Genomic DNA, 144,179 nt, shown 5'->3' with positions numbered 1-144,179 from the left:
TTTATAACGTGTTTTTATTAGGTGTCCACGGCCTGAGAGCTAAAGCTAACGTTAGCACAACTACCGTTCATTTTTCGCGGGGGCCCGCCCATCGGAGAACATCATTGGTCCGGTTAGACGTCATCTCTCTGAGCTCTGCGCTGATTGGCTGTAAGCGGACAGGCCCTTTAAACTGGAATTAACTGACTGGAAGACACGTGGGGAGTGTCAACATTTTGTTGATTTAACACATCCTGAAATGGATAATGAATAAAGATATTAGTAACTTTTATTTACAAAACAGCCAAAAAATATCCTCACAGTTGGAGACAAAATATAATATTACAACAAACAAAATATATTTTTCCATGACACACGTTTTATTGGTCTCTAACAATCAGTGTCACTAAGTTTAGTTTGATAAACAATAATCATTCTGTATCCATAAACTGTCTTGAGTTCTCTTAGGGTAAACCTTTAACAATTATCATACCTTTTCATTTTTGAAAAAGTATATTGATGTTTTTTTGTTATTTACAAACTTTTTTTTTTTTAACCTAAACTCCCCTTTACTAGATCTCAATGTCACAATTAAACACTTTAATTTAATTATTTATCTTTACTTCCAAAAATGTACTTATTTATTTTTACTTCTATTTATTCATTATTTTTTCATGTATTTGTTTTACGTCTAATTTTGCTTCTTCGATTGATTTATTTTGTCTTTTTCATTTGTATGGATAGTAGATGGTTTTATGTTCTTATGTTCTGTTATGTGGAACCTCAACTACTGATCTGTGTGCATGAGGTGATGGCACCCCCAGCAGGCTGCCACAGGTCCCTGCAGCTGAGCAGAAAGTCTGTAATTGGCTCAGGTTGTGAGGGCTGCTGGGTAATCCCTGACAGTTTACTGAGGCTGCTCACAGAAACATTCAGTTTCTCCTCCATCACAGCGCAGGTAAATCACCTGCTGAGTTAGTTTCTGTTTCACCTGTCAGTGATCAGCTGACGACCGCCTCCACCTCGGGACATGAGCAGGGAATGAGCAGGTGGCAGGTGTGTCTGTGTGTGGGGGCGGGGTCTGAGCAGCTCTAACAGGAAGTGCTGTGTGCAGCAGTGTCAGCAGGTTTAAGGTGAACTTGACCACGGCTGGCTGTGAGTGTGTATGTGTGTGTCTGTCTGTGTGTGCGTGTTTGTTAGTTAGTGATGTGTGTGACTTGTGATGAGTGTGTGTGACGAGGACGTGGACCTGCAGAGCTGGGGCTGGACTGACCTGTGTGTACCTCTCTTTCTTCTTCTGTGGTGTCAGTGCTGTGTGTCAGTATGTAGGTCAGGTGTCTGTGTGTCTGATCAGGTTACAGATTTGTTCTGTTGACTTGTTGTGTTGTAATCAGACAGTTTGTGGAACTTGAACTGATCAATATAAATACTAAACAGTTTTTATTCTAAATGGGGTGAAACAGTATGTTGACATCAACAAATAGCTTCATGCCACATTTTACTCTGTATTTATTTTACAAAAAAAATAATAAAATAGAACTTCTTTAAACATTCTCTTACCAATATTGTTAACTCCTTACACTCCATGTTGAACGACTTACATTTTTCCAACCTTTCTATTTAAACTTTAAACTGAAACCAACGGAACTATTTGATTATTTCTTCATGCAAATTTTTTTATGAGTCATTGTGAAATATAAAAACATTTTAAGCCCAGGTTTGGTTATTTTTTCCTGATGGAAGCATTCATCACAAATGATTAATTCAGGGACCGTTGGGACATTTCTAATGCATTTTTGGCTGTGATAAATGTATTAATTTTGGAAGAAAACACGAGTTTCCAACCCGCCAGTCGGTTTGGAGGTTCAGAAGGTTCAACTGGAACTAGTAGAGCTTCCTGCTGAGCTTTTGTTCTTGTAACTCAAAAAAAGTAAAAAAACGTTTTCTTTGATTTGTCTTTCTGGAAAAATGTATGTACTCATGACTGGATCACTTTGGTACTGAAGAAAACTTAAAAACATGAAGATCCTCATTGACGTTGTCTTCAGTGATCTGAATTCTCTGATCCAAAACACCTTTTGTCCCTCACAGCAGAGAGACCTCCTCAGATCTGACAACAGTAAATAAATTCTCCTCCTCCACCTCCTCAGCTCAAGCTACTCCTCCTGTGTGTGGGACTCAGAGAAGGAGACTCCGGTCCTCCTCTCAGGTAACATGTCCAGACGCAGCTTACGGCTCGATGAGGGCCTGTTGGACCGCAGCCTCCCTCACAGCAGCACCTCCTTCAGCGTGGGAGGAACCAGCTGGAGGAGCAACAGGTGAAGAGCTCAGGGACACATTGCTTCTGTCCTCCCTCCTCCAGAGACGGTTTATTCATTTCTCCTTCCCCTCCTTCTCCTCCTCCCTTTTTCCTGCTTTCTCCTCTCGTCGTCTACCTTATTTCTCCTCTGCCTCCTCCTCATTGTTCTCCTCATTCTTTTCATTTACCACATCCTCCTCCACATTGTTTTCCACTTCTTCTGCCTTTTCTCCTCTTGCTCTTTCTCCTCCTCCTCCTACACTTCCAACCCACTTCCTCCTCCTCCTCTCCCCCCTCCTCCTCTTCCCCTCACCTTCGTCTCCTCCTGCTCCACCTTCATGTCTTCCTGCAGGTCGTTGAAGTCTCGTCGCTCCCAGCAGCTCTCTGTCTCCTGCTCAGAGTCGCTCCTCCTCCACACACCCCGTAAAGCGGCTGACCCGGTTCTCCTCAACAGCAGCGTGGCGTCTGACGCCTCCCTGCTGTCCTCCCTGCTGGACGAGTCCTCCGTGCAGGAGAGCACGATGGTCGACACCTTCTGGGGTACAGCACCTCCTCTCCTTTAACTCCTTTCACCTCCTCCTCTGGGTGGAGACTCTTTATAGGCAGATCTTTCATTTTTGAGCAGTGTAGGTCACATAAAGTCTTTTTCCACTTCCTGTTTCAGGTTTGGACCACGACGTCGATCCAAAAGGTCGGTTTATGCTCTTAAAAAATAATAAAAACACAAATGAGTTTTTGCTTGACTGTTTATGAAGTTGAATTGATTATTGATCAGTTATGGTTTGACCTGATGTTACAGAAAGCACCATAATCGCGGAGGAGAGCACCGTCCTGGCAGACCGCACTCTGATTGGTTCAGGCGCACGCTGTCCCAAACACCTGGTCCACACGCTCAGCAGGGTTAACTGTAAAGACTGTAACGTGGACAGAAACGAGTCCGTGTGCTACTCCTCTTCCAAATACACCGCCACCACCTCCTCCACCACCTGCTCCTCCACAATGACAAGGCCGGGACGCTCTGAGTCAGAAACTTCCACCATCTACTGCAGAGACCGGAGCCGCAAGAGCAGGACAGGTGAGACAGCAGGACGATGAAGTGATGATGCAGTCGTAATACAGAAATATGTAAATATTTGTAAAGAAGTACAAAAAAATGAATGCCTACATTTACTATTATTGGTACATTTAATGGTATATAATGTCATTAATTAATTGAGTATTTTTATTTTTCATTTTTGCACCTTTTATTTTATATATATATATATATATATATATATATATATATATATATATATATATATATATATATATCAGTGTAATGCACAATATATAAGCAAGAGAAATGTGTGAAAGAACTACACACCGGTCACCCTGTACATGACTGTAGTTGTCACTCGGAACGTTTCCACAGGAACAAGTGACACTGACTTGAGGGCGTTCTATCAGCAGCTTTTATAATGGAGGTGGACGTTCAGATTCAGACAATCAGTCCGACTGATTTCGGACCGTGCGGAGCTTAAAAGAACAAACATCCTCAATCCAAAAACTAAAAAAAATGCAATTTCAATGAAGATAAACTTTCCTTATTTCAGTTCTTTTCTGTCTCTTCTAACAGGTGACAGTGTGTGGTGAGGAAGGAACTGCTCCTTATGTTAAATAATGATTTTCTTTAACCTTTCTTCTTCTCCTTCATCACAGGAAACCCAGACTTGCTCTGAGCTGGACTCAGATCAGCTGTTTGTGTTTTAACCTGCCTTTTGTCCTCAGTAGGTGTGCTGCTGTCTGTGTGGAGGGCTGTGCTCTCTGTGCTCGCTCTGCTGTCTCATCAGCTGCACAAACACCAGGATGTGACAGGTACAACCTGAATACCAGGCTGCTCTCTCACTCTGCTTCGCTCTCTCTTTCTTAATTTCTGCAGGTTTAGTTTCCCCTTCCTTTCTTCTTCCTGCAGGGTTGGTTTCTGGTCTCTTTCCAACTTTCTGCAGGTGGAGTTTCCTGTCTCTTCCTCACTCACATGTTTTGCATAAATCACTTCCGGTGTGTCAAACAGCTATAGTTTTTTTTCCCTACACACACACACAAACAATGCATTCTCTCCAGCTGTGTACTGAAGTGATTGAACTGTTCCAGATGTGCTGCAGCTGTGGTGTGACTGGTGTGTGCGGGGTGCGAGGAGCGCTGCAGCCGGCTGTGTGTCTGTGCTGACACTCATCTGGCGGCGGTGTCGGCGCTCACAGACTGATAACAGACATGGAGGTAAACCTACCTGTCCACACACACACAGGTGTCGGGCTGGAGCAACACAAGGTGGTAAATAAATAGAAATAATAGAATCTGTTCATCTGGTGTTCACCTGAGCTTCAGTTTCCTGCACATTTTAGCCGCGGTGTGAAGGATGACAAGGGAATAGCTGAATGAAAACAGCAAAATGTGAAAGTTTTGCTGCTTGCTTGATGTGGATTTTGTAAAAAAAAAAAAATAGTTGATGCCCTTAATGAAATATGGGAACCCTTTTTAATTGAATACGTTTGTAAAATCTGGCTTGTGCTCAAAGGCTCACCTTGGGTTTTGTCAGGCCGAGTGAACCCAAAGAGAACCTGAGTAGAAACCAACTTTAAAAAAAAAAAATGTTTTTATTGTTTATTATTTCTTGTTCCGTCTGACACTGCATGATGATATAACCCCATTTGATCCTGTGACTCCTCCTCTTTTTAGCCTCCTTGTCAATAACCAGATGAATCTTCAGATCTCATGTTTTATTTTCTCTTGCAGACCCGTCTGGTCACTGGAAACCGCGATTCCTTCTACTTCCTGTCACCACTGTTATTATATTCACATAAATAAATATTTATGCTTTCGTAGCTGAATGATTAAAGTCATTTACTTTCTGTTTAAAGTGCTTATTTAAGCATTTTCACAATATTGTTAATGGATGAGGATTTTTTTCTCCATATGTTAACAGGAATACATTTTCTTTATTCAATACAGAAAATGTATTCTTTAATTGTATTAGAAATTATTTACAAAACCAATAGAAACATGTATTTAGCATTTAAATCTTCTGTTTCACAACTATTAAAAACCACCTGGAGGAAAACTGGAGTCTCTGTGAACAAAAAACAAACCCTCCCTCAAGAGATCTGATCAGTCTTTATCACAAAAGCGTGATTGAAGTGATTGATTGAATCAGATTGAATGAATGAATGATTTTTTTTTTATTCACCAAGTATCCCATGATGCTTTTAGTGAATGAATTATTTTTTTTATTTGTTTGTCCTGAAGTCTCACCTGCTCACCTTGTCGTGTTTCCCTCCCAAACAAATGGGCTGCACCCCGTCACTTTGGCTGTTGCCGTGGTAAAATGCAAATCTGCTGCTCTCTGGGTCTGTGTGTGTGTGTGTGTGTGTGTGTGTGTGTGCATGCTGCAGTCGGTGGCAGTCCTCCGCTCAGAGGACGGATGTGAGAGACGTGGTGCTGAGTCCTGACTGTCTCCTCTCTCTGTCTGCAGCCCGATCCGGTCCCTGTGGAGTCATGGACCTGAGGGAGTCCACCTCGCACCAGAAGGAGCTTCATCCCAACGGAGCTTTGTGTGAGTTTCTACAAAATACACTAAGTTGACGTTTTCTCTGCTGGTTTTTCTCTCAGGTTTCTGTGACAGCGCCAGATCATATTTACATCTGGCCACACTCGCACCTTTTTTTTTTTTCTTTTTTTTTTCTTCACCCTCTGAAATCGACCTAAAAATATTTTTTCCACACCACATTCTGAGATTTTAAAAGATTTTTTTTTTCTGGACCCATAAGAACCCATGGTGACACCCATGTGACAAACACTTTAAATCTTCCCATATTCAGCTTTATGCTTCACCTTAACTTATTAAATCCCTAAGCGACGTATACTCAACACCCTGGTGACTGTGACAAGAAGTGACTTCTCCAAAATATGGATGTATGAGAAATGTGAAAAAGTAGCTAATTTCAAAAAGCTTCTTTTTTGTTACGAGGCTAAGTTTAAGCCCATTTAACAATTCTAATCCGTTAATAGGGTGTCCTGTATTGCATTTAACTTGTTCTTATCATATTTCCTGAACAAATTAAAGTCACAATTTTGATACATGTTATGGAGATGCAAACAAAAAGGCAAATGGATATTTGTTTTTATTTATTATTGATGTATTATTTTGTTACTTAAAAACAAATCTGAAAAATAATTTGTTAAACAGCACTATTAATGTCACACTTTTGATAAATGTTGTGGAGATGCAAAAGAAAAAGGCAAATTTGTGTTTCTGTAAGAAGAAAATGTGTCTAGCTTTTTTAAATTTTAAAATAAGAAACATCAACCATTAATGCCATAAATGCCCAATGTAACGTTTATGTCACATCTCAGATGTTTGACATTTAGGTGTAGTATTTTTTTGTGTTCTACGTGGTCCACTTGGGTTCTTATGGGTTAAAAACTAACTACAATAGACAACAAATGACATATTTGCAACTGAAAGTCAAATAATGGAATTAATCTCCCTTGATTTCCAATTCCCTCAAATAATTGTCACTAGCACTAATAGCTCTTATTGCACTATACCTTGATTGTTTGCTTTTTACTCTTCCTGTAAGTCGCTTTGGATAAAAGCGTCTGCTAAATGACTAAATGTTAATTTAGCAGTATTTCCTAATTTATAAGAGACATGGGTAACATGTATTTTATACCACGTGGTTACTGCAAACAACCTATTTGGGGATTTTTTTAAATTAAAAATCTGACATTTTGTATGATATATCACTATTTTAACTCCGACCTGTGCAGTTGTGTATCTCGTAACTTTCAAACTTGTCAACAAACGTACATCGCGTGAAAATCAAACATCAGAATCACGCACACACGGATGAAGGATTGAGAAATAAAACAAAAAGCAGAATCAAGCAGAAAAAGAAACAAATGTAACATTAAATAAAGACATAAAGCTTTCGTCCCTTCTCACCATCGTCTGTTATGGACGTCCTGACTGAAGCATTCGTCACACGTGATGTGTTCAAGGACAGCCAGAAGACAGGACTATGAGATTTTTCTGAGGTTCTGTCAACGATAAATTGTGTAATTTTGGTACCTTTTTTCTTTTTTTTTAGATTTATATATATATTTTTGTTGAAGGAAAACAAGCCATTCAAACCATCTTGGCAAGTTTTGGGGTTCAGAGGGTTAAACATACTGCTGACACCAACAGGTGACGACTGTCAGGAGAAACAGCGCTCAGAGACGGAAACCGTCACCTCCTCTTCCTCTCCGTCCTCGTGGTCCTCAGTGGCTTCCCGTTCGTTGGTGCTGATGTGGAGCTCTGCCGTGTTTACAGGTTAAAGAACTGATCCAAGACCAAAAAAACACTTGTTTGGCTGCAATCTAAACATGCACAGTTTCTTGAAGTTGGCACAAACTCTTTAAGTTCTCTTTAAATGTCCTGTTAACTCAACATGAGTTTCTAATTTCTTCTTTTATTAACGAGTTTCTCATGAATTTGCTCCCTCAGCGTCTTGTCTCTGTCAGCTGACTTGCACAGCAGCTGCAGCCGTTTGGCCTCTGACTAAGAAAATGTTTTCAGCTTCTCAGAGCATCGTACGCTCCGCAGGTTAACGCCGAGTCGTCTCCTTCTTTTTTTTCTTTTTTTCGCCTTCGTTTTTCTTCCCTCTTTTTCCTTCGCTGTGCAGCATGTTTGTGTCGGAGCTCCGTGTTGGATCTTTTCTTCTTTGCTGCATCTGCAGATGTTGTTGGATTCTGAAATCCGTGTCCATCTTCTTCATCTGCTGCTTTGTTTGTATTGGCATCGAATCGTGTAAATAATCACAAGCTGCACAATGACAGCAAGTCAGAGTTATTAGTTTCTGTTTCCTCTTCTCAGATGCAGATCAATCAGAGCCCAACACGAGTCGATATTCAAGATCTTAAAATGTGAACCTGGGTTGGAGAGATTTAGATTCAAATCCAAAGAGCACCTCAGCAAGACGGAAAATAATTTTCTGTAAATATGTTTATTTATATATATTTCTAAATATCGACCCCAATAGAGAACGAAGTGTGACATTTTGGAGGGTATAAATGCTCCTGTCAGAGGGACAAACCGAATCGTCACATTCAGACAGGAAAGCTTTACTCAAAACTCTCCTCCCCAACCTGCAGACACGGCTAACTTTACATATCAGGACTCTGCAGTGTGCACCTTGTGTTTGTTTATTTGTTTGTCTTTTCTCTCCTGTGTCCTGCCTGTTTTATCTGCAGTTTAGCTTCATTTAACAAACGGAACAAGTTTTAGTTTTCCCTGCTCCCTGACCTGCAGCCTCCCGCTCAGCTGCTCAAACACTGCACTTAGTGTGTGTGTTAATTGTGTGTGTGTGTGTGTGTGTGTGTGTGTGTGTGTGTGTGTGTAGGCCAGACGGCAGGTGTCGTGTACCGGTGGCTCAACAGACGATGGCTTCACATGACCTCCAGCTCTCCTCTGACTTGGCAAGTTTTTACTTTTTATTTTGTTTTTTTTAAAATTAATTTGGAACATAATGCATATTTTAACACAAAATAACATCCTTTCACAATTTATTGGTTTTATCTTTCATTTCTCTTACAAACTCTGAGCCTACGCTCTGTTTTAGCTATTCTGAGAATAAAAAAAAAATGAGTAAAGTCTATATATAGTCTATAGTGTAAAGCCTCTTACAGCAAATGTCAAACTAAGAACTTATCTTTTCAAGTCTAGATTTAAAAAATGCAAAGGATGATTTTTTACCATTCAAATCTTGGGAAAATTTCATATTTGTTGTTCTTGCAAAATTCTTGCTTAATAATCTCAGCTCTTCACATATTTATTCAGAGACATTCTAAGTAGTTTTTTTTACACTACAGGATTTGTGCAAAATTTAAATACATTTTTCTATGTAAAATGAATGTATTTAAACATACCTTGGCCATTTTAAAATTTTATGAAAGATACAACTTTTCAACAGGATTTAAGTTCATGAATCCTTTTTTTTTTTTTTTTTTTTTTTTGCTTTTTTTTCATGGATAAACTAACTGTCGAACTGTCGAAACGAACTGTCTTCGTCTGTAAAAGCTGTGTGAGAGAACTCCGAGCTTTACTTCCTGCAGAGTAATAGAAGAAAAAACACTTTAATCTGATTTAAAACATGAGTGTCATTAATTTATTTTTGTATAGGTTAAATGTATATATCCAGAAATTTCTGAATAATCATTGTTGAAGCAGAATCAGTTTCTCCAAAGTGAGAATTTGCTGCTTTTTGTGAAAATTGGATTGTTGGTCAGTCTGTAGATTTATTCCTGTCTGACTGTTCAAACTGTTTCTCCTGCAGGTCTCCTCTCCGACTCCTGGTCCTCCTCCCTCTGCTGCTCCTCCTCTTCAGTACGTCGAAAAACTCACTTTTTATGTTTGAGTTTTAAAAAGGTTCTGATCTGACCTTTTTGTTAAAAAAATAACTAAATAAAACTAGTAAATTTACCACTTGAATGTCAGTGAACTTCTGATAGTTTTTCCCCCTAATGTATGACTTAATAACTCATAATATTCCTTTTTGTTTTGTCATAAACTTACCAATGTATTCTAATCTTTTTTTATCTTTAAGTATTGAAACTCAGTATATAGAAACTTAGTATAGTGAGTTTTGTTCACTTGGTTCATCAGTTTGCTTATTTAAATTTTTTTCACATTTTATTTCATTATATTGTGTGTGTGTGTATATATATATATATATATATATTATTTTTTTTTTTTTTTTGTGTTTCAGGTCTGTGTTGGTTCGGTCCAGCCGGTCTACAGTCTGTCCTCCCAGCTGTCAACATCACAAAGTGGAGGACATCAATCTCCGATGTCCCTGCTGTGTCCTCCATCGCCTACAGCTTCCTGTCCTCTCAGAGCCAATCAGCAGAGGGCACCGTTGAGGTGTCGAGTGAGGTGCAGCAGTACGTGGAGGAGCCGCTTTACAGGCAGCCTCCAGCAGCGGCAGACGAGGTGCTCACACTGCCAGTTTAATATTTTTAATATTTTTAATGCCTTCTGTTTCTGTAAACAGAGCAGATATTGTAAACATCTAGATATTATAACAGTAACATTATTGCTGTAAATTAAACGTGTATTTTCAATAAATAGATGGACTCCAGAGGGTTAAAGCCTCAAAAAGGTCAAAGCAGGCTCATTTCCATTTTAAAATAGCTTATACTTACCTATTTATCTAAAAGTATCTTTGACCCAATTGACAATTTGACAGATTAGTTATAATTTATCCCTTTTAACCGTCTGAAAAGTATTTTCTCTTTTTAAAAAAAAAAATTCCCAGTTTATCGTAGAAAGTGTAACAGGCATTATCCTCAGTTTGAACTTTCCGACGGTCCTTGAAGGGATCATCAGTTCTGAATGTTTCCGTTAGAAATGGTGAAGCTTAAAATTGTGATAATTCTGCCAAAATAACGGCATTCTACAGTCTAATTTCATGTCCAAAAATAAACCGTTTGAACCAACCAACACCCTGCACTATGAAGTCATGATTGATTCTGCTGAGACAAACGGTCACGTGACAAATATTCACTGAAAATCTGTTTACACAGAGCCGAGAGGAGGGGTCAGGAGAGGCTGGAAACATGGAAATAGTTCAATATGTAGAATATGTGAAGCACTTTGGAAAGTGTTTTTGTGTATATATATATATCAATTCTGTTTTTTTTCTTCATTGTTTTTATTGCAGTTTTTGTTTCCATTCAACAAAACAAAATTGTTTACAAAACTAGACAAACAGCAAAACAAACACAAAAGATGACAGCGCTTACATAAAAGATGAACATATGGCATTATACACAAGGTGGTGGATCAGTCTTACATTACACAAATGTCATTCAGGTAACATTAGACCTTTTAATAGAGTGAAGGAAAGGCCAGGTCCGATATAGTCCAAAAATGGGCGCCACACTCTGTAGAACTGTGATGTATGACGTTGGTAAGATATTCTAAAGGTATGAGATCAAAAATTATTTTGCGCCAAGCACAGACAGAAGGAACCTTGTCACTGACCCATTGCAAAAGGATATTTTTCCTAGCTGCAAACGTTAGAATACTGTACAACAATTCCATTTTATTTCAACTTTAAAACATTATCAGAGAAATTCAACTTGTGTATTTTTTTTTATGATTTATGTCATAACTGTCTGATCTGCACAGGACATGTTTGAGTTCTTCCCACTTCTAGGACTTGTAGATTTTATATCGTAAAAACACGTTCTGAAACATCTTGTTGGGGTTCAGAGGGTTAAATGAATTTAAACAAGAAGAGAGAACTGAAACAAACGGTGATACTGAAATTAAAGTTTCTCTTGCTTCACGGGAGGAGGCGGCGGTGGAGGAGGCGGTGGAGGAGTCAGAGGAGGAGGCGGTGCGGCTCGTTCGTCTGGAGCAGAGTCTGACGGCGCTGTGGGAACGTGTGGAGGCTGGAGGGCGGCGGGCGGAGGAGAGACACATGGAGGTGCTGCGGCTGTACACTGACCTCCAGCAGCAGCAGCAGCAGCTGGTGTTGGATCAGAGCGGCGGCGAGGCCGCGGCGCCGTGGCTGAGCAGAGCGCTGGAGCAGCAGCTGCAGCAGATCAAGACACAACTGGACGAGGAGAGACGACACAGAGAGCAGGTACTCTGAACTTATTCCTCAGAATATGTTAATATTTGACTCTCCGTTAATTATAAAGCTGAAAGCCTCAAAGCTCTTTCCAGGAAACGTCCTCAGAAATAATTCACAGGCATTGAGGATAAAATCTTCTCTGGAAAAATGATTCTTCCTGGTGACCTTGTTTGTTTCATCAGCCTGATGGGAGTGTGTGTGTGTGTGTGTGTGTAGTCTCAACAGCAGGGTTTGTTGGAGCAGCAGAGTCAAACGTCTCGTCTGGATCAGCTGGAGCTGCAGCTGCAGACGCTGGCTGCCAGGACAGAGGTACACCACCACTAAACGTATCACTGACACTGTCCCGGGACACGTTAAAGGGAGACTGGATTGTTTGGAGTGGGGCTGTATGAGGATGACACCTAAAATCATCAATATCAGTTTAATCATTTCCACCTCTTTATCTTGCTGTCAGACAGCTTTCTGTTATCTAAGCTCTCTTCAAAGACACCAGACTCCATTGGCAAAAACAGCTACTTTAGCTCACATGACACAGGAGTTGCTCGCCTCCCCCTCCTGCCTTGATCAGTTACTCTAAGTGGATTATCACCAACCCTTTAAAACACCAAGATCCCTTGCTGTGGATAAACACTTCATACAGCTGCACTTCCAAGCCAAAATCCAAGCTATTCCTTTACAACCCAATTTACTTTTTTCCAGAAGTTCCAGAGTTTAGTTTGTAGATTTCAGGAGTGTTTTGTTTCATTGTTTTTACAGGAGCTGCAGTGGAGACGAGAAGCTGCTGACACGTCAGTCTCACCTTTACCAACATCGCTTCCAGCTGCTGTCAGGTAAACTTGTCTCCTTGTCTGTTTAATGTTGGATGTCCGAACGTATAACGTCCTATCACGGCGTTTGTAGGTAATGAAATAAAATGGAAAATAAATAAAAATGCATATTTATCCGACTGACTGACTTGCAGTAATCAGGGGGAAAAAAATACTCACTCATATTTTCTGAAATAAAAGTGGTAAATTCACAAGAAAAAAAAGTGACAAATTCACAAGTAAAACTCTGAAAAACTCTTTTTGTTTTTTTCTTTCAATGAACCAAATAATTCACTTCACTTAATTCCCAAACTGCAGACAGTTTTCCTCTGAGTAACTTTATTGTTTAGGCTTTTATTATTAAAATGTGTTGCTCCAGGTAATATTTTTGCTCACCTCATTACAAATAGATAAGGCACTCAGCCGTTACCCCAGTTTAGGAGGTCAGCCTCTAACACCGCTGTTGATGAAGAAGAAACTGTAGAATTACGAAACAAAACACAATTGAAGTTTTTCTCACAATATTTCTCCTCTCTCTCGTTTCTAACACGCCATCATGAGAGACCAACAAACCAAAAATTCAGTGAACTTTAACCTGTGTGCCTGCTGTCACTTTGAGCCTCTCAGATTTTGGGATGTTGTTGTTTTGTGACTTCCTCCAGTGGCGGCGTGGACCGTCAGTCCCATGATGCCCTGCTGGCGGAGGTCGCCCGGCTGGAGACGGCTCTGGAGGACGTGAGGCGGGACGTCCAGGGTCTGTCAGGGTGTCGGGGCAGCTGCCAACAGCTCGACACAATCCAGCACACGGTGAGAGAAAGGGAACACAAGCACTTCTTAATTTAATGCTGCCTTCACAATAAAAGCCTCCTGCTGCTTCACAGGTGAAAAGCTTTTAATGTGAAGCAGCAGCAAGAAAATGTTTTTTTTCTAGTCTCCAGTTTGTTTGAGATGAAACTGCTTCTGCATCTCAGATTGCGGCGCAGGTCTCCGCTCAGGTCTCCGCTCAGGTCCGTGAGGAGGTCCGGGCTCTGCTCTACGGCAACCAGCTGATGGCGGCGGGGGGCGGGGCCTCCGGCGAAGAAGCTGCCGGGCTCCCGGAGTCGCTCCTCCAGTGGCTGTCACAGCAGTACGTCAGCGGGGACGACCTGCAGGCGTCGCTTGCCGCTCTGGAGCTGAGCATCCTGCAGAACGTCAGCCTACAGCTGGAGCAGCATCGCGGCGAGGAGGCGGTCAGAGAGGCCGTCCTGCACGCCGCCGGAGCTGCTGGAGCCGCCGTGACCGAGGAGGTCAGGCAGTGGGGGGGTGTTATGAGTCTGTAAATGCAAAACTGGTTTTATTCTTAGAGAAGATTTTTCTTAAAGAACTGGATTAATACATGAAGGATGGATGCAGCCAAAATGAAATAAAAAGAATGAAATCATTATTTTGAATTATTTAAATAAAAGGTAACAAATACTTTTTGAAAAATTAATTTTAAATTTAATTGTACTTCTTGTGGTATAAAACATTGCGGATGGATAGTGCCCAAAAAAAACCCCTCAAATAAATGATTATTCCTTGAAATGTACCTAAAATGTGACATAAGATATTTTAGTCTTACATGCATAAAGAAATGTGTGAAGAAGAATATAGAAATTAATTTTTTATTTTTTATAAAATGTCTAAAAAAACAAATGGAAAATTAAATAGGAAAGCAATTACATGGGCAAATTAATACAAATAAATAAAGAAGCAAAATACTTTTGGTACATTTAATGACACATTTATTGATCAGATGATTTTATTTATTAATAAAGATTAAAAAATTTGTCCATGTTACCTTGAACATAGATATTTCTATATTACTTTAATATAGTTTCCTGCTGTATTTTCTGAGATTTCACTCCTCGTCTCTTCCAGGACGTCCACTTGATCGTGAATAATGCTCTGCGCCTGTTTTCTGAGGACCGCACCGGGCTGGCAGACTACGCTCTGGAGTCTGGAGGTCAGACACAAAAAGTCACAGATTCTTAATCAATATATTTAATATTTTAAAATCTCCCCCTGTAGCCACCTGACAGGTGTTTCTGCTGTCGTCCTGCAGGGGGCAGCGTCCTCAGCACTCGCTGCTCAGAGACGTACGAGACAAAGGCCGCTCTGCTCAGTCTGTTCGGACTTCCTCTCTGGTATTTCTCTCAGTCTCCTCGAGTCGTGATCCAGGTAACGCACATCTGTCCTCAGACACACCTGCTGTCAAGTTGGTTCAAATGTATTTATTTTTATTTTTTGTTGTTTTTTTACCTGCATGTTCTGCAAACATTCAGGTTCATTCACATCAATTGAATTCCTAGTATTCCTAAGTATCAGCAGTAAAAGTACACAAGTATTCTCTGCTTTGTGTTTTTTTTTTGTTAAGTTTCATGAAAACAATAATAGATTTGTCATTTCACACTTAAGTTTATATTTGTATATGTATGCATATTTATATTTGTTTCCATTTTTAAAAACAACTGAAAAGTAAACATTTCTGCACACCTGAATATATGTGGAGTTCATTTATATTCGGATGTTGTTTTTAAGTGTTTTTAAGTTTGTGTTGTATCGACACAAACATTTCAAATTTCCTACATTAATAAAGTGTTTCAATAAAACTAAATATTTAGAAACTAAAACCAGCTGTTAATCTCTCTAATATTGATGTGAACTTGATGAAACCAGCAGAAGCTCCAGCTGTGTCTTTGTCCTCCTGCAGCCGGACGTCCATCCAGGGAACTGCTGGGCCTTCCGAGGCTCCAGAGGCTTCCTGGTGATCCGTCTATCCATGAGGGTCCTGCCCACGGCCTTCTCCCTGGAGCACATCCCCAAAACACTGGCGCCCAGCGGGGCTCTGCACAGCGCGCCGCGAGACTTCAGCGTCTACGTAATACAGAGACAAGGAGACGCTGGTAGCATTAGCGACCTGTCGGACAGACAGATGGATGTTTACTTCCTGTGTGTTTATGTTTTTTCAGGGTCTGGATGATGAGAGTCAGGAGAGTGGGACGCTGCTCGGCACCTACACCTATGACCAGGATGGAGAGTCTCTGCAGACTTACACCGTCACTGTGAGCCACGCTGCTTTTACATGCACGCACATTATGTCGCATATAGTGTTCAAAATAATAGCAGTCCAATGTGACTAACCAGATTAATCCAGGTTTTTAGTATATTTTTTATTGCTACATGGCAAACAAGGTACCAGTAGGTGCAGTAGATTCTCAGAAAACCAACAAGACCCAGCATTCGTGATATGCAACTCTTAAGGCTGTGCAATTGGGCAATTAGTTGAAAGGGGCGTGTTAAAAAAAATAGCAGTGTGGCATTCAATCAGTGAGGTCATCAATTTTGTGAAAAAACAGGTGTGAATCAGGTGGCCTCTATTTAAGGATGAAGCCAGCACTTGTTGAACATGCATTTCTCTTTGAAAGCCTGAGGAAAATGGGTCGTTCATGACATTGTTCAGAAGAACAGCGTACTTTGATTAAAAAGATGATTGGAGAGGGGAAAACGTATAAAGAGGTGCAAACAATTATAGGCTGTTCAGCTAAAATGATCTCCCAATGCTTTAAAATAGAGAGCAAACTGCTATTATATTGAACACTACTGTATGACAAGATAAACATGCAAGTAGAAAAGGAAAAGAATCAAAGACACAAAACGCTGCAGAACTTAACCATCTGAACTCCCAAAAACTGAAAAGACTGTTTTCTTTAAAAGAAACAAATAAAAAAACACCATTTATCATAGAAAGAAACTGTTATAATGGGCATTATTGTTGAAATTTGAACTTTCCGACAGTCCTTGAACAGATTGTTTACAAATTTTTCCGTAATTCACTTTATACTACATGTCTCCGTTAAAACGTGTCCAAAGATAAAGCATTTGCACTAAACGGATCCTGTTAAACATTATATTCTGCACTCCTCAGTGACGCTGTGAAGCCATGATTGATTCTGTTGAGATGAACAGTCACGTGACAAATCACTGAAAATCTGCTTACAGAGCTGAGAGGACAGGAGAGGCTGGAGGCATGAATATCGTTTAATATGTAGAATATGTTGAGCAAACTTTTTGTTTTAAATAAAATAGGTTAGCTTCATATAGAATGACAATACAATTCTGATTTATATAGTGATCTGCAGAACGTATAAAGATCAGGCTGTTATCCATGAGAACATACTTTTATACCAATGTTCATTTAAAAAACACTTTCAAACAAGATATAAAGTCAGTTTAGTAAGCTTTTGTCAGGCAAAGACAACACAGACACATTTGGGATGATATAAATAAACAACTCAACTAAATATATATCATTTGTAATGTTTAAGACATTTCAAGATAAAAGATAAGATATATAAAATTTCTGTAATAAAATGTCTGAAGTGTTAATGTATTCTAAAGTGTGCGTATACGCCGACGACACCAACGTCTTTCTCTCTAACGTCCCATGTTGTCGTGGTCAGGAGGAGAACAACCAAGCCTTCCAGATCATCGAGGTTCAGGTTTTGTCCAACTGGGGCCACCAGGAGTACACCTGCATATACCGCTTCAGAGTGCACGGGACACCCGGGGACGCCTGAGGATGCCGTAAAAACGTCTGCTCCATTTTATCTTAAAACACAAACTGCTGGAAGGTGACTCGCTGCCGTCTCCACACTAACTGCTGCTAACCGTGCCTGAGTCCCTTCCTTCCTTCTCTTCAGACCAAACGTGATCTGAGTGTCGTCGGTTTCCTGTGGAAAAGAGACGCGTGGTGTAAAATTCTTCTGTTAATACCCTAGTTAATATTTTTATATAAGTGTTTTGTATTTGCTGTGTTAAAGGTCTGTCATGTTTTTATTCTTTTAGCGGTTACGTTTTTCGGTGCAGTAACACAGATTTCAGGTTTATCCTGCTACATTACTCACATGTCCGTATGTATATAAACCAGTTTTGGGTTCTAATTGTTCCTTCGGTTGTCATCGCTGCTGAAGTTACTTTTCTGAAAGTGATGGGGGACTAAACACAGTCCTCTTTGTGTAGAAGGTAGTTTGGAAGATTTCCAACTCAGTTTTGATCTTTTGAGAATAAAATGTCCTCTAGGACACAGGAATAATAACACACATAACATTTTTTACACTAGGAAGACTTTAACACTGAACTTTTGAACCCATCACTTGGCATCATGTAAGTTTTGTTTCCAGATTAACTTGAAAAATTGTGAACCAAGCCTTTTCAAACATGTTGAAATGCGATGTGACATTTCAACTTTCAGTTTACCTCTTCTTTTCTTTTTAATTCCAAAAAGTCTAAATTGAAAATGTCTGCTTCAAAACAATACATTTCAAAAAGGGGAGTCAAAGAAAAAGACATTTTTGCACTAACTGAACTTAACACTCAAAATTTCTTCAGGCTTATTTTTATTCAGGATTATTGTGATCTGTATTGAGACCGCTTCTTTTTACATGATATAAATATTTGTGCTTTTTGTATGTGCTTTCAAACCAGATATTTAATAAAGACATGAAATTTTAAGGTTTTATTGTAATTTAAAAGTGGGATGAATCTCTAACAAGTTGAAAACAAAACTTTCTTTAAAAACTTTGGCCGTAAATCAAGCATCAAGTGATTTTTTTTTTCCTACTGGAAAATACAGCAACCTTGTAATTCACATTCATCAATATCAGGAATTTCTCACATTTAATATCGACTATTTGACAGAATTATAGCAGTTTTAATAAACTGATGCCAAAACGGCTACAAAACCACCAGAACTGCTTCAATAATTATTCAACAATTTTATTTAATTATTGAGCAAAAAAAATTCAAAACTTTCCAATTTCAAGCTTTTATGTGGCAATTTTCTTTTCACAGTTTTATTTCAGAGTAAAATGATTAGATTTTGAGTTTTGGACTGTCGGACAAAACAAGATGTGAAAACGTCACATTTGACTGCTCGTCACTGCAATGGACATTTATTCATTTATTGTTTTGAATGGACCAAAGAAGTTGTTAAGTAAAATTAGACCACATCATTGTAATACTCTGTTAAAAGTAAAAAGTCCTGCAGTGAAAATTTTGAAAAGTACAATTATTAAAACCTATTTAAAGTACCAAATGTAAAAGTACTCATCATGTAGAGTTGACAATTTCAGAACAATTTACTGTATATCACACATTTGGATATTTTTGATTTTAAAGTTTCGTCTGGTATAGGTAGAGAATAGGTATATTATACCTTATAATACCTTATTTACTGTTTAGGTAGCTTAATGGATAATTTATTAGTTGATTTATATTTTGTATTAAGGATCTTAATTTATAAAGTAGTAAGGAAATGTAAATTAAGTAAAAAGTACAATATTTCCCCTAGAGTAGGAAAATAAAGTAGCAGAAATAAAAATATTTGAGTAAATGTAACATCCAAACTAGTAATTTTTTAAAGCAACTAGAAGGAGCTTTCATTGTGTGTTCAGTTTGGCGCCCCTCCGTGAGCACCAGACTCCTTTTTTAGGCAACGTTTACACGAGGACGGTCTGAACAGAAGACGCAAAAGTGGCGTCGCGTCTTCACTTTTTATTCCTCGTTTAGACGAGCGTTTTCGGGAGGAAATCTGCATGCACATGGTGACGCAAAAGTGTATGAAATTCGATTGTATGTAGCCAGGCGGCATCACTTAAAGCCATAAGAGCATCTTTGGGCATGCAGAAGTTTTCACGGCACACATTTTCATCAGCTACTCCTTCCACAAAGTTCTCCACCATCCACTAGATCTCCCAGGTCTCGTTCACAGCCGTCTGGCTCACCTCCGACCAATCGGTGCATCAAAAATGTGATAGAGGTAATTACAGATCCTTCTCTGTTCACTAATACTATCTGTACATATCCTGTACATTTGGTGGAAAGACTCCTGTAAGTTTATTAGAGCTGCCAGAGCAGCTTGAAGGTCCGACGCATGGAAATAATCCCACATGTTTCTTTATTTTCCTGTACTGGAGCATGTATGTGACGTAAACACATACGTGACGTGAGCAGATCTGAGCAGAGTTTTGCGTCTTGTCAGTGTAGACGGACACGCTACGGCGGAGCGGATTCAACTTTTCCACTTTGGAGAGTGGTTTCAGATTTTTGCGTTTTTAAGCCCCAAAAACGCCGTCACCGTCTAAACGAAAGGCACTTCGGATAAAATATTTTGTCGTTTTTACCCGCAAGCGTCCTCGTGTAAACGAGGCCTTAGAAAACCTAATTTTACTGAAGCAGGGTCAGACAGTTCTGTTTCTCCCTTCTCTCCAGCAGAACAACGTGGCTAAACAAGGCCATTTTAATTTCAGACTGTTTATAAGCCTGTTAACAGTTCCTTGTAGTTGCATTAATCAGGTCAGGAAATGTGACCACACTTCGATATGCTTCAGAAATGTAATTACGGCTCTATTTTTCTAAAAACATGACACTATCATCAATAAAAACTAATGTTGCCACAGATTATCGAGGCAATCTTTTCAAGCACCCAAAACATGTTTAAAGATGAGAAGACAGTTTTTTTCCTTTATTTTCACACAATACACACTTGGAGAGTTTCTTGGAATCGTGTGTGCGTAATTAATGTGTATCTCTATATAGATACGGATATCATTCACTACCAGCCGGACATCCTGCAGAGACACCCACTTATAAAAACAAGTATAATATTTATATAGGGGAGGGATCGCCTTGTAACTCAGTTTGGAAGCAATAAACAGCATTGTTCCAAATGTCACCTGATGTTCTTTTTACAGGTTTGTTTTTTTTCTTTTGAAGGTAAAACTGTAAAAAGAGAGATGCTGGCTGAAGCTGGTAAGAGTGTGTCATTATCCACAGTGAAACAAAAAACAGCCAGATAACAGTTTGCAAATGCACACAGGGACAAAGACCTTAATTTTTGGAGACATGTCCTGTGGTCTGCCAAAACTGTTATCTGGCTGTTTTATGTTTCTTTTGGAGTAATGTCTTCTTCCTGGCAGAGTGGCCTTTCAGCCCATGTCTCAGGACTCGATTCACTGTGGATAATGACACACTCTTACCAGCTTCAGCCAGCATCTTCACAAGGTCTTTTGCTTTTGTTCTTGGGTTGATATGCACATTTTGGACCAAAGCACGTTCATCTCTGGGACACAGAGCCCGTCTCCTTCCTGAGTGGTATGATGGCTGGACATTCCCATGGTGTTTATACTTGGGTATAATTATTTGAACAGATGAATGTGGAACCTTCAGGCATCTGGAAATTGCACCCAAGGATGAACCAGACTTGTGCAAGTCCACAATTCTCTTCCTGATATCTTGATTGATTTCTTTTGTCTTTCCCACGATGTTACACAAAGAAGCAGTGTGATTCAGGTGAGCCTTAAAATACATCCACAGGTGTGTCTCCAATTAACTCAAATGTCGTCAATAAACCTACCAGAAGCTTCCAAAGACATGACAGCATCATCTGGGCTTTCCCAAATTGTTTCAAGGCATAATACTGTTAGTGTATGTAAACTTCTGACTTTGAAGAAAGTAAAAAAAAATTGTCTAAAAAAATCCTTCTCTCATTATTCTAGCATTTAGCAAATAGAAATAATTTTGGTAATCCTAACGGACCTAAAACGGGAAAAGTGATTTTCTTATTTCATGTCAGACAGTGAGAAAAAAAGCATATGTGTCTTTTTATATAGTGTATGTAAACTTCTGGTTTCAACTGTATGACCATTTTTTTTGTGTGAAAACTGAACAAGTTGGATAAAAACAAAGACCCCAAAATGTAACAAATATTTTTATTAACAAGAAAAATGCAACATGTAAAAATTAACAGAACCACAGGTTAAATATATAGCCAACTAAGTGACTGCTTAGGGCTCCGTGGCCACTCAAGAGCAATTAAAAAAAAAAAATTTAAAAAAAATTATTCCTCTCAGATTTAGACCGGACTGAGCAGGTGATCAGAGGGACACTGCCTGTTAAGGAGAACTTTTAATTCCCCAAAAGGCACTTCACTATACCTATAGACAGTTAGTCAATGGGGAAAAAGTCAAGTGGAGCTGGCTGACTTATTCAAGATAATATATGATATATAGATATTTCTAATGATTTTATTTGTTGTTGCACTTTATTGTTGTTCTTGCACTACAATTTATTTTCGCAAATTGCTGTTGCAGTTTTTTTTAAGCCAAAAATAATAAACCAGATGCCACTTTTACTAATATATATATAATATAGGTTTTTTTATGTAATGTTTTACCATTTGGAACGATGTGTAAATCAACCCTAGCTCGCTCTTCTCGTTGAATGAGCTACATTTTGAGATTAAAAACCATATGTGACACCCTGGACATCATTCATTCATTATTATTATTTATTTATGTTATTAACTGGGCCACCCCCATAAATGTGTAAAGACAGGCTGACAATAGGATAATGTAAACAACACTGCCAGAGCCGCAATGAGTTTATAATAGGTGTGTGAGTGATCAACAATAAATATTATTGGCAGAAGTAGAAGGCCCCAAAATGGAATTCTGCTTAGGGCCCTATGGAGGCTTGGGCCGGCTCTGGGCCCACCCCACTGGCTGCAAAAACAGTCCATTTGTAAGTCAATAGGAAAATTATGCTACTTCAGACTGAATTTATTATCTCAGTAAATATGAGTTTGTTGTCTCAAATGATAGGGTAAAGAATAATTTGACAATTTGTGACATTCTGAATTTCTCTTCTGTTTGAAGAGGAACTACAAGAGGTTTTTGGAGTGAAACATAAAAACTGATTAATGATTGACTTTAAAAAGCAATAAACTGATATAATAAACTAATTTCCAAATATTTGTTTTAAACTAAATACACACTTGGAGAGTTCCTTGGAGTCATGTGTGCGTAATAAATGTGTATGTCCAACAGTGGGTGTGACATTGCAGTGTTTTTTTTTCAGATATAAGACGTGAAGTTGTGAGAGTTTGACAGACTGGCAGAGAAGTTTGTTTCCTGCAGGTGAGTTCAGACCAGATACATTAACACACATTAACAACAATGTCATAAATAAGCTATGTGCAACATCATTGTTTTGTTTTACCCAAAAAGACTGGATTGGCTTTTTTAACAGTGCAGTAACTCTCAATCATTTTTAAAAACTGCATGTGAATTGTAAAAAATATGTGATTTGCAACCAATTTATGAACTTATTGGTAATCATGTTAGTTCTTGTAGTTATTTTTCTTGGATGGAGTCTTTAAAGTTATATTAGTGCTCAAGCTTTGTTCCCGTAGATCGTCCGTTGTGAAAAATGCAGTTTAGTGGGTTAGGGTATATAAATTATCATTAATGTAATCTGTTACATGTGAGTTTTCTGACTGAACTATTTTTATTTAATCTGGTTGTATTTTCATAGAACCACACGGATAAACAAAAGCAGATTTTTTTTCAGCAGAAATCTGATGATGAAGGTGAGTTTGTGAGCTAATATTTTGCAGATTTTGCACATTGCCATTAAGCTAAACTGATCTGATCATCTCCTCTGTTCCAGCTGGTCCCAGTCCTCCTCCTCCTGGCTCCACTGTTGACCAGCTGCCAGAAGCAAGTCCTCCCACTGGACTGCAGTGACATCTATGACCATGACCACAGCCGACCTAGTGGCGTGTACACCATCTATCCCATCGGATCCACATCTGCTGTCCAGGTACACTTCATCCTCTCTGGGACGCAGGTCCACCTTTAGATGATAAACGTGTCAAAGTGTTGTAAAGCCTGAAAGGTGCCATACAAATAAATGTACTATTACTATTATTGTTCTTCCTGTTCTTGTTGTTTTTCTTATTACTTTTATTATTGTTCTTGATAACTATCAAGCTGCTAAATAAGTCAAATTAAAAAACTTACTGACAAAAACAAATGTTCGGGTTAATGGTTACAGTCTTCCTTATTAACTGATTTTTTTTCTCACAAGTAATATGTAGTGTTGGGTTATAACCACGTCTTTCCATGTAGAGTGACCTAGATTAGTTAAAAAGTCATTAATTAGCACACAGTATATTTTATTAGGGTCACGGGGCAATCGCACCGAGCACTGGTCCCTACAGCAATAGCCCGAGCACTATAGCACCCCGAGCACTATTGTTATACTGTGGATTTTTTCTTCTTCCTCTTCCGGACACAATTTCGTCTCACTTATATATCAAAACGTGCGGTTTGATCAAATTATATATCAAAACGTGCGATTTGATCAGGATCTGTGTGCTATTACTTTTCTCTACGGAATACAAATTTTTGAGGCCAGAAATTCCAGTCTGTCCACCTCTGGCTGCCCTCGCTGTGGTAGAATATTCTACGGCAGTTAATTCCTTTATGTGATTTTAGTTACACACACACACACACACACACACACAGGTAACTTTATATGATTTTAGTTACACACACACACACACACACACACACACACACAGGTAACTATGTGATTTTAGTTGCGCATGCACGCACACAGGCACGCGCACACTCCTCCAGATACACATGTTTCACACACACACACACACACACACACACACACACACACACACACACACACCACAAACACACCACACACACACACACACACACACACACACACACACACACACTTTGAGGTTAAGGGCATAGGTTGCTGTATAAATAAATACTTGAAAAGGAATGCTTGTTGTAGGTGTGCTCCTTGTATATTATATAGTATCATAACATTACTAGTATTATTTGTTAATTGTTTGAAATCTCTGAAGAATCTCATCATAGTGTACACACACCAGCAGTAGCCCCCGTTCATTCTATTGTACATGCAAATTTTATTTATCGATTTTCTAAAATATAACTTGATTGACTAATAAGTGATGTGCATTGTTTCTGAAAATATGCCTCATGCTACAAAGTCTGTAGAAGAGGGTATTCAACTTTTTTTTTAATAGTCAGGCGTTAGAACAAAAAAATGCAATAAATTGTAAAATGAATCATCACTTGTAAAATCACAATGGCAAAAACTGCAATACATATCGAACCAGCTACCATGATAGTATTAGATCAGGGGAAAAGCATAAAATCCCAGTTCTATCAAAACTGTGCCGTTAAAACCACTGGAAGAGTCTGTACAGACGGACTCTAGACCGTTAAAAAACTGAGATTAAATACTGCCGTTAAAATCATCTGGAGAGTCCGGGGCTGTTGTTTGATATTCGGCTATTAAAGGCATTCTAGGAGGCTTTGAACTGCAGTTTTATTCTCAGTTCTTATTATTCTGGTGCTGGTGATTGACACCAAAATGATGTGATACGTCCTAAGCATGTATTGTAATGACTGTTTGTTTGTGTGTAGGTGTTCTGTGACATGAATTCATTGGGAGGACGGTGGACAGTGAGTATTTGAACTTCATCAGAGGGCTTTTCTGTATGAACACTTCCTGTTGGACCTTCACAATAAACCTGATCTGTCAGATATCTGGTGTGTTGAGCTAGCTGACCCCCTATCCCAGGGGTGTCAAACTCAAATACACAATGGGCCAAAATTTAAAACTTGAATAAAATCGCGGGCCAACATTGAACAAATAAACCTTTTAATATATACCAAACATGTTTTGCTTTAACATTAAATATGGAACCAGCAACGCTTATAACCATACAATATATAACTAAATAGTGCAGACATGCAAAATCAAATTTCAAATAAAAAACACATCAATGTCATTAATTTATTAAATAAGAATTAAATAAAAATCGTATGCCTCTTTTCTAGAAGAAGAAGAAGATTACTTTATTAATCATCTAATGTTGTACTCCTTAGTTATAGCCACGTTGGCTCCACATACAAGGCAAACCGGTGTGTCTTTTACATATGTAAACAGATATTCTGCCTCCCACCAGTCCAAAAAGCTTCTGTTTTCTGCCTTTCTTTTCGCCATTTTTGGGAAGGGGTAGCTCGGAGACAGCTCTAGCTTGAGGTTGCTATGACGACTGTCACAGAGGAGCGCGTTTCTGGGTCCTGTCCTGATTGACGCGCCCAAACAGCAGCAGGGCATTGTGGGATTTGTAGTATTAGTGGTAAATGCGCCATATAATACCAGTGGGTCAGCTTTTATAGTACAATATTAATATAATAATTTGGAGTAAGGCCAAGCGCAAATCGTGGCAGCGGCACCTCGCTGCGGCATCTCTAGTGGCAACCCCGGATGCCGCAGCGAGGTGCCACTAGATGCCACGGCACATGCCGCTGTTTGGGGGAGATGCCACTAGATGCCACGGCACATGCCGCTGTTTGGGGGAGATGCCACGGCACATGCCACTAGATGCAACAGCGGCATGTGCCGTGGCATCTAGTGGCATCTCCCCCAAACAGTGGCATGTGCCGTGGCATCTAGTGGCATGTGCCGTGGCATCTCCCCGCTAGGTGCCGCTGCCACGATTTGCGCTTGGCCTTGCTGATAATTTGGTATTGCCTCGCGGGCCAAATAAAATTACACTGCGGGCCGAATTTGGCCTGCGGTCCAGAGTTTGACACCCCTGCCCTATCCTGTCCCCCAGGTGTTTCAGAGGAGGATGGACGGCTCTGTGAACTTCTACAGGCCCTGGGATCAATACAAGGTCGGCTTTGGTAGCGCTGCTGGAGAGTACTGGCTCGGTGAGGAATCAAACCAAACTAACAGTCAGGACTTCATCAAACTGTTTTTATATATTTGTGTGTTTGTTTTCAGGTCTTGAGGCTCTCTTCCACCTGACTCTGAAGAAAAAGTACGAGCTGCTGGTCGACATGGAGGACTTCAGTGGGAAAAAAGTGTTTGCTAGTTACTCCTCGTTCGCCATCGACTCAGAGTCCAGCGGATACAAACTGCATGTTTCTGGATTCACTGATGGAGGAGCAGGTGAGTCAGTGAAGTTGTTTTGTGTTTTCCGATATTTAGATTCCATAAGAGGAAGGTTTGCACACGCCACTGAGGATTTCTGCACTTCTATTGGATAATTTGGTCAATTAATAATTCACAAATTACAAATCTGATCTCATTTTTTTCAAGCTAAAAAAATATTTTTGAATTAAGCCCAACAGGTGTTTGTATCACAGGAACTCTTTACAAAAAATTACATTCTTTATGATGCCCTAAAATTTATCAATGGATATGAATGTTTCTAAATACAAAAAAAAAGAAAATAATTCAAAAGTCATGTAATGTCAGGTTGCAATGGAAGGAAACTGCTTCATGGCCTTTTTAATTTAAGTTAAAGTGCTTTCCTTTCTTTAGGATAATGGGCTTTCAGAGAAATGGGACTTTTTCTGGACAATTGACACAATATTCAGTCCCTGTCGTAGTGCAGCCTTAACAGCAGTGTTAGTTGTCACAGTTGTAGTGTTAGTAGTAAACCGTAACATCAGCAGTGGTGTTGTCATTACACATTCTTAACATTCTTGTAGGAGACTCCCTTTATTATCACAACGGACAGAAGTTCACCACCCTGGACAAAGACCAGGACAACTTTGACGTCAACTGTGCCAGAAGACACCTGGGGGCTTTCTGGTACAACGGCTGCCAGAAAGCAAACCCCAACGGCGTTTATCGCTGGGGGGTCGATGACGTTCTCTTTGCTGTCGGAGTGGAGTGGGAACTGTGGAAGAATAAGAACTACTCCATGAAGACCTTCAGCATGAAGATCCGTCCTGTGAATTAATCCTCGGGGACCAATGAGCAGCAGAATATCAGCTGATGAATTCTTATGATTTCTTTCTCTTTCCCTCATTAAACATTTCATTTGAAGCAAAAGAAAACCATCTGATGTTTGTACTTCCTAGCCTTGTTTAGACCGCAAGCCCAAATTTATTGTCATATTAATTTTTGGGTTGATACCATTTGGTACACAGATTTGGTGCCAAATTTGACCATTTTTAGGCAACCGAAAATGGATAAAAATGGTCAAAAATCTAACCAGAATCCCACATTAAGACACCAAGACCTTGAGGAACACCAGAGAAAAATCCATGCTGTGATTTTGGTTTAAAAAAACTTGACATTTTGTATTTTTCAGCAATTGTATGGCGAGCACTTGTGTTGCCTCCTGAGAAACCCCCTGATTGTCAATAGACTGTGGAAAACCATTTATCCTCTGAATGCTCTACAGTGTGAAAAAAACAGTAAAAAGTATAGCAGCAAAAGTTGGCAAACACTTACTTCAAATAAACAACAGTAAACAACCATAAATTATTTTCCCGATAATTTATTTACAAATACAGATAATATAAATAAATATCTGTATTTTTAAAAAATATATCTGTCGTATAACCAGAGATTTTTATTTTAACATCATGGTAGTGTTTGGCAACTTTTGCTGCCAGAGTTTTTACAAATTTTACTGTAAAAACAATTTTTTGTATTTTTACATAGAATTTAGCAACCCGTCAGTCACAAGGTAGCCACCCCCTAAATCATACCATGCTTTATCATTTATTTTATTCTAAATTTGACTACTATTGATACAATTAACAACATATTGTCTTGAAGAATATTTGAAACTCGCAATTGAGACCATAACCTTGCAACAAGACTTTTTTCTGACGTAATAAATCAAGTGAGAAGTAATCTCATTTTGTATTGAGATAGATAGGACCGGACTTCTTTTGCAACCGCTGTTGGCGACCCCTGTTGGATTTTTGAAAGAGTGCAGGTTTAAGGCACTAAGTGGTTTGTTTCACTGCTCAGACCGGGAGGTTGCCGCCTGCTATCAAAAAGGTTTTTTTGGAAAATATTGATCTTGTGGACGACACGGACTGCAAGAAGTAAGAAAGATAAAAACACGTTACAGTGTAGAAACTGGAGTGTGTCCGTGCGTGTGTGTGTTTTTGTTCTTCCTACATAGTGAGGACCAGAGGGCCTTTTTAACCAATAGAGTGAGGACACTTTGGGGAAGTGAGGACATTTTGGTGTATGTGTGTGTGTGTTGAGCTGTAGTTAATCTCTTTATATAAGAGTGGGTTTAATTCACTCTTCAGTCCGGCCTGTAATCCCTCCTCCTTTAATCCACATGATGACGTCTCACTGCCCGTTTCTCTCAGTTTGTTGCTCCGAGGCAGAAAAAAAAATAGAGAGAGCAGAGCTCCACAAACACTGAACGATACTGTATGCATTGAGATACTTGTACTCAAGTCTTTTCTTTTCATACCACTTTATACTTTACTACATTTATCTGACAGCTTTAACTACTCATCAAAAGAATATTTGATAATTGATTTGATTTAATATTTGATGACTTTCCCAGCTGATCCAAGGGCTTTTAAAAACAAACAAACAATAAATGTAATAACCTGAAAGTCTTTTTAAAAATACATTTGAGTCCTAAAAACAGTTAAGAATAAATAGATCATTAAATTAAAACTTAAGGACCTGAACATTTATTCTAAAAATATATAAACTAGTCAAAGTGACCTAAAACTTCTACAAATAAATAAAGATTTAAGGACCTAAAAATCCTTTAAAAAAAAAAAAAAAAGTCTTTAAGACTTAAGGAACTATTGTTTTTTTTAGTGAACTGTCTTTCTAATGAAAGACCTGGAAGTCTTTAAAAAGAAATAAAGACTTAATGACCTAAAAATAAAGATAAAAATATAAAAATAAATGGTCCTAAAATAAAGATACAAATCAATTAATGTGACCTTAAGGACCTTAAAAATCGTAAACAAAAAACCCCAAAAGTCTATTAAAAAAAAAAGTAAAAATTCAAGCACCTAAAAATCCTTAAAATATTTCAAATAAATGAAAGGCCTAAAAAAACTTTAAGAAAATATATTGAAATATTTAAATTATTTAAAGACCTAAAATAAATAAAAGATAATAAAAAAAATATAAAAAAAATAGTTAATGCCCCTTACAAATGCATAACAATCAACACATCTGGAGGTTTTCACTGGACAGCAAGTGGATGAAAAACACTCTCTCTCTCTTTTTGATCGTGCTGTGATGTCACAGAGAGAGAGAGAGAGAGAGAGAGAGAGAGAGAGAGAGAGAGAGAGAGAGGTAGAGCGAGCAGCAGTCAGACAGCCGCTCAGTGAAACTGATGATTTGTTTCTCTGTTGTTGTTCATGATGGAGTCTCCTCACAGCAGCCGCAGCAGTCCCATCGTGGAGCTCAACACTTTGCAGCTGTGTGACACGGAAGGTCAGTGTGTGTGTGTGTGTGTGTGTGAGAGAGAGAGAAACTGTTGGTATACATGTTGGTGGTGTGTCTGCAGCTGCTGCAGATGAATTTTAATCTGCTTTCTGTGCATCTTCAACTCTGATCGGCACTTTGAATCAGTTCTTGTGCTGTAAAATGAGCATTAATGAAATTATCAACAGATGTCTTCATGCTTTAATGTCTCTAACTCAAACTCATGTAGTCTTAAAAATATTTTTATTCACCACAATTTAAACAGGAGGCCAAGGCTAAATCCACTCTGTAGTTGTGTTATGTCTCTTTGTTACATTACATTACATTACATTACATTACATTACATGTCATGTAGCAGACGCTTTTGTCCAAAGCGACTTACAATAAGTGCATTCAACCTGATGGTACTAGACATAGACCACAGGAATCAAGTAAGTACATAACTTTAAGAGCTAACTGTCATCGCTACAGGAGTGCTATATGTTAAAGAAGAAAAGAAGAGAAAAGAAGAAGAGTTTATTTATTTATTTTCCTTTGTTGTCATCTTTGTAGTCTTTGAGGTCATTTTGTGTCTCTGAAAGTTGTTCTAAAGTCTCTGTGGTCGTCTCGTGTCCCTGTGGTCACACAGTTGGAGAATCCGTCGGGTGGGGTTGGCTGTGCCACCCCTGGAGCCCCGCCCCTTCTCACCCACTGTAATCTGGGCGGAGCTTCACCAGCCGTGACCTTATAAAGGATCAGAGTAGATGATGGATGGATCATGACCAGTATTAAATAAAACCAAACCAGTAGATTTTAAATCTTTAGTCAATATCTGGACTGAAGATTAAACGACCTCCCAGTGGAGCTAAACGCCCTTTAATAAAACATCACGACAACACGAGAAGAAGAAGAATTTGCTTGTGTGACAGATGAAGTTTGTCTGCAGTGATTTGAATGAGGATGTAAATGAGACAAACGTGCAGAGCGACAGGTCAACAGGAAGTCACTCGGCCTCAGCTGCTGCAGAGAAAAGTAAAACCTTTGACTTTTAGAAATCTGGATTCAAACTAAAATTCCAGGAAATTATGAAATTAAATATTTTATAAAAATCATCACAGCCTGAACATTTAAAGTGACACACAACCAATTTTTTAAAGTGTAAAAATATTTTCAGCACGTGTTAATTATGGAATTTACTTGAACTAGACTTCTTAGATTCTCATATTTTAGTCTTTTTAAGGTTGTTCTGTCTATTTGTAGTGATTTTTTTTGTCTCTTTAAGTCGTTTTGTGTGTTTTTAAGGTTGTTTTGTGTCTCTTTAAGCCATTTTTATATCTCTTTAAGCTGTTTTGTTTCTTTTGTAGTATTTTATGAACACTTTGTTATAAACCTTTAGATTCTTACATGTGGGAAACGTTCTACTTTTCCCCTCATTAAAAGTCGGATGGATATTTCAGAACAGCACTTATTAGAATAATAATTTTAGAGCAAATAATAATTTTGCACTGAGAACTGGTTTCTTTTGAGCTGCTGTTTGTCAGCAATTCTGGTTCTTTGTGGACTGGAACTGGCAGCAGCAGCTTCAGTCACTGTGGCTAATCACCTCCTCACGCTGAGAGAAAAGACGCTTCACCTCCTCCATTCAGCGGCAGGATGGAGGGATGAAGAGGAGGAGGAGGAGGAAGGTCAGCTGGAACTCTTCTTCTGCTCCTCCTCTATGTCCTCTACTCTGTTTAAACTGTGAAGGTTCAGAACAAAAAAAACAAAATGAGTTGGGTTTTTTTTAGAAGTTTTCTGATGCATTAAGACCTCACATACAGGACTGACACTGCTAAAATTAAAGTAATAAATATATGATTATATGAATAAATTAATATGCCTTGTAATGTGTTAAAAATATTATAAAAAACAAATGTGACATTAATTGATATATCTGCTTTGTGTGAAGAAATGTATAAAGAAAATGTAACAGAAAGAAGCTTGGGAAAATGCATAGGGGGAACATGCAAAGGGAAAAATATTAATACATTTTGAAATAAATACATTTAAAAGAACAAAAAAATTACGGGAAAATAAAAATAAAACATAATAAAAACATAAAATGAGTGCAAAATAAATATATAACAGGGAAACTAAGAAAGTAAGTAAATAGGGGACTTAATACAAAAATAGATACATAAAACTTACAAATAAACAAATAATACAAATAAATTCAATAACTAAATATATTTTAAAATGAATAAAATAAAAAGAAAGTAAATAGGTGATTTAATAAAAAGGCAAATGAGAAAAATGCAAAAAACAAATAAAAACATAAGGGATTTAATACAAAGGAAAATGAATAAAAATGAACCAGATGCTTTTTCAAAACTAAATAATTAAATAATATCTGTATGTATGTACAACTGTATTAAAAAACAGCTGTTGATCTGTTAGTTCACAAATTAATATTTTAATGCACTTAACACACGGATAGTTTTTAAAATCTGGTGTTTGGTTATTAATTAAACTCTCTAACCCAGTAATAATACTTTAACAGTACTTTTACAGTATCTGAAGTCCAGGTCACCTCTTTTAGTCCTCTGTGTCCTTTGGACTGAAACGTCTGGACACTTTAATTAGTTTGCTGTTCACAGCCAGAAAACATCAGATGAGTCGTAACGAGACGTCACAGTTTGAAGCGTCCTCCTCAACAGGCTCCTTGTTCACCGTCTCTGAAGCCTTTTGTCCCCCGAGCTGAACTCTGGAGAGACAGAGGACATGCTGAGAGAGAGGAGGGACGGATGGAGAGAGAGATGAATAGAGAGGGAGGACACGAGTCAGAGCAGGACAGACGGTTTAAATCCTCCTCAAACATCTTCTTCTCTCATCAGTTATTTCTAGATTTAAAGGATCATTCTGTAAGATTTCTGCCTTTAAATATCTAAAAACAATTTGACACACAGTATGTTCTAGCCGAGTTATTTATTTATATTCTCCCAAATGTTTCCAAAAACCAGAGAAATCTGTCATTTGTGTGTAGTGGAGAGACTTTATAAAGTATTTTAGCTGTTATAAATAAATAGATACCTCAATAAGTAAATTAATATGCCATTAAATGCACCAGAAAATAATAAAATAATAAAAATAAATGTAGGCATTAATCAATTAATACATTTGTTTTATTTTGCATGTTTATTCTTTTGCTCTTTTAGTTTTACTATTATTAATTTAGTGTCCTATTTAATTTTACAGTTATCTATGTATTAGTATAAAAAATAATAATTATGTCTGCTAATTTTTACATTTTTAAAATGTATTTATCAAAACACTTTTACGTTTATTGTTTTATTTTCTCTTTGCAAATCCACCTCAAAACTTTTTTTTCCATACATTTATTTTGGCATGCGAAACAGAAATATCAATTTATGTAACACTGTTTAAGATAAATAAATAAAAAAACGACAAAATTATCAATCTTTTCTTCTTTTTTTTTTTTACCTTGTTTTTGCATCTTCTACAATGACACAATATATGACTGGACCAAAAGACTTTTATTTAACCGAGTTGCATATACATTTTGAATTTTTTTATTATAACTCTTTACATGCATGATGTAACCTGAGCTTTTAATAAACTTCTTCTTCCACAAATTGAAATTAAAGCTAAAATGTATAAAAGTTAAAATAAAATAAAATAAAATAAAATAAAATAAAATATTTCTTTCCTTTTTTCAAGTGCAAACAATGAGCCACATTTCCTTTAGGGGGAAGAGTGGCCACCGGGAAAGTCTCAGGCCACGCCCTCTTAAATGTCCACTCACTCAGCGTGTCTCCGTTACAAAAAGGCCCCCAGAGGGATTGACGAGACTCCGGAGGTGACGTATGGTTTTCGACCGTCGCGTAATCCTTTAGAGACAGTTTCGACCGTGATCCGTGATCACATACATGGAGGATTAAACAAGGGAGAAGCAACTGTGGCCTCATCACTAACTGCACAACATCAGCAGCTGATCAAAACAAAGCAGCATGGCTAATTATCATAAATACAGTGATCTTGAAATAATAACACCTCCTGCAGCAGCAGCACATACACACTGTACTGCTACAGAGCTAACTGTTAGCCTATTAGAAGCCCATTCACAAATAGATAACTCACAAATCTCGCAAGACTGATTTGACATGACATATCGTCACACCCCTAATTATTATTTATTATTTTGCATTTGCATTTCTCCATCATTATTTCCATCAAGTTACTTATTTATGTAAACTTTTTCTTTATAAATGTCTTCATGCGTGCAAAACAAAAATATGTTTGTCGCGTTTATCAATAATTAATGCTTACATTTACACTTACATTTTAAAATTATTTTTAGAATTATTTAATGGCACAGTGCACATCTGTTTGTTCATGCACGTGCACGCTCTCTCCTCAGGCATGGAGTCTGCGGACAGCGGCATCGGGGACGTGGACGACCTGCCGGTCCCGCAGCAGGTCCGGATCAGTAACATCACCTGCGATTCGTTCAAGATCAGCTGGGACATGGAGAGCCGAGGACGAGAGCGCATCACACACTACTTCATCGACCTGAACAAGAAGGAGAACCAGAACTCCAACAAGTTCAAACACAAGGTGGCTTAGAAACAAACAAACAAACAGAACATTATTCTTACATGCATCTTATTATCCTGGTATTAAAAATCACAATCACACACAGTTTTTGGATTTGTAATATTTTGGGAAAATATCTGGAGATTCATGCAGACTGTGCAGGAAAATTACAAACAAATAAATTACCCAATATCTTTTTTTTATATATTTCATTAAATTAACCCAAAAATAATAATAATAAATAGTACTGTAAGCATTAATTATTTGATCAAATAAATTGATATTTCTGATTTGTATGCATAAAGAAATAGATTTTTAAAAATGACACAAAAATACATTAGGAAAAATAAAAAGGTAAGAAAGAAGAAAGAAAAGAAAAATGCAATGGGAAAAAAACACAATAATAATAATAATAATAATAATAATAATAATAATAATAATAATAATAATAAATAACTTTTCTAAATAATCAAATAAATTAATTAAAATAGTTTTTAAAAAAATGAAGGGGAAATTAAAAAGGAAAGGAAATAAGTAGAATTATTTAAAGTTACAGAAGAAAATGAAAACAGAAATATTAATTCATGTCACATTTGATTTTTATTATTTTTTCTTAAAATATTATATATATATATATAATATTTTTTTATTATTTTTTGTACATTTAATGGCATCAATTTATTTATCAAGCCATTTGTAGTAACTATTTATTTTTAGCAGCTGAGGTTTCTTGCTGAGGTTAATAAATGATTTGTATATTTCAAGATGGACTAAATGAAATATATATTTGCTGAATGCAATCATAGATAATTATATGCAAACAATAAAGACCTGCTCTGTGTAATGTTTTAAGTCAATTTACAGAAATAGTTCAGAAATAAATATATTTATTATTTAACTAATAAATATAGTCAACATATTATATAAAATAATAAATAAATGAACTGTGAGACATTATGGAAACTCATGAGGGACAAAAGTAGAAGGATGGAGTAAGAATAATATCTCTTCTTGTCCTGCAGGACGTCCCGACGAAGCTAGTGGCGAAGGCGGTTCCTCTGCCGATGACAGTCAGAGGTCACTGGTTCCTGAGTCCTCGCACAGAGTACACCGTGTCCGTCCAGACGGCCGCCAAACAGCCGGACGGGGACTACGCTGTCTCTGCGTGGAGCGAGATCATCGAGTTCTGCACTGCAGGTCGGACACACTCTCTACAGCAAAATAACAAAAGCCAACAGTCACCTGTCCGTCATACAGACCTGATGAATATTATAAAGCGTGTCATCAGAGAGCCTTTAAACTCAACAGATAATCAGACGATTGCTGATCATAATTCCTGACAGAATAATCTGTAAATATAAATGTTAGGGGACCTGCTGCACAGCCTGCATGTGAACTGTGTGCCAGTAAATCTACAAATCGCTGCTTGTAAAGCTTTAAAGCTGAAAATCCTGTCTGGACTCAGGCGGTCTGACAGGCAGAGGACAGTTTAGAGACATTTTAGTGGATGAATCAGGCTGAAACTGTCCCCCGTCCTCAGCGGAGCATCATGGGTGCACAAGGTGAGTGGAGGATACACACATGCATCCTTGGAAATTCACTGAAAGAAGGAATTGTGAGGGTCCTTGTCATCGAGCAGTTCTTGGGCGGATGATGTAGCATCCTTCAAATTTAGCCGTTGGAAGATCCTTCCTTTACTTTGGGAAAGGGTAAACGTTAATAAATTCACATAAATATATATTATATTATATTTATTTATTTATGTGACTTTATTAATTGGATTTCCAGTGACAGAGACCGCATCAAAGGGCTAAATAATGATTTATACTGGAAACCCGATTTATTCTACTTCCTGTCACCACTTTTGTTTTTACGTTTATTATTTTCCCTTTGCAATTTCTTAAATATCAATTTATGTTGCATTTTGTAAATTGATTAAATGAAAAATAAGTAAATGACGTGGATGAATATATGATAATTCCATTAATATGGCATTCAGAGTGCCAGAAATAATATAAAAAACCAAATGTGAATTCACTTCTTAATATAAATTGATGATCTTGCTTTACATACACACACACATATATATCTTATTACCTTGTACTCATTTCCCTCTTTCTTTACTGTCCTTTTTAATTTTGCCTTTTTTTTGTAATTTAAAATGATATATAAATGTATTATTTTGTTTTGACGTTAATACATTCACATTAATATATATATATATATATATATACGTTTTAGTAATTGAGAAAAATATATTTATGTGTATTTATTAATGTCGTAAAAACCACAGGGTTGACAGGAAGTTGAACAAATCTGGTTTCCGGTGTAAATCGGGCAGTGACGGGGACTTCTAATGTATAATCTGTAGCTTGTATTAGTCAGAAAGCAGCCAAAGAGGCTTTAACTCCACTAGGAGCTGCTTCTGTGGCTTTTATCTTCTATGGATATCTGACTTGTTTTACTGTGTGTGTGTGTGTGTGTGTGTTTGTGTGTGTGTGCAGATTACTCCAGCGTCCATCTGAATCAGCTGCTGCAGAAAGCTGAAGCGATTGCCGGCAGGATGCTGCCGTTCACCGTCTTCTACAGAAACCAGCAGAGGGAGTACTTCCAGCAGCCCAGGTCTGTGTGTTATAATTGTTGGTTTTTATTTGATTTAAGTTGGTTTCCAGAGTGTTTGCTTGTTTAGTTTAGTCAGTTTTTGTTTAGTTTGCTTTTGTTTGTTTAGTTTGTTTAAGTCTCAAATGTATGGTGCAAAAAAAAAGGTCTGGCAACAAAAGTTTCCAAACAGTTTCCATCAAATAACAGGAAACAACTCTAAGTTATTTTATTTTACAGATAATATTTTTACAAATACGGATAACATACAGTAAATATCTCTATGTAAAATTATCTTTCTTATGTAAACAAGATTTGGTCTTAAAAAAGTCTTACTCCAAAGATTTTTCTTGAAAAAGGAGGGGGTGGTCTTATATTCATGTCAATACGGTAATTCACAGTGCACACCAGTAGTGTTTTATTTAACCCATGTCTGCAAAAAATGTTTTCAGGTTGTTTATTTTTTGTTATTTTCTTGTTTTATAATATTATTATATATATAAGCTATTTTATATATTTATTTATTTTTAAAATACCTGTTTGGTATTTTCAACTTTTAATTTTGATTGTCACAGCACCACCTCCTGGAAGGTCGTCCGTTCAGTTCAATGCCTGACAGAAATTCATGCTGTCTCCTTTTATTGGCAGTTATCTGTGATAGCTAAAAACCTAAACTAAAATTAATTTGCAGTCTTTATTATTTTACTTTTTCCCCCAACAATATATATTTATTAGGATTTTCTTATACTTTTACATACAGGATACATCAACAACAAACCAAAACACAGACCCAAGCCACAAAAAAACAAAAGTCAAAAAGAACTTAACAACAACAACAACAAAATAATAATAATAATAATAATAATAATAATAATAATAATAACATAGTGTATAAGTTGAAGTATTTTAAGAAAAAAAAAGTTTAAATATATTTATAATTGAAATGTTATAAGTAGATGTTGGATAACCAAAATAAACTTACTAAATATGTAACTTGTATTTATGGGATGATAAATTAACTTGTTTTAAAGTTTTACTCTTTATGTAGTTCTAGTTTCATTGAACAAAAAAGGTCGTTAATGGATATTTTGGTCCCTGTTCTTTGGTGATGGTGAAAAGGATTTTTCTTTTTTAAGTGGTTGTAACCACTTAAAAAATGCTTCTGACTTTCTGGAATTGGACAAAGCTCTTGTTTATTTCATATTTTTAAATTTTTTAATCACTTCAAGTTAAGTTCTGAGCAGATAACAAAAAAATAATAAAAATAATAACATAGTGTATAGTGTGTGTGTGTGTGTGTGTATTTATTTTCAAATTTTATTTATTTATTTTAATTTCATTAGTTTTTAACCAGGCTTTATCATTTCAGTTGAGGTTTACTTTGAGGTTATCGTCGTTAATATAAATATTTTACTCAGCTTATTGTAGTTTTAGTTTCTGTTACAACCCTGATGTCCTCTGTCTTCCCAGCTCTCTCTTACCCGCTGTTTTGTGTCTTCAGCCCGTCTTATCGCTCCAGAGACGCTCAGTGTCGCCACATGCTGCCGTCTGTTAAAGACGACAGCGGCAGCCACGGCTCACCAATCAGCGGCAAACTGAAGGGAATCTTCTTCAGCTGCAACACAGAGTTCAACACGGGGAAACCACCGCAGGACTCCCCGTACGGACCCTACCGCTTCCAGGTACGCACGAACAGGCCGTGTTACGCCTGGATTCCACTGGATGCGTAACGACTCCGACAGGGGTCTGTCCGCAACGGCTGCGTATCCACGCAGTCCGTCAACACCCACCGGATCCGTCTGTGTCGGAGCTGTTGCGGACAGCAGAGTCCCGAGGACGCACGAGATCTCGCGAATTCACACCTAATCAATTGATATAACTGGAAGATAATCAACATCTCCTCGTTAATGACTGGAGACAAATCCAGCGACTCAGTCTTAACGAGCGCTAACGAGGTCGGCCGGCTTGTTAACGAGCCGGCCGACCTTGTTAGCGAACCCGAGGTATTTTATTTTGAAAATATACCGGTGTTTTTTTTTGTGTCTGTGCAAGACTTCCTGTCCCGAACGATCTGCTCTGTGCTGAATTTATGCGTAGTGCTCCGTCGTCCGACAAAAATAGAAGCTCTGCGCAAGTGTTGGAGGGCTGTCGGATGGCCCTGCGTTGTCGGACTCATTACGCAGCGGATCTGCAGTCGGTGGAATCTCACACATTGATTATAATGGGTGCGTAACGGCTCCGACGACGGATCTGCAGCCGTTACGCATCCAGTGGAATCCAGGCGTTATTATTCTTTTTTTTTTCTTTTTTTTTTTCTGATGTAAACCCTGTCTCTGTTACCAGATCTCGTGAGAGTTTGTCTGACGCTAACGCCTGGATTCCACTGGATGCGTAATGGCTGCAGATCCGTCGTCGGAGCCGTTACGCACCCATTATAATCAATGTGTGAGATTCCACCGACTGCAGATCCGCTGCGTAATGAGTCCGACAACGCAGGGCCATCCGACAGCCCTCGCAACACTTGCGCAGAGCTTCTATTTTTGTCGGACGACGGAGCAATACGCATAAATTCAGCACAGAGCAGATCGTTCGGGACAGGAAGTCTTGCACAGACACAAAATAAAACACCGGTATATTTTCAAAATAAAATACCTCGGGTTCGCTAACGAGGTCGGCCGGCTCGTTAACAAGCCGGCCGACCTCGTTAGCGCTCGTTAAGACTGAGTCGCTGGATTTGTCTCCAGTCATTAACGAGGAGATGTTGATTATCTTCCAGTTATATCAATTGATTAGGTGTGAATTCGCGAGATCTCGTGCGTCCTCGGGACTCTGCTGTCCGCAACAGCTCCGACACAGACGGATCTGGTGGGTGTTGACGGACTGCGTAGATACGCAGCCGTTGCGAAGAGACCCCTGTCGGAGTCGTTACGCATCCAGTGGAATCCAGGCGTAATAAAGAAAAATATCAGAAATGAATACAGACAATAATGTGTTTAAAATGAATAAAAATAATAATAATGAAAATCTCAATAAGTAAAATTTCAAAGAATCAATTTAAAAAAAAACCCATGGCAAATAAATACATGCATTACATGAATAAATAAAGACAATAATGAATTTAAAATACATAAAAAACTATGCAAATCTAAATAAGTAAAAATTGAAATAAGCAAAAGATTAATGCAAAACTAAATAAATACATTTGAAATAAATAAATGCAAATCTTACTGCATTGTCAAGCCAAATACATAATTTAAATATGTAAGTGCAAACCCTCCTTAAATAAAAATGTATAAATAAAAAGGAAAATTAAATAGCGCAAAGAAGATGAATACAAGAAGGAATATAAATGTAAATAAATAAATATAATTTATCACTTCATGACAAGTTTCATTGATTAATTAATGCCTACATTTAAAACAAATAATCAATTAACCCATTTAGGCCCTGAAACGCCTGGAAAAAATGGCTGTAAAACCTCTGGGCAATTTTAAAATAAGCCCCTAAAACCTGAAGTTTTTCTGGAAATTCAACAGAAGTGTCAACGCTTCCTACTAAATAATCAATTTTTCAGCCTCTGTAGCAGATAGAAATGAAATTCCAAAAGTATTTGAGAGCTTATAGCTGTTATATCTGAGCTCCCTGCGCTACAGTAGTCTTCCACCATGATTTCAAAGTTCTGGAAAAGTCCCATGTTGCATTGCGACACTCCCACATGTATTCTGATGCATTTCATTGGCCAAGAGGCCGAAAATAGGTGGAAAAAACTACAAATACTACAAAATGACGTATCCGCTTTCCCGGTTTTAATGGCAGAATAACACAAGGGCGCCCCCGGTTTTAATGGTAGAAATGCAGTAATGCTTTCGCGGCTTAAATGGGTTGAATTCATTTTTGTCACAATTAATGAGGTAGTAATTATTGATTAAATTGATTATTAGACATTTCACTTGACATTAACATTTCTGACACGCCCCTTTAGGAAACAGGAAGTCTTTACCATTTCATTGGCGAAGCGTTTCCTGAGCCGTCTTCGTTCCGTCGTATCTTTAGTTGTCGTAATAAAAGAGTCTGAGTTGACACTGAATGTGTTTCCGTACAGATCGGAGCCGACGCCCTCTTCAACCAGAACACCAACCTCTACTTCGGGGACTTCTACTGCATGTACACGTCCTACCACTACATCATCCTGGTCCTGGCGCCGGACGGCTCCGATGGGGACGCCTTCTGTAAGGGGAGGCTGCCGGCGCTGGACAGGTCCAAAAACTGCTTCCTGAGCTGCACCGAGGAGGACGGCGGCTCGCTGTCCTTCCGCCACGCCCAGGACGTCATCCTGGAGGTGATCTACACGGAGCCTGTGGATCTGTCTTTGGGGACGGTGGCGCCGATCAGCGGGCACCAAATCATGAGTTTGTCCACCGTCAACGCCAAGAAAGACCCAAGCTGCAAGATCTGCAACATCAGCGTGGGGCGTTAACTTGTGACTGGACGAACAGCTAACCTGCTAACAACCGACACGGTGACTAGAGAGAAGCTAACGAGCTCCTAACTGAACTCACCGCCTGCTCACTGGGGAACGACTGGCGAACTGAGTGTGAGCAAAACTGGCGAGCCAGCCAGCAACGCATTTAACCATCTTTTAATCCCGTCTCTCGTGGTCCTCCAGGATCCATAGAAACATGTTTGTTGTTGTTTTGGAGGTCAAACTGAAGTATTTAGATTTCTGGTTGTCAGCAGGTCATCGTCAAAAAGAGACGAGTGAAATATTACATTTATAAATGTTTCACCTTTCAAAGGTTTCTGTCTTGTTTACTTTAGGTTTTTTTTTTCAGGATTAAGTGAAGATCTGAGAGGGTTCGACTCATTCTGTAAGTAGAAACATCTGAGTCTGTCTTTAGATCATTTATACAAACAGAGAATAATGACAACAATGCAGTTTTGAGTAAATTAAAAAGATTAACAAGAAAACAGTAGTGTCTTCACAAAACACAACAAAAATGCATTTTTAGAATCAGAAAAGTCAAAATGTATTTGAAAATAAAATATTTTAAAAAGAAGAAAAAAGTCTAAATTTATTTATAATTGAAATGTTATAAGTAGATGCTGGATTACCAAAATAAAGTTACTAAATATGTAACTTGAATTTATGGGACAATAAATGAACTTGTTTTAAAGGTTTACTCTTTATGTAGTTCTAGTTTCGTTGAAGAAAAAAGGTCGTTAATGGATATTTTGGTCCCTGTTTTTTGGTGATGGTGAAAAAGATTTCTCTTTTTTAAAAGATGCTTCTGACTTTCTGGAATTGGACAAAGCTCTTGTTTATTTTATATTTTTTATTTTTTAATCACTTTAATATGAACAACTAGCTGTGCTGAACTGCAAACTGTCCTTTTTTTTTTTTTTTTACAGTTTCAGTTTAATTTCTTTTGTACCTCTTTGTTAATTGTAAAATCAGCTAATGCTGTGATTTACAGGAAAAGATTATGAGCTCAGTCCCCAAACTGAAGAAGACGATCCCAAGAATGACCTAAATTAGGTCTCAAGGTTTAAAATAAGACCTGTTGTGAGATTACATGCCTCAATTAATGAGAGAAAGAGAATTAAATCACAAACCAGATCAACAGATGATATCCTATTTGTAATGTAACTTTTTATTATAGAAAGTGCCAAATTTTTGTACATCATGCGTTTATGTTTAGAAAGTGGTTGTTAGTATTCTACAAAATCCAGGAGGTCGAATATGCAGATGGGGGTTCCTGGGTCTTGAGGTCAGACTCTGGAGGATTGTTTACTCCCTTCCCACCAAGATACCAACATGTTCTGTAGCTTTAAATCCGAGCCCAGTTCAGCCCCTGAAGGAGAAAAGTCATCTAAAAGTTGGTCGTTGGAACGCTAGCGGGATAAAGACAGCAAGTGTAAAAATACGTAATTCAATGAAAAGTAGTGAAATAATGTTGACTCATTGAAGCTTCTTCAGATTTGTGTTAGCTTCTTTATTTTGTGAAGATTACGGTTCATCACACATCAGTTTCCCCTCATATTCCCACAATTCTCTCTGCTCATCACAGATTCGTGTCGATTCAGTTTCATATGTTTATTGTTTCCAGGTCAATTAGAGGATGCACAATAACTCTATACAAATAGCATCTGGATATTTATTCTTTTTTTCCTGGTATAAAAATAAGTTCTAAGTGCTTCACACACTTTAATACTGTCTCTGCTTCGTTCACAGCTCGGGTGGCAGCGCTTCGTAAAACTTTCCAGAAACACTTAAAAGAAACAAAAAGAAGAAACAAATATCTGGTCGTCTGCTGCTTTTCACTCTGCATTTGTTATTATCAGGAAAAAAAGTTCAAACTACGACACGCTAGGAGGCGCTGCTAGAACGGATCCTTTTTTGTTGAAAGAAAAATCACTAGATCCTTTACTGAATGACTAAACTTTTTACTTTTGTTTGTAAACAGACGGTTCACAGGTTAAAAAATGTGGATTTTTACTGGCTCAGATAAACTGCGTTATTATGAATCCCACTGCTTTTCTTGGCAAGACTCGCCCAGCAAAGCAACCAGATAGATCGAGGTCAGGCAGTGACCTTAACTGGTGAAGATCAGGATAATCTATTGGTCCTAAACAAATCAGGTTCTGGTACCTGAGCACGGACGCCTCGCGAGTCCTATTGCTTGAATGCGATGCAGGATGGATCTTACCATGAAGTGGGATTCAGAATTGGGCGTAATCACCATAGAGACACATTTTACGAGCTTTATTCAGCTGTTTAGCGAAGTAGGTCCCTGACAAAAGCTCCTGATCAGATGCAAATTGGCGTTGACTTGGTGCTCAAGAACTACGCCTAACCTGCTGGGCGCTACAGCCAATCAGAGCACAAGACACAGACTGAGGGGAGGGGTCACCTGCAACAACAGAGACTTTATTGGAAGTGTTGCATTCACATGCCAAAGTTTTTGTTGCATCTGGAAGAAACCGGCACAAAACGTGAATGACGACAACATCATCAAGCAGGACTACGGGGAATGTTGTGACATATATTTGGACTGTCTCTGCAGGGTAGTACGCAGTTTCCTGCTTACTTTTTTGAGTTTGCTTTCATGACAGAACGTAGTTACTTGTTATCTATTTTGACCGTTATCACACAATTGAATGGGCTTTTATGATCCCATCAGTATGGGCGGGAAGGGACTCTGGCTGCTGGTAGGTGCAGTAGGTTGTTATCAGCTCATTTAATGGCCGCTTGCTGCAAACTAAATGGTTACGTTTAGTTAAAAGGTTGGTTTAGTTCGGTTTATGCTACAAAACAACTTCTCTAAGGTAAGGGCAAAAAAACTTCCTGGTTAGGCGTTATAAAAGATAGGATAAAAAATAAAATAAATGCTGAACGCTACGTTATTACAAGGACGGAAGTGAAATAGTTGCGTTAGTTAATTAAAATTGTGACTCATGGAAGTTAAATTATGTTACTTCAGGTAACATCTTTAACTCTTGGTTTACTATGATCGCTTGCCAAAAGATAAAATCTTTTTTTAAATATCGACATTGGACAAAAAACAACTGTAATGCAACGGTTTGATGTTCTTGTTTGGCGACATCATCCACTGATCAGATGACTTTCAGGAACGCAGCTGTGTTAAAGGTCCTAATAAAGCTTTCAGACAGCTGAGGTTTTGTCGCAAACATGACGGCAGAAAAACTGAAAATCATCGGTCTGACGTGTTAATGATGAGTGAGAAAAAGCTCATGACACAAAGTTTAGATGAAACTAAAAACTACATATTCACAGTCTGTAGAACTACAAAGTCCTGAATGCCTCGGTGACTAAAACACGTTTTAAAATCCTGCTCTGTCCAGAATTCAGTCGTACCTTCAAAGATTTTACAAGAAAACTGATGAAAAGCCAAAAGTAGACACAAAAGAATATAACTACATTTTTCAGTTGAAAGATGTTCAAAAGAACTACAAATCCCACGTAGAGAAAATAACACATGGTTACCACGAAGCATAAAATAGCAAAGTCTATTTAGTTGATTCAGTTTTTGAATATTGTAAACAAACTACTAGAAACATGCAAACAAACTAAAAATAAAAAACGGATCAAAATGTTAATTCAAACCTACAGCCAATCACAGGCTGCCTACTTAATCAATCACAAATTAATCAAAGATATATACGAATGCATAATTCAGAGACGGATAATATGGGTAAAGAAAGAATATGTGACGGGTGAATAAGTTGTTTCAGGACGACTGACGAGTCCGAAACGTTTTCTAGCAGCAAGTTTCAAAACGTCTGTTTGATTCCCTGTAAAAACTGCAGCATTAAGAAACGTTCACACTGTTCTGCTTTTATTTTTTTTTAAGAATAACTGTCTCAGTCGTGTTTTGTGTCCTGATGAAACAGATTTTTTTTTAAAGAAATGAGTCTACTCACTTTATTCCCGCTCTGAGATGAAAAATTTTAAACAGATTTAAAGTGACAGTTTGTAAAAAGCAGTTTTGTGTGAACGCATCTTTAGTTGCAAGTGTTTTTCCTCCGTTGGAAACCGCTCTTCTAGAAAACGCCGTATCCGTCAGAGTGGCGGGCCGCCATGGCGAAAGCGGGATATCCCTCATAGGTGGTGTATGCGGTCAGGTCCTGACCCAGAGACACAGCCTGCTTCAGCTGGGAGGCGACCGCAGACGACGCCGGGCTCGCCAGAGTGTAACCTGGAGAGAGACATGACCAGAAGTTACGACTTGTCATCAACGAGTCGTCCACTTTAAGGTAACCTGTTAAATTATGGGGCTATTTCTGTGTCTTTATTATGCAAAAGTATTGACGCTGCAATCAAAACATATTTTTCAGCAGGGGAATATATTTGTGATGAAAAATGTGCTTTTGTGAATCAAAAAGTTTTATTTACAAATCCAAACGTTTTTCCAAATAATTTTTTTCTTTTTTTTGCAAAATTTTTTTATTGAAATTGCAACATTTTTCCCAAAATTTTGTTTGTGAATCCAAAAGTTTTGTTTAAAAATCCCCAAAAATCTGTCTAGAAATTCCTAATTTTTCTCCGAAAATATTTGTCTGCAAATCAATTTTTTTCCCCAAAATTTTTGTTTTCAATTCCAAAAGTTTTGCATGCAAATCCAAAACTTGCACAAAAACACAATAACATTCCTGGAAGATTTAATTTGAATTGTAGTTGAGTGTAAAGAATGAAATGGATCTTAAATTTGGCTGACTGCTGGTCTGGGAGCTGTTGTTATTGAGCTCTAGTATTAAACACAACCTGCTGGAAGCTTTAAAACTCTTTTTTTGATGTGAAGGAGACATGTCTGCGATCTGAGCGTCAGAGACTGTTAGTGGCTTTGTGAAGAGGAGAGTTAGTTGTTTTTGGGTACGGACCTTCACATACCTGGGAAGGCTACCGAGGCCACAGCAGCGGCAGTTGCGCAGGCAGCGTCTGCAGCGCCCTCAGCCTGCACACCGAGCGTCTGCAGGGTGTGCTCTGCTGCGTGGACTTTAGCTTCTTCTACAGCTGCACACAGCTTCGCAGGCGTAAAGGGATGGCTGCAGAAAGACGAAACACATCACTACCATGGCTTCTTAACCCTTTGATGCACAACATATTGACACCTCTTTTAATGCACAACATGGGTCAAAAATGACGTTATTTAATGCTTACTGTGTGTTTCTGTGCTCTATCTTTTGATATCAAGTTATTTTATGATTGAATATCCCAAATATTCTTTAAATATCTTGTTTTTGATAACAACAGATCATTATTTCCATTTTGCCGCTCACACTTTATGAAGAAAAAAAGGTTTTGTATTATTACATAGCTAACTATTTGGCTAAGTAGCTTGCTAAGCTAACTATTTAGCCAAGAAGTTAGCTACGTAGTTAGCTTAGCAAGCTACTTAGCCAAGAAGTTAGCTAAGTAGTTAGCTTAGCAAGCTACTTAGCCAAGAAGTTAGCTAAGTAGTTAGCTTAGCAAGCTACTAACCTAAAAAAATGGATATGGGTAATTTTTGACCCATGTTGTGCATTAAAAGAGAAGTGACACAAAAAGGGATTTTATTAAAAAATGAATAAAGGAAACATAAAATTAGGATGTATGATGACCAAAAACAAACTAATTGAGAAAAACCTGGAATACTGAATGATGAAAATAATTTATTGCAACGATATAGAACATAAAAAATCTGCCGGGTCACTTTAGACCCATGTTGTGCATCAAAGGGTTAAAGTCAAAAGGCAAGATATTTTTTTCTCCGCAATTACATTTGTTTTAGCAGTAGTAGTATTAGTATTCTTACACGTTGGGGTACTGTGTAGCCAGAGCTGGTATGGTGATCTTGTAGAGAAACAGTTGTCTCTGGTCCGGACCGATGGCAGAGTGGAGCTGATAGACAGGCTGACCCCAGTTATTCTTCTGACACAACTCCTCCAGAACCTGTTGGACGGACAGACACAGAGACAGACAGGCAGAGTGTTAGTAATCATGGTGCAACAACATCATAGGATTCGTCATTTCAGTCAGTTTTATTTCAGATGTTTTTTATTTTAGATTATAGGGTTTTCATGGAGTCAAACTTTAAACCACAATTTTTTTATAACCTCAGTCTCAGTTTTGTGGGGAATCGCTGAAAAGTCACGAAAGATAAAGATAAGTCTGGCTGAAAACTGGTATACGAGACAACTGCATAATGATATATCTGCAGCTGTAGGGACTTATATATTACAGAGCTTGGATCCATGGAACTTGAGCCCACAAGCTCTGCACGAAACTTGGGTGTCATGACTGATGACCAACTGATCTTCAAGGTTCATGTGTCCTCAATTGCCAGATCGTGTCGATTCTCCCTGTACAACATCAGGAAGATCAGACCCTACAAGACCGAGCAATCGTCGCAACTCCTGGTTCAGGCCCTTGTGTTATCACGTTTAGACTACTGTAGCTCTGCAGATGATCGAGAACGCAGCTCCGCGTCTGGTCTTCAACCAGCCCAGGAGAGCTCATGTCACTCTGCTCCTCATCTCTCTGCTCTGGCTCCCGGTCACAGCAGCATCAAATTCAAAGCCTTGTCTCTTGCCTACAAAACAGCAACGGGAACAGCCCCTTCTTATCTGAACTCCTTTGTTCAGGTCCACAAACCCTCCTGTTCTCTACACTCTTCAGGCAAAAGATATCTGGCTCCTCCTCCGCTGAAGGCCTCTACGTCTCAACCAGACTCTTCTCCTCTGTAGAGCCCCGGTGGTGGAACCAACTTCCAAACTCCATCTGTTCCACTGAGTCCTTCTCAATCTTTAAGAAGAGACTGAAGACCAACTCTTTGCTATATGTCATTGTAGAATTGTAGAATTGCAGAAAAGTCCGTAGTCCCTTGAAGTCCCTTTTGTGGGACTTAATACTACTTGTGGGACTTTTGTGCTTCATACTACGCCTTAGCATCATTCATAATTACTGCGGCCAATAGAGGGCAGTGGAGGACAGCCTCAACCATTAACACAGGCCGTATTAAGCTGCTTGTAGAAACGACTTATAGGGTTTTCTTTATGGGGAGGACAGTCTTGACAAGGCACAAACCTAACAGCAAATGCCTCCAAATGCCGTTCCTGTTACTGATAGAAACGGTGGAAAAAGCTATAAAACAAGATCAAAGTTGTAATCAGCTGGTGTAACTCTTCCCAGGTTGTTCTCTGGTGTGTTCTGTTACCTGTGGTGCAGGTTTGATGGCGGCGGCCTTCAGGCTCATGGCAGCCGGGTTCATGGGGGTCAGCTCCATCCCCGGCAGCAGGTCGTACAGCTTCTCCTCTGCCTGTTTGTCCGCCTTCAGGCCGTAGGAGGCGCCGCCACCTCCGCCGGCGGCTCCGCCTACAGCTCCGACCCCGGTGGCGTAGGCCAGGTACCCCCGCCCGCCCAGCCCCCGCACCCCGGCAGCCCCTACAGGTACAGTCATGTAAATTTCTACAGGAGACCGAAAAGGCAGTGAAATCAATCAAATCACCGGAAATCAACCGGGAAGAAGAATCACAGTTGTCATGGTAACAGTACATCTGTCCTGCTGCGGCTCCTTTAATTCACTTCATTATTCCTCCGCATGATTCATTCTCTTATTCTGATTTAATATTTAATAATCAACAATAAAGTCTCACTTTTGATTCAGTGGATTCTTTTCAATCATTAACAATATTCAGACACACAGGTAATTTTGAGACAACATTCTTCATATTTGGTTGGTTGATCTTGACAAACTTGTCCTAAAATACACATGATTTTGTCCAACTGGGGACCTCTTGTCATCATTTCACAGAACTGAAGGTCCCCAGATTGTGAGTGTGAGCATGAATTTTATTTTTCTGTTTCAGATTTACGAGGTAAACAAAGCATCCTCACCTCTGACAGATGGTGTCCTGATCAGGCCCCGCCCTCCAACGTGAGCTTTGGCCGCCGGGAAGCGGAACTGACCCTGTATGGCGGCGTAGGCCTGCGGGGCGTAAAACACGGGCGGGCCGAGGTACGCTGCTGAAGGGTCGTACACCTGGAGAAAGTTGTTATACTTTTTAAAAATCTTTGATATAAATAATTTCTTGCTTTATATTAAGGTCCTTGTAATAACCATTAATTAACAAGTAATAAGGCATTGTTCTTGCTTTAGATCCCTTTAGCTGCAAAAAGCATAGTTAACTTATAATAGATGAGCAATAAAGTATATTTTAATATCAATAAGCAGACAAAAGATTAATAAAGGCATGGCAAAGACATAATGGGTGGGTTATGGGTGTTTGTAATGCTATTATGAAGGATTATAAAATACTCATGAGGCTTTTATTAATGTTCTTATTATACATCTCTTATAGCCTGCTATTAGCTGTATTATAATGCCATTATTAACACTTATATAGGCTTATAAACACACAGTAATGTTAATAAGCATCTTGTAAGGACTTACAAGGGCCTTATTACTTGTTAATTAATGGTTATTACAAGGACCTTAATATAAAGCGTTACCCTTTAGTTTATGACCAAATACATGCACAACTAATGACCGAAGTTTTTCCAATGTTTTTTTTCCCTGTTTTTGATTAAAATTGATGAAGACGAGGAGGTGAGACATTTTTTATACTTTTTAAAATCTTTGATAAAAATATATATATATTTCTTTTGACCAAAATACTTGCAGAACTAATGACCACAGACTTTATTTTAAAGGGATATATTACTCTTTATGTGCTCTCATAATACTAATTATCCTGAGGGCTAATTAATTTTCCAGTATTCACCATAATAATTCTATTAATTTATATTTAATATGAATATAATTTAATAATTAATAATTCCGTTATTATGTCTTGTTTTTCTATCTAATAATGTTTCCTTGTCTGTGTTTATAACAAAATGGGATCATAACACAGTTATGGGAGATATTTGTTAAGATAAAAATTGTCAGTTAAAAGGCCACTTTGGTCCAAAGATCTTTTTGAATCTGATATCTGAGGTTTATGTGGCGATGTCAGGTCGCATGACCTCCTATAAAATGTGGGCGTGTGTTACAGCCAAATGTTTGAACCAATCAGGATTGAGAGTTTTGACTTTTATTCTCTGTATTCAGCAATAAAAACAGCACATAAGCCTCAGAGGGTCGACAGGCCTTTTGGTTTTTGTGTTTTGTTATTGTTTGTTTCTGTTGACTTCTGTCTTCCAAAATTAATTTGTGAGGTGTTTACGGTCCTTGAGTTACTGTCTCAGACTGTGCAGTAATTGAAAGCATCCACTAGATAGAGCTGTTTACTTTAGTGACATTCATCCATAAATCATCATGATGTCTCAGTCCTTTAAAGGAAACACATTCAGCAATAATCAAAGCTCTATATACAGCCTACATCTGCTTTATCATTTATATAAAAAAAAACCCTGAAACGTTAAAAACATTCACATATTACTTTCATAGTAAAACAATGTCCTAGGGTCCTACCTGTCCCAGGGTGTAGGCGGCATAATCGGTCTGCAGCAGAGACCCTCCACGTCCTCCTGTCCCTCTGGTGTAACGGACGTAACTGTCCTTGTCCACCGGCTTGGCCAGAGTCACTTCGATAGGAGAGCCGTCCACCACCTGCAGACAGGATGGAACAAATTATATATTTTTCTACATGCTGTTCTAAAAGTTCTGATACGACACTGTGAAAGTGGTGTTAAATAAGTATAGGTTGTGTGAAGGAAATTTGGTGTTTCCTGCATGGTGGGACACAAAGCCTTCTGGGAAATCACTCTTTAAACTCAACTCTGATGACACCTTGACTGAGGGGAACGTGTGGGCCAGTGGGGTCTGGCCTGGTGTGATGTATAGGGGAGGAAGATAGGGCCGCATTGAGTCTTGCTGAAGAATCAATGCTGGAAACTACAACAGATATAAGTCGAGTGGTGTACGGGACTTTGTTGTACTGTAAAATTGCGGTGTATGGAATACGAATGTGCTAATAAAACTTGCTGAACAGAGTGTTGAGTGCTTTGTGTTTGGCCAGCTCACCCATCAACTTAGTGCAATTTGGCAGAATTGCCACGACAGTTGCAAACTGGATGACGACGTTCTTGTAACTGCCTTCAGTGTTCTGTTTTGTTGTTGTTATTTGTTTGTTTTCTTTGCGTAAGTAATAGAAATTCTAAGATCTAATTTGCTTGATATACTATGGTTGACTGATAAGAAAATAAATAAATAAATAATAATGATGATTTATATTTATTTGACATTAGGTGGCTATATATAGAGTGACACTCTTATTTGAAGTGTGGAGTACCAGGGGACAGGCCTAGATAAGTATTTTTTACTTCAGCCTACTCCCTTTTTTTTCGGACCAAAATTATATAAGGAAATGCATATTGAATATTAAGTTAACTGGTTCTTATATCTATCTTACATGTTTATGTATAGGGCTATATAAACTTTATGTGTGTAAATATTTATATGTTTGATATGTACATCTGTATAATGGTGTTTATGTATATGCATCTAGCCTACTTTGTTGTAGTTTATGTTGTTGTTTATTTCGAAAAGAAGAATTAATAAAATGGAAAATGAACTGTGGTTGTCGCTGACCTTCCCGTTGAGGGCGTTCATGGCGTTAACGGCGTCCTCTCTCTGAGTGAAATGGACGAAGGCGTAGTCTCTGATCTTTTTCACTCGCTCCACTGCACCTGCAACACAACAAACACTTTTTTAAAAATATCATTTTATTTGATTTATTGCCTTCTGGAGCTGCAAGGGCTCACTCTTTTATTATCTATTTTTTATTTTTATTTTTATTTTTCAACAGTAAAAATAACAGATTAAATGTCATAAATGAAAACAACAATTTAGCAAAATACAAAGAACATAAATGACAAAAAAGACGAGAAATAAAATACACAAATGAAGTATAGAAAATAATTAGACAACATTAAATAAACATGCGATTTATTTGTGTTCAATTTGTTTTTTTTAGTCTGTCAATTTATTTATTTTAACTTGTTTTTTGTACATATCTTTTCAATCAGTTGTATTGCAATTATTTCTATCCCTTTAAATTTGTTTTAATTCCTTTTTTATGCTTATCTATTGACCCACATGCATTGGTCTCTAATTGTTGAAATGTTTTTAGTAATTTTTATGATTTTTCTTGTTATGTGTAATCATCAACCTATCAGTCATCTGTGAATCACCTTATGAATGAATGAGTGTATAAAAGGTGCTGAACTAATTGTTAGTAAAAGTTTGATTAAATTAACTGATATGGAGATCTGTATGGTGGCTATTGGCTCAAACAATAAATAATATAAAGCTAATAATCAGCTTCATGTTTGTTCTGCAGTTTTGGTAAAACATTTTTTCTCATCAACTAAAATGCCTAAAAATAAATGATTTGAATAATTTAACAATACAAATTAATTATATCTGTTTCATCTACAAATAAACCGCCTGCTACTTTTATGAAATTTGACTTTTTAATGTTTATATAATAAATTCATTCATTTAGCTGACATCTTGCAGCATTAATAAAATAAGAAATAATAAGAGTGCAATGATTGATCCCTGTGGAACACCACATATTAGAAAAACTGTGTTTGAAGCCCCAAATTTTGTTATAACATATCACTCTCTTCTGTTAACTACAAGTTTCTTTACTTTACATCCTAAAATGTAAAAAATAATTATAGTCAGTTATTATTCAATGTCCAAGGTGTTGCATTCAGGGACAGTCGGACCTCTGAGAGTTTACTCTGGATTGTGTTGTGTTCAGGTACCTGGTCTGAGGCTGTTGAACTCCTTCTCGATGGTCTCCTCAGTGGTCTGCAGCATCAGGTTCCTGACGTACAGGATCTTCACTGTTGCCATGGTATCCTCATCTACCTCCACTTCAGGCTCCGCCCAGTCCACGGCGATGGCATGACCCCACAGCTGAATACGACCTTAGAGCGGGAACAGGTAGCTTTAATTTTAATGTCGTTAATAATATAGATAATAAACTTTGTTCATGTAAATTTAACACTTTATTTTCTGATTTTTTTCCCCCAAATGTATATATATATATATATATATATATATATATATATATATATATATTTGGAATTTGGATTTCACATGTAAATGTACCACTTAAATTTATGGCGTTAAAATGTCAGAGAATATTCCAGTTTTCTCAAATATTAAATATATATATAATTTATGACTTTAATCAAGGGCAATATCCAAGTTTTTTTCTTGTTAATTTTTGTGATTTTTTTGTAGTAATTTTAACACTTCAACCTCAGAGAGTTTTTCTTTGACTATGACTATAATCTCAGAGTATCTGATTTTTTTCCTATTTCTTGTAAATGTAATACTTTAATCTCTGTCTGTTTCCGTCTGAAAACATGACTCAGCATCATTCAGTCTGTTGCACAAACGTTCAGTGTTACACAAACCGTCTATCTGTGTCAAAGCAATAAAACTCTCTTATCACTGAGGCTTCAAGGAGAAGCAGCTCTTCTCTATCACACAGTTTAAAAAATAATTAATAATTTTCATACCCTGAAATGTTTCCAAGCCTGCAGAATAAAAACACGTCACAACTTTTTTAGTCTGGAACCAGCAGGAAACACGGAGGGTTTAATGTGTTTATGGTTAACTCTGATTTCCGCTGATTATCTCATTATAGCTCTGCTCCTATTGGACACTGACCCAGTGACACAGGCTGTGATTGGCTGCTGATAAAACCCCGACTCAGACTTTGACATCTTTTATTGTGTTGCCTTTACTTTTACGAGGTGTTTGGACTTTAAAGCAGTAATGTTGGTACTTTGGCTGCTTTAAAATAACTCGTTAGCATAACTTTTACAGCTGCCTGTGTTCGGTACCTCCCAGAAACACAGAGAACAAGTTTAAGTTCAGAGACACAATGGGCTAAAATATCATTCGTCATGCCGATTTTTTGGTCTGTTTCACTTCCATAACATGGCCTCATTCAGACAAAACATCCAAAATACACATGTAGCTGTTTATTTTACAACACTATGTGTATTTGTTGCTTTATTTTCTGATTTACGGAGTAATAAAATCACATATCCAAACTTCCCATTGGACAACAATTTGACTCCAATATGTCAACAAAATGAAACACACTACCAAATAAACTACCAAGTATATAGTTGCTAAGTTGTATCGCTATTTCTAGGGGTATATGGTAATATATAGGTTATTAAGATGTTTTTGACTTTTGGATGTCTCATCACCTTGGACTGAATCAATGAATTGAGAAAATAATCGTCAGATTAATCATTTATGAAAGTATAAAGGTTTGTTTCAGCCTTACATGTGGGGTGATCTTTTATGTAAGTTTGTCTTTGCTTTTTGGCTGAATAATGTCCTTGAATGCACCAACACAGACAGTGTTCTGTTCTGAACTGTCGTAACACAACTTAAATCTGACTCGAGTGTTCAGTGTTCGGTTTTGTACCTGGCAGCAGTTTGCGGCGGGCCATGGCGGCTGATCGGTGGCTCTCATACTCGACGAAGGCAAAGCCTCGGTTCTTAGATTTGTCTGCGGCGCTGGGGTACACGATCACGTCCACGACACCGTCGGTGACCTTCCTCATCTCAGACAGGATCTCTTCACGCTTCTTGGTTTTTGGGATCCCGCCCACAAACAGACGGCAGTTGTCGACGCTGGCACAGACTCCAAGAAGGCGGCCATTTCTGCAGGAAGGAAGAGAGGCACGTAGTGGGACAACATAGGATGTTGCTATGTGGTTATGGGATTGTTCTGGGTGGTTGTAAATGTAGCAGGTGGAGTATTTGTGTCTTTGCTAATGTTGCATAGTTGCTTGATTTTTTTACTGAAATATTCAGGTTGCTATGGTGTATGTTTGTGATGATAAGCCTTTTCTGGGTTGTTGCTTGAAAACATGATCATTATCTACACCAGGGATGGGCAACTGGAGGCCCAGGGGCCACATATGGCCTGCACCCTCACTTGAAGTGGCCCTCAGTACAACTACATGCATTTTAGCATTAAAATCTTAAAAGTGCAGTGTAAAAAAGCACAAAATTACTTCTTGCAATTAATGTTGGTCTGCTGTTCTTGCACTGAAAAAAATAAATCACAGTAAGTGGTTATTTTTTATTTTTGCTTCAAGCCTTTTGTATTCCTATTTATACTGTTATACAGGCATTTGAGCATGAAATATGTTAAGTTACTACACTGTAAACATATTTAAAATTGCAGTTTCATCATATCTGGTGAAGTGCACGGTCCTATATGTGGCCCTGTGGTAGTGACGATGAAAAATTGTGGCCCCTCCAGCATTTAAGTTGCCCATCCCTGATCTACACTGATAATGTTGCAGCCCTTACTGATGCCTGCTGTGTTGGTTGTATCCAGACTGTAGTTGTTAAAAAACAATCCCTGACCTGATCTCGTAGTTGTTGAGCTGCTTCATAGCTGTTTTGGCCTCCTGCTTGTTGCCGAAGGTGACAAAGGCGTAGCCTCTGTTGTTCCCGTTAAAGTCCATCATCATCCTCACCTCGTAGATCTTACCAAACTGTTGACAGAAATACGAAAAAATGTAAGAACAAGAGGCTAACATGTGTTCACAGGATGTTAAAGTAGGAAACAATCATCACCTTCTCACACAGTGGAACCAGTTCGTCTTCAAACAGATCTCTTGGTAGTTTCCCCACAAAGATCTCGCTGCCTCTCTCTGGGGGCGGGCCATCCCATCCAGGCGGCGGGCCACCGTACCGCCGCTGGCCATTCTCCTGAAACACAAGTTGAAAACCCACTATTGTGCATTTTTGTTTATGAATATTAATCATTTCACATTTTCAGTAGGGATTATGAGTTATATTTATTATAGTAAATCAATTTGATGCTTTGAAGGCACAAAAACTGCATTGTAAAGCGTGACTTCTCGTATGAACCAGCCGTTTTTCGCCCTTTTATTCAAATACAGATACAGATAATGGAGTCTCTGTCTCCTCTACCTGCTGCAGTTTGTATCCCGTCCGTTGCATCAGAGCCCGCAGTGCCACCTCCTTCTGCGTCCCCGCCAGTCCGTCCCCGCTTGCTTTCTGATTGGATTCCATTGGGTGTGATTGACAGCGATACGTAAATCAGGGAAATTAGGGGTGCTCACTAGATAACAACAGAAAACAACAACGTATGTGTCACTTTTACATCCTGCTAACCTCAAATCAGTTTATCAGCTTCGTTGCGCATAGCTGTTTCTGAAAGTGGCTCACCAAAATGTCACCTGGCGCTCCACATTTTTGATTATATGAAATGTTAATCAGGGTAACTGGAGGTGCTCACTGGAACACAACATTCCATTTTTATGTCCTACAAAACTGAAAATCAGAGTTTTTCTGCCTCGTTGCACTTATCTGTTCCTAAATGCGGTTCGCCAAAATGTCACCTGGCGCTCCACATTTTTTATTATGAGATATGTAAATTAGGGAAATTAGGGGTGCTCACTGAAAAACAACAGAAAACAACAACTTGTGTGTTGTTTTTATGTCCTACAAAACTCAAAATCAGAGTTTTTCTGCCTCGTTGCACTTATCTGTTTTGAAATGTGGTTCGCCAAAATGTCACCTGGCGCTCCACATTTTTTATTATGAGATATGTAAATCAGGGAAATTAGGGGTGCTCACTGAAAAACAACAGAAAACAACAACGTGTGTCGCTTTTGTGTCTTACAAAACTCAAAATCAGTTTCTCTGCCTTGCTGTGTTTTTTTCTGAACATGGCTTGACGTGGTGAAGGACACTTCACCACCCGGTGCTCCAAATTATTGATGATAACAGCCTACAGGTAAATGTTACAGTGATCAGCATGATGGGATAAAGATTCTTTAGACCCCAACAAAGATTTAAAATAATTGATTTCCCAGACAACAATATGTTTCCTCTGGTTCGCCTCTCCCCTGATGGATGAGGCCAGTTGGAAATGCTCCATGAACTGATCAGCCTGCGGTTGAACTACAAGGCTTTGGTTGAACTTGGCAGTTTCCAGTCTTTACTGGTTGTAACTGTGGGACCGAGGGGCAGTGCTCTGTCAGATAAAGATGAAGTAAAAGCAGCATTTCCCGCGGCGGTGTCCACTCTGTGACTGTGTGTCCCCACACACTCTGAACAGCGGAGTCCTGTTTTGAAGCGAGCAGCAGAGAGGTCAAGGTCTGTCCAGTAATCATTGACAGAAACTCTGGACAGACTGCAGCAGGACTGTCCATCTCACTGTCTGAATGTCTCTCTGTCTCACTGACTGGAAATACTCAAAGTCCTCAGCTGGCTTTAAACACATTTTCAGGCACCCAAAAGGAAAAACGAGGTTACAGCGAGCAAACAGACAAAGAGGCGTGTTTGTAGCTGCCATCATCATCATCTCTGAGTCTCTGAGCCTGATGTCTCTCCTTCTTCTTCTGTTGTTGTTGTTAAAAAATCAACAAAAATCATTCATCAACATGAACACACCATCCTGCTGACACAAACACTCACTGGAGCACCACATTTGCTAATAGATCAACACAGAATTATTTACTGCTTTAAACACATTAAATATTATTTTTAAAGCCGATTTAAACATGTCTACTGGTTTGAGTGAGTTTAATTAAAACAACTCAAATATATTTCATTTGGTAAAGAAAATCTGGAAAAGCAGCACTTCAATGGAAAATGTAATTATTTATCTAAACTTTATAATAATAATACATTTTTATTATTTTATTTTTATTTTAATAAATTTGTGTTCTTCTCTTTAAGAACCAGATAACAAAGTGGTTAATAATTTAAAAAAATATATAGGATTTGGGTTTTTGGTGGATTAATCTGCTGCTGAAAATAGTCAATATGACTGATACGACTGATGAAACTATATATGCGTTAATTTCAATAATATATTTAAAAGATATCTTCAGTTACCCGCAGGCTCAGAACATAACGAATATTATATACAACATATTGTTGCCCATTGCCAGTCGTGATCACACACACACACACACACACACACACACATACTTATAAAGAAACACACAGGCAGATAAGTGGCTACTCACAGCTAACCCTTTGAACCTTAAAGAAAGGTTGATATAATCAGTGTAATGACGAATAGCCTGCTGCACTGCATACATTAACATGGTGATCACACACACACACACACACACACACACACACACACACACACACGCATGCAGAGTTCTTTCTTTCTGCTTGATTTCAAAGAGAAACTCAGGAGCAAAAATGAGAGAAGAGCTCTTCACATTAGAGGGGCGGAACGGGCGAGAGACAAAAGAAAGAGAGCAAGAGAGAGGTCAAAGGTCACGATGATGATGATGATGATGAAGATGAAGATGAAGGGAAACACGAACAAACAGTGTCTCTTTGCTTGCTGTCAGCACTCCTGAATTCACACTTTTAGATCAGATTTATTTTCTCTTCCTTTTGTATCCCTGACAAATGTATTTCATATACAAAAGTCATCAGTGAAATGTACCTAAAGAATTGGAACTAAAAGTATTCTCTTAAATATAAAATATTACATTAATTATAAAGGTTACACTTTTTAATTAGGGTACGTTAATTAACATCATTTAATGCCATAATAAACATTAACTAAGTTTTTTATTTGACAGTTAGCTAATGTGTCCAATTATCATTTATGAATGTGTTAATGTTTAGTAATGGTTTCATGTATGCATTTGTTTAATTCATAAAGCTTCTTTTAGTTAATACAGTAATGAGCGTTAACTAACAGCTAATTAATACAATAACAGTTATTCAATATATCTGAATGAATGGGATCTATAGGTATCTATGGGTCTCCTCTTTTCAGATATGCCTGATTTATCCTGACAACATGCAGTTTTTTTCTGCAGTAAAATGTGTTGTTTTGTCCTGTTGTATGTGAATATTTCTGCATACAAGGGTCCCTAAACGGTCTGTGAGTTGCATAAATCGGGTATGACTGGAAAGCTGAGGCTCTTGTGGATTCAATGAGACCAATTTTATTCATGTGTGATGATGTTCGTCAGTGAACTTGAGCTCAGTGTATAAAATGAACTGCTGTGACCTCATAAAACTTTACAACCACAAACCAGAGACCTAGAGCATTCAGAGGTCGGATGGCTTTCCACAGTGTATTGACAACAAGGAGGTTTCTCAGCAGGAAACACAACAGTGCTCTCTATACAAAATATAAAAATCTACAAATTGTCAAAAGTTTTTTAAACCAATAATGTGTTTGGTGTTCCTTAAGGTTTTGGTGTCCTAATGTGCTATTTGGCAATATAAAAAATGGCAAAATTTAGGTACAAATCTGTGTAACAAATCGTATCAGCCAAACATAATTGAACTTGAGAATGGGCTTATATCCTCATATCCTAATGTTCTTGTATTTATTTAATCTTCAGGTTTTAAGGTAAACAGATACTTAATACATACTGTTGTATGAATTAGCTGTTACTCAATGCTTATTACTGCATTAAACAATGTTAGTAATCTTTATGAACAATTAAGTAATTTATAAATGGCTACATTAGTTAACAATAATGAGACACATATGTTGATGGTTAGTTCTGTTATTTAATGTGTATTACTGCATAAAATAATGTTGGTTAATGTATATTTAGTGTGAAGTGCTACCTATTACATTTTATCATTATTGAATGAATAACAAGTATTTAAAGTCGTAGTTTATTAATGTGCAGTCATGTGAGATATTTTGTGTACTGCTAAAAAAAGTCACTAAAGCTGTTAGATAAATGTAGTGCAGTAAAAAGGACAAGAAACTAAAACAATTCAAGTAGCCTACAATCTTGACATTTCACTCTGAGAACGAGTAATGGTAATAAAAAAAAAGTACTTTAATAGATATACAGCATCCATGCAGTTATAAAAAAGAAAAAGTTTAGAAGTTTAGAGTTTATAAATGTAATGAAAAAGTTTTTTAATGGTAACATATGCTCAGTTTGATCGTTTGTCTGCTGACCGAGGAGAGACGCTGTAAGGGCAAACAGGTTCAGCTGACCTGAGAGTCCACCAATCAATACTGCTGACAGAGGGGCGTCTCTCTCTCTCTCTCTCTCTCTCTCTCTCTTTCTCTCTCTCTCACACACACACACACACACACACACACACACTCTCTCTCTCTGTTCTCATCATTAATCCATTATCTTTTTTCCTCCAAAAACAGACAAATATTTTTTCTTATTACATTTTCAGCTGTTTATGTAATAGTTATTATGTAACATAACATAACATAACATAACATAACATAACATAACATAACATAACATAACATAACATGAGACACTTTGGCAGCCCATTTGTGTCAAAACATTCATAATACAATTCTACAATTCTACAATGTCATTTAGCAGACGCTTTTATCCAAAGCGACGTACAAATGACAGTTATACAACATAGATCATGGGAGTTGTTTTCATTGTTTACACCCATCGCAGATGAAAATCAGCCTGACAAGTTATCACAATTTAGTTCATGTCATGTTTCATCACGTCGTGTCCTTTTATTCGAATGAAACTGTGTTTCCACAGAGTTCGCTTCTATTTGTGGCGGCAGCTGAACGGTTAGCGAGCAGACAAGCTAATGTTAGCTTGTCGAATGCTAACTTATCTACACTGAATTCAATGATTTATAAATCCTCTGTTGCTCAAACTGAATAATAAATATACACTCTGAATTATAACTTTGATGCACCTTTGTTTTACACAGCGTATCAACTTTCTTGGAATCAGGCTTGGATGAATTTTTTCCACTCAAGATAGTTTTAGCTTTGTTAGCTAGCTTGCAGTTCGTCCGCGTTATGCTGCGTTCACATGGAAATGACAAACTGGATATAATTTTAGCAGAACGGTGAAATGACGTGTGAGAATACCGGCAGCAATAACAGAAGACCAAATTTCTGTCATAATTTAATTTTTTTTCAGTTTTTGTCTTCCTCCATGACAAAAACCTACTTCCCTCCCTCACATGAGGAGAAAATATGAGCAAACTATAAATAGAGTGAACTTTATTTATGAGTTCACTTTATACACCTCAATAACTAAAAAAATGTTTTGTTGTTAAAAAAATAAATCTCACAAATTATTAAATAATAAAGGCACGTAATCCTGATAATTGTATTATCATGAAACTACTAATATATAATATATTTAATTAAGATAAATATATCTTTTATTCTTGTTAGCAGTTGCATTTTAACCCATTTCAACATTCATGTATTTAAAGTATTTCTTTCTGATATTAAGATACTTTTTTGATAATATTTCTGTAAGTTGTATTTTTGCTGCAGTGATGTCAGAATGCAGTTATTTTACCTAAGATGAAGTACTGCACTAGTGTTACATAAATGATTAATCGAAGAATCTCTAAGGATTCTGTTTAAGTGGTAAAAAACAACAACAACCAACAACTATCATGAATAAATTTAAATGTACATATTTAGGTTATTTTCTTAATCAGTTCTTTTACTACAGTAGTGTCTGAAAGTGTTACCTTTACTTAAATATTTTTTTTCTAATTACCCTGAAGAGCTCTCTCTAACAACATACATTTTTTCATTTAATAAAATGAATGTCATCCATTGATCCTGATAATGTATTTCATTATAATGGAAATATTTATATAATTACAATGTATTAAGTTAAATAAACTAATATGCAGCTTTCACTCTTTTTAGTAGTTTTATTTTTACACATTTTAATAAAAATGTACATGAAGTCTTTTTATTATATTTAAATGCCTTTTTGATAATATTTTAGTTCTTTACTACAGTAATGTTATATATGCTTGTAATAGAGTATTTTTATAATGTGGTATTACTGCAGAAAAGTATCTAAATACTTGTTTAATCATAAGAATATTACTCTCAATATATTTAGACATTTCCACTTTGTTCTCTCTCACACGTTGAAACTGCTCGGCCTGTTTGTTCAGTTAGCTGTTTAGCCTCTGATGGCTCCTGTTCATCAGACACCAGCGAAGAAGAGCAGGTAAACGACCCTGTCTTTACACTGTCACATGCTCTCTTTCTCTCTGTTTGTTTGTTGGTGTTTAAAATATTATAACATGAAAACTTTGTTTGAATGAAAAACAGAAAAACTCACCTGAGCAATTTCAGAGATCACCTCCCTCCGATCAGAGCTGTGTCATTCTGAGGACCCAAAGTGTGTGTGTGTTCACGTGTCATCGAGACCGTGTGTATGTGTGTGTGTGTGTGTGTGTGTGTGTGTGTGCCTATGTGTGTGTGTGTGATCACATCATATCAAACTCCAAAGGTTCACTGTCTTGGTGTTAGCTTTACGAGCCGGCTGATGTTAATGTTTAACCTGCTGCTATCTGTGGACATACACACACATACACACATGCAAATACACACACCGTGTGTGTGTGTGTGTGTGTGTGTGTGTGTGTGCATGTGTGTGTTGCAGGAGGCCTTTGACCGATGGTCACTATCTGGATAGTCTCTTCACCTACTAACACACACACACACACACACACACACACACACACACACAAACACACACACACACACACACACACACACACACACACACACACACACACACACACACACACACACACTCAGGGAGAACACGGCAGCTGTTCCACTCTGCTGTCCTTGTTCTGTTTGTTAAATAAAGGTTAAATGGCTAAAAAAGATCCTGACTGTTAATGTGGTTTAAACTGCACTTCCCAGCATGCTTTGCTTTTACATTAAAATCCTGCAGAAAGTCTATTTTTTGTCATTTTAAGTTGCTATCTCATTGATTGGGTTCTGCAGTTTTACAGCTGTTTGCTAACACGTTAGCATGTCGTCACCAAGAGGTTGAGACGGGGATCGAAATGCCGACCTCCTGATCAGTGGAACATCAGTAGAATAATCATTTCAGAACTTCACTTAAAACATCGACATGCAGTCAAACAACCAGAAACACACAGATTTGGTGCCAGGGCATCGGGACGAGGCTCAAAAACTTCCTTGTTTGTGTCTGATAAGGATACACGAACGCTTTAGCATCAGTTTTGGACGTGTCCGGTCCTTCTTTGGTCAAAGATCAGGGTTCTGCTTCCAGACTTGAAAACAGCATTGACTTTTGGTTTCACACGGGACATTAACGCCAGTCTCCTGGGTCACGTTTGTTTGACCTGTCCACCCTGAACGGACCTTGTTGCTCTTTATATGATCTCTGTCCCTCTGAGCGTCTCGACCTGCTGCAGAAGTGTTTGAGTTAACCCTCCTGTCGTCCTTTCGGGTCAAATTGACCCAATCTGTTTTGACTATTCCTTCTTTCCTTCCTCCTCCTGCCTTCCTCTCTTCTTTCCTCCTTCCTTCCTTCTTTCCTTCCTCCTCTATCCTCCTTTCTTTCTTTCTTTCTTTCTTTCCTTCCTTTCCTCCCTCCTTCCCTTCTTTTCTTTCCTCCTTCCGCTATCTCCTTTACTTTCTCTCTTCTTTCCTTCCTCCTGATTTCCTCTCCTTTCCTCCTTCCTTCCTTCTTTCATCCCTCCCGCCTCCATTCCTTCCTCTATCCTCCTTCCTTCTTCCCTTCCCTCGCCCCCCCTTTCCTTCCCTTCTTTCTTTCTTTCTCTCCTTCCTCCTTCCTTCCTGCCTCCCTCCTTTTCTCCCTACTTCCTTCTTTATTTTTTCCTTCCTTTCTTCTCCTCCTCCCCTTTCTTTCCTCCATCCTCCTTCCTTCTTTATTTTTTCCTTCCTTTCTTCTCCTCCTCCCCTTTCTTTCCTCCACCCTCCTTCCTTTCTCTCTCCTTTCCATTCTTTCTCCTTTCCTCCTCTCTTCTTTCCTTCCTCCATCCTTCTTTCTTTCCTTCCTTCTTTCCTCCATCCTTTTTTACTTCCCTTTGCGTCCTTCCCTCTTCTTCCTTCCTTGACCTGAGGACAACAGGAGGGTTAAAGCCTGGAGCATCTCATACACTCTAACAGGTGTTTTGATGCCAAAGGCCAAGAAAAAAAATCTGAGTTTGAGTTTTTACAGATGAGTTGAAGAGGGATAATGAAACTGGGCCCATCTCAGGAGCTGTTGGTCCTACGATGCATCCATCTGTTAGTTTGAGTTAATGTGTGACTTTAGTGATTTGAATCTGTTTGGAACAAACAAAACTAACAAGCTAACAGATGGATGTAGCAGGAGACCAACAACTCCTGTGTTCTGTGAGCTTAAATTACTGTTTTTTTCAATGGAGTCTGGTGGCTGTGAAAAGATCATAGATAACAGCTTCAGTCTCCGTCAGTGGATGCCTGATGTGACAGATGGGATTCATAAAGGGAAAGTATATAGGGGAAATAATAATATAAAACAAAAAAAAATATATTGATGTTTATCTTTTTATAAATATTGTTATTATGAAGATTTTTTACTCGCAAGTGGTCTACTGGGACAGGGCGGTTCTCATGGAAGACAGTATTCAGGTGCATTATGGGAAAGTAAGGCGAAGAGTCAGAATCTCTGCTCGTTTGTCTTTCACCTTTTAGCTTTAAACTCATAAATTATTCCTTTGTTAAAACAATAAATATCCTTCATTTCACAGATGTTTTTGTACAAACCGCTCATGAATTACCTGCAGTTTCTGTTTGATGTTTATACGACATTATTTAGTTGTTATGTCTCTGATATGAACATTAGATGGACCAGTCAAAGTGTTTAGTCTCATTAAAAGCACAGCAGCTGTTGTCTGGAGGATCTAGGTAATTATAATTGAATAACTTCCATCATCTTTAAACAAGTTTTATTTAAATGAAACTTTAACTTTAACTTTTTTCCTCATTTTTTCTCCTTCAGATACTTCCATAAAAACATGTCCTGAGATCGAGCTGTCAATCATCCAGCAGCTGTGAGGAAACACACACACACACACACACACACACACACACACACACACACAGAAAGCCATTTATTCTCTTTTTAGTTCAGTAAATATTATCTGATGCCGACTGGAAAGTTCCTGCACACCGTGTGTGTGTGTGTGTGTGTGTGTGTGTGCAGTCGAACAGTGAGGTCCTTGATTCGATGGAGGGAGAGGGACAACCACACACACACACACAAACACAAACACAAACACAAACACGAAAACCATGTATGATTTGATTTAAAATATGATTTATTACATCTCTCTCTATAATATATGATATACTTTATAAAGATAGATATGTGTTTCATCCTCTGACTCCTGATGGACAGTTTTAAGAAAGGAATGAACCCGAACATTCTTCTTCCTCCCTTTAACCTGCTGCCTACATTACCCACAATGCAACTGGACATCAGACAGTCTAGGGTCACATTGTGGTGTATTATGCAGATAGCAGCTTGTGCATTATCATGTCTTAGTGGTTGTTTAGTGTCTATCATTGTCCGTCCAGTTTGAAATAGTAATTGATTCCATATGACTCCTTCAGACGGACAATGTCTTTGTCTTTGCCACTTCCAGTCATCAAGTCGTCCTCGTAACTACTTTATTTCCAGCATTTACATGCCTAATTTAGTTTTTAAAATGTTTCTATAATGCTGAACTTCTTTTGCCCTAACCCTAGACAGGTTGTTTTGTAGCATGGGTCCCATCCTGTCCACCCTGAGTGGACCCTGTTGTTCTTTATACTCATTTTTTCTCTCTTTCACCTTTGCTTCTACACTTTATTATGTTTTACCTGCCACAGGGGCATCAAAGACTCACACTTTCTTTTCCCAAACACGGGGGCCCTGAAGTCTTCCCTTCACAGCACACTGGTTGTGTTTACACCTCTCTCTCTCTCTCTCTCTCTCTCTCTCTCTCTCTCTCTCTCTCTCTCTCTCTCTCAGTCTCTCTCTCTCTCAGTCTGAACTGCTGAATCTGATGAGGAAACAACACTGAACTGGTCAATAAGCAGCTTTTATTCTGAAAGGACTCACTCAGTTGGTCTCCTCTGGACCTTTTTTGCGTCTTTATTGGTTTTCTTTTATTTCTGGAGGAACTTTGGGACTCTTTGTCTCTGTCCCGGACACTCAGGGACCGGAGGACCGGAGGACCGGAGGATGAGCGGGCTGGAGGCGGATCTGTCGCGGCTGCTGCGGCTGAGGGAGGAGCGGATCGGGCAGATGGAGCGGCGGCTGCGGGAGAAGGAGGAGGAGGCGGCGGAGCTGCGCAGGAAACTGCACAAATGTCAGTCTGTGTTGCGGGAGAGAGGCGGCTGCAGCGCGGACTGCTGGCCGGACAGCAGGCGCACCCGGCGGGCTGCGGGGGTCTCCGCTGAGCCGGTGGAGGACACGGAGCTCCGGAGGTTCTCCAAGACCCACAGGTGAGGGGAAACATCTGGGACCTGATCACCGAGTGTTCACAGGTCATACAGGTGCTTTAAAAACAGTTCAGTTTGAAACATATAAATATCACAGGAACCCAAAATACAAGAAAAAAGGTTAATGATACACTGAAAATTTTTTTTTTGGCCCTGCAATTATTATTTCAATCATCTATATAAATTCTACAAAGAAATACGAATTCAGTGCTTTTACTTTAAAACAGCAGTTTTTCCATGTAGTGCAATACTTAGTGATTGTTTGTTATTATGTGTCCTCAGTTTTGTATGTAAATTGAATCATTCGTTCCAAGTAATATTCACTAAACCAGTTAATTGGCTTAATTAGTTGATATTTCCAAGTAAAATGTAACTGAGGGACATCAGTGAATCTGCAATTTACTAAAAAAATAAGTGGTTCTATATTAAATAAATATTTAGAAACAGCCTGAGTCAATATTACAAACACTTTCTGTGTGGAAAACTTGCCTAGCTTTTTTTTTTTTTTAAGTAAATGTCACTCCATTTTTTTTTTTCAGTGTACTGACTCAGAATAATATTATACAACAGTTACATGTAAGAAAATGTGTCGTCTTACTTTAAATCCAACAAAGAAATTATATCAGAAATTATAATATAGTAGGCTACAATGTGTTGAGTCCCTGATTAATACAGTTAAATCTTAGGCTGTAAGTGTATATGTGTCTGTCGTTAGTGAGACCAAAATATTTTTAAACGTTGTTATTTCTATGAAAACGAAACAAAAAAGGAAGCAAAGTGCAGTTGAAAACATGGAAACACAAACATATATATACACACACGTGTGCTTTTACACACTTTATAGTACTAATAATAAATGTACATCAAATTTTTCCTTTGTTTTTGTGCCAGCACAGTTTATTAAAATGTCTCTGTCTGCATTAAATTTCTAGGCCCAAGTATTACAACCCCAAATAAACAAACACAAGTTGAAGCATGAACTCAGGATGAATCAGGACTCAGAAAAAAAAAACATTGTCTTGTTTTTTGTAATTGTGTCTAAAAAATATTTTATTGCTTCTGTTCCTGCAGGTTTTATTTTGTTGTTCAAATGTATAAATATTTACAAAGTTGCAGTTTGATGTAGTGACGGTTAGCCGCCAGCAGAGGGCGCTGTCGGATAGCAGGACACGTGATGTGTCTGCTCCTCATTTCATGATGTTTCACTATGAAGTGTGTATTAGTACTATGAAGTAGGCCTATAAGTGGTTAACAAAGCTGTGGCTCAAGGACATTAAAAGTAACCTCAGCTTTTTTCTCTGATTAAACACGTCCTCAGCTCTCTACAGTCCAGAAAAGACACTGAAAGGCTTCATAATATGTTTTGTCTCCTTTTAGTCAGTTTAAAAAGACAAAAAAACAATTTTGATTCTCTTTTAAGTCACATTCTTTCACTTTCTTTCACTTTCTTTTGCGACTTATCATTGTCATTTTAGTATTTTGTCATCTCGTTAAGGTTGTTTTTGACTGTTTGTAGTCTTTTGCATTTCTTTTGACATATTTAAGACACTTTTAGTGTTTTTTGGTGGTCTTTGTGGTTGTTTTGCATCTTTTAATTGTCATTTGCATCTCTTCTTCATGTTTTTTTGTGTCTCTTTGTGTTTTTTTAGGTCATTTTGTGTCACTTTTTAGTGTCTTTGTTGTTGTTTTGCAGCTTTTCATTGACTATTAGCTGTCATTTTGTATTTTGATTTTCTTAGTAGTTGTTTGTGTCTCTTTTGGATTGTTTTTAAGTCTCTTTGTATTATTTTGTCTCTATTTAAATTAATTTAAAATCTCTTTTAATTAATTTTGCATCCTTTTTAGTCTTTTACTGCTCTTGTTGTTGTTTTGTGTCTCATTTTGGTCGTTTATAGTTGTTTTTCCAACTAATCAATTCACCGTAATTTTCACTCCTGTTTCAGATGTTTAAGTGTTTAAAAGGGAAAAGCAGTTTTCTGTTTGTTTATTTGTTAAACAATGATGTAGGGGTTTGTGTTATTGCAGAATGTCTGAGTAATAAAACCCAAAGCAACTCAACAAACTGACAAACACTTGAAGGCAGCGTTCACCTGATCTTAAAGCTTCATGTCATGTTCAGGGTTAATATAACTATCACAAAGATATTTTTGCATAAATGTGTGCACAAAGTGTGTGTTCAGTAGCTTTATACATCATGAAAACTGAAAATTATACATTAAAAAAAATCTAAAAATAGCTTTGACTCTCAGTGTCTCTCAGGAATCTAACTCCTGCACAGAAACGATTGATCCGTCTCAGTTTAGACATTAACACCCTGAAGACAAACCTCTCATGTGTGATGAAACACAGTTTGTACAAAAACATTTGGCTCTCTTAAACACCGCAGGCGACAAATGATTTATCTATACACAGATCACATGAACGTGTTTTTATGTTTAATAAATGGGATGTGGATGACACAGTGCAGACTTTTGATCAAAACCAAATATCAATCAACCAACTTGTCCAACAACTTATTGAAATTATTAAGAAAGACAAATACATTTGTTTTATTTATAGCAATTATATGATCAGTATCTCCTGTACTGAACTCTGACCTTAAAGTTCAAACTAAAGAGTAATATATATTCTGCATAGGAAGACAAGGGACAGAGGTGTCAAAGGGGCCCGAGGCCCTCATGGGTTTTAAAAAAAAATATTATTTCTGTTATAATAGTTCCTGTTATTTAAACATCTTGAAATACATTTAGATTTTTAAAAAATACTATTTTTTGCATTTTGTGTCCTTATACACACAGATCCACACATAAACAAACCTAAATCATAATAAAATAAAAATAGCTTCCAAGAAAGATTTTCGAAATGATGATGATCAGAAGCTGCACACACACACACACACACACACACACACACATATAGATAGATAGATATTTAAAATGTACTTGTCACAGCAGCATAAGATACAGAAGTTACAAAGAAAAATTTAAAAATAAGACATCATATAAATAGGCTACATAAATATGCATACATTATATAATATTATATACATAAAATACTTAGCCTACATGACTGATAAACGTTATTTATTAATTGTGCACATTTTTGCATTTTTCCTGAGTATTTCTGTATTGCACATTCGTGAAAATAGATTGTTGTCGTGTATAGATAGATAGATAGATAGATAGATAGATAGATAGATAGATAGAGGAGGAGGAGTAGAAGGAGGAGGAGTTGAGGCAGAGGAAGTTTTGGACACACCGGCAGAGTCTCGGTCCTCCGGTAGAGTCTCGGTCCTCTCTCGGGTCTCAGTCTTCCGGTCGAGCTCGTGCAGCTCCGCGTTAAACTGATTAAACTAATGAGGGAGATTAAACCGGAGCAGGTGTGCAGACCCGCGTCCCCCCCAGACTCTCCGGACTCCCGGATCATTTAGGATCTGCTGCTCTCATGCCGTTTCCTCCGCCGGGGGATCCGTTTCCACACGTGAGCAGGATTTCACCTTCAGTCGCTTCAGACCGGAATATTGTCTTTGTTGTGTTTCGACTCCTGGATGAAACCGAGTAAAGTGCGGTGAGATGTCTTCACTGCGCTGCTCTGCGGATTATTGAACACGTTTTCTACTTTTCCTGCTGCTGAGCCCCAGGCGGATCCACGCCGCGGGAGGTTTACACCTAATGGTTTCACCTGGATTCTAATTTAATCCGCTTTAAGGAATAAATCCACAGGGAACTGATGCTTTGAGGAATTTATAACTGGGATATAATCCTGGTTGGTGTGTATTTAATCTCACTTTTAATTTAGTTTAACTCACTTTGCTCTCTAATGCCTCCTCTGGGTCCGGTTGTCCCCCTGGAGGGAGTCTGGAGGTGAAGATGCAGCTCCCTGCAGCAGAGGAGGTCCCGGAGGTGCTGAGCGGTTCCCTTTCTGCTCCAGCTTTCCTCCTCATCTGCTTTGTTTCAGACCAGAATCTAATTTAGAGGCAGGAGGAAAGGAAGACCGCCGAGGACCACTTAATTTCCTCCTGTTTCCAGACTTTTCTACACTTTGTTTATTTTCTTTCTCATCTGAAAATCAAACATTTATTTCCTGGAAACAACAGTTTTCTCTATCTGAACCCTGAGGATTAAACGAACAGCAGCTCGAGGCTCCCTGATGAACTCTGAGGTGCTTCAAAACCTCAAGAAAGACAATCATTTGGATCCTAAAAGAAACTCTGGATTAGGGATGAGCGATTATCCGTGATTATTTTTGACTGATATTGCGATATGATAATATTGGAAAGAATTATCAGTTTGTAATCAATAATCTCATTTCCATTAAATAAATATATTTAAATGATCATAATGTGATATTTTGGTGAAGATTTGTATCAAACAAATTTTGCTTTTAATACATTTTACACCTCCTGCATTTTCGGATGTAACACCAGTCCATTTATAAGTTGTTCAGACCAACTCTGGATACAAATCCTGGAGGAACTTTGAAGAACCGTTTTGAGAAGCTTCAGAGGGATCGTCAGGAAATCTGGGGACTGCTGAGGATCTGGAGGAACCCAAGAAGAGACTCAGAAGATCCCAAAAAAACTACCAGAAGAACTCAAATTATAATCTGAAGACTCATAAACTGAACTCTAAGGACTCTGAGGAAATATGGGAACTTCAGCAAGTCTGGAGATGCTACAAAGTATCTGAAGAACCTTAAAGCCATTGAAGAGTATTTGAGAAGGGCCCTCAGACTGCTGAGAGTCTGAAAAAATCTAAAGCACACTGAGTCCCAGAGTGAGTGAGGAGTCCCAAAAGAACCCTAAGGCCCTTAAAGACTCTTTGCAAAGCTCTGAAGATCCTAAAAGATCTGAAGAAATCTAGAAGGGTATCTCTGTAGGGGCTGAAAGAACCCCAGAAGAAGACGGAGGCCCTTAAAGCCTCTGTAGGAAACTGCTGAAAGTCTAAAGAAATCCAGCAGGTAACTCTGTATGGCCCAGAGGAGCCTCAGAAGAACCCTCAGGCTCTTAAAGACTATCTGGGAAGCTCTAAAGATTCCTGAAAGATCCTAAAAATACTCTAAAGGGACCCCCAAAAATACTTTTTAGAGGCTCTGACGGTTGCTGTAGATCCTAAATAGGTCAGAAGAAATCTGGTAGGCATCGCTTGCTGATTAGATTACCTCCTAAAGGAACTCTAGAGGGACCCTCAAGACCCAGAGGAAATCATGGGGACTGCCGAGAGTCTGAAGGAGCCCCAGAGGTAACTCAGAGGAACCCCAGATAAATCTTATCCTCTAAGGTACCTGAAGGCTTGCTAGGAACCTCTGAGGACTGCTATATATCTTAAAGGGACCCAGAGGCTCCCCCAGGAGGATTTCCACAATCCTAGAACAGTGGGGGGTGGCCTTAGGTTCTCGACTTACCCAGAAAGAAACTGAAGAACCTTTTTAAAGTCATAGAAATCACCAAGACTCTGAAGAAGGCAAGAGGCCCAACCCTGATGAAATCTGGGGAGGGCTGAAGACTTTGAGGATTCCAAGTACTTTGAGGAACCCTAGAGTGACCCTCCTGATCCAAAGGAAATCTGGGGACTACAGAGGCACCCCAAACACTCTAGAGGAACCCTGAGACCTCCTCAGAGCCCCCCTAGAGAACCAATGGGCACCCTGCGAGACCTGCAGTACGCCCTGCAGGAGAAAATCGAGGAGCTGCGGCAGCGCGACACCCTGATCGATGAGCTGGAGCTGGAGCTGGACCAGAAGGACGAGCTGATCCAGCGGCTGCAGAACGAGCTGGACAAATACCGGTCTGTGCTCCGGCCTGCCACGGCCCAGCAGGTCCAGGCCCAGCAGCAGAACCTGGTCCTGCAGCCGGACCAGCACCGCAGCAAGCGGCAGGCCATCTCTGCCGAGCCCACCGCCTGCGACATCAGTGACCTGAGCCACGTCACGCTGCCCTTCTACCCCAAGAGTCCGCAGTAAGTCCACTTTGTGTGTCCTGTTCAAACTAAAGGATCAGTTCATTTTCTTTTAAACCACATGTTCTGACTCTCCTCAGTCGGTCCGGATTGTTTGTTTTATTTATTCAGATTTTTGCGTTTCCTACTTTTACTCCTGTATGTCAACGGACTTAAGTCGCATGTCACACTGATCACATTTTGTTTATATTTAGTCAAGAATGCTCCAGCAGCAACTCTATTAAACCCACAGTTGCTAGAATGTTCACAATTTTGATAATCGATGAATCTGTCAATTATTACTTAGATCAGTGATTCCCAACAGGGGGGGCCCGACCCCCCCAGGGGGGCGCCAAAGATCCACGGGGGGTCGCAAAGCCCTTTTGATTTTAAGGGATGTAATAAATCTAATGTGTTAAATATAGATGAGTCAGCATTTAATTCATTAGTGGGACACAAACGACTAAATAAGGGAATAAAATGTTTATTCATTTATTTAAATAGAAAAATCACTCTAGAAAAGTTTGAAAATTAAGGCTATATCGTGAGAATAAGGACATGGGTAACATCCCTCCTGCAGTATACACAGGTAACCTCACCTAGCGGTAACCTTACCTAACAACAGAAACCTCACCTAACAACAGAAACCTCACCTAACAACAGAAACCTCACCTAACAACAGAAACACAGAGCTAATGGAAAAATGGCGAAGCATCAGGGAGACGAAAATGCTGAATATCTCAAAAAGAAAAAGAGAGGGTACCATGAAAGTCACATTGAGTTCGGCTTCATAGAAGCAATGGACAATGGAGGGGGGGTCGCCAAAGATTACAATGGTAAAAATGATAAAAATGTGGGTCCCTCAAGAAAAAGTTCGGGAACCACTGACTTAGATGATTGGATTTTTAGTCTCATCAAATATGATCATTTCCAGGATTATATTTAAAGAAAGTAAAACATAATCTGGCTCTTCTTGTACAATTATTAAAATGTGTTGAAAAAGTAAAGACAAGGATATAACAATAAAAAATTAAAATGAAATAAATGGACATTGGGGATGCAGCCCTGCACTGAGATTGGAAGGGAAATGTAAATACATAATTATCATTAGCTACATCTGCTGTCTTTGACACATTTGCGTCCGTTTTGACAGAAAAACTCACAATTCAAAACTCAAAACAAGCGTCACATACAGACACAACATCTGTCTGTTCTCTCTCTAGTGTGGCTGGATATTAGCTTTATCAAGTGTTAGCTTTTAAATAACTACTTTACATCAATCCATCACATAACAGAGAGAAAACAAACAGAAGGACTTCTTATTGTTCCATTTGTTTATAAATGAACCTGTAATTGAATGCCTGAGATGAAATCAGCTCAGAGACAGTGGCGTGTTGTGTATGATGTCATGCATCATAACGTAGACTGAACTAATCCATGATGGAATTCGTTGCCATCGATTTTAATTAATTGAATCAATGAGTTGTTGCTGCCCTGGATATGTGGTAATTCTAAGATGTTTAGATGAACAGAGCAGTGTTATCTTGAGTTAAAGTCTCCTCTCCTCCTGCTGCTGGTTGTGTTGGGAGCAGACAGTTGGAGTGACAGGGAGCTGGTTCTGGATGCCCACCAGGCTCTGCTCAGGAAAGCCGTCTGTTCTGCTGGAGATGTTTGAGCTGAGCTGAAATGAGAGTCTCATTAAAAGCCGGCAGATGAGCGGAGGCTGCCAGCAGAGCTCCTGCAGGCCTCCAGGCACATTAAAACTTTCAAACCTTAATGTTTCCCTCCTGAACAAAACGCTCTCGTCAGTCCGCGCTGCGCAGGTGGTGCAGACGGAAACATTAATATCCTCTAACAGGAATATTTGCATGTTCAAAGCGGAGTTTTCTCTCCGGTGTCTCTGCTGTCAGACAGGTTCGCTTTTATTTGTACAGGATTTTAGAAATTACTCTGTGAGACGATGTAAAGTGCTGAAGGATTTATGATGTTGTTGGGGAGCCAGACTGCTTTAGAAGTAGGATTTTCGATGCACATTGTACCTGGATTATGTTAAACAATCACACACATGATTTCATGATTTATTGAGACATGTGTTACACTTCACAATCACTTTTATTGGATTTAATGGTTTTCTGTTAAAGCTAAACCACAGCTGAAATATATTTTACATTTAAATGATCTCTGACAAAAATGATTTGAATAACTTGCCTTTTGGTGCTCGTTGGAGGGGAACTGAACAAGTCAAAATCAGTAGCCTGTCTGTCAATCAGGTCCGTGTACGTGGCGGCCAATGGATTTTCATTTTGAAATAAGAAAAGCAAAATCAGAAAATGAGCCGTTTCTGAATTTCCTTTCAATAATAGGTAAACCAAATGACAAAAGCAACCTGTTATCTGATTTACTTTTAAGTGCTCATAAATGTAAATCAGGAATTAAAATACGTATGCGGGAATCTATTTCTTGATTTTGCATTGACCTCACCAGTTGAGGAAAATAAGACCAAAAACAAGCTTTTTCTGACTTTATTATTGTACAGTACAATAAGTATCTGTATTTGATGTGATACATACACTTGCAAGAAATGAAGAGAGCGATCCTGTGGGATGACAGCTGCCAAAAATACTCAACACAATGTAAATATTCATGAAGTCAGTCTCACATTTTATTGTTTGCCTTTTGCTTTATTATAATCGATAATTTTGCAGCCATGAACAAGCCCTTAAGGCCTCCACACACCGCCCCGACGGGACCCGATGGGACCCGACGGGACCTGACGCCGACGAGCTCTAGTCCGACGATTCTGTCGGCCACGGCTGGGTGAAAAAAAGCAGTGAAACACATCGCCACGACGACTGCCGACTACACAGCAGCCTGTACATTCTGCGCTTGCGCGAGATGCAATAAGTCTCCCTAACAACAGGTGGCGCTAGTCTCGTGACTGTAATCCAAAACATGAAAACAGGAAATGACATAGGAGAAACCATAGAAGAAGTAAATAGAAGTAACCATGGAGATTAAAAACAAAGCGCACACAGCATTAAGCTTGTTTTTAGTTTTGGGAAGACGTTTTGGACGTTTTGGAAAACGAAGCTTCGCTGCAAAATGGTCGCTGATGGTCGCTGTGTTTATGTTTACTCTCGTCACTTCCGCCACTGCCACACACCGCGCTGATTCGCTAGAGCACCGCCAATCAGATCCTCCCATAGCTAGCACACAGCCAATTAGACGATCCGACGGCCGACGCTCCCCGACTGAGCATGTCGAATCGGCCTGACGAGGCCCGACAGCTTCCGCGCTTCCCTGACGCAGATGAACACACCAAACAGACGCGAACCCGACATCGTCCGACTGTGCCCGACACCCGACAGTCGGACCGGTGTGTTCCTGGCTTTACACTCTCCTGCACAACAGGAGTACTGGAGCGACGGCAGCTGTAGTCAGTTTAGTTCAATAGGCATATTTCAGCGTTGTTATCCCATCAATATGGACGACAAGGCACCTGTTGTTGGCGGTGCACACTGGAGGCTGTTCTATTTATGAACAACGCCAATATGGAAGTGTTGTTACAGTGTGGAAGCAAGAAGGAGTGAGGAAGTTTAAAGCATAAAACGTTGCTTTTTGGAGTGGCAGGGTCAAACAATCCAGGACTTTCACCAGTCAACGTCAGTTAACACACTGCACAATTTTTACGTAACCAACGGAAGTATTTTACTTTCGAGAACTCATGTTGTTCTAGCAACTACTTCACTTTGGTATTTACGTGCATTCATTTTATTTTTCAAACTGTCTTTTATAAAACCTAACCAGGAACTCTTCCCCTGAACCTTAGAGAAGTTGTTTTGCAGAATAAATATAACGAAAGAGAAATGTTAGAGACCTTCTGGTCTGACTCTGATCCAGCTTTTTTTTAAATGTTCAGTGAAACAGCGCTGTCCTCTCGTCAGTCGACTCTTCAGATGTTTGGTCTACTAAGATTTTTTAGTTGATTAATGTGTGTTTTTCATGTTGAATGATTTATTTCCAAGAAACTTCTGAGCTCATCTCTGTAAACAGATTTGAAGTGAGTGTTAGTCGACCAGTTAAGGGAAACCCAGCAATAAATACATGATGTTTCCAAAGTCAGAGAGAGACCATGGTAAGTAATTGTGATCTCAATATCGACCAAAAAAAAAAAAATCATGATTATGATTTTAAAAACATTTTTTATAGAGGAGCTTTACTCCTTGATAAGTTTCAATTAAAACTTTTTTTTTAAATCTATAATTTCTCATTGTTGAAAATGTTTCTGTGTGCTTTGCAATAACAAGCTCAGCCTGCATGAACGTCATTTTAATTTTAGTCTTCAGCGCAGACACACACAGATGCTGACATGTAGAATCAGTTCCTGAAGTAAAACAGGGTCCAGGCTCTGGACTTGCTTTTGCTGCTGTGATCTGCAGCAGCAACTCTCTGCTAAACAGAAATGAACAGCTGCTGCTTCACAGATCTTTATTTATACACTGATGAATATGAAAAGGTGTGTGTGACGCTGAGCCTGATGACACGCAGAACTGGACGGCGAGTCCTGCTGTCAGATAACATCAGTTCAAAGAGCTGAATATGGAGCTCCGAACAGAAATATTTCTTTTTATTTCACTGTTTTAAAACATTTAAATTCAGCCTTAACTAACTAACAACAGCCGATTCCAGCCAGAAGTTTAATTTGGACCTGTAGCGTTTCTACAGAAGCAACATAGTTTCTACTTGTAACATCTTTATTTTAGGGCCGGGACTTTAATGCGTTAATTAAGATTAATTAATTTCACAAAAATTGACGCGTTAAAAAAATTGACGCATTTTAATCGCACTTATTTTTGCACCGCGGAACGTTTCTCACTGGATGAGTTTCAGGCGGACCGATTATACTGGAGCACCAACTAGCGTTCATGAGTTCAGACAACAACAAACCACAGTGAACATGAAGGAAGAAGCTGATGAGACGCTTTGGTTGGCCCCGTGGATGATGGGACATTTAGTTACTAAAAAACCACGATAAGAGCATGGTTGTGTTGCTATGCAACATTGAATTCACATATCACCGCAGCACATCGAGCCTCAAGTATCACCTCAATGCTAAACATATAGCAGCTAGCGGCTAGTGTGGTAGCTAGCGTGGATTGTTCTTAAAAAAACAAACTATTCTAGTTTACAGAAGGTCTACCTACCTATAGGCTACCTGAATTTATGAAATGTACTATATTTCTAAATATGCTATTTCTACACTTAATGGCAAAAATTGCACTGGTCTGTTGGACTTGAACAAAAATAAACAATATTTTTGTTGCCTAAGCTTATGTATTCAGTCATTATTCAATAGTATAAAAAATTACTTCTCACTGTTCTCAGGTCAAATATTAATATGCAATTAAAATGCAATTAATTTCGATTAATTAATTACAAAGCCTCCAATTAATTAGATTAATTTTTTTAATCGAGTCCCGGCCCTACTTTATTTATTTCTGTAGTTGTAGATTTTATTTTTTTGTTAGTGATGTTCCTTTAGTGTTTCCTCAATAATATGTTTCTACTTCTTGGAGGAAAACTTTACTCGTATTGTTGGTTTCTACTTGTAACAACTTTATAACTTTATTTGTACTTCTTGTAGCAAAGATATTTGTCTGTGGTCACCAAAATCAGTGGATTTGTAACGATGACATACGTTTGTGGTCATGAAATTTCTATTTGAATCAATTTTGTTTGGTTTGGACTTGTTATTAAGACTTCTAGTGATGAAGTTGCTGCTGGTAGCAACAGTGTTTCTACTTGTAACAATTTGTAACAATGGCGTTTCCATTTGTAACGATGATCTTTCTACTTAAAACAACTTTGTGTCTACTTGTAGCGAAGACTTTTTGTCTTGGGTGAAGATATTTTTTACTTCTGGTGATAATGTTTCTGCTTGAATCAATTTTGTATCTAACAGTTTCCTTTTAGACTTGTAGTAGGCAGTTCTACTATAAAAGACAGTTCCTAGTGGTAACAATGATGTTCTACTTCTAGGAGGACAATTTGACTCGCAGCGATGATGTTTGTACTTGCAGCAAAGTTGTCTGTGGTCATCAAAATCGATCGATTTGCAACAATGATATTTCTATTGGAGTCTCCTTGTAACACCTTGTTTCGATTCTACTTGTAATGTAGACATTTCTACCATTGCAACAGTGTTTCTACTCTAAACGCTGAAGTCGCTGCTGGTAGCAATATTGTTTCTACTTGTTTTAATTGGTAACAATAATGTTTCTACTTTTAGCGATAATATTGCTTCTTGAATCAATCAATCTTGTTTCTACTTGTAACAGTTTAATTTAGACTTCTACTGATGGTTTCTCTTTTTATTTTCGGATGTTTGTACTTTTCTTGTGGTGATTTTGTTTTTACTTTTATTATTTTCTAATGGTGTAATTTCTTCCATATTTGGTATTTCTAATTATAATTAATAATACGTTAATGCATTTGTGCTTATTATGATGATGTTCATGTGATAACATTGCTATAGTTAAGTCTCAAGGTTTCACTGAATCCCTAAAGCCCAACCTGCAGCCCTGTGCAGCAGCATCTATTTCTGAGAGCTCAGTATAATATAATGTGTTTTTCTGTCTGTCCACGGCAGCAATAACAACAACCACTGTGTTGGTTCTTAATCCGCGTGGTGATCGCCCACACACACACACACACACACACACACACACACAGCTCTGCTCAGGCAGCTGACAGGGTTTCATTTACCATCCCACCACTTGTCGCTGTCAGCGTCCTGCAGCTTGCCTCTGTGTGTGTGTGTGTGTGTGTGTGTGTGTGTGTGTGTTTTCAAACATAAATAAAGGTATTACAGTAGAGTGTGTGTAGGCTGTGGTCGCCCACCAGCTCTCCTGCTGTCTGCTGAAACGCTTCATAAGCATTTTCAGTTCATCACAGCAGACGAGTTAATGATCAGCTGAGACTCCGCTGTTACAGATCTGCTGCTCACAGTGAGACTCTTATTCTGAAAGGCAACAGGTCCTGTCTGTCGCAAGCAGATAGTTTCCATGAATCCCACTGCATTTGCTTCATTTGTTGGCAGCAGCCTGAGTGGATGAGGTTTGATGTTGACCTCAGCTGGTTAAGATCAAGTTCATTTGTGGGTATTGGGTTTGTGGTGCCCCGTGCGAGGATAGACCAATCCATCCATCCATCCATTCTCGTCCACTTATCCGGGGCCGGGTCGCGTCGGCAGCAGGAAAGACCCAGAACATGGTGGAGGGGATTATATCTCTCCCCTGGCCTGGGAACGCCTCGGGGTCCCCCAGGAGGAGCTGGACGTTGTGGCTGGGGAGCGGGACGCCTGGAATGCCCTGCTTAGCCTGCTGCCCCCACGACCCGGCCCGGATAGACCAATCCCACTCCTTAAATGCTATGCAGTTCTTGCTGATAAATGCAGTGGGATTCTAGCCTGGCTAACACCAGACTCAAATGACATCTGGTCTGGGAACCAGCCGTTCATTTCTCTGTAGAGGAGGTGTGGTTTACGATCCTCCGGAGCCGTTTATTGGACGCTTAGAATGTCTATCAAAAGCGTCTGTAGGTAGCTCTTAGCCAATCAGATCAGTTATACCAGATAACGTAGTAGAGCAACAGAAATGGATGTTTGTTGTGTGTGTGTCTGTGAGAGAGTGTTGCTGCTGCTTTGCTTCTCCAGTTCTCGCTTTTTGCAAGATTATTTATTTTCACGCTTTATTCCCCCTCATGTCATTCAGCCACACACATCCACTGATTTTATGGGCAATAAACAAGCTGCTGCGGGTCTCTCGGCGGCTCCGCTGTCCCCCGGCTCGTAGCGAGATCACCGGTGGTACAATAGGGGGGCTAATAGCTACCGCTAACACCGTAACGGTAGCATAGCGCTACCGCTATTAGCCCCGGTACCGTAACGCCGGTGATCTCGCTACGAGCCGGGGGACAGCGGAGCCGCCGAGAGACCTTTCGCCTTTCAACTTTCACTCTAAACTATTTAAAACACCATCTACAGCTAAAGAGAGCTTCGCGTCTGCTGCAGCCATGTTGGATCCGGAAGAAAACTACAAGCTTCCGTCTGCCGGGTAGTACGCGTCATCGTCTTGCCGTCCCTCCCCGCTCTGTGATTGGATCCCTAAAACAGGGCTAAGAAAGCTCTCTGGTTTCCAGACCCCTTGGCAGTTCGAAATGAAATCGAGCGTGCAAGGCAGTCTGGGTATACCCAGGCTAGTGAGATTCATAGAAAGGCACAAACTAACAAACCGAAAAATGTGATGTTCCTACACTGAGTTTATTATTAATGAGGCTTCTACTGTCATGACACAATTTTCTACTGTAAACAAGCTGAAAACAGTTTTATTTTATACAAACGAAAAGTCGCCGACAGCTATAACAGACGTCATGGCAGCTATAATGATTCTACTTGAAACATGTTTGTTTCTTCTTGTAGCAAAGTTGTTTTTTCATTTTTGCATTTGTGTTTCCAGCAATAATATTTCTACTTGAATCGAATTGGTTTAGACTTTTAACAGTTTCATTTAGGCTTGTAGCGATGCCGTTTCTACTGTACCATTATTTCTTTCTGTAACGATGACGTTTCTACATCTGGATGGACAATTTTACTTGTAGCGATGATGTTTCAACTTGAAATAACTTTTTTTCAACTTGTAGCAAAGACGTATTTGTCTATAGTTAAGACGTTTCTACTTCTAGTGATAATATTTCTACTTGAATCGATTTTGTGACAACGGGACCGGACATAGGAAGATATGGGGGGAAAATAAGAACAGAAAAAGGAGAGAGTGATCGAGCAAGAGGCCGCCAGATAGGAGTAAACCTCAGACTGACTTTTAGAGAGCTTTGTGAAATAAAAGTCTACAGACAGACACTGAGCTTGACATCCTCCTGTTGGACTAGTGAGTAATATTAGCTGCCTTTTTGTGTTGTGTGTTGCTGCACTTGCTTGATAAGTTGTTTGCAAAGTTGTTGACTCTCTATTTTTGAAGTAATAGAATCATAAATGCATGTGAACAGCTGTTTATTATTTTTAGTAGGCGTGCTAAATCACAAAATAAAACAATTCTACTTACTTTAACGATTGAATTGTATTTAATGGGCGCGACACTCAGCTGGTAATGTTTGATAACTTTTTAATTGTTTGTCTCAAACCTAATCACCAAACCTAATCACTTTAGAAACAAAAATGCCTGGGACCACTACAGATGAACATTTAATATCCTGGAATTCACATTAAATACAGCATTGATGGATATTCATGTCACTATGATGCACATTGACATGCTCCAGCTCTTTTCTAGGTTTTCAACTTGTTTTTTTTCTGCCTATGATGATGATTTGACACGTTATGACTTCATGTCTACATTAAGCAGCATTTTTAAAAAATATTTTCTGCAGGTTTTCTTCAGCAGTTTGACAGAAACTGATCTGCAGGAAATGAGTGTCTCTCTTTCATCTCTGAGTTTCCTGAAATATATTTGTGTTTTTCACAGTTTTATATCTATTCTTCTTTTCCTTTGTTTTCTTTTTTCTTTTCCCTCCTCTTTAAATGCCCAATGCTTTCTCTCTTCATGGTCTTATTCGTCTCATTGAGTTAACTCCTGTCTGTCTTTTATGTGTGTGCCTGTTGTTTTTCCGTCTACTTTATCTCATTTATTTCCTCTCCAACCTGTAAATTCCCCCGTTGACTTTTTATTCAGGCATTCCCGCGTTTTATTTCTCTTTCTCAGTCCTGTGTGACTCATGCAGTAATAATACTCCGTCACCCCGCTCCATCCGGTCACAGCGTGTCTTCATTCAACTTACTTCCCTCCAGAGCCCAATTTACATGCAGATATTGAAGCCGGCCTGAAGTATTTCTTTCTCTGCAGATTCACCAAAATAAAATACATCTATAATAGATCCTCTTGGCGCTCGTCTCGTCTGCGGGATGAAATAAAACGATCAATCTATTATTGGGGGGGACCTTCAGGCGTCTTTTCTCCATCTTTACAACAGAGTTATCTCTCATGTGCCGCCATTTCTCAGCAGAAACTTCAGATAATTTACCACAAAACTGATATTTCAGCTGTCGATTTGATTTGGTCCAAACTGTCGCAGCAGGTTCAAAGTTTGAAACCAGAGAGTGAGACGGAGCCCCTGCAGGGAGGAGGTTTCCACCAATCAGAAGCCTCAGAGTCCCAGTCTGTCAAGTCTAAAGAAGATGCCCAACAACAATGAAAAGAAACTGAAGCAGTATTGATGGATATTTATAAGAGCCGCAGTCCTAAACAGAAAATTTTAGTTGTTGTCTGGTGACTTTAATCCTCCTCTGAACGCTGCAGTTCTTTTTTATCTGGATCATCCATGACAGAAACTTTTTCTTGGAAGCCTCTTCGGACTTTGCACCAAACTCATCGCTGCTGCCTTGTCCGCTTCCTGTCATTTCCATTAACACAGATCTTCCCCCGGTGGTTTCATTTATTATAGTCAGCTTAAAACAAGTCTCCCCTCGTCTGTTGCAGGACACATTTTGGTCTCTGCAGCTCGTATACATCACACAGAACCTCATGCTTTTCATCGCTGCCCCCAAAGAATTTGACAGCAGGATCACATTTGTGTTTATTCACATCTCTGGCCGCTTTTAAAATCACTATGTGTGAAATAATCCCTCCTGCTGCTCTGTAGCTGCTACCACGTCATGATCTGGAGGAGTTTCATCACCTTCTCCAGGAACTGTGTCTGGATGACTGATGGTACAGCTCTAATATATCAGTATGAACCCAAAATAAAGTGATTTAGCTGTGATTTATGTCAATAAACAGATCAAAAGGATGCTGAAATAACTACAACATTATGCTGATGGGGAAAAAGTCTGAATTCATGCCTTGTCAGGTCTGTCTGCAAGACCACAAGAAAACTTCTTTTTAAAATGATTTCTGTTTTCTGAATGGAGTTTGGTTCATCAGAGCGACACTAGCACTGTGTGGAGATCCGAACTCTGCTGAGTGACCTGTTCTAGTTAATTAAAAGTTAAGATTCAAAGATTCACAGCAGACAGATTGTAGAAAAAGAATATAGCAGACATAATGAGAGCAGGGAGTGAGTGGAGCTGAGCTGGAATAAAAAACTGCAGCTGATGAAGGAAATGTAAAGCAGGTGAGTGAGTGGGCGGGGTATGACTGCAGGGCAGGATGGAGGGGCTCGAGCTGGAATCATGTGAGCTTGTAGGTTTCTCCATCAGCATCAGACATGACAGCTGTTCAAATCCTCTAGGAAATGAGCTTTAATGCTTCCTTTCTTACCTCCTTTATCAAAGGAAAGGAGACGAAGACGACCCCTGTTGGCCTGTCCGACTGGTCACAAAAACAGATGTGAGGTGTCCTGGGGCTCCAGCCCTCAAATCTATTGTCAATAGCCCCAAATCTTATTTTTTACCCTCTAAGAAGAAGTGGTTTTGTGACCTTAATTCACTATTTTTGTTTTGTTTTACAACAGTGAACCTTATGTTTATCTATCAAAACTAAGCTTCATAAAAATGCACTTTTATGTTGGATTTTACTACAGAAACCAGAGTCAGAAAACGTATTTTAGATATGTGATAATTGACACATATACAACATGCATACATTACCAAATGCAATCAAACAACAACATACAGCTCATAAATCCTAAATACGTGTTAAAAAAAAAACAACCTAGAACAAACCCCAGAAGATTGAGGCTATTTCATTTTTTAAATTTATTTAGTGAAACATGTTTTTGTGGTCAAAAGGTAGATTTTTATTGTAGTATACAGTGCAGTAATGATGAACACCAAGAAAACCAGTAGAAAAAGTTTTTCTTATTACTAATTTAATTTTAACTATTCCATCTGAATAATTGCAGCCTGTCTGGACCTTGATCATATTTCTTACTGTTTTCTGGTCCTGTGCAGCGTTTTTTTTTTTTTTTTTTTTTTCATGTGAACTCACTCAACAAGATTCTGTCAAAAAGTTCAGAATCTTTTTTAAAATCTATATTATCCAGTGAATCTTTTCTTTGGGGAGAGGAAACAGCGTGCAGATGAAGTGGATCTGTGGATTTTAATCTCTAATTATCAAATGCGAACGGTCTGAACTGTTAAAAATCTTTTCCTGTGATCTGGCCGACAGCTGACAGGAGTAATTTCTGGACTTTTCCTCTCCCTCTCTTCATCTCCCCTCATCTCTCTTTTCAGTCAGAGTGTTTTTTATTGAGCACAGAGGAAGGAAACTCTTCTCTCTCTCATCTCAGCTGCTTTTCATTCGCCCCGTCTGACGGAGGAAGAAGCTCCTCAGAACCTCCTGTAGATCTCTGAGTGTTCATGTGTGGCACCAGCTGCTCACAAAATATGTAATTATGAGACGCTAATTGAGAATCTACATTAATTTACTTTGGAAAAGACAATAATTAAAGTCAATTATAGATTTTGTTGTGATTGTTTATCAGGATAAACAGTGACAGAGTGAACATTCAAACTTTTCAAAGTTTTACAAGAAGCTGTGACGTCTTTTTGTCAATGAAATATTTAAAACTGCGTTAATGAGTGAAAATATAAAGAAATAGTTCAGTATTTAATAAATCTTTTTGTACTGTGACCAGATGAAGCTCAAAATAAAAAATTGAATTAATAAATAAGGATACATTAGATAAAATATATTGTAGTGCACTTTCACAACCTGCTGAAAACTGCTAAAGAAATATTACATGTATTAAAATAAATTAAAATACAAATCAACACAATGCATCAAATTCACAATTCAGTGTATATATTTACAGAAAATTGCATCAGATATCTTTTCTACGTGCTGTATTCACTTATATGTTGGTCAAAAAGGATTCACAAATCATTGCATTCTGTTTTTTATTGTATTTAACGTCCCAACTTGTACTTGTGCAAACCATCACACACCGAGAACAGAAAAAAACTGCAGTAAAAACTGCAGTAAACGCAGCGTTCTGGACGGTCAGAGTGGTCCCGTTTGGATCCAGTCCTGATATTTATCTAGCAGAGTGTGTGTGTGTGTGTGTGTGTGTGTGGGCCGTCTCTCTGACATTACTCTAATGAAGACAGACGATGAAGCGAGCCGAAGGAAACATGAGTGAATGTTAAAGTTATGAATCAAACTGTAGAGAAGAAGAAATCATTTAATGTGTCTGACGGCAGGTGGAGTCTGTTTACTGCTCGTTCATTAATAACACACACGCACACACACACATACACACACTGTCTCCCTGAGGGGTAAACACTGGATTGTCTCTGTGTATGTGAGTAAATCAGATAAAGTCACAACATAATTCGATCATGAAGCACTTTTCAAAACATAAAGTTCTTCATGAGGCGTTCAGAGCAGAAACAGAAAGGTCTTGAACATTTTTCAAGTTCACTTCTCATTACAATGAACCAGTCCATCTTCTTTAGGTTTCTTTAGTTTATTTGTTTTCTTTTGTTCTTTTTCTTAACGCTTCAACTGCATTCAGACTTGTCCTTTCAAACCTGGCGGCACAGACGCTGAGTGACCCTGTTAACTGCTGACTGTCAGCTGAAAACATCTGTTGTTGGCAGCTCGAAATAACCGACATTATTATTTGGTGTACACATGTACAAAAGAAGCAATTCAAGTGAATTGAATGCTACTTGTTCTGTTTGAGTTTTCAGCATGAGCATCCACAACTGGAAGGTTTTCAGGAGTTTTTGTCTCAGAGTTTTGTCTTTGATTTAGACTTTTCCTGATTGTTTTTTTCAGACTTGTCTCAGTTTTAAAGTAAAAAACAATATGACTGATCTCTCTCTCAGGTCGAAGGAGATGATCAAGGACGCTATCCTGGACAACGACTTCATGAAGAACCTGGAGCTGTCTCAGATCCAGGAGATCGTGGACTGCATGTACCCGGTGGACTACGGGAAAGACGCCTGCATCATCAAGGAGGGTGACGTGGGCTCGCTGGTCTACGTGATGGAAGGTGAGGAGGGCGTTGATGTTACCTGTCACATGATCTGTTTTTAGTTTTAAGGAGCTGTTCTCGCGATGAAGTTTTGCCTGAACTGGTCTCGAGTCCTCAGGGGTTTTTAATGTTTCTGCAAATCTGGAGGGTTTTGACTTGATAAAGACTAGTTTTAGACCTGAATTAGTCTCAGTCATTGGTGTTTCTTTGATTTGGATTTCACTGATTGTTTTTGTTGCTCTTCAGAGGTTCTTCATCTCGACAGTTTTGGGCTTGTGTCAGTGGTGAGAAATTTAGTTTCAAATTCTTATTCGTCTTTTGTGACTCTTCTGCTTTGTTTCTGCAGCAGTTTCCTTCAATCCAACACAGTTTTCTACTCGTTATGAAAGACAATCTGAACTTGTTTGACTCAGACTTGTGCTGGTCTTCAGGGATTTTCTCTGGACCTTTCTTGTTTTTTGGAGGTTTTTCAAGTCTGAATTGTTCTGTTTTTCAGGGTTTTTGACGTGGACTCGTCTCAAACTTGATGGTTTAATTCGATAAAGACTTTTTGCTCTAGACTTGAGTTTAGTTTTTTACCTATACTTGTCTCCGATTTTACAGGTTTCTAATTCTGGCTTATCTTGATAGTATATTATTTGCCTCAGATTTGTTTGTGTCTTCATGGGGTTCTCCCTGGACATGTCTTGGTTGTTAAGAGTTTTCTGATTGTTGGTGGTCGCCAAATGTTTTCGGTCTCACTTGGAGGCACCAGACTTAACCCTCTATCTGATCATGCCGGCTTGACTAAATGACTAAATTGCCATGTAGCCATGTAGCGTAAGAGGCGGAGCCAGGCAGAGCCGCTCAGCTAGCGTAGGAAGGGTATTTTTTTTCGCTGTTCAAAGCGGGATGTTTTTGGCAGGTGACGAGCCGTGGCGGCTGTCGCGATCGTAATTTAAGTAAGTGCACCACGGAGTATTAGATTTGGAACAACACTCACCTGCTGAAATCTGCGTACTTAGTAAGTGCGGATAGTGTACTGCGTTTAGGTGTACTCATGGAAGTATGGGTATGGGAACACAGCCCTGGTTTGTTTTACACTCAACTTTTAATACTGTATACTCCGTTTCCTCACTTCCTCCTTTGCTTTCACAGCCATCTCTAATCACATCACTTCTGCCTTCTTGTTCTTCATAATTAGTATGAGTGCTAGAGGGTGCCACCAACAAACATAGCCCATTGAGTGAGCTGACAACAACCTGCTGACCTACCAGCAGGTCGATCAGGTTCCTACTCTGAAAATGACCTAAAGTGAACTTTAAGTGAATTAGTTACCTGTCACGTAAGCATCTTTAAGTTAACCTGTGTACCTTTAGTCTTTTCTGTGCTTGTTGTCTTAACCGAAGTTGAACTAGGAAACTTGTCGTCTCATCCTAAATGAATGTAGAAGTGACCGGGTCAGGGTGACCTGGCTTGAAAAGACCAGACTGAATAAAATATTCTGTCGATGAGTTGTAAAAGAATTTTGCACCTGATGAAACATTCGACTGTATAAAATATTGAGAATGAACACATTTCACCTTCTGCAGACTCTCTTCATTTTCTTGTTTCACTAAAGAGTAGGTTTAATAGTATATAGTTCCAAATATGTCGAGTTTTAAATTCTACAAATGAAAATGTGTGTGAGGGGCTCAAGAGGTTTCTGCATGATTCTGACAGTCAGAAGTCCCGAGAGCTTTTTACCTCCAATCAGAGTCATTTTGCTTCCTCAGACTCGTGTTTGTCTCGAGGGTTTTCTGTCCTGGTCCTGTCTCACTGAGTTGGACTGATTGACTTGATCATGTCCTGATTGTGAAGGTTTTCAGCTCTGATGGTTTCATTTTTGTCTTTTTTTCTACTTGGATGTAATTTGGCTTTTAGAGGTTTTGACTCGTCTTGATCTTAAAGTTTTCTTCTTTCTCATACACTTTTTGACTCTGAGCTCTTTTTCTGTCTCCATCCTGAGGACTGCTTGAGGCAGACTTGTCCTCTGGGGTTTAAAACTTGGATGTTTCCTGATTCTGGAGGGTTTTCTAAGATGAGGACTTAAAGGTTTGACATGGATTTGAAGATTTTTTGACCCGTGACAAGCGTTTTCTGACTCTGACGCTCTGACTATCTTTTTGTCTGAAGTGGTTTTCAGACACAGATTTATTTTCTGTTTTACATTTCCCCTTCAGACAAAATGAAGGTAAAAATAACCAGAATAATCCTGGTTAAGGTCAAACACAGTAAAAAAAAGTGCCTTTATATTATCATAAAAAATTAACAAACAAAGAAAAAACAAGCAAGCATGAGAACAGAAGAGATGAAGGAAACATGGATTTTACATTTGATTGTTCTGGTTTCACTTTAATTTCTGTTTTTTTTCATTGATTTATTTCCTTTAAACAATATTAATAAATGAATACCGATGAAACCAGTGATGATTTACTGCAGGACTGAAGATGTTTGTGAAGAAAGACTTTTTTTAGAAACACAAACCTGTATATGAACTCTGGTGATGAATACATGATTCCAGTCAACCTGGAAAGTGAAGCGTCACCTTTTTTTTTTAATCGAGCAGCGTTCTGTGTTTTAATGTGTGCAGTGGCGCCATGACATTTCACGCTCAGACTCAAATGTGTGAGAAGTTGCAGCAGAAGTTTCCTGCAGCTCTTGTCGACCTTTTGGATGGAGCGTTCCCGGCTGCTGCTGCTGCTGCTTTTCTTCCAGGAATGTGTCAGAATGCCGACTATTTTAGATTTTAGTTTCATTTTGCTGCTGTCGTCTGAACTTTGTGTCTCCTAAATACGAAGAGCTGTTTCTGTGGACAACAAGCACTCTAATAAATGTTCAAATCCACGAAGCTCTCTTTACCCATCTCTATGGTTTGTTCATATGAAGCAGCACAAAGAAAGTTGTTGGTGCTTGGTGGCAACCACGGACGTAATTTTTTTTGGGGGGGACACAGGGAACATGTCCCCTGCACTTTTTCAAAAGGCCGTTTTTGTCCCCTGCAGTTTTTACCGTCCAAAAGAGAAGTGTCAGGCACTAGGACCAAGCTGAAACCTCGGATTACAAATGTGATTTTATACATCCATACTCATGATAATTGTGAAACTTAAGTTTTTTCCTCTATAACCGTATCATCAAAATTTATGATTGTTACACCGCAAATTGTCACACTTTAATGTCAGCATCAATATATTTTTGTCAGGTGATGGATAGTAGAGATGAGAAGGAGATGGAGGAGGAGAGGCTGGAGGCTACATGCTTTACAAAAGGTCAAACCAAAAACGGAACAGTAAACTTAAAAGTAACAATAGAAAACTAGAAGAACTACTAGAAAACACTAGCCTGGATATACCCATACTGCCTTGCGCACTCGAATTTCATTTCGAACCTCCATCCAGTCTGGCAACCAGAGAGGATTCTTAGCCCTGTTTTAGGGATCCAATCACAGAGCGGGGAGGGACGGCAAGACGATGACGCGTACTACTCGGCACTTGGAAGCTTGTAGTTTTCTTACGGATCCAACATGGCTGCTGCAGACGCGAAACTCTCTTTAGCTGTAGATGGTGTTTTAAATAGTTTAGAGCGAAAGTTGAAAGGCGAAGGGTCTCTCGCCGGCTCCGCTGTCCCCCGGCCCGTAGCCAGATCACCGGCGTTGCGGTAGCGGGGCTAATAGCGGTAGCGTTACGCTACCGTTACGCCGTTACGGTAGCGGGGCTATTAGCTATCAGCTATTAGCCGGGGGACAGCGGAGCCGCCGAGAGACCCGCAGCAGCTTGTTTATTGCCCATAAAATCAGTGGATGTGTGTGGCTGAATGACATGAGGGGGATAAGGCGTAAAAATAAATAATCTTGCAGAAAGCAAGAACTGGAGAAGCAAAGCAGCAAGCAACACTCTCTCACAGACGGACACAAAACAAACATCCATTTCTGTTGCTCTACTACGTCATCTGGTATAACTGATCTGATTGGCTAAGAGCTACCTACAGACGCTTTTGACAGACATTCTAAGCGCCCGATAAACGGCTCTGGAGGATCGTAAACCACACCTCCTCTATGGAGAAATGAACGGCTGGTTTCCAGACTAATCTCATTTGTGATTAGTCTGGCGTTAGCCAGGCTAAGAAAACACAGTGAACTGAAAGAGTTTTATTAAAGATACTTCTGTCCCCCCACCTCTGAAATCAAAATTTCGTTCGTGGTGGCAACCCATTCTCTTTAACCTGCGTACGAATAACACGACTTTAGACCTTCAAATTACTTGCAATGCATATGCCAAAAATCAAATTTTGCGTGCATATGAAACGCCGGTCCTTCCCCATGTTTACGTTTGGAGTTAGTGACAGTGAGACGGAATATAAAGCGCAAAACTTTGGGTGGGGGGGGGTGAGAGTAGCGTTCCTGTGAAAACAAAAGTAATCCATGTGATTCAGACATCACTTAACTTCTGTCCATCACTTTTTTCTGTAACTATTTCATTTCCAGTCGTCACGTCACTTCCTCATAAATACTTCCTTTCCGGCATTTACGTGCATTTATTTACTTTTTAAACTGTCTTTTGTAGTGCTTAACCAGGATGTGTTTTGCCCTCACCTTAGAGAAGTGGTTTTGTCGCTTAATTTAAAACAAAACTGCAGCTTTGTTCTTTTTCAACAGCGAACATTACGTTTCTGTATAATAATGTGCTGATCTCCTGCAACTGGTAGGGTCACTAACTTAAGAAACGCTGTTGTACGTATCATATGCATGCAAAATAGAATTGTGCCGTATGCAGTGCACATCATTTGTAAATGTAAAGTCTTGTTATTTGTGCGCAGATTGGTGAGGCCGGGTTGTTGGTGGACATTTTTTTGTGGCCCAATTAATTACAAAGTCAATGTAAAGAAGCTAATAAATACAAAGTTGTGCTATTCCTATGATTTGCAAGTTGGGATACATTTCTGTTATGCCGTGCAGATAGAGCCTGACTGATTTGGGTTTCTTTTTAGACTGATTTTACAGAAAAAAAAATCACAGACAACAGATATGGCGGCTGAACTTTTAAACTGGAATGTAAAAAGACCTTTTTATGTGGATTGTGCAGCGATATGAGTCTGCAGAGGTCCTCAGAAGGTTGCTTTATTCAACAAACGGCTTCAATTAAAGAATAGTTAACATTATTAAGGAAGATTACTGTGAAAACTAACCTCATGCCTCTTTGGGGGCTGAAACATAAAACATTTAACTCCTTGACGTTATCTTTACAGTATCACCTCACTGAGTTAGTTTTACGATCGACAGGATCAAGTCTCTTTTCGTCCTTTTAAAAAAGCGTCCATTATCAAAACAGGCTTTTGCATATTACTGTGTATATATCTTTTATTTTGCCCATGTATGGATGCCGTGATTAATCGATTAATTGATCATTAACGTTATTGATTAACGAGTTGGCAGGTTTCTTTCAAACGCCCACCCCTACTTAAAATTACCTGTATTACCTGTATGTTCAGTATCTGTTACTTGCTGACAATTTAGATAAAAAAATAATATTAAAAATAAATAGTTAACACCATTTCTAAATCACTCAGAGTGCCACTTTTTCTGCAATATATATTGTTAGTAGGTTTTCATATTTGCACATATGATATACATGAAATAAATTCTGATTTGATGTGTTAATATCGGTCGATAGCATCGATCAACTGATTTCACAAACACAAAGAAATAACAGAATGTAAATTATTTTAATTCAATATTCTCAAATCAGTAGATTTGTTTAAAAGAGACATAAAAACAAATATTTATTTTGTTTAAAGCAGGTTCACAGTGTGTTTTTTTAATGATGAATTCTCTGATTTCCGGAATAAAATTCAAATTTTCACTGTGATTTTTAAGAGTTCAGATGAGTTTGAAATGCTTTTATAATTATTTAAACAATATTTGAATAACTAACAAGCAACTAAGTGACTGGCAGGATCAGCATTCAACAAACAAAAACAAACAAACAGTGTGTGAAATCATCTTTTCTTCTTACTCTATAAATAAACACTGTAGGCCCACACAAACACAGTATTTATTATTGTTGACGATTGTCTTTATTAGAAGATAAATAAACTTTGACTCTATGGATCAATAATCCCATGGTAGAGACACTGAGTGTTTCCAGGAGGAGGCGGGGATCGAACCGCTGACTCTGTATTTACTGTGAGCTCTGTAGTCGTATTTATAGCTGTGTTTGAGGTTAGTGTCTTACATAAGAAGCCTGTTTAGTAACGTGATCCTCCCACTTCACACACAGGTTGTTTCTCTCTGAGGACACTTTGTGTTTTATATCGAGGAAATTATTTCAGACTGTCGACAGAAAAACTCCTTCATGGGTTAAAAGAGCTTCCTAAAAAATGTCATTAATAAGAAAATTTAAAATAAGTCTCTTGTTTGTATGGAAACATATGAGTACCATAAAAAATAAAATTATCTGAAATGATAAGAAAATAAATGTGGAAATATAATGCAAATAAAATAAAAATAAAAATATGGAAATATAAATGTGGAAATATAAATATATATATCTGTAAAAGAATAGATGAATAAATACAAAATTGTGTAAATAAATAAGTAAATAAAAAATGTTTAAACATAAAAGTATATAAATAAAAACATACATAACTAAATATTAATGTGAAAATATAAAAACTAAATATCTAAGTATTCTGAGTAAAAATGAGTAAAAAAATGTAGGAATATAAATGAAATAATAACTAAATAAAAAACATGAAAAATTAATAAAATAATAATAAGCAATGTGGAAAAATCGATAAAATAATAAATAGGTACATAAAAATGTTTGTATTAGGAGAAATAAATAAAAATAATGAATGTGGTAATAAATAAAAAAATAACAGGGAAATGCAACAGCAGTAGGGAAAAATAAAAAGGGATAAAAATGAATAAATGACAATATATTCATTCATTCATTATTCATTCATTCATTCATTCATTCATTCATTCATTCATTCATTATCCTTAAGCCAATCCCAGCTGCATGACAATATATAAATGTATAAAATAATACAGAAGACAATATAATGGGTATATGCACAAAATATGTTTAAAAAATATTTACAGAAATATATTAACAAATAAATGACAATATTTTTTTTATTTACTTTTTATTTATTATTTTTTATATTACCACAATTGTTTATTTACTTTTTTTTTGTTATTGCCACTCATTTCTACTCTTTATTTTCCACCTTTATTTTCTTATTCTTTCACAGAATAATTATTTTTGTTTTGGCCCTCCTGTGACTCCATACATTCACAGTCAACATGACCTTTCCGGACCTTAAAACCCTCCGGCAGTCAGATTGTTGTTGTGTTGTTTTTTTTTTGGGACACTTTAATTTTTTTGTCTCTGTGTTTGTGGACTCTACAACAATCCTCCAGATGGCTGATCCTCCGTGCCGGTGGGTGGCAGCGAGCGGTGTGAACCAACTGATGACATTTATGTCTAAAAGTAAAAGCTGCTGGGCGGATCACACTCACACACTGAAGTTAAGAGCGAATCCTCTCCATCTGAAATATGTATATTTTTTTCTAATTCCGTACACAAGGGATGGAAGTTAATGAAGAAATCAATGTTGAAGCGTTTCGTTTTTGAATGGAGTCTGGTGTGGGCAGACAGAAATCCAACAGATTGTTTGCAACACTAAGTGTGTATGTGTGTGTGTGTGTGTGTGTGCGTGTGCGTGTGCGTGTGTGACCTAATGATGTCATGTCATCAGACTACTACAGTCTAACACGCAGTCTGTGAAGTTTCACAGTCATTTACTGGCAGACAGGCTCATGGTAAATGTAGGATCTAGTGTGTTTGGACTGAAAATACATTTTGGTAACACTTTACAATAACCATCATTTATAAATGGTAAACAGATAGTTTATTAATGTTTAATCATAATTTATAAACCGTTTATAGGCCATTTAGAATGTAAATAGATAATTTATTACTATTTAACTAACTAAATGGCTAATAGATGATATATTAATGGAAGTTAATAATGAATTCACCATTAACAAAACAATTAAATTATAATTAATAGTTTATTAATAGTTTTAATTCCACTCATTATAACATTTTAACACCATATTAAGTTTGTTAATGATTTTGAAATTTTTATACATTTAAAGGTTTTTTTTATACATTTAAAGATTAAATATGTATAGCACTTTGTAAATGGTTAATAATTGGTTTATAAACCATCTATAAACATCACTTAGATGGTTATTGTAAAGTGTTACCTAAATTTTAATTGTAGTAAAAGTAGCAACACCACAGAGCAGAAACTCTGTTACAAGTAAAAGTCACGCATTCAAAAACTCTTACTTAAGAATAAAAAATAAATAAATATTGATGCATTAATGTGTTCATCACTTTAATATTGCAGCTGTTGAGATTGGTGGATCTCATTATCTAAAAGTAGAAAAGAAGAAAAGTTTTCTTTCGGTCCTGCAGACAGACCTGACAAAGCATGAAATCAGACTTTTTCCACATCAGCATCATGTTGTCATTATTTCAAGCATCCTTTTGATCTGTTTATTGACTTTAAATCACAGCTAAATCACTTTATTTTGGCTTTATACTGATACTGGTATAAGTGCCAGCAGTCATCCATAAACCGTTCCTGTTGGAGGTGATGAAACTCTTGTGGATCATATTATTAATTCAGACAGGGAGACGATAGATGTAGTGCAGTAAAAAGTATTTACTTTATTTACCTCTGAGATGTCGCGGATTGTTAGAAATAAGTCTGGTGTGAGCATTGTTCTCTCAAATCTAATTTCATTTCTGGCATACAAGAGTAAAGCAACAGAAAATTGAAATAATCAAGTATAGGTACCTGAATAAATGTACTTACTTTCAACCACAAAAGATGCTTTTGAGATATAAGCAGTGTGATTTTTAGCCTTATATTTGTCCTCAAGGATGATTTGATTTAATTCTTGTTAACATATATGTAAATAAATGTTGGAAGCTAGAATCAGAGTCCTGAATTCAAGGTTTCCTCCTCACCAAACAGCCGGCAGTGACGAGACGAGAGCTAAAAAATAAAAAAGATGGCGGCTAAATATAACGACTTCTGTCACAGGAAGAGGAAGTAATCCCTAAAAACAGACCACAGTGAAGATTTGATAGTGTGTGTGTGTGTGTGTGTGTGTGTGTGTGTGTGTGTGTGTGTTTGAAGGCAAGAAACAGATGCAGCAGTTTTGTCTCATTATGTAAGAGCCAGGACACACACACACACACACACACACACACACACACATACACATACGGCTCTCTAGTGGATGCGGTTGGCATGGAAACATGTTGGATGACCATATTTGGGATTTAAAATGCTTTTCACAGTTTGGAAATTTGGAATCAGCTTTTATTTCTCTTTTTTTAAAGAAAGGAATAAAAAGAAATGGATGAGAGAGGACAGAGGAATAAGGAAGGAAGGAAGGAAGGACGGAGGAAAGGAACATTAGAGGTGAGAAGGAACGAAGGAAGGAAGGAAGGAAGGAAGGAAAAGAAAGAATGAAAGATTGAAGCGAGGGAGGAGATAAGACCAAAGAAAGAAAGAAAGAAAGAAAGGGAAGTGATGAAGGAGAAATGAAAATAAGACCAGGGATGGAGAATAGGAAGCATTGAGAAAAGGAAGAAAGGAACAAGGAAACAAGGAAAGAATTATCGAAGGAATTAAGAAGGAAGAAGGAAAGGAAAGGAAGGTACAAGGGAATGAAGGAATGAAAAAACAACAAAGGACAGAATGAAAGAAGGAATGAACCAAGGACTGAAGGAAAGAAGGAAAAAAGAATGAAGGACTGAAGGAAGGAAGGAACGAATGAAAGACTGAAGGAAGGAAGGAACGAAGGAAGGAACGAAAGAATTAAGGACTGAAGGAAGGAAAAACGTGTTACCAAAATATAATTTGGAAAAAACACATATCAGAAACTATGTTTAAAAAGTTAAAATAACTACTTTTTGAATGGAGTCTGGTGTGAGCAGAGTCCTCTGTGTTTATTTACATATTAAGCTCTTGAACCTCTCCAATTTGAGAGCAAATTTAATATTCTTTCATTTCCGAAAATACTTCTGCACACACACACACACACACACACACACACACACACACACAAACACACACACACACACACACATACAGCTGATTGTATCTGTGTGTGTGTATCCGCCCACCCATGATCATCTGCATTCATACATTATGCAGCACAGGGACTGTTTCCTGTTCATCTGCAGCTTCAATCCACTGAACAATATGCTGGAAATATTTAATGTTCATGTTTTTATAGTTTGTGTCTCTGCCGATGAATCTGATTCAATACTTTCTGTCAACAATTGTGTAGTCGTTTGGTGTCTTTTTGGAGTCGTTTTGAATCTTTTTTGGGTCATTTGGCATCTTTTTAAAGATGTTTACATTTTTTTTGTAGTTGTTTGTATCTTGTTGTAGTTGTTTAGCATCTTTTTTGAAGATGTTTGCATCTTTTTGTAGTCATTTTGTGGCTGAACAAATTCAAATAAACTGTCATAAGTGAAAATACAGTGTGAAAGGGTCAAAGTTATGAGACCATATCGGTAAACGTTTTTATATCTATATAACGTTATATATAACTTTAATGACACGTTGCCGTGGATACGCATTGCTCTGCTTCTCTCCTGATGAAGGCTCGCCTGTCAATCAAAGGTAGCCACGCCCCAAATCATACGATTCTTTATCTTCTATTTTCTTCTAAATGGGGCCATTATTTGAAATATTAACGTTAAATTGTCTTGAAGAAGATTTTTGTTTTACTAGTGATTTAAACTATAGTGTTGTCCTAAAAATATTTCTGAGGTAATAAATCAAGTGAGAAGTTTTCTCATTTTGCACTGAAATGAATGGACAGAAATGTTTTTGCAGCCACACTTGGCGCCCCCTGCTGAAATTTTTGGTAGAATGCAGCTTGAGACTCGTCCTGGTTTGCCTCCCTGCTCAGACCCGGAGGTTGCCGCCTGAGTTAACGGAGGCGCTCAGTAAAAAGCTTTTGTTCTGATCTTTTAATCCTGAGACAGCAGCAATCAGTGTTTGTGTGACACTGAGCAGAAGTGACTCCATAATGAATTCATTACAGTTTTCTCTTTTCGCTGCGTTTGTTCGGTGTCAGACAGCTGAAAGCTCTCCAGCTGCTTTAATGACTTTTTAAACCGCAACTCAAACGTCAAACACTCGAGTGGATACAAATTAATATTCTAAAGTGCTTCTGTGTGTCAGTTCGGAGTAACAAAGACAGAAATAAGTGGAACTGGTGGAGGTCTGAACTGATCACATGAGTTCAAACTTACGAGTCTTTTCTTTGTGTTATAAAGCGTCAGCACCACTCTCCTCTGGCTCCTCCAGCTCTCTGAAGGGAAGCTGCATGTTTGTCGGAGTGTCTGTTGGGCGTCGCTCCAAACTCTCCAAGCTGTTTCTGTGACTCTGATGTCATCTGGAAGTCCTGCTCTGGTTTTTATTAACTCAGAATCAGAAATCTGAGAAATCTGACATGTTGCTTTCAGCCGTGTTCACAGCGTGGTTAGCTCCGTCACTTTGGCTCGGACTGAAATCAGCTGTTCTATTGGTACGGGTAATCTGGTCAATGTTTGTTTTTATTAGTCACATGCAAGTTGATCATACAGGCTTCTTCATGACGCCGCACTGTAAAAACTGTAAAATCGTGGAGCTTTGATGTCGACTTCCTTTTAAACTCCATGTCAGTTTTTGATTGATTGATGATGATAGGCCAAGTAAAACTTGAGATAAGGTCAAATATATTTAGTATGAAAATATAGAACTTCAAATTATTACAAATATTTACCATAAAATAAAAGATGAAATTCAGTAAAACTTTAAATTTCATGCAAACATTAAAAAAAAAAAGGAAATAGTAAAAAAACCAGTAGAGAGTATATTTTTAAATACAGATATTTATTGGATATTTTCTGTATTTTTAAATTTTACTGGTTGTTCACTGGTATTTGATGTTTTGGCAACTTTTGCAGCCAGATTTCTTACAGTTTTCTCAATTTTTATTTATTTATTTATTTTTTTTTACCATTTTTTTTTACAGTGTAGATGTTAAACTAATTTTACTTGTCATATTCTTGTAACCAACATTTCAAAGTCTTTGTTGAGCATGATTGTCCAGATTTTATGTTATTTTTGTGTTCCAAATCAGTAAGTCAAAGTGAAAAATAATTATCAGGGCATGGCAAACATTTTTTGAGTGGTATTATATTGAGGCAGAATGAAAAGGAGTCAAAAACGGACACAATAGACCAAAACCACAAAGGGTTAAAATAGTCAGAAACAGTCCTGCAGTTCTAATAAATGACAAACTGATGTTGGTTTATAAGTTCAGAGACAACAACAGACTCTGTCATACCTGCAGCAGTTCGGCTGTTATTTGATTAGTTGTAAAAGGAACTCTCTCTCTCTCTGTCTCTCTCTCTCTCTCTCTCTCTCTCTCTCTCTCTCTCTTTTTATTTCTCTGTGGTAGACGGTTGCCCACGCTGTTCTCCCCTCTGTTCTGTCGCTCTCTGTCCACCTCCTCTGTTAAATCAGAAATGTGTTTCTTCAGTCTGACCTGTGATTCCTCCTCTGAGGTGCCACAGTTTGTACTAATGTGTGAATGACGCTGGGAACTGAACCCACAACCCTCAGCGTGCTGCCACCACACCACTTGGTTATATATATATATATGTACACCACAAATGATATATATATATATATATATATACACACACATATATATGTATATATATATATATATATATATATATATATATACACACACATATATATGTATATATATACACACATATATATGTATATATATATACACACATATATGTATATATATATATACATATGTGTATATATATATGTGTATATATATGTGTATATATATGTATATATATGTGTATATATGTATATATATGTGTATATATGTATATATATGTATATGTATGTATATATGTATATATGTATATGTATATATGTGTATATGTATGTATATATATGTATATGTATGTATATATGTATATGTATATATATGTGTATATGTATGTATATATATGTATATGTATATATGTGTGTGTATGTATATGTATGTATATATATGTATATGTATATATATGTGTGTGTGTGTGTGTGTGTGTATATATATATATATATATATAAATATATATAAATGGATGAATAAATTGATGGAGTAATTACCGTATTAGTGTACTGCTGGACTTCAGCACCATGGACAGAGACACTACATACTGTATATTATCTTCAGTCATCTGCAAATGCAAATCCTGTCTTTTTATTTTGAAAAGCAAGAAAACAAGGAAATCAAAATCTCTTTACTTTATTACTAAAATCCACATTGTATATTTTATAACATCAGTTAATATGTATGTATTTACATTTTCTCTTCTTTATCTTCATATGTTCTTCTATAGGAAGCATATCTTTCATATTTGTTTGTCTTGTGAGTCACTCTGACATTTCCAGCTTCCTGTCGTTTCTAAGAATCCATCCTCATCAATATTAGTTTGAAATGTCAGAGCGTGTTCCAATTCTCACACAAACAATTAATGGAAGACACAAACTTGATAAACTGTAAACAACATGTCAAAGAATCAGCCGACATATTGATGATTTTCTTCTTCCTCTGAATAAATCATGTGTGACAAACGCTTTCTTCAGGAAAAATAACCAAATCACAGCTTTAAAAAGTTATATTTCATCTAAATCACTTTTCTACATGTCTCAGTTCAAATAAAAATAAAATAAAATGCTGGCATTCACCAGATGGTGTAAAAAACATCAAAATGTTGAAAAAAAATAAATAATTCAAATTTGTTTCAGAGGGATCTTTGTGTGTTTCACTCGTCTGGCTGAATCATCACAGCATTTTGTTCCTGTGTACAAAACAAAATAACATCTAATGTAATGAGGAGTTTCTACAAAATAAAAGCATCAGAGACCATTCAGACACACAGAGACGACCTCTCAAATCTGACTCAACACAATCAGAAGCTTTTAAATGTCATTGTAGATATTTATTAATATACCTGCTCCAACAAAATGTGTTCCTGTTGAGGTTTGACAATGAAGCTTTGACTGTTTGTTGCCATGTTTTATGATTTCTTAACAAAAATAATTCTCAAAGAAAATCCTCAGTTTCAATAAAGTGATTTGTGCATTAAATCAGCATATCTTTATTTACTAAATCTCCTCTCTTTCGTGAATATAACTCGTCATTTCCTCATTCATACAGCTGCGTGCCTCCCAAACAGTTTTTGACTTCAGTAAAATGTTGTTTTTTAAATGCTTAATACCAAAAAATATGGCTTTAAGCAGAATATTTGGCTAAATTAAAACATTGAAATGATTTCATCTGTATTTCCTCAATTCATTTAGACTTTTGGACTTAACAGTTTTGGAGCTATTGGAAATATTTGGAAACAATCCCAAGCTGCCACCATTGAATCCAATGCTACACATGACTACACAGTTTATATAGTTTTAAAAAATGAGCGATGAGAAATTAAATCGTCCTTCGAAGTCGAAGCTGTACCTGAGCATCTCCTCCTGCCTAAAACTAAACAATCAAATCCACGAAGGCGGCGGGTACGAACCAATCAGAGGCAGAGTAGGATGAAAAAACAATGGGCTGGACTCAATTAAGCTCCGCCCACATTAAGATTATGGGTTTATATATATCCTTAGCTTTTTATATATATATACTTATAGGGATATATAGGGATAGAACACTGAGGCAGTCAACAAAAGGTGTGATTAAAAAAAAACTATGGAAAATATACATATATATATACATGTGGGTTTTTGTATATTAATAATATTAGTTATTAGCATGATCTTTATCTGCAACTGTTAAAAACACATTTTAAACACAATAAATACATTAAAAAAGACATTAAAAAACTTTTTTTAGACTTATTATTTCAGTTCAGCCTGAAGCTTTTCAGTTTGTATATATGATATAATATGTTTATCAGTATATAAACATACATGTGAGCTGTAAACTGACTGTGATGAAACAAGGTTAGAGAAAAACTGATTTACAAATTATTTTGATCAGCTCTTATTATTGATCACTTTTATGCCCAAATTTTTATAAAAAAAACTGATGAAAGTCTGATTTGGGTTCAGTTTCACTGAAATCTAAAGTTATTCAGATTGAGCTCCGTCTGTGTTTCTGCTCCGGACTAATGAAAGCAGACAGCTTTGATATGCAAAACCCTCATTTCCCTTCACACACACACACACACACACACACACACACACACACACACACACACACACACACACACACACACACACACAGACACACACACACACACACACACACACACACACACAGGGAAATGACAGGTGGCCTGTGTGTATGTGTGTGTGTGTGTGTGTGTGTGTGTGTGTTTTGACTGTAATCCAACACTCAAATCAAACAAATGAAAGCACATCTGAGAGATTTATTTTGTGTCGCAGCAGCAGAACAAAACACATTTGTTCCTATTACACACAAACACACACACACACACACACACACACACGCACACATACACACACACACATACACACACTGTGATTAATCAGATTTGTGAACAGAAACAGACGTGGAGCAGCAGGATCTGTTCCTGCTGCTGATTTAATATTTCTACACTCTAAATTTAATTTATAAACAGTTTGTTCGAATCAAGTGATGACGAAACATTCATCCTCAAGTGTTCCCTGTCAGAATAATAATAATAATAATAATAATAATAATAATAATAATAATAATAATGAATTATAAATAAGTATATTTCTACAGCAGCAGACTTTACAAACGCAAAAAATGGCAGAAATTTGTGAAACACCTTAGATTTAAAAGTCAAACAATAAAGTTAAAATGATTTATATGGAGCAGATTTAAAAGAAAATAATGACTCAGAGTTGGAGCTCCTCCTGCAGATGGATCCTGAGATCCTGACAGGAAGAAAAAAAAGTTATTTTACATCGTGGTTCTCCCACAAGTCTCAGAGAGAGATGCTCCACAGACCCTTCACCTCTTTCTATTCAGGGGATTTAATGTATTATTTTTTATACTTCCTGTTGTGTTTTCATGTCTGAAATGTACATTTTCTGCTTTTAAATAATTAGTATACTCTTAATGAAATATTGAAACATTTTTTGGAACAGTAAACATTTACTACATCGGTGAAGTTAGTTAGTTTCTATGGAGCATTTATACACTGTGTATCAGTGTTGTAGGCTTGAGACCACTTTTTGAAGGTCTCGGTCTCGTCTGGGAATCGACTGCATTTTTACTCGGTCTTGTCTCGGTCTTGGACAAAGCAGACTCAGGATTTTATTTCAAGACCAGTCAAGACAACATCTGTGCATTTTTTGGATGTACTTGTTAATATCATTACTGTGATTTTGCATAAATCGTATTGCTTCGAGTTCAACCAATAACATGACTCATATATCATTTGAATTGTTGTCACCGTTAACGGCTGTCACCCCTCCCACCTCCTTTCACACTCCCCCCACAAAAGTGCATGTGAGTGACAGGAGAAGAGGCTGTGAGAAGATGTCAGCCAACTCGTCTCTAATAAAATTTGGTTACCTGAACCAAAGATTTTTTGTGCTCAACTACAAAAAAAGAAAACACAGCAACTTGTAAATTCTGCAAAGCAATGCATTTAAGGAATTGCCGTCCTGAAACATGTTTGAGGAAAGAGGAGGGATATTTAGATGAAGCCTGGCGTCGTTAAAATATCCGGTGTAAAAATAAATGTCAACTATTTTATTAGTCAAGTCATGTCAAGTCAATTTTATTTATACAACCCAAAATCACAAATCACAGATGCCTCAAAGGGCTTCACAGACTGTACATGGTACGACACCCTCTGTCCTTAGACCCTCACATCAGCCAGGGAAAAACTCCTCAAAAAACCCTTTTAACAGGGGAAAAAGAAGAAGAAGAAGATTACTTTATTAATCCCACAATGGGGAAATTCAACCTCTGCATTTAACCCATCCTTTTTTACACACAAATGAACACACCATGCACGGAGCAGTGGGCAGCACATTGCTGCGCCCGGGGAGCTGTGCAGGGGGTTAGGTGCCTTGCTCAAGGGCACTTCAGTTCTTGACCTGTCAGTACCGGGATTCGAACCAGTGACTCTCCAGTTACAAGCCCGATTCCTAACCTCTGGGCCACGAACTGAAGAAGAAACCTCAGGGAGAGACAGAGGAGGGATCCATCTCCCAGGACGGACAGACGTGCAAAAGATGTTGTTGTACAGACCAACAGAGTAGAATAGAGTAGATAGAGGATGGGAGGGAGGATAGAGAGAGACGGTTGAGAGGGAGAGAGAGAGGAGCAGGAGTTCTGGGAGGAGACAGCAGCAGGTGATGATGCGCCACCATTGGCCAGTAGTGATGGTGAGTGTAGAGTGGACCAGGAGAGGAGTATTCCTATCTGGGGCCGAACCAGATCCACAGCAGTGAGACCAGCAGGAGTGATGGAGCAGGACCACAGCTCCACACCCTGTGAAGAGAGAGCAGAGAAAAGTGAGAGTTCTCTGGGAAAATACAAACTAGTGCAACCTGGTCTCACAGAAATCCGTGAAATAGCCACGGATTTCGCTTAACTCAAAATCCGTGGAATAGCCACGGAATCGCTCAAATTTCCGTGAAACTGACACGGATTTCGCTACAATGCAAGTTAATGACAGTCATATCCCGTGGCTATTCCAACATACAAAGTGATTATGTACATTCACTGAGTGAAGATTTAGAAAATAAAACATATATTTCTCGCTAGAAATGTGATCAAAATCCATTTTTATGCAGAAACTAAGTCAAAATATTGATTTTTCACTAAAAATGAGAGAACTGTCCACCATGTTTTTTGTTCTGACCGCTGGGACCTTGAAAGTCACGTGACTTGGAACAAACCAATAGGAAAAAATATCCATGGAATAGCCACGGGATATGACTGTCATTAACTTGCATTGTAGCAAAATCCGTGTTAGTTTCACGGAAATTTGAGCGATTCCGTGGCTATTCTGCGGATTTTGAGTTAAGCGAAATCCGTGGCTATTTCACGGATTTCTGTGAGACCAGGTTCAACTAGTGACATGTATTATGATGGTCAGATGAGGAAAAACTGCTGCTCCTCCTCGGGGAAGAGACAGAGCTGTGGATTAGCAGCAGTCAATTCAATTCAATTGGCTTTATTGGCATGACATAACACTGTATATATTGCCAAAGCAAGCATCAGAAAAAAAGATAACAGTAAGGAATATTGAAAGCAATATTTACAATAAATTATAATAATTCTATTATTCATTTGAAAAGAATAGAAAAACTAATAACAATAAAAGAAAGCAATATTTACAATCATTGAATTACAATCAATATATCATTCATACAATCTAACTGTCCCAGCAAAGAAGAAGAAAAAAACAAACAACAAAAACAAATAAAAAAAACAAAACAAACATCAGCTGTGTGTCACTCGCTGTCCCACAGTCTATGTTTCTGCCTGTCACACACTGAGAGACAGCGAGTGACACACAGCTGATGTTTGTTTTGTTTTTATTTTTTCTTTGTCTTTCTTCTTGATTGTATGAGTGATAGATTGATTGTAATTCAATGATTGTAAATATTGCTTTCTTTTATTGTTATTAGTATTTCTTTTCTTAATTCCTTTAAAATGAATGATAGAATTATAATAATTTATTGTAAACATTGCTTTCCTTACTGTTATCTTTTTTTTTCTGACGCCTACTTTGGCAATATGTACAGTGTTACGTCATACCAATAAAGCCAATTGAATTGAATTGAATATTATTGGGACATCAGAGAGAGAGAAGAAAAGAGGGGCGTGGTGTATAGTCACACATGGGGCCTATAGCTATATAACTAGTGGCTGCTCTAAGGCAGCCACTAGGCCAGCCCTAGCTATAAGCTTTGTCAAAGAGGAAAGTTTTAAGAAGCAACGTCTCTGTGCGTCATGTTTTTACTCGACCAACTGTGTCACTTCCGGTTCTTAGTCGTCCTCATAAAACCTTAACTTCCTGCATTTACATGCATTGATTTGACTTTTAACCCATAAGAACCCAGACCTATTTATCCTTAAAGGAAAATTATGGGAGATATACCACAGACCAATTGAACCACATAGAACACATTTATGATGTTTAAAAAAAAAATACTACCCCTAAATGTCAAAGATCTTTGATGTGACATATATACATTACATTGGGCGTTTATGGTAATTGTTTTCATGATATTTCTTATTTTAAAATAAATAAACTAGACACATTTTCTGCTTACAGAAACACAAATTTGCCTTTTTCTTTGCAACACCACAACATTGATCAAAATTGTGATATTAATAGTGCTGTTTAACAATACATTATTTTTCAGTTTGTTTTTAAGTAATAAATTAATAATAAATAAAAACAAATAACCATTTGCCTTTTTGTTTGAATCTCCATAACATTTATCAAAATTGTGACAGGAAATATGGTCAAAAGAAGTGAAATGCAATACAGGACACCCTATTAATGGGTTAGAATTGTTAAATGGGTTTAATCTTAGATTCTAGAAGATTTAAAGTGTTTGTTACAAGGGAGTCACCATGGGTTCTTATGGGTTAAACCACTTTTTTTTCAACCTGCCAGCAGGTGGAGCAGGCCTCTACTCAACTGTTCTTATGTTCTGATAAACACTGATAAACGTCCAGTCAGTCATGTGATGACATCTGAAACCGGCTGCTGTGAGACAGCTCTTTCTGACGGGAAGTGAAGATGTTATCTTTCCTCTCTTCAAACACACCAGACTCCATTGGAAAAAAACAGTCATTTTACAAACAACAAACTAACGTGTTAAAGTTCATCACCTTCATTATTGTTGTTTCTTTTTCTTTTTATACATTGTACAGAAAAACAAAAAGTTAATAAGAAAAACTGACAAAACAACTTGGTGATTTCCTGTTTGACTCCTGCAAAATAAAGCTCCTTGTCTTCTCTTTCTCTCTCTCTCTCTCTCTCTCTCTCTTTGTGTGGCTGTCTCTCGTCCAGAGGGGAAGGTGGAGGTGACTAAAGAGGGGATGAAGTTGTGCACAATGGGACCAGGCAAAGTGTTCGGAGAGCTCGCCATCCTCTACAACTGCACCCGCACAGCCACCGTCATGAGTGAGTACACTGACATGTGATTATCAATATTTAAACAACCTGACACATAGCGCTGAGTTCTATCTCAAATTAAGGTTTAATCATGATACAATATTTTTTTTGTAAAGTCTGCAACTATACGATGAATATCAGTTACTTTTATATAAACTAACAACAATATGCTAAAATATGTCTTGTCAAACTGTCAGCTGGAACTTTTCTCCGAGTTCTTCCAGTAAAAAGTGAAAAAAAACTTTTAATAGTTTCACATCCGGACCGCTGCAGAAAGCTGATGTTCAGGAGACAGAAGGAGAGAAACATAAAACATCAACCAGCCGTCTGACAGTAGTGTGTGTGTGAGAGAGAGTGTGAGTGTGTGTGTGTGTGTGTGCGTGCGTGTGTGTGAGTGAGAGAGATAAAATTGTTAGAATAATTTTGCCTTGTTTATGGAGCTGGAATTGGCAAACAAATACAGTTTGGCCAAATATATGAAGCTTTTTTTTTCAAAGCTTCACAGTCACATCCTTAACTTCCTAATAAGACATAGTTACTTTGTGGGGCTTTTATTTTGAAAAGCAGCCTTGTCCTGGGTTTCCTGTGAAGACACAGTTACCTCCCAGGCTTTTATTCTACTAAACTACTATTCTGCAAAGAGTACACATTGCTCTGTTTGACGCTTCATCACCAATAGCATGTTTAAATTTCTCGTGGCAGAAGATCAAGAAAAATAAATAAGTATAATAATAGGTTTGGCGAATCTTATGTGATGCACGTCAGTGTTCGCCATCCGAGTTCGACGCCTCGTTATTCTCAGGAAAATCTCAAACATGTACAAGCATAAAAACTTAGTGTTGAAACTATCAAGATGATTTTTTTTAATGATAAATATAAAATAATACATGTTTTGTTTTGTTTTCATAATAAAAGCCTTTTGCCAGGCTTTGGTGTTGCTATAGAAACTATGAGCTGTGCAGATCACTAATTAATCTCCAAAATAAATGAGACGAACAAGAAGTTTTCCGAGAACTGTCAGCTGGAACTTTAACTGTTCATCAACCAGCCGTCTGACAGCAGCGTATGTGTGTGTGTGTGTGTGTGCGTGTGTGTGCAAATATCCAACTTTTTTGTCAGCACTTCCTGGTAGAGTGCTCGCTAAGCAGCGGTTGCCAGGCAACACCATCAGTTTTGGCAGTGGTGTCTCCTGGCAACAGCGCTGGGTTCGAGGGGGATTCGTTTTTATTTTCTGTCTCTCTTTATTTTTTTGCTCGTTATCTTCACATTAACACACAAAATGCAACTTCAATAAGAGACACCAAACACACGGCCAAAAGCAGCTTTATTGTCCCTTAAATGATGGAATATTCCTGCAGGGTTTTGTCTGCATTGTTCAGCGAAGCAAGCGCATTTAAGGAGAGTTTATGATAACAGGGGGTTCAGAGTCCAACAGGAACATGAATTATTGATAAATGTGTCTGAGTTTAACTGAACAACAGCAGTTAATAAAGTCAGAAGCTTCAGTGGATTAAAATAAAGTCGATGCTGTTTTAGTGATCCGCTGTTTTCGATGTAGTCTCAGACTTTAGTTGCAGTGGAAGAAGTATTCAGATCCTTACTCCACTACAAGTAAAAGCCCTGCATTAAAGAACTTACTGAAGTAAAAGTACAAAAGTATTACCATGTACTTAAAGTATCAAAAGTAAGTAAGTGCTCATTATGCAGATTTTTTTAATATTCCAAATATATTGTTAGATTATTATTGTTGATGCATTTATGTAAGAAGCATTTTACTGTCAAGGTGAGGCTAATTTTGACTATTTAATATTCTGTTATGTGCTTTAATTTTAATAAATAAATAAATAAATGAATTTTAAGATATTTAAATTTGATCATGTTTTACGTTAAATTTTAACTTGGAAAGTAACTGAAGCTGTCAACTAAATGAAGTGGAGTAAAAAGTACAATATTTGTCTCAAAATGTCATGGAGTAGAAGTATAAAGTTACATAAAATCAACTCAAATTAAGTACTTCAAAATTGTACTTACAGACATTACTTGAGCTGGTCTTTAGACATTTTTATCCTTCATAGTTTGAGTCGATGAGAAGTCTTTATTTTTATGTCACCTCTCCATCAAAATGTTTTCACATGACTTCTTCATGACGTCACGCTGTTCCCTGCTGTCAGCTTCCCTCTAAAGTACTGGCTTCAAACCGGAGATCAGGTCAAATATATTTACTATTAAAATGTAGGACTTGATGTTCTCCTAATTTTACCTCTGAACATTTGAAATTACAAAGAGGGCTATATAACAGAAACTACATTGGTTCAAACAAGTTTTTTGTCTTAAAGAAGTCAAATATTTGATATGTTTTATAATATTTTGTCTCTTTACAATTTTTACAGGTTACAAGTTATCTGACCTTTGACCTTCACCACACACACACACACACACACACACGCACACTTATTTCTGAGTGAAAACATTATAATTATTAATAATAATAATAATAATAATAATAATAATAATAACAATAACTGAGCAGCAGCAGTTAAACCTCCTCAGCAGCTGTGAGTGTCTCCTGTTGTTTCCGTGGTTACACAGACACTTGGTGTCTCCGTAGCAACAGACGGCAGGTCATAAAGCGCTGAAATAAAAAGTAATGACCAAACACCCCACACACACACACTCACACACACACACACACACACACAGACACACACGGGCACACACACACACAGACACACACACACACACACACACACACACAGAGTACTGCAGTTCTACACACACACACACACGCACGCGCGCACACACACAGTACTGCAGTACTACGCACACACAGTACTGCAGTACTACACACACACACACAGTGAAGAAGTTCAGATTTCTGTAAAACTGAATAAGTTATTGATTAATTGTCAGCAATAAAATAATTAATTAACCAATTCGATAAACAATTTAACAGTTTGAGTTTTATTTATTTGTACACAGAAACAGCATGAATACCAGATTAAACAGACTGAAAGAAAAGCAAGTGTAGTGCAAGTGTTTGGATTAATAAATGCTCTGCTATTCACTGTAATATAATATATATATATATATATATATATACATATATAAACACATTCAAGCTCTGTCTTCTCAGTTTATCAGGAACTTTATGATTATTAAAATAATAAAAAGATTTATAAAGTTAACAAAGAACAGAAATGTGTGTGCTCTAGTTATGACTTCCTGTTCGGTAATAATCAGTCAGAATGATGTAAAAACTGTTGATGTGTTAATAATAATTAAATAATAATATAAAAAATAATAATAAATTATCTGTCAGAGCGATGTGTCAGATTTCTGCTCATTAAAGTGAAGGAAGTTCCTACAAGTCTGCACGTCGCCACGGTAACTGCAGCACGCACACACACACACACACACACACACACACAGACACACAATACACACTCTCTCTCAGGTGCATGACGTGTAACCATGGGAACGTGCTCTGTCTGAGCATCAGTGCTGAGGTTTTTATGGGATGTCGGAGGAGGTTGCAGCTGTGAGACACACACACACACACACACACACACACACACACACACACACAGATATGCGTGACTGATTTGTGGCTTTTCAACTCCACAGTCAGAATATTTTTAGACATCAGATATAAAACATATTCTTGTTCATTCAGTTATATTTTGATTGTTTTTTAAATCAGTATATGTTTAGTTTAATATGTATGAGTGTTGTCACACGTTGTTGTTTATTGTCCTGTTGGAAGTTGTGTCACTACTTTAATGGATAAATATCGTGTTCATTGTTCCTTCTCCGGGGAGTCGAACCTGCACCAGAGTGGAGTTGTGAAGTCATGCTGTATCGAGTATTTCAGGGATTCTTTATAATAACTACTGCACTTTTAGTCTTAAAACTTTTTATTATTTATTATCTTTTTATATCTTCTTTTGTTCTCAGTTGCTGCTGAAGGTTACCAAATGTAATATGTTATGTATATGTTTCTCCAACAATAAATCAGCTCCTGACTGTGATTGGTCAGTTTAAAAAGGAGTGTGATGTCCTTCAGGGACAGCAGAGAGAGACATGTCCAATGGACATTTTAAATCTACAGTTTTTCCACTTTTACTTCTTTTTTTAATCATTTTTTTTGTATTTTTTTCTCTTCCTTCTCTCCTATCTTCTTCCTTTCATTCCGTCTGTTTTTCTCTGTATTTTCTCTATTGTTTTTCTGTCCTTTCTGTCCTTTTTCTCAATTTTACTTGTTTAATTGTTTTTCCTAATTTTTCCAAAATGTTTTCTTTTTCCTTTTTTCCCTCTTTGTGTTTTATACATTTTGTACTCTGTTTTTTCTCAATTTTTTCTCTCCTTTTTCTCTCTATCTCTTCCTCTGCCTTCTTTATTTTGTACCAATTTTTTTCTGAAGTTGTTTTCTCTAATATTTTTTTCTCTTTTTTCTCCATTTCTCTCTCTTTTTTTTTCTTTTTTTCTCAAAATGTCCTTTCTATTTTCTCCCCTTTTTCTGCTTTTTCTCTCTTATATTTATTTATCTTCTCCATTTGTTCTCTTTTTCAAAATTATTTTTATTGGATTTTCCTTGGATGCATAATTATATCAGCTGTCAGAGCACACATCAGTTTATCCCATACATCCATAGACTAGGCAAGTACAAAAAAAATGAAAACACCAAAGTTATAGTCAAAAAATACAAAAACAAAACAAATAGAAAAAACAAAAACAAATAAATGAATGAAGATAACCATATAAGAGAAAATGATACAATAAAAAATAGAAAAATAATAATAATACATAATAAATACATAATAATAATAATAAAAATTGAATAAGAGGCAGATAAGACACAAACAGACAGATCTTCTCCATTTTTTCTGACCATTTTTCTCTCTTTTCCCCATTCTTTTTCTTTCTCGCCACTCTAAAGTTTAAAGGTTTTAGAGAGTTGCTTATTGTTGCTGTCCATTCATCACTATCAGCGTCATGAGGAGTTTAACAGAACTTGGTTGGTTGGGGACCTAGCTTTAAATATTTTATTGCTTTGTCTGCCTTGTCACCGGACAAAAAAAACATGTTCCACATCGTGTTGTTGGCAGAAACACGGCGACTGGTCTGTGGATGGAAGTCTCATAAGACTTTAATGTGCAGATTAAACTAAGTCTTAAGTTATATGTAGTTTATGTTTCCAGTCACAGCTGAGAGCTGATGTTCTTTCTCTGCAGATTTAAAAATATTCTGGAGGAAACGGAGGCTCATTTTCTTTAATACTGAACGCTTTATGATGATTAAAGAGAATTAATGTTCCATGAAATAATATTCAGACGATCAAAAACTGGGACGACGGTTTGATTTGGATTCTAACTTTGTTTCAAAACTCTGCAGAAGAAAACAACACGGATCATTTTATTGGTTTTATATTAAATATATCTAATTTTACACAGATGTGTGTACTGTTGCCATGACGACACCTGCATACTGTTGACACACACACACACACACACACACACAGCAGCATGCAGCCCTGCATGTTTTCTTCTGATCTCTTCTCACATGCAGATTAGAGACAGAGTGCACACGTCTCTCTATAGAAACAGTAATAAATATTAAAAATTCATATATGCATGAACACACATTTGAAAATATGAACTAACATAAAAAATCAATGTAGAAATAAATAAATGTAGAAATAAAAAAATTAAAACGAGGAAATGTAAAAATAAGTGTGGAAATAACTGAAGAAATTAATGAAAATATAGAAGTAATTGAATAGATAAAAACAGAAATACCTAAATAAATACTAAAAGTTTCCATTTTTTTTGCATTTATTTATTTTTACTTACACTTCGCATTCTTCATACTCACACAGCAGCAATGTATAATAACAACATCAAATCCTCTTAAATTGCTTTATCTGCAGCTCTCGATATATATTGTTAGCATATTTCAATATATAATAGTGTGTGTGTGTGTGTGTGTGTGTGTGTGTGTGTGTAGCCCTGGTGCAGGTGAAGCTGTGGGCGATCGACCGTCAGTGCTATCAGACCATCATGATGAGAACCGGACTCATCAAACACGCTGAGTACATGGACTTCCTAAAGAGGTGACACAGCCAATCACAGCAGCAGACACGGGTCACATGACCGTCCATTCCAGGTTTCTGTCCATTGGTTACTGCGGTAACAGCAGAGGCTGTATCAGCTTATCTATCAATAATAATTTGATTTTTAAGAGCTTTTCTCACAAACAGGATGGAGAAGATAGACGACGGGAATAAAATAAAATAAAGTGATTAAACTCAAGATTTTAGTGGCGTGAGGTGAGGCAGATTGATTGACCCAACCGACCCACAAATCAAAAAAATGATTACAAGAACAGCCACTCTGGGACAGGAAACCAGAACACAACGAACAGCAAAATGTGAGACATAGATGATTTCCTTCCTTAGTCGACAGTGCTTTCATGAATTGGTCAAATTTCTAGATCTATATATTTATATATATATATATATATTGATAATGTATCTTTTCAGCAGCTTTCGAACTAATTTTCACTCCCCAGGCAACATTTTTTCAGAAAGTTTTATTAAAAAAAGGGAATATACATTTTTGTTTTTATGAAAACTCTGACACAATTGTATGTAATTGCCAAACCCAATGAAAAAGCATTAAAAATAACTAAATAAGGAAGACAAAGAATAAACTATTTATGTCTCTGCAGCGTTCCAACCTTCCAGGGTCTCCCAGAGGAAACGCTCAATAAGCTGGCCGACGTCATGGAGGAGGTGAGAGGATCAAATATCTTTCAGACATCACTTCTCTTCATCTTGTTTTGTTTTAAAAAATCATGACCAACATGTTGACCACGTCACTGCTGAGTGTAGAGAACAAAAGCAGCACTGGAAGAGGCAGCAATGTTTTTTTGATTTGTTGGTTGTTTGGTTGTTTTTTTGGCTGGTTGGTTGGTGGAGCGAGGACTGAGAACTTGAGTTTTATTGTTGAATATTTTATTTATAACAATAATTGATGAGGATGAAATGGCATCAGTTTCATAGTTAATTATAAATACATTTGGCCAATGCATTATTAAATTCCATTTTTTCAATATTTAATGAATGTGCTTTAAATTTTCTGTGCATTTAGTTAAAAGATGTGTTTACAATTTCCACACGTTTACTCTGGGTTCTAAGTTTGTTTGCAGAGTATGAATAAATAAATATATTTAAAAGTGTTTAGATGGCAAATGAAAATGAATATTCCACTTATATTCCCATTAACATGATGTATACTTGTCAAAATATGGACAAATGGAACGCCTCTTTCAATGGAAAAAGAATATTGTCATATTTTGAATAATAGTGGAATATTAGTGTGAATGTAACTGGCTGAACCAATCAAACAAATGCAATTTGTCAATAAAAAAAGATCAGAACAAACTACCTAACAAAAACAAATGACTGTTTTGTCTTTCTGTGTTCAGACTCATTATGAAGATGGACAGTACATCATTAGACAGGGAGCCAGAGGAGACACCTTCTTCATCATCAGCAAGGGAATGGTAATGCCTCACTCTTCTCTTTATTGATTATCGATCTGCTGACTCATCCTGATCACTGTGAATCACACCTCTTGTCAGGTGAACGTGACCCAGGAGGATGCGGCCAATCAGGAGCAGATACACCTCAGAGAGCTCAACAGGGGTGACTGGTTTGGAGAGAAAGCCCTGCAGGGGTAAGATATGAAGTTATGATGTCACCTTCAACTGGAGCCATGTTATTAGCATTTATTTTGTTTACATTGAGTCAAACTTTTGCAGTGAACTCATGGATGCACAATCAGCTGTCACTGAATTACTGTGATACTGAAGAAAATGTAAAAAACACGGAGATTGTCAATTGACCTATGGCTAAGCCACACCCCCAAACGCGATGAGCCAATCACAGTGCGCATAGCTAACTCAATACACTCGGACATTCTCTGCTTCCACATCCATTGAAATGCATTGGAGTTAGTCCGTTTTCAATCATTTTTATATGTTTTTTGTTGAGATTTTAAGTTTAAAATGGTCAAACGGTGTGCATGGGGTACATGCAACTCTGACACAAGGTATAGCCCAATAATATGGGAGCAGTAACCCGGTTCCCTATGGCAGTGATTCCCAACCGCTGTTCCGCGGCACACAAGTGTGCCGTAAGAAATCAATATCTATCAATATCAAATCCAGCGACTCCGTCTTAACGAGCGCTAACGAGGTCGGCCGGCTCGTTAACAAGAGCCTCTTGTTAACGAGCCGGCCGACCTCGTTAGCGGCAGTTAGCTACAGTTAGCTCTGTAGCAGTACAGTGTGTATGTGCTGCTGCTGCAGGAGGTGTTCACTTAGCAATCTTTGTTTGTTTACAACAAGCACCGGAATGAGCGGTGTCAGTGGGGTGAAAAGACGAGTGAAAACCTCTAACCTGTTAATGAAGGCCCTTTTGGTGACTTCGAGATGATATTTCATTTTTCTGTCTCCAAAAGTGATTAATTGCCTCCTGTGAAATTTCTCTGACTCTCACAGCTGCCATAGCACCCATCACCGAATGTTGACAGTTTGTCCGAGTGAGTGGAGGGGGCGGGGCTTAGCCATAGGTCAATTAAGTTCTGCAGCGTCTTTTATCTATGATTTCTAAGTGGATTTATGCGTGTTTAGTCTTGATGGACATCAGAGATAATGATATCCCCAGAGAGTGCAAATTACACTGATGCGTAACACAATGTGTGTTTCATGTTTGTGTGTTTACGAGTGTGATTTTGTTGCAAACTACAACACATGTTGCTTTTAGTGTTTTTCGGTTACCTGCACGCTAATTTCAGGTCCTTGTTCAAATGAATTACTTTGTGAAATCAAATCCAAGTAATAACGCATGTGCTTCCATGCATGTTGAAGTGAATGTGGCCCGTAAAATTCTGCAACTTGAAAAAAAAATTGAGCATATGAGATCCTACAGAACCACTGTGGGGAAAAAGAAACATTTTAGCACATGCTTAAAACATGGGAGATAAGTGGTGCTAAAAGCCTGGAAGCATCAGGCTGATGTGTGTGTGAAGACATGTAGCTGTTATAGCGAGGAGCCACCAGGGACATTAGGAAATACTGTGGTCACAAGTACAGTCGGACCACTGTTTGCGTGAGAGGTTTTTCCTTCTTCTATAGGTTAAAGATTATCAGCTGATCAGACGATTTTGTGTGTGTGTGTGTGTGTGTGTGTGCTATTCTTCTGTCTCTGTAAGGACCGTCAGCAGTTTGTCAACATTTGGTGTTATTGTGGTGAAAGTAAGGACATGTTTTGTGAAGTGGGAATTTAAAGCATTTACGGTAATAAGGACATTTTTAGAATGTCAGACATTTTTTTTTTTTTTTTTTTGGCCATTTTTGGGCTTTATTGATAGGACAGAGTGAAGGGGGAGACAGAGAGGAAGACATGCGGGAAAGGGCTCCGAGTCAGATTCGAACCCGGGCTTACGGGGACAATGCCTCTATGGTACGCGCTCTACCAGGTGTGCCACCGGGAATGCCCCAGAATGTCAGACATTTTTACAAATGTCACCCTCCACTTTAATATGTACACCTCTTCAACAGCTTTGTTAATGCAAATATCTAATCAGCCAATCACATAGCAGCATCTCAATGGATTTAAACATGTAGACATGGTGAAGACGAGCTGCTGAAGTTCAGCGAACATCAGAATGGGCAAGAAAGGTGATTTAAGTGACTTTGAATGTGGCGTGGTTGTTGGTGCGAGATGGGTTGGTCTGAGTATTTGACAGACTGCTGATCAAACAACGATCTCTAGGATTTACAGAGAATGGTCCAGTGAGCCTTGATGCTTGTTGATGCCAGAGGTCAGAATGACCAGACTGGTTCACCAGTGACTCAAATTATCACTCGTTACAACCAAGGTCTGCAGAAAACCATCTCTGAACGCACAACATGAAGACCACACCGCCATTCTATTAGGTACACCTTGCTAGCTAATAAAGTCACCGGTGAGTGTATATGGCTGATGTTGATTATCAACTAGATGTAGTTGGGCTCACTTTCTTGCTTTGGTTCTGGATGCAAACTCCTGCTGAGGGTCTGGACTCAGGCTGCAGGAGTGTCGGTACGTTTTAATCTCGGCCTACGGCTCCGAGCAGTCGGCGGAGAAGTCTTGGTTGGAGCCGATGTTCGGCCCAGATTGTCTGGGAATATGAACTAGTCACAGACTCATTGGGGCAGCCCTGGTAATTAGCAAAAATGTTTGCAAGCAACTGTAAACAGACAGACTGTTAAAATGAAGGTGTTCGTTTTTTATCCAACAGCTTGTGTTAACTTGGCATAAGTTAATGTGTGTGTGTGTGTGTGTGTGTGTTTGTTTGTGTGTGTGTGTGTGTGTGTGTGTGTGTGTGTGTGTGTGTGTTGTATCCACAGTGAAGATCTGAGAACAGCCAATGTCATCGCTGCTGAGGCCGTCACCTGCCTTGTCATTGACCGAGAGTAAGACATGCACACACACACACACACACACACACACACACACACACACACACACATGTCTTTGTGTAGTTGTGAGGACCACCACTTCCCCTAGCCCAACACACACATTTCAGGGTTTACCATCTCTGTTAGGACCTTCCCTGAAATTCATACAGATGATTAATTAAGGCCTTTAGAGGCTATCCTAGCATTTTCTTTGTGAGGACTGGAAAAAATGTCCTCACAACTACAAATGTCCTCACAATGTTGGTATTCTGCCATGGGTTGGTCCTCACAACTATATGAAGACAAACACACACATACACATACATACATGTCTTTAATAGTTGTGAGGACCACCACTTCCCCTAGCCCAACACACACATTTCAGGGTTTACCATCTCTGTTAGGACCTTCCCTGAAATTCATACAGATGATTAATTAAGGCCTTTAGAGGCTATCCTAGCATTTTCTTTGTGAGGACTGGAAAAAATGTCCCCACAACTACAAATGTCCTCACAATGTTGGTATTCTGCCATGGGTTGGTCCTCACAACTATATGAAGACAAACACACACACACACACACACACACACACACTGACAGATATTCAAGTAGAAGTTCACCAGACTTGAGTCAGTGGTTGTTCAGTTCTCAGGTATTTGTGCTTTACTTCAGTATCAGTTCAGTTTAGTTGAGTTGAGTGAGTGAAGCTATTGGTTTAGTTTAAGCTGCCTGCTGCCCTCTGCTGGCACAGAGCACACACAGCACTCAGATTTAAAAAATAAAATAAAATCAAGACATAGTTCAAAAAAATCAAAATAAAGTAAGAAATATTGATTAAAACATTTTGTTCATCATATTCTTGCTTCCTCTCAGTGGAGATTAGCAAAGTGAATAAACATGTGTGTTAATTAATGTGTTTCATAATGTTAATGTACAAAAAAAATATTCATTTAGAAATATATAGTTTCTTTAATTTTATAATTAATTGTTAATTAACTGCTTTTGTTTTTAATTATTTGGAGGCCTGAGGGAAATGTATTTATTTTTTATATTTTTATTTTCTGTACAAATGTTGTATTTTATCTGTGATAATGTTCCTGCAGTTTTTTTTTTTCAAAAGTTTTTTAAAATGAAATTAAAAAATCTCTGACCGTCTGTGTGCTGATTGGCTGTCATATGTTTCTTCAGCTCGTTCAAGCATCTGATTGGTGGACTGGATGACGTTTCCAATAAAGGATACGACGACGCAGAAACCAAAGCCAAGTAAGTTTAATGTGCGCATATTAAATATATTTTTGCTATATTGACACAGTTTAAATATTATAAATATTGTTTGACACTCTGACACTCTGATGCAGCAAAAAGAAGACAAGCAATTAGGTAAAACTGAAACAGAAATTAATCTCCAAATATTTTATATAATCTAAAAATATTTTCTGATTAAATATATTTCAATCTAAAGATTGAATATTATTAAATATATTAATATAACAAATAATTTATATAATATCCATTTTTTTGTTAATTAAATATAATGGAACAAAAATATTGAATAATTTAAAAAGTAACAACAAATATGCTATAAAATTTTAAAATGTATTTTTTATTTAACATTTTTAATAAATAAAAATGTTTTCAATAGTTAAAAATAACTTTTTATATTGTATATAATAAATATGATGTGTAGATTAAATAATAATAATAATAATAATAAAATGATTAAATGCACAATGTTTTTAATTAATCAACAAACATTACTATATGATAAAAAAACATATTAGTAGATTAAATATGATTTATTCTAATTATTTAATATTTTCAAATGAAGCTACAAATAATTTGATAATAAAAACATTTTAGTCATTTTTCAAGCAGAAATTTTAACATTTCTTATTCCATCTTCAAAAATGTGAATATATTCTGCTTTTCTTTGACTCAAAGTTTATGTGTTTCACAAAAAATATATATAACAGTAAACTAAATGTTTTGTTCAAATTGCACAGTTCAGTTGGAGACTTTTTAAAAACATTTGACAAATACAATTTTAATTTAATAATCCAACTAAAATAATTAGTAATAAATTTAGTTGTGCCCTAAAACAAAATAAACACATCAGTGACTAAACTCTAAATGAGTGAGGGAAATCGGAATCAACTCCATTAGTGTTTTTTCTGTCAGTGTGTGTGTGTAACTGGATCCTGTGTGCTACTTATATAAGAACAGCTAATAATACGAGCTGCAGTCAGAAGCAGGTCACTGTGAAGGACGCTCACCTTTTACACAAATCAAAGAGCTTCTGTAGAGCTCAGTGTGTCTTTAAATACAAATCTTTCATATGAATATTAGATTAAAGGATCAGCTGACTCACTGCAGCAGCAGAAACTAAAATCACAACTAAAATGATTTCACATTTCATCACACCTCTGTCCTGTTGATCCTGGAGTATAAAGAAATGAAAATATAAACATTCATACAATATATAGGCTAAAGTGAAGCACTGCTTTGTGCAGGAATGTACAAAAGTTCACAGTATAATTAACAAATAGATATAAAGAATAATATGTAATATACAGAGATGATAGAATTAATTAAACATTTGACATTTTAAATCCTGGTTTGTAAAAACTAAATGTCTGTGTGTTTTTAAATTAATGAATGAATGAATTTTATTTTTGGTTTTACTTTTAGAAATTTGTAATAACTAAAAACAAAAACAACATTATTGGATTTGCTGAAAAAAAGCATTCAAGAAGATGATATTGTGGAAATATGTATTATAGTACACACACACACACACACACACACACACACACACACAGTGTTAGTAACAGTAGATGTTGTGTGCTGTATCAGGTGACTGTTGGTCATGTGATCAATGTCAGTCTTCTTCTGTCCTCTTATGGTATGGTAAAGATTCGATACAACACACACACGCACACACACACACACACACACACACACACACACACACACACACATACTGCAATACTACACACACACACACACACACACACACACACACACACACACACACACACACAGTACTGCAGTACTACACCACACAGACACAGTGAAGAAGTTCAGATTTCTGTAAAACTGAAGAAGTAATCGATTAATTGTCAGCAATAAAATAATTAATTAACCAATTTCCTGCCGTCAATCAGGAAGGTTTTTATTATTACTTTTTATTATTGTTATTTTTGTATTTTTATTTATTCCATTTTATTTATTTATTTATTTACTTATTGTTCAATTTTTCGGCATTTTCATTTGAGTAATTCTTCCTTATCCTACAGCCTTTTTAAATGACTGAAAAAGATATTTACTCATTATATTTTGAGATTTAAATTCCAACATGAATATCTGAGAATTAAGAAAAAAGAAAGACATACTTGAAGAAAAACTTTACATTTCTTCAGCATTACAATGTATTATTATCACTCTAAGGATTTTAGGAAAATACAGGAGTTTGTCTTTTTCTTAATTTTTTTCAGTTCAATAAATTAGCTATTTATTAAAAAAACAACAACATTACAATCTAAAATTCGAGTTAGTTTTACTGGTTTGTCCTGTCACACCTTTAATCTTGGAAAGCTTTCCTATTTCTAGTGAAATCTAGTTTTATTTATTCTATTTTTAGAGTGTGAAGTGTGAAAGTGTGAAGTGTTCGAAGCTCGAGGACACTTCAGAAGGTTGGAGGATCTGAACCTCCAACTCTTCTTCTCTTCTCTTCTCTTCTCTTCTCTTCTCTTCTCTTCTCTTCTCACTCAAACAAACTATTTTTAGAGTGTTTATGTGTTGATTCGTCCTGAACGACCGGCAGCTTCTGTTTCTGCTTCCTGGAAACACACACACACACACACACACACACACACACACACACACACACACACACACACACACTAATGGTGTGTTTTCTTTGAAAAGACTCAAATAAATAAATATAAAGTTTCATAACAAACCTCAGTGTGCAGAGTTTTACCGACCCGAGCTGTTAGGAAACAAAGTTTGACATCAGATTCCTTTAAAACCAACCAACCTTGTTCCAGTTTCAGGTAAATTCTAGATTGGATAATTTTGAGACCAGTTTCAGGTTAGTTTGGAATCCGTTTCAAGTTCATTGGAGACCAGTTTCAGTGCCTGTTTCAGATTAGTTCCAGTTTAGATTATTTGGAACTAGTTTAATATTGGTTTAAGGTAACTTTAGGCCAAATTTGGTTTAAAACGAATGAATGTCATATGTTAAAAACAACGTTATTTTAGTTTGAGGTACCAGTTTCAAAGTAGTTTAAGCCAGATTCGGATCAGTTTAAAACTAATTTTACATCAGATTATTTTAAAACCAACTTCAGACTGGAACAGACTAATTCCAGATTGGATTATTTGAAACCAGTTTCAAATTGATTTGAGGCAACTTTAGGGCAAATTAATTTGAATCCAGTTTCGGGTCCGTTAAAACAAATTTATGTCAGATTTTATTAAAACTTGCCAGTTTCAAATTGGTTTGAGGCAATTTAAGGCCAAATTTGGACTAATTTGAAACCAGTTTCAGGAAGTGGACACCTGTCAACTATCTTTACACAGCCTGTGGTTCTGGACCTGTTCCACCTCCTCCCCTCCAGCCTAAGTGGTCCGTAAAGGGGGTGTGGGGTGCCAGGTGACTGGCACGGCTCTGTGGTTTCAGTTCTGGAACCAGTGAGTTCGGTGTCAGGTGTAGTGTGCCGCAGAGGCCAAGTCATCGGCACATTTAAACAGTGACAGTCAGTGTTGGAGGTGGTTTGGTTCCTGGATTCTAAAAAATGTTTCTGGATTTAAAGGTCTAACAGTGATGCCTGGTTTAAAAAGTTTTTAATTCTCAGAGAGAGAGATCTTTCAGTCATCCGTCTGGTTTTGCTCTCTGTATCCAAAACAAAATATTTGTAAAGACGACTTTCGGGTTGTCCTCTTAGACACAATCGAACTTTAAATGTGTAAACCGGAAACTGGAAACCTGAGAAAGTCTTTTAAATCTTTTGAATCCTTCGTGTCCTCTTGGTTTCGAGGTCGGGGACAGTCTGTCCTGCACCTTCTCGTCTGTCCATCTGCCCGTCTGTTTAATGAGGTTGCGTTTACGGGGTGGACCTCTGAGCAATGCTTCCACATGCTAAAAATACCAGCGGCAGCAGCAGCGGCGGCGGCGGCGTCCTGCCAGGTCCTCTCAAGTTGACTGCAGCCTCCAGTCAGAGCAGACATGAATGCTGTTTTGACACAAAGGGACAAACTTCTCTGAGGCTTTCCTCATTTGTGGTTTCAGTTTGAGCAACTTTTTCAAATCAGAAGCCCGCAAATTCCGACGTCTTGCTGTCCGGACCAGCATCCTTTCTAACCTTAATGCACACGGAGCTGGAGGATCTGGCCACCTCACCGCACCGCCGGTCCCCCCAGACCAGAACCTTGTGCCTCCTTCGCTGCCACCAGCCGATCCTCCATCATGTAAACTGGAAGTGGAGCTCCTCCTTTGAGACGGCTCTTTTACAGACGCTGTGCCGAACCTTCTCCTGAGTACTCAACTTTAATGTTTCTTTGCACTTTCGCACTTTGACCAAAAGACTTTGTTCCAAACTTTGAAGGATTTTTTTATATCTGAAGAAGTTATTTACAACAGTTTCTAGACAGAATTTTAATTTTGAAGCAGTTTCAGAATATTTCTCGACCGATTCCGAAGAAGTCGAGGGAAAAACGAGGTGTTCTTGTGATTAGATAAAGTTTGGAGATGAGAGAGTTGCTTCCGTTCCCAGCGAGGCAGCAGAGAGAACGGCTCACCAGCCTCCCTGCTCCTCCGTCCTCCTCCCCCATCACCTCCTTCTCCATCCAAACCTCCAAAAAGTTCCCGTTCTTCCACGTGGTCAAATGCTGCAGGTAGATGACGAACCTTTAACAGTTCTAAAGTCCTGTTTTCCTGCGTTCAGTGAAGGCATCGATATTTTTCTGTGTTTTCAGGTACGAGGCAGAGAATGCCTTCTTCTCCAGTCTGAAGCTGAAGGATTTCAACATCATCGACACACTCGGAGTTGGCGGCTTCGGACGCGTCGAGCTGGTACGATCCAATAACACCACATGAAATCAGATTACAAGAAATTAGATTATGTTGATAGTTTTTCCTCTTTAATGTGCAACAAATCAGCATTTAAAATTTTTAAATGTGGTGAGACAGAAAAATCACTTTACTTTCACAGATTAGTTTGAGACCAGTTTAACCTGATTATTAGAGATCAGTTTTGAATAGCTTCATGGTTTTAGATTAGATTTATTTTCCAGACCAGGTTTAAATCAGTTCGAAGCACATTTAGGTTAATTTTTTATAAATTTATAAACAGTTTGAGGTCAGTTTAAAATAAGTTTAACATCTGGATTATTAAAAAACCCCAACTTCAAACCAGTTTAAAACCATATTCAGATTAGTTATTTTCTTATATATATATCCAGATTAGTTTGAAACCTGTTTCGAGTTCACTGCAACCACTTTCAAGTTGGTTTAAAGCAATTTTAGTGCAAATTTGGATACATTTGAAACAATCTTCAGGTCAGTTTGACACTGTCTTAAATCAGATTATTATAAAAACCAACTTCAGTTTAGTTTGATACCAGTTAAGGCCAGATTTGGATTGTTTAGAAACTATTTCACATTAGATTATTTAAAAAACAACTTCAGACAAAGACGGAAACCAGTTTCTGGGCAGTTTGATGTATATTTCTTATTTAAATTCCACAACTGAGACAAACTTCTGCATGTGTGTGTGTGCTCAGCTATTTGCAGTAACTTTCCAATGAAGTATCAGTGCAGGTAACTGTAAACCAGTGGTCATGTGACACATTGGGCGGGGCTTAAGGCTTTAAGGCTTTAAGGGTTTGAGCATTCGGAGGGTTGCTTCATAGCAATGAAGGTCAGAGGGGGAACCCTGCGGAGGGTTTGCCCAAAAACAGGAAGGAATCCCCGCTCCGGGTCTCCCGTCATGCCTCTGGAGATATTTTTAGTGAATGAGTCAGAGTGAAACTGAGCTCCAGGGAAAACGCCGACCTCTGACCTCGAGACCGATGGCCTCATCCCCAAACATAACTGTTGCTACGGTGGCAGATGGTTTCCATCAGACTCTGGGGAAACTCCTTATAACAAGGTCTCTGTAATAAGTGTTAGTTAATATATTTGTATTCATGTTAAAAAGTGTTAACAGCATCATAAACACATTTGTGAGATTATTTAAAAGACACATTTTATATGAAATGTAATAAAAAGCCTGATGAGAAATTGTTTATGTCACAATTAAACTGTTGCTGTTTTTGTTGCTTTTTAAACATTAATACTCTTATAAATATAATGACACAAAAGACTAACTATTATGAAGTGCATACTCATAAATGCATAATAGCATATGTATTGATCTTAATTAAGTTCGCTAAGGGTTTAACAATGACAATTAATACATTTAACTGAATAAATTTGTTTATAATAACTCTTATGGCTTTTATGAATGTGTATAAACAGTTTTGAATGCTTATAAATGTGTTATAATGTAACAATAAACATGTTTATAATGCTGCTGTTAACACAGATAAAGTCTTAGTAACTAAAAAAATAATAAAAAATAAAATTATATATAAAGCATTTTAAAAGGACTTATAAAAGCATTGTTAACATATAATAACTTTCAGTTATTACCAGGACATTAATATATAATATAATATACATTTTTACAAGCTAGCAGTTTCCCTCTTTCTCCAGTGTTTTTGCTAAGCTAAGCTAACTGGCTGTTGCTTGATGTTTACCATAAAGACATGAAAGACAAGTCCAGTGTGTGTGTGTGTGTGTGTGTGTGTGTGTGTGTGTCTGTGTGTGTGTGTATTCCATCAGCTTTTTCAATTTTTTGTTTTGTTTTAAGAGGATTTTTTATTAACTGTTGTAATGTATAAATATATAACATTTGCCAAAATTGTGAAATGTGAAGGAATTTACGCCAGTATCTGGGGTTTAAATAAATTGAAGTTATTATTGGTTTTTATAGTTATGAAACATGATTTAAATGTTAGATATACATTTTTCTTGCTTTTGTAAAGGATGTCTAAAACATGGAGCTAATAAAAGTAGACGATTACATTTCTCTCGAAACACTTTTCACTCGTTTTGGTAAAGACTGTCTAACATATGAAGGGTAATGTCATCCATTAACAAAACGGTGAAAATGCTTGAAAAAGGTTGTTAAAAAGAAACTAATTTATTATCCATTTAATTATAAAGCATAAATACACTGTATATTTATGTGAATGCATTATCGTCATTAAAACGACAGTGGTGACAGGAAGTGGGACAAATCGGGTTTCCGGTGCAGATCGGATTTTATTTAAAGCAGCAGCTTTGTCTACATCTGGCGCTGTAGTGAGTGTTGGACGTGTGTTTGTGTTTAGGTGCAGCTGAAGAATGAGGAGGCGAAGACGTTCGCCATGAAGATCCTGAAGAAACGCCACATCGTCGACACGAGGCAGCAGGAACACATCCGCTCTGAGAAACACATCATGACCGAGGCGCACTCCGACTTCATCGTCAGGTCAGAATGCCATCATATTCATCCTCTTCATCACTGGAGATACATGTACAATAAACATGTTTTGTTATTAAATCATTGATGCAGTTTTAGACTAAAACAATCTCATAAAAAGCAAATTTCACAGTCTTTGTCAACTTATGTTGTTATTTACGCAGAATATTTCTGATGTTTACAAGTCTCCATTGAAAAACTTTTACACCTTATTGTTTTGGGTTTTTTAATAAAAAAAACAACAGTTTCTGACAAAAGCAAAACACCAAAGTAAGTCAGCGCTGCCCCTTTCAAAATAAAAGTTTCACTGAACAGTCTTTGTTTGGTGTTTTCTGCAGCATTTTTTCCCAACAAAATAACAAATAAGAACAAATAAATATGCAACTAAATAAAAGCATCACTAAATAGAATTAAAAAAAAAAAAATGTTTCTTTGTTTTTCAAAATAAAAGCTTTATTGAAAAATCTTTCCTTGGTGCTTTGTGCAGCATTTTTGTCCCACAAAAAACTGTAATCAAATAGTTACTAAAAACATTTGACTTTGGTTTTGGCTTTGTTGTTTTGTGTGGCATTTTTGTCTCAAAAAAATATTAAAAGCATCACTCAATAAATCTTTCTTTGGTTCTGGCTTTCAAAATAAAAGTTTAATTGAAAAAAAAAAAACATATATAAAAACAGGAAAAGAATATCATATAAAACACATACAATCAAAATGTCACCACAGTATAAAACTTTCTCAGACTGTGTTTTTACAGGTTGTGATGATGTCTTGTTGTTTGTGTTCAGGTTGTACCGGACGTTTAAAGACAGTAAATATCTGTACATGCTGCTGGAGGCCTGTCTAGGAGGAGAGCTGTGGACCATACTGAGGGACAGGTGCACATTTTACTCCATTCATTAACTCCACTTAGTTAAATTAATCTGTTTATTAGAGGAAAAAAAAGTGCTGTGTATTAGTTGATAAGCTGAAAATGAATAAAAGGATTAATCAACAACCATTTTTACCCAACAATTTATTTGTTTAAAACATTTCACAAGCAAAAGTCCAAACTTTTTATTGTGTCAGCTATACTCTAATGTTTGTTTTGCATAGTTATTAAGTGAATGTTTTTTTTAGGTTTTAACTGTTGGTTGGGCAAAACAAGACAGTATGTCATGTTAGACATTTGATTCTAGGATCAGTAATAAACAAACAATCACCAGATTAAGGGCCTTAAAAAAGAAAACAGCTGAAGATCACTGAACAGTAAAATGGATAGCGTTCAGTTTAATAAAACCTGAAAGCATCAAACTGTCGAGGCAGCTCACAGCTCCATGTCTCACAGCTTTTTGACCGTTTCAGGGGTTCATTTGAAGATTCGACAACCAGGTTCTACACGGCATGTGTAGTTGAAGCCTTCGCCTACCTGCATGCCAAAGGCATCATATACAGAGACCTGAAGCCTGAGAACCTCATCCTGGACAGCCGCGGATACGCCAAGCTGGTAATTCCATATTTCATCATAAAATACATTTTACATATTTAATATGTAAGAAGGGAAACAATCTCTCAATAACGATATTTATCATAATGTTTTCTGGTAATTCAATAAATCAGTAATCTATGTGAAAAAGCTGCATGGTGAAGCCTTCCTCTACATGTTTTTGTCCCGTAAACATACAATAGAATAAAAGCAAATAAATACAAATAAAAGTTGTTGTTTTTGGTTACGGCTTTCAAAATAAAAAGCTTCACTAAATATGCTATTTGCCTGTTGTTTTCTACAGAATTTTAAAAAGTATGCAGCATTTTTTTCACTAATAGAAAAAATAAACAAAAAAGAAATGAAAACAGATTTATAAGTAAAAAAGCCACTTAACATATATAATTCTGGTGTTCTGACTTTCATAATAAAAGTTTCATTTAAAAAAAAGCTGGTGTTTTCTACAACACACATGAAAGATTCACCAAAAAACAAAAAATCTTACTTTGGTTATGGTTTCACAGAACCGAGACCGGCAGCCGGAACGTATGAGAGTTGAAAACCAAATTATATGAATGTGGAGAAATGTGTTTTTATAATTTTTGTCTTTTTTCCAGGTGGACTTTGGTTTTGCCAAGAAGATCGGTTGCTGTAAGAAGACGTGGACGTTCTGCGGGACGCCAGAATACGTCGCTCCAGAGATCATCCTCAACAAGGGTCATGATGTCTCCGCAGACTACTGGTCCCTGGGCATCCTGATGTATGAGCTGCTGACCGGCAGGTGAGGACATGGACAGAGGACGGACAGCAGAGTTCAGTGAAATCAAACATTCAGTTGTTCAGTGTCCTACAGTGTCTCTGTGTGTCTCCAGTCCTCCGTTCTCAGGCCCAGATCCAATGAAAACCTACAACATCATCCTAAGAGGCATCGACATGATCGAGTTCCCCAAGAAGATCACCAAGAATGCTGCCAACCTCATCAAGAAGCTCTGCAGGTAGAGGGTGCCGTGCGTCTGAGCAGCTCAGATTAACTGTAGAATCAAAATGTATTGTTTTCATCTACAAAATAAATCTGTTTACATCAACAGAGATAATCCTTCTGAAAGGCTTGGAAACCTGAAAAACGGAGTAAAAGACATACAGAAGCACAAGTGAGTGAGTGGAGAGGATGCTGACACCAGCCTGGCTGTTTGAGCTGTGATAGTTTTCAGGTTGTTTTGCATCTAAATATAATATAAAAGATAATCTGTGTCTCTGTGTTCAGGTGGTTTGAAGGTTTTAACTGGGAGGGTCTAAAGAAAGGAACTCTGACGCCGCCGATCACGCCTGATGTGAGTTTTTTGTTTTTTTTACTTTATTTAGACAAACTCTGCAGTTGCTGAAGGTGTTTGACTCGTTGTTGTTCTGTCCAGGTTTCTTCTCCTATCGACACCAGTAACTTTGACAGTTTCCCTGAAGACATGGACGAGCCACCTCCGGACGACAACTCCGGGTGGGATTACGACTTTTAGTTCAGCTTGCACCCAAAGCCTGACACCTTATGGCTGGTGGTGAGGTCCACATCTGAGACCATTTCGCACCCGGCTGAGCAAAGTTGAGCTCTGTGTGTCGGTTGGAGGACATTTATACCCGGAGCAACTTACTGTGACGTTGCCTGTTTGGTTTATAAGCATTGTTGGACCCAGTGGGAGTACAACTCTCAATGTTTTGAAGTCACGATGTGGGTGTGCAGAAGGAAGCAGATGGAAAAGACCTGCAGGTCTCTTGATGATCAAACTGATCTGGTCTGTTTACTCTAACTGGAGACCTGAGAACTGGAAGAGGAGGTGGTTCAGGGACAAGACAAACCATCCATCCACATCAACAGTTTGCTCCTGTTTTCAAGCCCAGGGTCACTTGTTTGTCAAGTCTCTTAGAGTGGTAAATAGGTCCTAGAAATCTAGTGATGCATGCCTGGTCCAAAGGGGTATAAGCATGTTCTTCATCCTCCAAATTTTAGAGAGCTGTCAGAACTCCTTCGAAGCCTCGGAGGGTTTCTTTGAACCTGGAAAAACCCTGATTCCTTGTTTGTCTGCAGCTGAACTGGGTATTTATCTATCAGCAGTCAGTCAAATGCTATGGGTGTTGCTTTATGTCCCATATTTTGCTGCAAGACAATTGTTTATCAAGTCTTTAAGAGCAGGAGCCCTAAAAGTCTTAACATGGCATGTTTGTGGTCCTTCTTTTCCGCAAAAGAGTAAAAGCATGATCTTGACTTTCATGACCTGGAAAAAGACCTCCCATCTCTTTCAGGTTTTAGAGAACTGTAAGAACTCTGGAACATAATTGTTCTGTCAACACAAATGTGCCAACCAAGCAGAAAACATATTTTTGCAATGCCTAGGAACGACTCTGAGATATACAAACCCAGAGCAACATCGATTCCATGTTTGCCTACTGCTGAACTTTGGGTATTTTCACCCCTCAGCAGTCGGTCAGACACTTCAGGCCTTCCTTTGTCCCATATATTGCTGCAACACTTAGTTTGGACGTTTGTTTGTCATGACTGCCAGAAACCTGCTGCTTAAACCCATCAGTGAAGCCACCAGAGGCAGAAGCCGTTAAACCTTAAAGGGGTGAAGGGGCATTTAGTCAGAAAGTGCTTCCCAGAGAAAAAGACAAGTCTGGGACATCAAAGGTGGGCATGGTACACTTCAACAAACTGGTGTTTCATCAAATGGACACACAGTTGACCTGGGGCAGTACCAATGTGGATCTACTGGTTGGTTTCTTCATTCTGGGCAGAAGAGGTTGGTAGTTTTGGCAACACTGGTCCTGACATTGTTGAAAATAAGTAAGAACAAACTCACATCAGACAGTTGGCAGCTTTGAATTGTCCCTTCAGATGCCACCTAATGACATTGTAGACACCTTGGCCCTGTTTCTCTGCAGCCAATGGAAAACCTCTGTTCCTGTCAAGTGTCCTTGATCACTGGCTGACACTTGACATTTGACCCCTTGGAGGGATTTCATACTTCTATTAACTACTACTGCCTGCCTTGTGATATCTGGTGTTTAGGTTTTGTGGCCGGGTAGTCCTTAGGGGCTTTTATGGCCCTTTGAACCCAGGTTTGGCTCTCTAAGGGTGGGCTGGAGGATCGACGGTTGAACACAAACCACAGAATGAAAGACTTAACAGGCAAACTCGAGGTCACCATGATGCCTTCACTTCTCATTTCTTTATCGGAACCTTAAAATCCAAAGACTGAAAAACGAAACAAATTGGGTGTAGCAGCTGTGGTTCTCCTCGGCAAATGACGTGGAGGTGATACGAACATTTCTACTTTTAAACTTTCCTTTATCATTCTTTATGGTGTGAATCTTTGGATCATGGCATGAGAACAGATATTTTGTACATATTTCCAAGACTTCCTACATATTTTTGCACGCACCCACAAACACTCCATTCGCAGAGACACATGCACGACTTGGTTGAATTTCTTATCGGCTGTTTGTTTCAAGGCGTTTCAAAGTTGAGCTAGTTTCAGGATTGTTCCTATTTTGTTTGTAAGGTTGGTGGTGTACTTGCTTTTAAATGACCCAGTTTCAGACCTCTGCCTCACTAAACAGATCTGGTGTTGTGCTCATTGACGACTGTTGTAAAAAGTTAAGCCAATCAGAGATTTGTAGGCAGGATTTGGAATAAGGGCACCATCTTCCTTTGCCAGAGCAAGAGAAATGGTGACAAGTGTGGTTGAGATATTTGCAGCTCTACAAACAGTTTTTGTATGTCAATATACAGAAAAAACAACTCTTGGCAGATGGTGCCATGAAACGGCCAACCTCAATTTTAAAGCCAACATGGACCAGAAGTCTTTTTAAGTGCTCAAAAAGAAATGTGAATGTGTTAACTTTCAACCGCAAATCAACACATCTTTGACTAACATGATGAACGTTGAGGATTTGAGGATTCTAAGGTTTGAGGGTTTAAAGGCTGAACCACAATGGGGCAGATCAGGGCCAAATCATCCCTGGACATCACAAGTATATTTTCCATGAGAACAGATTTTTAAACATAAACATGATGAGACTTCACAAGGTCAACATACTATTAAAGACACAATGCAGGCAAATTGTTCTCACTCCCAACTTGTCAAATATAGGTGTCGTAGGTACCCCTTTAGCGTCTCTAACTCCAATGTAAGCCCAAGCACGTTGGACAAGTTGGGAGTGAGACATGTTGACGCAGGAAACACAAACTGGGTTAAAAGCAACTATATATGCACCCTTAAAAAGACTGAACCGAAAGCAAAGTCTTCATACTTTTTTTTCATGCTTACAGTTCCACTTACAGATGTCGAGTAGACGTAGACGTGCAGTCTTTAAAGGCTTGTATTTCTTCTACAAGCAAAGAGTTTAACCATAAAAAGTGTAATTTGTATTTATTATGTTTTGTGGCCTTTTGTAAAAGCAGCTGATAGTCGTGTCACTTTGGTACGAAGCCTTTGAATTTGTTCTGTGATATTTTTGTAAACTGAGCAGCGATGTGACTTCTGTGATCTCTGCATGAAAATGTAGGAAATGTTCAGTTTTCAGTCAGAGACAGAAGGTCCTATTCTCTTTCTTTCTAAAACACTGAGATATTTAGATAAATAGGATGTTATTAGCTTAGCTTAGCATAAAGAATGGAAATAGCTATGGTTTCTGGGAGTTATTTGTTGTGAGGGATTGTGTCCTTATTGCTGTCTTGTTTCTTAAATCTGATTTTCAGTAAACCCTCCAAAGTTCAAAGAATACACCAATGAACACTCTGATGAACACATAACATCTAATTTGTTTAATATTTACTAAAACACAAATGTTATGTATCTTAAATTCACCAACACACAATGGCAAACACACACAATCCAATCAAAAAGTGATTATAAAAGATGATGTTTTTGGACCAGAAGGAGAAATATTAATGTTCATATGGATTCTTAGTAATGATATGTTGTGGTTATTATGAGATTGTGTTATGAAGCTCGATGTCACTGATTTATTTGTATATACTGGGGATATAGTATTTTATGGTGTCTCAGCTGTTTGTAGATTATTATTATTATTATTATTACAGTGGCTGCTATGGTAGCTGAAGAAATGTTCCCTTGCTCTGTCTCTCAGTTCAAAAAAGCTTTATGGGCATGACTGTTAAAAACAAAACAAAAACAAAAATAAATTTGCCAAAGCAGTTTGATCTGTTTGAAAAATAAAAGCTGTAAAAAAAGGAAAGAAAAAAGGGCTGTTTCCTTGTTTCATATTGTTTGAAAACAGATGATTTCTTGTATGACAGAAGTTTATATAAATGTTTTATAAATTAAATTGTCATTTTAATATACATACCTTTTAATTTTATAACCAGCTGCAAAACACATAAGATATGACCTGTTTTTCCACAGCTGCTGTGCTTTGTTTCAGTCATTGGTGGAAGACATATTCAGATTCTTCACTGTAGTCAATTTTAAAAGTACTGAATTATTAGCCTCAAAAGTCAAATCAAATTAAAATGACTTTATTTATCCCCAAGGGGAATTTCATTTAGTCTGGTGACTCTGGAAGAATGAGACAGCCTGATGACGAAGAGAGAGGAGCCGTCCACTGCTGTTTTTTTGGTCCATAAAGGTTTTGTGTATCGGATGATCCGAGTATTTCAGGATGGCCTCGAACATCTTGACAGGTCATCTCTCCACCACCTCCTCCAGTGTGTCCAACCAGAACCAGCTCTTTTACTAGTCTGTCCAACCGCCTTGTATCTCTGTGTCTAATGCTGCCTCCCCAGCAGACTGCAGCATAAAACAACACACTACCACCACAGACTGATAAAACATCTGCAGCATCGCACTACAGATGTCCAGAGATCTGAGCTTCCTTAAGAAAAAGAGGCTCTGCCCCTTTTTGTAGAGAGCGTCTGTGTTTAGGGATCAGTCCATCTTGTTACCCAGGTATACACCTAGATACTTGTAACTTGGCACCACCTCGATGTCCACCCCACATCAAAAGTAAAAGTAGGTCTACTTATTATCAATCTTCTGCGGCGAAAACTCAAAGTAAAGAGACGTGTTTACGTCATGGTTTATACTTACTTTTATTTTGGAGGATATTTCCGGAAAACTTTTTAAAAAGTTTTAAAAAATCGCAAAATAACAACGCCACTCTGATTTCAGAACAGGTATATGATGAGATTCACCATCTTTTCTGAATCTTTCCAAACCTCTCCAGTAATTCTGCAAATTTATAATCCAGCAAAATACACAATTTTACTGTGTTATTTTTATTCTATCCAGGTATTCACGCCAGTTCTCATCAGACACCACCATGTTTCTCATTGATGTGAAATTTACATAAAAGCCTTTTATCCTTTAGGGGGAAGAGTGGCCACCGGGAAAGTCTCAGGCTACGCCCTCTAAAAGGTCCGCTCACTTTGCGTGTTTTTTTTACAAAAAAGGGATTTACCAGACTCCGGAGGTGACGTATGGTTTTCGATCGTCATGTAATTGCTTAGTGACAGTTTCGACTGTGATCCGTAATCACATACGCGACGGCTTAAACACGGGAGAAGCAACTGTGGCCGATGTCGCTAACTGCGCATGTCAGCAGCTGATGATAAACAAATAAGCATGGCTAATTATGCACAGCGTTTCTGCTGATCATTAACATAGTGATTGTGAATTAACCGGTGCTAACTTTTTTTTTGAGTGTCCGGTGCTTGTTGTAAACAAACAGAGATCACAAAGTGAACACCTCCTGCAGCAGCACATACACACTTTACTGATAGAGAGCTAACTGTTAGCCTATTAGCAATTTGAAGACTGGACGCAAAGAGTTTAACATCCCCTCCGGCTCTGTGACTGCAGCTGGGAGAGAATGCTGCAGGAGGACTGTGTGGCTTGGATGCACGGGCGGCGGCTCTTTAAGAAGAGTAAGAAAAAGTCTCCAAAAGTCTCCAATAACACCATAAAAAGTTGCTGGAGCGCTAAGGGGGTCTGAAAAGTCGCTTAATAAAGCAACAAAGTCGCTAAGTTAGCAACACTGCTTCACTGGCTTTTACAAATGGCTCGTGTTGTTGTGGCGCCGAGTACTACGTCACATCCTGCTTAACGTTCTATCCAATCAGCAACCAGGCTTTTTTTTAGGGGAAAAAACGGCCCTGGAACGAAAAGAGTCTCCTCAAAAGACCACTCAGGACGGCTCATATTCAAATTAGGGGCGTTTCGGCGAGTGAGATCCACCTCATTCTAGATATTGGGCTGTAGTGGAAACACCCTTATTGCTCCAACTAGCCATCTTTTAATTGTTCGTCGTCTGTTCACTGCCTCATAGGCGGCTGCATTCAGAGAGCCAGCGGCGGCTGACGGACCATAAACGGGTACATTAATGTGTAACGCTCGCCGTGTTTTCTCGGTCTTAAAATGTCAAACTGTATTACTAACAGATGGAATAAACTGTTGATATGCTATTTATCGTTGCTCCAGCTATTCATCTAACTTTTAGGCCGTTTAGAGCGCTGTATTTAGCGAGCTTGCGAAGGTGAATCAGTCAGGTCCGCGAACGCAACGGCCGCCGTCTTGTATCGTTGTTAAACGATAAAACTTCATCTTTTAACACGTGAAGTTAATCTTGTATACAATAATAGTCATTGTTCTAGCTAGCCATCAATCTTTTAGGCCGTTGACACAGCAGTATTCAACGAGTCGCCCGCGGATAATTAACCTCGTTCAGGTCCGTGAACGCCACGGTCGCCGTGTTATACAGCTGTTTTTACACAGCTGGCGGGGTCACTTGTCGTAGACTGAAGTGCATAGCGCTGTATAATAAACTGTTTTCAGAGAATCCAAGTGAAATATAGGCAGAAAGTATGGCATGTGTCCTGACTGTGTCCTCTGTTATGTTATAGATGTTTTTCAACTGTTCAGCTAAGCAACCTAAGTATTAGGCCTAAGTCATTTATTCACGTTTATTAGCAGTAAGTACTTGTGCTGAAGTTCATTTTCTATTTTTAGACGGAACATCCAAAACTCTCTGTCTTCGGTGGAAACGCAGGCCAAAGTACAGAAGACGGCGGCCCCTGAGCCTGCATTTCCAGGCAAGTTCAGCCTTTACAAATACAGACTGGAACTTTATTCTATTTCTTGTGTTTGCTGTATAATTTGCGGTTCTCTCTTATTGTGTGAATGCAGCCTCCTCCTTCAGACCTGTCAGACCAGCTCTCCCCTCAACATCATCTGAGGAGCCCTCGGATAAAGAGCTGGTCCAAGCGGTAGGCAACATGGAGCAGTGTGAGTAAAAAAAACATACATGTAGCAAATTGTTACAAACACAAAGGCTTGAATTCATTGTTGACTTTTTATTATTTCACTTATTTCTGTAATCAGAGGACGAGAGGAAACAAGGTATGTTTGAGTAAAATAAAATGAAAACTATCTGGTCAAATCACTCCTAACTGCACAGTAACATTTTTTCCATCATCATTTCCTTCGTAAGCTGCATAACCTCTCGACCTGCAGCCTGCATCAAAGACCTGTAATCTGCTGTGTCGACATCCAAACCTCCTTCTGTGCTCCTGTAGTTTTTATCTGCTGCTTAGCTGAATGTGTTCATTTAATCACCCAATACTAACACAAAAAATCTCATTCTTTAAAGGTGCTAAATTTTATTTCTCTCAGCCTTAGATGTACAGGCCCCTCTCTTGCTCCCAGAGCATCCACCTCCTTCCACCTCCTCCTGGTCTCCAGCAGCAGCAGAAGCAGGAGCAGCATCCCAGCCGTCGCCTGAGGAAGGGCAACAGGAGGAGATGTCCCAGCCAGCCTGTACTGTCGCAGACATGGCCGCCTGGGCTTCACCGAGCCTGCTGAGTACACAGGTATACCATGTGGAAAGAAATGCATTTCAATATCAGAACTGTGAGTGCAAAAGGAGCATTAACATTAACATTCTCTCTGCTTTCAACAGGAGAACTCATGGGAATTCACCTATGGCTAAGCCCCGCCCCCTCCACTCAGCATTCGGTGACGGGCGCTATGGCAGCTGTGACAGTCGGAGATATTTCACAGGAGGCAATTGATCATTTTTGGACACAGAAAGATGAAATATCATCTCGAAGTCACCAAAAGGGCCTTCATTATGCATTGGAGGGTTATGTTAATAATTTTATTGTTGAGAAGGTCGCTGAAGTTTAAGTTTAAGCTCCAGGCAAATATTTACAGGTCACAATGTAAACGTGATAAGCCGCATCTCGTTGCTGTCACAATCTAAGACAACAAGATAGAGGATCAGCATTGTTCACGCACTGCAGGGTAAGAAATATGATTTACTTTCAATTTATTAATTTATTATTATATATTATTACTTTCAATTTATTAATCTAACTTGACATGAGTTGTAAAATATGCTATGGTAATTGCTACTAGCTTATTTTCATCCGTTAATATACACTAACAGTAACAGGTTCCATGTCATTGATCTGACACATCATTGGGTTTGAATCCATAGGGAACCAGGTTACTGCTCCCGTATCATTGGTCTATTCCACTATGTTGACCAGCTGCAGGGGAGAGATCAGCTGACCTGTACAAGTCAGGCCCAGCAGTGGCATCGGCAGAGAGGCCAGCGGATCATAAGCGGCCAACCCATCACGTTTGTCATTATTGCCAAAGCAAAGGCTAAACGTAAAAAGAAGCCGGGCATCTGCTCCTACAGCCCAAACAGGTAATCATAGGTTGATGTCATGTACAGCAGACAGGCAGAGTGCTTGAGGATGTCAGCTTGGACCCTGACACTCCGGACGAGGCTGCTGCCATCGAGGCACTAGAGCAGCTATTCTCAACCTTGGGGTCGGGACCCCAATTGGGGTCACGAGATGATTTCTGGGGGTCGCCAAATCATTTTGGAAGTCAGCTCTGTCTTCACTGTGTTAAAGTGTTAATGTGTTTTAGCCTTTTTGGTCATTTAATGTCTGTTTTTGGTCATTCTGGGTTTTTTTAAAGTCATTTTGTGTCTTTTTTGGTCATTTTGTGTCTTTTTTTGATCATTTTGTGGTCAATTTGTCTTTTTTTAGTCATTTGGTGTCTTTTTTGGGTCATTTTGTGTCTTTTTTTGGTCATTTTGTGCCTTTTTTGGTCATTTTGTGTCTTTTTTTTTTATCATTTTGTGGTCAATTTGTGTCTTTTTTGGTCATTTTGTGTCCTTTTTTGGTAATTTTGTGTCTTTTTGGTAATTTTGTTTCTTTTTTGGGTCATTTTGTGTCTTTTTTGGTCATTTTGTGTCTTTTTTGGTCATTTTGTTTCCTTTTTTGGGTCATTTTGTTTCTTTTTTGGGTCATTTTGTTTCTTTTTTGAGTGATCTGAACTGTGCGTATTCTGTTTATTGAGCGGGGGTCGTAGACAACATGCATGTTAAATTGGGGGTCGCGACTCAAAAAGGTTGAGAACTACTGCTCTAGAGGACGTGGATGAGGGTAGCGAGGAGGACGTGGAGGACCCAACCGTCTTCCTGCCAGATACCCCATCCTCAGCAGCCCGGTCAGGTGATCCAGATGATGCACCCCCGTCTGAGCCATCCGATCCGTTGCCCATGCTCCAGATGCCCCTCCCGAGGCCTCCGATGATCAGGCTCCTGCCTCCCAGCAGCCCTCCTCAGATTCTGAGGTGACATTTCTGTCTTACAATAAAATATCTGTGATGATTCAGATTTCAGACAATTTTATTAATCCCAGAAGGGTAATGTAGTTTCACATTGCTCACAACAGAAACTGCTCTCTTCCACTTTTACAGTCTCAATACAAATACAATACAAATTCAAATTATGTAATTCAAATTCAGGTTTTTAATGCAATTATTCAAGTTAAGCAATTCAAATTCAAATATAAACTAGGACTGCGCGCAGTACTGAACGGGCCCTCGCAGTACACGCGTGTCGGGGCATGCTGCCGTCGGGGTTTGTGCGTTACAGGGGCCAGTCTATACCACCCCTATGAATTTCATTGCCTTAAGTCTTATGGTCTGGGCACATTGGCACTTATTAAATTAAACTGCCGCCAGAGCGCCATCTAGGGGCCGATCAATGAAATCTTCAAGGCTTATCCTCAGGAGGGCATTGACAATAAGTTTACCAAATTTGGTGTTAATCCGACCAACCAATGTGGAGATATAAAATACTTCAATTTAAAGAGCGCCACCTAGTGGTCATCGCCCAAAATTTTGCACAGAGCCTCAGGGGCTCATGGGGAAGTAGTTACCTGAGTTTCATGTCATTCAGACACACCAATGTGGAGATATGCAACACTTGTGTTGATAATAGCGCCACCTGCAGGAAGTTGTTATTTAATAACTTGAGTATTCTTTGGGTTATCAAAATTCTTTTAATAACTTTTTGTCATGAGGGTCTATAGATGCTGTGTGCAAAGTTTGGTGCAAAACGATGAAATTGCCTAGGAGGAGTTCGAAAAAGTAGGTTTGCGACATTTCGCGAATTTGCGAAAAAAAACTCTAGGCGAAAATGGGCGTGGCTTATATCACGAGATTCAGCACAACTCAGTGAACGCGTGGATATAAGTTTTTTGAATGTGCGATAAAGTATGTGGGAGTTATTAGCCAAAACGCACTTTCCTTTATTATAGCGCCACCTAGTGGTGGAAATTCAGGATTACAATAGATTATAAAATTTTTCGCCATGTGTGACTTATATTTAAAGTTTCATGAGTTTTGGGGTATGTTCAGGCAGTGAAATATGCGATCATTTGGGAAGAAGAATAATAATAAAAAAAATAATAATAAACTAGGACTGCGCGCAGTACTGAACGGGCCCTCGCAGTACACGCGTGTCGGGGCATGCTGCTGTCGGGGTGTGTGCGTTACAGGGGACAGTCTATACCACCCCTATGAATTTCATTGCCTTAAGTCTTATGGTCTGGGCACAGAGGCACTTATTAAATTAAACTGCCGCCAGAGCGCCACCTAGGGGCCGATCAATAAAACCTTCAAGGGTTATCCTCAGGAGGGCATTGACAATAAGTATACCAAGTTTGGTGTTAATCCGACCAACCGATTTGGAGATATGAAACACTTCAATTTAAAGAGCGCCACCTAGTGGTCATCGGCCAAAATTTTGCAGGGAGCCTCAGGGGCTCATGGGGAAGTAGGAACCTGAGTTTCATGTCATTCAGACACACCAATGTGGAGATATGCAACACTTCGTGTTTTGTGTTGAAAATAGCGCCACCTGCAGGAAGTTGTTATTTAATAACTTGAGTATTCTTTGGGTAATCAAAATTCTTTTAATAACTTTTTGTCATGAGCGTCCATAGATGCTGTGTGCAAAGTTTGGTGCAAAACGATGAAATTGCCTAGGAGGAGTTCGAAAAAGTAGGTTTGCGACATTTCGCGCATTTGCGAAAAAAAACTCCAGGCGAAAATGGGCGTGGCCTATATCACGAGATTCAGCACAACTCAGTGAACGCGTGGATATAAGTTTTTTGAATGTGCGATAAAGTATGTGGGAGTTATTAGCCAAAACGCACTTTCCTTTATTGTAGCGCCACCTAGTGGTGAAAATTCAGGATGACAATAGATTATAAAATTTTTCGCCAGGTATGACTTATATTTAAAGTTTCGTGAGTTTTGGGGTATGTTCAGGCATTGAAAAATGCGATCATTTGGGGGGAAGAAAAATAAAAATAACTAGGACTGCGCGCAGTACTGAACGGGCCCTCGCAGTACACGCGTCGGGGCATGCTGCCGTCGGGGTGTGTGCGTTACAGGGACCAGTCTATACCACCCCTATGAATTTCATTGCCTTAAGTCTTGAGGTCAGGGCACAGTGGCACTTATTAAATTAAACTGCCGCCAGAGCTCCACCTAGGGGCCGATCAATAAAACCTTCAAGGGTTATCCTCAGGAGGGCATTGACAATAAGTCTACCAAGTTTGGTGTTAATCCATCCAACCGATTTGGAGATATAAAATACTTCAATTTAAAGAGCGCCACCTAGTGGTCATCGCCCCAAATTTTGCAGAGAGCCTCAGGGGCTCATGTGGAAGTAGTAACCTGAGTTTCATGTCATTCAGACACACCAATGTGGAGATATGCAACACTTTGTGTTTTGTGTTGAAAATAGCGCCACCTGCAGGAAGTTGTTATTTAATAACTTGAGTATTCTTTGGGTAATCACAATTCTTTTAATAACTTTTTGTCATGAGGGTCCATAGATGCTGTGTGCAAAGTTTGGTGCAGAACGATGAAATTACCTAGGAGGAGTTCGAAAAAGTAGGTTTGCGACATTTCGCGAATTTGCGAAAAAAAACGGTAGGCGAAAATGGGAGTGGCCTATATCACGAGATTCAGCACAACCCAGTCAACGCGTGAATATAAGTTTTTTGAATGTGCGATAAAGTATGTGGGAGTTATTAGCCTAAACGCGCTTTCCTTTATTATAGCGCCACCTAGTGGTGGAAATTCAGGATGACAATAGATTATAAAATTTTTCACCAGGTGTGACTTATATTTAAAGTTTCATGAGTTTTGGGGTATGTTCAGGCAGTGAAATATGCGATCATTTGGGTACGAGAAAAATAAAAATAACTAGGACTGCGCGCAGTACTGAACGGGCCCTCGCAGTACACGCGTGTCGGGGCATGCTGCCGTTCGGGTGTGTGCGTTACAGGGACCAGTCTATACCACCCCTATGAATTTCATTGCCTTAAGTCTTATGGTCTGGGCACAGTGACACTTATTAAATTAAACTGCCGCCAGAGCGCCACCTAGGGGCCGATCAATAAAACCTTCAAGGTTTATTCTCAAGTGGGCATTGACAATAAGTATACCAACTTTGGTGTTAATCCGACCAACCGATTTGGAGATATAAAATACTTCAATTTAAAGAGCGCCACCTAGTGGTCATCGCCTAAAATTTTGCAGCAAGCCTCAGGGGCTCATGGGGAAGTAGTAACCTGAGTTTCATGTCATTCAGACACACCAATGTGGAGATATGCAACACTTCGTGTTTTGTGTTGAAAATAGCGCCACCTGCAGGAAGTTGTTATTTAATAACTTGAGTATTCTTTGGGTAATCAAAATTCTTTTAATAACTTTTTGTCATGAGGGTCCATAGATGCTGTGTGCAAAGTTTGGTGCAAAACGATGAAATTGCCTAGGAGGAGTTCGAAAAAGTAGGTTTACGACATTTCGCGAATTTGCGAAAAAAAACTCTAGGCGAAAATGGGAGTGGCCTATATCACGAGATTCAGCACAACTCAGTGAACGCGTGGATATAAGTTTTTTGAATGTGCGATGAATTATGTGGGAGTTATTAGCCTTAACGCACTTTCCTTTATTATAGCGCCACCTAGTGGTGGAAATTCAGGATGACAATAGATTATAAAATTTTTCACCAGGTATGACTTATATTTAAAGTTTCATGAGTTTTGGGGTATGTTCAGGCAGTGAAATATGCGATCATTTGGGAAGAAGAAAAATAATAAAAATAAACTAGGACTGCGCGCAGTACTGAACGGGCCCTCGCAGTACACGCGTGTCGGGGCATGCTTCCGTCGGGGTTTGTGCGTTACAGGGGACAGTCTATACCACCCCTATGAATTTCATTGCCTTAAGTCTTATGGTCTGGGCACAGTGGCACTCATTAAATTAAACTGCCGCCAGAGCGCCACCTAGGGGCCAATCAATAACACCTTCAAGGGTTATCCTCACGAGGGCATTGACAATGACTATAGCAAGTTTGGTGTTAATCCGACCAACCGATTTGGAGATATAAAATACTTCAATTTAAAGAGTGCCACCTAGTGGTCATCTCCCAAAATTTTGCAGCGAGCCTCAGGGGCTCATGGGGAAGTAGTAACCTGAGTTTCATGTCATTCAGACACACCAATGTGGAGATATGCAACACTTCCTGTTTTGTGTTGAAAATAGCGCCACCTGCAGGAAGTTGTTATTTAATAACTTGAGTATTCTTTGGGTAATCAAAATTCTTTTAATAACTTTTTGTCATGAGGGTCCTTAGATGCTGTGTGCAAAGTTTGGTGCAAAACGATGAAATTGCCTAGGAGGAGTTCGAAAAAGAAGGTTTGCGACATTTCGCGAATTTGCGAAAAAAAACGGTAGGCGAAAATGGGAGTGGCCTATATCACGAGATTCAGCACAACTCAGTGAACGCGTGGATATAAGTTTTTTGAATGTGCGATGAAGTATGTGGGAGTTATTAGCTTAAACGCGTTTTCCTTTATTATTGCGCCACCTAGTGGTGGAAATTCAGGATGACAACAGATTATAAAATTTTTCACCATGTGTGACTTATATTTAAAGTTTCATGAGTTTTGGAGTATGTTCAGGCAGTGAAAAATGCGATCATTTCGTCACGAGAATAAAAAAAAAAATAATAATAATAATAAATAATCATTCGAAATACAATAGGGACCTCGCAGGTCGTTGCCTGCTCGGGCCCTAATAAAAAGAATAAACATTCGAAATACAATAGGGACCTCGCAGGTCGTTGCCTGCTCGGGCCCTAAAAAGAATAATCATTAGAAATACAATAGGGACCTCGCAGGTCGTTGCCTGCTCGGGCCCTAATAATTCAAATTCGCTTTCTGGTGGCACATATTTCAGCCCATACAAATATGCCATGAAATATGGAAAGAAACAACATCTCTTTGAAAAACAAAATGTATGTATTGTGAAAGTAAGATGGCGCCAGTGTGTGTGGCTGCCCGTCTGCTGCTCCTGCAATGTTTGGTGTTTTTGTTGTTTCTGACCATCGGCACTAAACAGATTGAGTCTCTGCTGGTGTATGATCGCTATGCCATTTTGTCTCTCCGGCAAAATGTCAAAGATCCTGGTGTGTTTGTTCGCGATGGACAAAATACTTTGCCCCCGCTCCTGGCGGGGATTCCGCCTCACCTGTTCCGGGCTTCGGCCTTACCTGTACGGCGTAAGCGTCGCCGTCGCCGCGGCAGACGCGGAGGTCGGCTGGTGAAGCTGAGGCTCCAGCTGACGCACTCTTCATCCATTTCCCGGACAGGACTTGGATTATTCTCTCGTTTTGCTGTGCCCCGGCGCTTCTTGGATCCCGTTGACGCCTGCCTGGTACCTGTCATCGGCTCATCTGAGGGGCCCCGGCCCCACCGCCTCTGCCCCCTCCGGCTCTCTCAGCGCGGGATAAACCACCGGCTCCTGAGGACGCTGCCTCAGGCTCCCCGATCCACCGGGCCACAAGCCCCGCCGGCTCCCACCAGGATCGGCTTGGTGAACGCCAGATCTCTGGCGAACAAAAGTTTCATCCTGAGGGATTTCTTTAGCTCCCGTGGCCTGGATTTCCTCTGTGTAACGGAGACCTGGATCGGTACCGGTGAGTGCAGCGCTCTTGTTGAACTTTTACCTGCTGGCTGTTCATTCTTTAACTCCCCGCGGACATCAGGTCGTGGAGGAGGAACGGCGACTGTTTACAAAAATACCTTTAAATGTAAACAGCGCACCATCTCAACGTCATTTTCCAGCTTTGAGGTGTCTTTATTTGAGGTGGGTCGTTCCGATCCGGTGCTGTGCGCCGTCATCT

General features: G+C 38.2%; 5 protein-coding genes across 9 annotated transcripts in view; 4 read left to right on the top strand and 1 right to left on the bottom strand.

Moving 5' to 3' along the window:
• Positions 1-18,275, top strand: part of LOC131959090 (SUN domain-containing protein 1-like) — an 18,636-nt gene extending 361 nt beyond the window's left edge. Inside the window, exons 2-23 of one of the 2 annotated variants that reach the window (XM_059324195.1) lie at positions 2,130-2,297; positions 2,631-2,818; positions 2,943-2,969; positions 3,078-3,353; positions 4,049-4,132; positions 4,409-4,534; positions 5,787-5,867; positions 7,503-7,628; positions 7,803-7,901; positions 8,698-8,773; positions 9,631-9,680; positions 10,063-10,286; positions 11,653-11,946; positions 12,154-12,246; positions 12,694-12,767; positions 13,406-13,550; positions 13,715-14,029; positions 14,643-14,727; positions 14,827-14,942; positions 15,475-15,642; positions 15,734-15,826; positions 17,225-18,275. In XM_059324195.1, the coding sequence (XP_059180178.1) occupies positions 2,194-2,297; positions 2,631-2,818; positions 2,943-2,969; positions 3,078-3,353; positions 4,049-4,132; positions 4,409-4,534; positions 5,787-5,867; positions 7,503-7,628; positions 7,803-7,901; positions 8,698-8,773; positions 9,631-9,680; positions 10,063-10,286; positions 11,653-11,946; positions 12,154-12,246; positions 12,694-12,767; positions 13,406-13,550; positions 13,715-14,029; positions 14,643-14,727; positions 14,827-14,942; positions 15,475-15,642; positions 15,734-15,826; positions 17,225-17,341 (2,961 nt within the window). In that variant the 5' untranslated portion in view covers positions 2,130-2,193 and the 3' untranslated portion in view covers positions 17,342-18,275. Of the gene's footprint in view, positions 1-2,129; positions 2,298-2,630; positions 2,819-2,942; positions 2,970-3,077; positions 3,354-4,045; positions 4,133-4,408; positions 4,535-5,786; positions 5,868-7,502; positions 7,629-7,802; positions 7,902-8,697; positions 8,774-9,630; positions 9,681-10,062; positions 10,288-11,652; positions 11,947-12,153; positions 12,247-12,693; positions 12,768-13,405; positions 13,551-13,714; positions 14,030-14,642; positions 14,728-14,826; positions 14,943-15,474; positions 15,643-15,733; positions 15,827-17,224 lie in introns of both variants that reach the window. The other variant, XM_059324196.1, reaches the window with a different exon arrangement.
• Positions 18,276-23,255: 4,980 nt separating this feature from the next.
• On the top strand, positions 23,256-27,607 carry LOC131959133 (microfibril-associated glycoprotein 4-like; the record flags this gene model as incomplete). The annotated part of the gene is made up of 5 exons (XM_059324239.1): positions 23,256-23,423; positions 25,079-25,117; positions 26,281-26,377; positions 26,451-26,618; positions 27,164-27,607. Coding segments are annotated over 5 exons (726 nt in total), but the record flags the coding sequence as incomplete, so codon positions are not given.
• Positions 27,608-29,803: 2,196 nt separating this feature from the next.
• On the top strand, positions 29,804-42,121 carry LOC131959096 (phytanoyl-CoA hydroxylase-interacting protein-like). Its single transcript, XM_059324204.1, has 6 exons — positions 29,804-29,894; positions 34,282-34,478; positions 35,480-35,654; positions 36,962-37,079; positions 38,557-38,737; positions 41,158-42,121. The coding sequence occupies exons 1-6, from the start codon at positions 29,819-29,821 to the stop codon at positions 41,530-41,532; spliced, it is 1,122 nt and encodes a 373-aa protein (XP_059180187.1). The 5' UTR covers positions 29,804-29,818; the 3' UTR covers positions 41,533-42,121.
• Positions 42,122-42,745: 624 nt separating this feature from the next.
• On the bottom strand, positions 42,746-62,799 carry a1cf (apobec1 complementation factor). 3 transcript variants are annotated; one of them, XM_059324200.1, is made up of 13 exons: positions 62,689-62,799; positions 56,549-56,699; positions 56,189-56,323; positions 55,976-56,106; positions 55,023-55,261; positions 53,332-53,496; positions 52,148-52,245; positions 51,029-51,166; positions 49,450-49,594; positions 48,770-49,020; positions 47,369-47,505; positions 46,465-46,619; positions 42,746-45,772 (listed from the first exon to the last, which is right to left on the bottom strand). In XM_059324200.1, the coding sequence occupies exons 2-13, from the start codon at positions 56,648-56,650 to the stop codon at positions 45,618-45,620; spliced, it is 1,851 nt and encodes a 616-aa protein (XP_059180183.1). In that variant the 5' UTR covers positions 56,651-56,699; positions 62,689-62,799; the 3' UTR covers positions 42,746-45,617. The 3 variants fall into 3 exon arrangements, with proteins under 3 accessions (XP_059180183.1, XP_059180184.1, XP_059180185.1); XM_059324201.1 differs by having other exon boundaries at positions 48,770-48,996; XM_059324202.1 differs by having other exon boundaries at positions 45,634-45,772; positions 46,455-46,619.
• A 3,804-nt stretch (positions 62,800-66,603) lies between these two features.
• On the top strand, positions 66,604-132,818 carry LOC131959092 (cGMP-dependent protein kinase 1-like). Of its 2 annotated transcripts, none has more exons than XM_059324199.1 (18): positions 66,604-66,866; positions 86,643-86,809; positions 106,960-107,073; positions 113,068-113,173; positions 113,791-113,854; positions 114,550-114,627; positions 114,706-114,800; positions 117,520-117,585; positions 118,758-118,832; positions 123,549-123,645; positions 126,009-126,148; positions 126,925-127,014; positions 127,481-127,622; positions 128,219-128,382; positions 128,474-128,596; positions 128,690-128,752; positions 128,866-128,932; positions 129,014-132,818. In XM_059324199.1, the coding sequence occupies exons 1-18, from the start codon at positions 66,604-66,606 to the stop codon at positions 129,110-129,112; spliced, it is 2,013 nt and encodes a 670-aa protein (XP_059180182.1). In that variant the 3' UTR covers positions 129,113-132,818. The 2 variants fall into 2 exon arrangements, with proteins under 2 accessions (XP_059180182.1, XP_059180181.1); XM_059324198.1 differs by lacking the exon at positions 66,604-66,866 and adding an exon at positions 70,107-72,820.
• The last annotated feature ends 11,361 nt before the right edge of the window (positions 132,819-144,179 follow it).

This window comes from Centropristis striata, chromosome 21 (genome assembly GCF_030273125.1).
Source record: "Centropristis striata isolate RG_2023a ecotype Rhode Island chromosome 21, C.striata_1.0, whole genome shotgun sequence".
NCBI lineage: Eukaryota > Metazoa > Chordata > Actinopteri > Perciformes > Serranidae > Centropristis > Centropristis striata.
Note: the sequence above shows the minus strand (reverse complement) of the source record. Positions and strands in the feature narration are given on the sequence as shown.

What these genes read in the sequence shown, in the direction of transcription:
- LOC131959096 (XM_059324204.1), top strand. Translation starts at nt 29,819, where the DNA reads ATGATGGAGTCTCCTCACAGCAGCCGCAGCAGTCCCATCGTGGAGCTC. An exon ending in CCAACAAGTTCAAACACAAG is followed by an intron (nt 34,479 to 35,479) that starts GTGGCTTAGAAA and finishes CTTGTCCTGCAG; the next exon opens with GACGTCCCGACGAAGCTAGT. An exon ending in GAGTACTTCCAGCAGCCCAG is followed by an intron (nt 37,080 to 38,556) that starts GTCTGTGTGTTA and finishes TTGTGTCTTCAG; the next exon opens with CCCGTCTTATCGCTCCAGAG.
- a1cf (XM_059324200.1), bottom strand. Translation starts at nt 56,650, where the DNA reads ATGGAATCCAATCAGAAAGCAAGCGGGGACGGACTGGCGGGGACGCAG. An exon ending in TGGTTCCACTGTGTGAGAAG is followed by an intron (nt 56,107 to 56,188) that starts GTGATGATTGTT and finishes TTCTGTCAACAG; the next exon opens with TTTGGTAAGATCTACGAGGT. An exon ending in GGCCTCGGTAGCCTTCCCAG is followed by an intron (nt 45,773 to 46,464) that starts GTATGTGAAGGT and finishes GTCTCTCTCCAG; the next exon opens with GTTACACTCTGGCGAGCCCG.
- LOC131959092 (XM_059324198.1), top strand. Translation starts at nt 72,501, where the DNA reads ATGGGCACCCTGCGAGACCTGCAGTACGCCCTGCAGGAGAAAATCGAG. An exon ending in CTCATCAAGAAGCTCTGCAG is followed by an intron (nt 128,597 to 128,689) that starts GTAGAGGGTGCC and finishes TTACATCAACAG; the next exon opens with AGATAATCCTTCTGAAAGGC. An exon ending in CGCCGCCGATCACGCCTGAT is followed by an intron (nt 128,933 to 129,013) that starts GTGAGTTTTTTG and finishes TGTTCTGTCCAG; the next exon opens with GTTTCTTCTCCTATCGACAC.